The sequence below is a fragment of the Xenopus laevis genome, chromosome 6S (genome assembly GCF_017654675.1).
Source record: "Xenopus laevis strain J_2021 chromosome 6S, Xenopus_laevis_v10.1, whole genome shotgun sequence".
NCBI classification, from domain to species: domain Eukaryota; kingdom Metazoa; phylum Chordata; class Amphibia; order Anura; family Pipidae; genus Xenopus; species Xenopus laevis.
The window spans coordinates 94,067,525-94,211,703 of NC_054382.1; the positions used below are offsets into that span (position 1 = coordinate 94,067,525).

Genomic DNA, 144,179 nt, shown 5'->3' on the forward strand with positions numbered 1-144,179 from the left:
AAAATTTTCAAAACCCATTCTGCTTGTAAAATTTGGCTCCATTATTTTTTTTCCATAACAAAAGCATGAAAAATGAGGCTACCATGAAGTGCATTTTAGTAGAGCATCTAGCGAAGCCCCTTCTTGATTTGTAAATGTTTCCTGTCAGCGTGATAAAGATACAGTTCAAGACACGGTATGAAAATCCGAGCTGCTCACAGTAGGAATCCTCAAGCATAAGTGAAAAACGCCACACTGGCTTCCTCATTAAACTAGTGAAAGGTGATATCAAGTTTCCATAACAAGTTTACATCAAATATCAAGTTCACAGTTGCAAAAAGAACAAAACAAATGGTAAAATCACTTTGCTCTTGGACTGAGTTATAAAATGGCAGAAAAGGAAAGATGTCAGTTTTAACAAAATGATTCGGAAAATGTCTATAGGCATAGTCAACAATGCCTTACAGCCAAAAACCAAATGATAATAAATGAGCACTGAGACTGAAATAATATTAGAAACAGTATTATAAAATTTACTTAAATAGTATAAAAACAGTATGTAAAATTGTGCATAGTTAGATTTTGTTTTCTTGACAGAGAAATAAATCATAAATATATTCATAGCATTGTTAATGTGTTATAAATTAATATCAAAGTTACACTTGTGATGTTTTGTTGTTCTCCCTTGGATTCTATCAAGAATAAAATGTAAGACAAATAGAGCTAGGGTTAGGCTTGGGGATACATTACCTTTCTTGGTTATACAAACTTTTTAGAATTTTGGGCCGGATTCAGTTTACTGAGAAAAGGGTTTATTATCATGTAAAAATGATTATGATATTCAATTTGAGATCCAATTCAATTAACAAAAACATATCTCATGGTTCATCACATGAAAACTCTACAGAAAAAACTGGAACAGAATTTGGAGAAAAGTTTGTTCTCCTGAAATTGAATCTCATCCATGAGTTTTCACGTGATAGACCATGAGATAACTTCTCACTGATTTGAATCTGAATCATTAAGAATTCTATTGCTTCTTTATATTTTTACACATGGACTAAGTTTTACCTGCAACTCGCTTGCTATCAAGTTTAAAACTACCAAAATGTCTTTATGTCCTATATTGATAATGGTTAGAGTGCAGAAGACTTCTTGTCTTTGTCCATATAAATAACTGTTAAAATACAAAAAGATAGAGGGGCCCATTTACTTAGCTCGAGTGAAGGATTAGAATAAAAAATACTTCGAATTTCGAAGGGTCGATTATGGCTACTTCGACCATCGAATAGGCTACTTCGACCTTCGTCTACGACTTTGAATCTAATGATTCGAAGTAAAAATCGTTTGACTATTTGACCATTCGATAGTCGAAGTACTGTCTCTTTAAAAAATACTTGGACCCCCTAGTTCGCCACCTAAAACCTACCGAGGCCAATGTTAGCCTATGGGGAAGGTCCACATAGGCTTCCCAACAATTTTCTGATCGAAGGAAAATCCTTTGATCGATGGATTAAAATCTTTCGAATCGTTCGATTCGAAGGATTTAATTGTTTCGAAGGATTTAATTGCTTCGATCGTTCGATCGTAGGAATAGCGCTAAATCCTTCGACTTCGATATTCGAAGTCAAAGGATTTCAATTTGGCAGTCGGATATCGAGGGTTAATTAACCCTCGATATTCAACCCTAGGTAAATCTGCCCCATAGTGAAAGAAATTTTCAAAAACAGAGGTCTTAAAGGAAAACTATACCCCCAAAATGAACACTTAAGCAACAGATAGTACATATCATATTAGGTGGCATATTAAAGAATCTTACCAAACTGGAATATATATTTAAGTAAATCTTGCCCTTTTACATCTCTTGCCTTGAGCCACCATTTCGTGATGGTCTCTGTGCTGCCTCAGAGATCACCTGACCAGAAATACTACAACTCTAAATGTAACGGGAAGAAGTGTGGAAGCAAAATACACAACTCTGCAGGCCCAGACTGGCAATCTGTGGGTTCTGGCAAATACCAGAGGGGCTGCCATAAGGTGCCATAGAAAGTCAGTATTAAGTGGGCTGGTGGGGGCTGATTGGGCCTCTGTGTACCTGAAATGACAAGGCCTATTTTAATTCTCAGTCCGGACCTGCAACCCTGTCTGTTAATTGGCTCATGTGACCTAACATGTATGGTTTGTTGGTATGTTTGTGAGTACAGTGAATCCTACGATCCCAGGGGGCGGCCCTTATTTTTTAAAATGGTAATTTTCTATTTATGATTACCCAATGGCACATACTACCAGAAAAGTATATTATTATGAAAATGGTTTATTTACATGAAGCAGGATTTTACATATGAGCTGTTTTATGCAATATCTTTTTATAGAGACCTAAATTGTTTGGGGGGTATAGTTTTCCTTTAAGTTATAAGTTATCAATCATAAAGTGGCCACCATACCAGGCCTAGATGAACCCAATTAGGCTAACTATTTACTTACACTTATATTTTTAATGCAACAACAAAAGAAGTTCAACCTGTGAGACCAATTCTGTGGTCATAAGATTTCAAGAAACTCAACTGAGCAGGGTGGGGGCAGCCTATGAAAAATATGACCAGAGGAGACAAACTAATCTTCTGGTATTCCTGCTCATGGTCCATGGTTCTGCACTGAATTTTCAGTCTAGAGCAAGGCACAGAGAGCAGTACCTCCCATTAGTATATGGTAAGCAAAGTGTTTACCAATAAAAAAAGCTTTAAAACTGAATATTACTGATTCTTTTAGTAGGTGAAAATAGAAAGTTTTTCTTTCACTAACCACAGCCATTTGGTTTCACATATCAGCAAACATACTCCACCCTTTTACTTATTGACTTTTCATATAACATATCTATACAACAGGGCAGAACTTGTTCATTAATGACTTTGGGGAGAGTATTGTAAGTAATGAATCAGTGTTTGCAGATGCCACAAAACTTATGAATTAATTCCATCCAGGATGTGGCATCCTTGCAGCAGGATCTTGACAAACTGGCAATCTGGGCAGCTAAGTGGCAGATGAGATTCAATGTTGATAAATGTAATGTCCTGCACCTGGGATATAAAAATATGCAAACCAAGTATACCCTTGATGGGACTGCACTAAGCAATTTCATAATGGAAAGGAGTCCTTGTAGATAATAAAATTGTCTGTAATAAGCAATGCCAGTCAACAGCTGCAAGAGCAAACAAGATCTTGGGCTGTATCAAAAGGTACTTTAAAGGAGAATTCAACCCTAAAGTTAAAAAAACCCTACCCCTACCCTATATACATCCCCCTCCTTCCTCCCCCCAGCCTAAGTGTTACCCCGGGCAAATGCCCCTAACATTATATTATTATTTTGCACTATAATTATTTCTAATAGTCATTAAAAGGTAATTATGTCAATCTTGTGTAGTCTTACCAGCTCACTGAGAAACTGAGTGTTTTTCTTCCAATCTACTGGCTAATATGTTGAACTTTTTAAATTCTTTGTTTTCAATAATATTAAATAGCTTGGTGTAAATTTTCATAGACATAGTGAAATATTTCTCCAAAAGTTTGCTCCGAGATTAGTCAAAGTTAATTTGCTGTTACCTAGTATTTATGCAAAGGTCCAGTTTCACCATGTTAGTGTTATCCCAGGTGTTATGGGATCAATAGATCACTGAACTGAAAAAGTGACCCTTGCAACAAGCGCTAGATATCGTATGCAACAAGTGAAGCGTTATGATATCTCCCCCGCAGCTCTTTTCCAAACCAGATGGACCACTAGATGCACATTTCCTAGTGTGTGTAGTGTATTCATCTCATCCTACTTTATATTATATATGCTGATCCTGTTAAGAATTTAATTAACATTTTATTGTAGTTTTAATGTAGCATGCCTATGTTTGCAAAAGTGAGCAAGAATGATGTGGATCTTCAAAAACATCAATGCCAAATGAATGAAGTTGATGAAGCAAAAACGATTAGTACTTTTAATTGGGTGAAGGCTAAGTCCATTATTGCCCTAGGGGGAAGGTGAAGGGGTGGAGGGCCTCCTTAAGAATTCGGCAATTTTGTCACATTGAGAACAAAAATAAATCACATATACTGTATGTGTAAAAGTCATACTGACAAGATATTTTAAATATATCTAATTTGGTTGGATTTTATGGTACAAAGTAATGGCTCACAATGCTTCATACCACAGTTCAACATCAGTAGGTGTCCTATCTCATTTACTATTTAGCATTTCTGCTTCCATTCACAAAACATCACAACACTGGGGTTATTTATTAAAACTCAATATTTTTTTCTCTAAAAAGTTTTTTCACAAAAAAATAGATTTTTTTTCCCACTAAAAAAACCTAGAATTTTTCAGAATCCAAAAATACTCCATCTAAAACCTGTCAAATTCATGAAAAAATCAATGGCAGATTTTTAAGTATTTGAAGGTGTTTGTAACCTTCACGAATTTTGGGAGTCGTGGGGTGTGTGACGCTGGTTTTTGCTAGAAAACTAGATCAATTCAAGGTATTCAAGGTTTTTAAGCCAATAAACTTGAAAAATTATTTAAGCATATAAACTCAAAGAATTTGATATAGTCATAAAAACTATATTACTATAATAATATACTATAACTCTAATTTTTCAAGTTTTTTTTCTGATTTTTTAATTATTAGTAAATAAGCCAAATTTGTGGATGGGAGTTAGCGCCGTTTTTTTTCTGGAACAACATGAGAATTAAAACTAGTTTTAGTAAATAACCCACTAAGTGGCAGATTTATTAATGGTCAAAAAGTAAATTAGAATTGTTCGAATTTTTTTTTTTGTGTCAAAAGAAGTGTGGAAGCAAAAGACACAACTCTGCAGGCCCAGACTGGCAATCTGTGGGTTCTGGCAAATGCCAGAGGGGCTGCCATAAGGTGCCATAGAAAGTCAGTATTAAGTGGGCTGGCGGGGGTTGATTGGGCTTCTGTGTGGGCTGATTGGGCCTCTGTGTACCTGAAATGACAAGGCCTATTTTAATTCTCAGTCCGGACCTGCAACTCTGTCTGTTAATTGGCTCATGTGACCTAACATGTATGGTTTGTTGGTATGTTTGTGAGTACAGTGAATCCTACGATCCCAGGGGGCGGCCCTTATTTTTTAAAATGGTAATTTTCTATTTATGATTACCCAATGGCACATACTACCAGAAAAGTATATTATTATGAAAATGGTTTATTTACATGAAGCAGGATTTTACATATGAGCTGTTTTATTCAATATCTTTTTATAGAGACCTAAATTGTTTGGGGGGTATAGTTTTCCTTTAAGTTATAAGTTATCAATCATAAAGTGGCCACCATACCAGGCCTAGATGAACCCAATTAGGCTAACTATTTACTTACACTTATATTTTTAATGCAACAACAAAAGAAGTTCAACCTGTGAGACCAATTCTGTGGTCATAAGATTTCAAGAAACTCAACTGAGCAGGGTGGGGGCAGCCTATGAAAAATATGACCAGAGGAGACAAACTAATCTTCTGGTATTCCTGCTCATGGTCCATGGTTCTGCACTGAATTTTCAGTCTAGAGCAAGGCACAGAGAGCAGTACCTCCCATTAGTATATGGTAAGCAAAGTGTTTACCAATAAAAAAAGCTTTAAAACTGAATATTACTGATTCTTTTAGTAGGTGAAAATAGAAAGTTTTTCTTTCACTAACCACAGCCATTTGGTTTCACATATCAGCAAACATACTCCACCCTTTTACTTATTGACTTTTCATATAACATATCTATACAACAGGGCAGAACTTGTTCATTAATGACTTTGGGGAGAGTATTGTAAGTAATGAATCAGTGTTTGCAGACGCCACAAAACTTATGAATTAATTCCATCCAGGATGTGGCATCCTTGCAGCAGGATCTTGACAAACTGGCAATCTGGGCAGTCAACTGTTGCAAGAGCAAACAAGGTCCTGGGCTGTATCAAAAGGTACTTTAAAGGAGAATTCAACCTTAAAGTTAAAAAAACCCTACCCCCTACCCTACATAAATCCCCCTCCTTCCTCCCCCCAGCCTAAGTGTTACCCCGGGCAAATGCACCTAACCTTATATTATTATTTTGCACTATGATTATTTCTAATAGTCATTAAAAGGTAATTATGTCAATCTTGTTTAGTCTTACCAGCCCACTGAAAAACTGAGTGTTTTTCTTCCAATCTACTGGCTAATATGTTGAACTTTTTAAATTCTTTGTTTTCAATAATATTAAATTGCTTGGTGTAAATTTTCATAGACATAGTGAAATATTTCTCCAAAAGTTTGCTCCGAGATAAGTCAAAGTTAATTTGCTATTAGCTAGTATTTATGCAAAGGTCCAGTTTCACCATGTTAGTGTTATCCCAGGTGTTATGGGATCAATAGATCACTGAACTGAAAAAGTGACCCTTGCAACAAGCGCTAGATATCGTATGCAACAAGTGAAGCGTTATGATATCTCCACCGCAGCTCTTTTCCAACCCAGATGGACCACTAGATGCACATTTCCTAGTGTGTGTAGTGTATTCATCTCATCCTACTTTATATTATATATGCTGATCCTGTTAAGAATTTAATTAACATTTTATTGTAGTTTTAATGTAGCATGCCTATGTTTGCAAAAGTGAGCAAGAATGATGTGGATCTTCAAAAACATCAATACCAAATGAATGAAGTTGATGAAGCAAAAACGATTAGTACTTTTAATTGGGTGAAGGCTAAGTCCATTATTGCCCTAGGGGGAGGGTGAAGGGGTGGAGGGCCTCCATAAGAATTCGTAAATTTTGTCACATTGGTTAAACAAGTCAAACATGCACCATGAGAACAAAAATAAATCACATATACTGGATGTGTAAAAGTCATACTGACAAGATATTTTAAATATATCTAATTTGGTTGGATTTAATGGTACAAAGTAATGGCTCACAATGCTTCATACCACAGTTCAACATCAGTAGGTGTCCTATCTCATTTACTATTTAGCATTTCTGCTTCCTTTCACAAAAAAAAAACTAGATTTTTTTTCCACTAAAAAAACCTTGAATTTTTCTGAATCCAAAAATCTAAAACCTGTCAAATTCATGTAAAAATCAATGGCAGATTTTTAAGTATTTGAAGGTGTTTGTAACCTTCACGAATTTTGGGAGTTGTGTGGTTTTTGCTAAAAAAACTAGATCAATTCAAGGTTTTTTAAGCCAATTCACTTAAAAAATTTAAGGTATTTAAGCATATAAACTCAAAGAATTTAGTATAGTCATAAAAACTATATTACTATATTATAATATACTATAACTATAATTTTTCAAGTTTTTTTCAGACTTTTTAAATATTATTAAATAAGCCAAATTTGTGGATGGGAGTTAGCTCCAGTTTTTTTTCTGTAACAAGATGAGAAAAAAAACTAGTTTTAGTAAATAACCCACTAAGTGGCAGATTTATTAATGGTCAAAAAGTAAATTCGAATTGTTCGAATTTTTTTTTTGTGTCAAAATTCATACATTATAATTTTAATTCCCCAGTGTGAATGTTAATTCGAATGTGAGATTTATAACACCTCGATCATGGAAACAGTTCAAATTCAAATATTCCCCACCTAAAACCTGCCAAGTTAATTTACAAGTCAATACCAGAGGTCCGTTGAACCATTTGAATATGTTAATTGCCTTCCTAACATTCGAGTTTTATGCGGAGGGAAAACTCGATTTGAATTTGACTAGAATTCAATTTAAATTTTCGGGTCAGGAATATTCGATTGAATGTTAGATGTTCTAATTTTTTCTTAAATAACCTCCCATTCGAGTGAGTATATTCGAAAAATTCACATAAATTCAACCTTTGATAAATCTGCCCATTAGTGTTTGCTTCTACAGTAAATGCAGACGCTAAATGTTTGCCTGCAGCCACAAAGAGAAAAGCCAAGCCAACCAATTAATAGAACTGTTGGATTCACTGTATATATAATGTATTTATCATCACCTCCCGCCCAGTCCCCAGTAAAAATGTGGCCTAGGCCTGAGCCTTTTTGGAGTGTCCACAAATCCGGGCCTGGGTTTATACTTTTTTGTTAAAAAAAAACAGTGTTTTCTAATTATTCTGTCCCACTAGTTCAGTTGATTTTACCCACACATTGTACTTTGCTCATCTAAACTTTCAATTTTATACACAAAGCAACTGGAATTCTGGAAAGGAAACCAAAGTTTCCATTTTCATGGAATGCCAGATATAGATGAAATCCCATGAGGTTCTAAAGCATAAGGTAGCCGCTAATCAGATCTCATCTGCAGACCATAACTTATAAATAGTAATATCGTGCTGGGGCTCCTCAGTGTAAGACATAGTTTCTATAATCAGAAGATATGAAGCCAATGAAGTGGTTCAACAAGCGTCACATTGGGATTGAGGAGACACTTAACTCATGGGTATGCAAAACGGCAGGAATTCCAGGGAAGGAAACCATGTGTTGCTTCTGAGTTTCCCATTTTCATGGACACCCTATAGGCTAAAGCACTGAAACTCCGTTATTAGTATTCACTGCATGTTCCACCTTGTTCAGAATCCTTACTATTTATAAGTTAAGGTTTGCTCTAAAATATAACTTACGTAAAAAAAAAAAGACATGTAAAAATGTATATAATGAAATCCTTTGTTATATAAAATACAATATTTGTTGGCAGGGAATAGTTTGTTTGTAGGGATGGAAATTTGTTATTCCTGGTGCTTTACATTTATTATAGAAAGCTAGCATGCATGAGTTGTTACACCAGTAGCAGACAGTATAATAGCTTGTTTCATGCGTCAGTACTTTACATCTCTGCATATTGATTAGACAAGCACAAAATGTACGTAAGTATGTAAATGGGTAGTTCAATAATTAAAATAAAGGGCACCTTTCTATCTGTCTAAAGACTTGTAGTAGTCAAGGCATCAGTAAGCGGTGACATAGCATTTTATACAGGCAAATGACTCCCTGTCAGAAATGAGAAGCATGCCAATAAATCATACAGCAAAGCATGTGATATGGAAAGCCTACTCAATTCCGAGCAATGATCATGTCACACAAAGCTGATTCATCCCTCCTTTAATAATAGCATGTTAGTGTCACTAAGCTTTCAGCGGTACAGTCATATGTAAGTTCTACCCTTTGGCCTTGACCTTTCATATATATATATATATATATATATATATATATATATATATATATATATATATATATATATATATATATATATATATATATATATATATATATATATATATATGAATCCTGAGACAGCCTCATCAGTGTTAACTCTTTAGAAATCCCATTGTGTGTGAGTGTGTGTTTTTAATTTCAATTCCTTCACATGACAAAATATTGGTGTTCAGCTTGATGAGATCCACACTGGTGTGCATGTCTTATGCTGCTTGGGCTCTAGCATCAATTAGTATAATGACATAATGATGTATTACGCCTGTCTTGTGAAACTGATGCTTACAGGTTTAAATGCTTTTAGTATTTTGCCAACAAACTGTGATTTAGTGCTGTTACACCATGAATGGGATACACAATTGCTGCAATTAAATCTTAGCAGCCCTTCTTGAGCTTGTAGAACACTGACACCATGTGGTCACTGTTTGGTTTTGTTTGTTTTTTTTAATTTCATGTGATCCTTACATTTTAACAAATTATTTGTATTGCATTTTAATAGATATTTCAAACTAGCTTCTCTTAATTGTTCTATGCACATTAAACCCACTATGGAAGTAGGGACTATGTTTGCAGGCCTAAAAACACTTATCTAGCAAGTACAGGGATCCATTATCCGGAAACCCATTATACAGAGAGCTCCAAATTACGGGATGGCCGTCTCCCATAGACTCCATATTATACAGATAATTCAAATGTTTAAAAACTATTTCCTTTTTCTCTGTAATAATAAAACAGTAGCTTGTACTTGATCCCAACTAAGATATAATTAATCCTTATTGGAGGCAAAACCAGCGTATTGGGTTTATTTAATATTTACATGATTTTCTAGTAGACTTTTGGTATGAAGATCCAAATTATGGAAAGATCCCTTATCTGGTCCCGAGCATTCTGGATAACAGGTCTCATACCTGTACAACAGTACGGCAGCCTCACAACCTGGGACAGAAGATTATTAGATGTCATACAGTACATACTATATGGTACATACATAACACTTTGCTACTCACAGTCTGGGACATAACAAGTACTTTACTCCACAAAAAAATCTGATATTTTAGGAAGCCACAAAAATAGCAAGCGTTAGGGCCTCATATCAAGCAGTTAATCGTGGATTTAAAATCTTCAAAATCTGCACCTGTTTCCAAAGTGTTGGATTACAAACACGTCAAATAGTCCTAGGGAAGGAAAGATTTTTAAACAGCCATAGAAATTTGTATATGCTTGCATTATAAAAGGTGGGTGTTACTTAGTGATGGGCGAATTTATTCGCCAGGCGCGAATTTGCGGCGAATTTGCTCGTTTCGCCGCCAGCGAATAAATTCGCGAAACGCCCGCGAAAATTCGCGGCAAAAATAATTTTTTGTCAAAAAAAATATTTTTTCCGAAAAAACGGACGCCGGCGCCAAAAACGGGCACCGGCGTTGAAAAAACAGGCGCCGGCGAGAAAAACGAGACACCGGCGCCGTTTCGCGAATTTTACGCCGTTTCGCGAATTTCGGCCATCACTAGTGTTACTTACCACTCTGTCCTGGTGACAGTGATTTATAAACAGACCTTGCACAGAGTCCAGGACAAATTTCAGTTTTATCAGCCAGAGAGACAAAGTGCACTTTGCACCAATTTTTTGGACTCTGCATATTGTCTGCAGTATTTTACATTCATCTATCTCATTCCATGGCTGTACCATTATAATAAAAGCCTTCCAAGATGTTACCTGGGCAAGGCCTAATATTGTCAAGTGCCCAGTGCTACTGGGTGTGTAACCAGTCAAAAGTCACAGGTCATGGTAAGAGCCAAGCAAATTAGTAACTGTGAAACAATCCTTCTGTTTGGTCATTGCTGTACAGGAATGGGACCTGTTATCTAGAATGCTTGGGTCCTGGGGTTTTACGACTAACAGATCTTTTTGTAGTTTGAATCACTATACCTGGGGAGGAACATTTATTAAAGTTCAAATTTCTATTTCATGTGAGTTTTTTTAAACTCTTTTAAATTTGAATATACTCAAATTTCGACGGAGGGGTTATTTGACTTGAAAACTCAAATCGAATTTGACCAAACTGGATTCATGTTTTCTCTCCAAAAAAGGAAGGCTACTAAGATGTCCAAATTGGTCCCTGGACCTCTCCCATTGACTTATACATGAACTCAGCAGGTTTTAGGTGGAATAGTCAAATTCGAGTTCTTATGATAAATCTCTAAATTCAAATTAAAACTCAAATCGCGTTTGGATAAATTACAATTCAAATTTGAGAGTTTTGACCATAAAAAAAAAATTGGAAATTTGAGATTAGAATTCGAACTTTCAATTCGACCCTTAATAAATCTGCCCCGAAGTGTGCTTAAAAATTATTATAAACTTTAAGTAAAGTAAATAGAATTATTTTGTCTCCAATAAGGATAAATTATATATTTGTTGGGATCAAGTACAAGGCACTGTGATTTTTACAAATTAAAATTAGAATTATTTGCTTAAAATCGAGTCTATGTGAGATGAACTTCATGTAATTCTGAGCTTTATGGATAAAGGGCTTCTGGATAATGGATCCCATACCTGTACCATAACATGTCTAGAAGAGGTTCTATGCACCAGAATGAGAAAGAGAGCAACACAGGGTATACCAACCATTTAAGTGACAATGGAAGATTTTTGCCAGACAGTATCAGCAACTGATATTCACGGCAAGACTATGCAGCAGAAAATATGGTAGATATACATATCTATACAGAAGCTGACTATTACTGGCTGCTTACAATGGGTACTGACTAGTAAAATGTTTTTGTATATCTCTCGATGGCACTCTTGAGTTTTTGCACAGTTAGCTTTGACAGCGGGCTGAAAGGGTTTTGTTCCGTGATCCAAGAATTTAACTTTTTTAAATATTTTAATTTAACTTTTTAATTAAATTAAAAGCTTTTTAATTTTGTGTAACATTGTGTTACTAAATGTGCTTTTTTGTTAAGTTTCAATGAGGAAAAGTGATGAGGATTTAAAAAGAAATTGAATAGGCATACCGTAGATAGCACAATGATTTCTGGACTTTCAAGGTCTTTTCTTCCCACAACGTGTTTAGTATTTTGTGCTAAGCAAAGGTTCATTCTATTTTACCTGCACATAATGAACCAATGATGGCAACCAACCTCCAAACTTCCGCTCGAATGTAAAGCAACGCAACGTAGACACACACAGAAGAAACATTTTATTCACTGACTCAAGTAATGAATCAGATTGTCATAAAGGACCTCTTTGCTGAAAGCATTATAGAGATTTCTGTTCCCTGTCTTTGTCTCTTTATGCTCAAGGTTATTAGTATAGTTTTGGCCAATGCATTTTTCTCCTATATGAACATTTAAAAGCCATTGACCCTGAAATGCTTAAAGGTGAGTAACACTCCCAAAGCATCCAATTAATGCATTGTATTTGTCATACAATATTTTTAGACTACATTTATAATGATCTTTTGTTACAGGAGAAATGTGAAGGTTTTGCTTTTCTTTCATTGAATAAAGAAGTTGTAGAAAAGTTCTGCAACTCTCATATTATAAAGAATCTCACCTCACACATGACACATATAGTGTTCCGCTCACAATGTATACTGCTGAATCATGGCCAGTCTTAATGGTTTAATGTCACCAGAGTAATGTACTGTTTTCTGCACTTTGTCCCAGAAAATATAACTATAATGTCTGTTTTAGTCCATAAAACAGGATTACCCAGATGTACCATGCATAACCCATATTCAAGGATAACCAATATTAAAATAAAAGAAAAAGCCCTACAGCACAAAACAACTACATAGGGCCATAGCAGGATTTGGGGCAAATGTACTAAAGGGCGAAGTGATTAACGCTGGCGAAAATTCACCAGCGTGACGTCATTTTGGGATTTCGATGATTTACTAACGGGCACCGGGCACTGGCATAAATTCGCTAGTGAAGGCAGAGGCAGGCCAGGCAAGCCGGGCGCCCAAGGCAGCCCAGCTGCCAGCTCGCCCCCTCCCTTCCCCCGTCACACGCACATGCGCAGTAATGGCGCTGGTGCGCATGTGCAGTAACGGCGCTGGTGCGCATGCGCAGAAACGACGCTCACACATGCGCAGTAACGCTGCTCCTGCGCATGCGCAGTATTGTTTGGGGCGCATTGCTACGCTAAGTTCCAGGTGAGTCCGGTCTAGGGGTAGGCAGAAGAGGTAGCTGCCCAGCGCCCCCTAATTGTTGTGCCCTGGGCAGCTGCCTCTTCTGCCTACCCCTAGTTCCGGCCCTGCGAAGGAAATAGACTATAGCGCTACTTCGCACTCTAACGCCAGGCAAATTCTTGCTCTGGCGAATGGACGTAACTACACAAATTCACTAAGATGCAGATTTTAATGAGCGTTGCCTCTTGCGCCAGACTTGCCTTCACCACCTCAGACCAGACGAAGTGCAATCGAGTAGAGAGGAGTTCCTTAAAAAAAATTTAACGTTTTTCTAAGTCCCAAAAAACGCTGGCGACTTTTCCGTTTTTCAGGGTAATAGGCTGCATAAGATCGTAAATCTTTTTTAGGGTACCCCCTACATTTCCTAACATATAGCACATAAACTATACACTGGGCTCATATGTAGGGCATTATAACAATTTTATTTTATTTTATTAAGATTCCCTGGGCTTGTGTAGTGGAATGTATTTGCTGCAACATATACGTCCATTTAACTTTAACCTTCCGCTGTATGCAAATTAGCCAACGCTAGCACAACTTCGCTTCGGTTGCCGAATTAACGCTAGTGAAACTTCGTTCGGCGCCCTGGACGCAACTTTGCATTTTAGTGTGGCGATGTGAACGAAGCCGTCGCTGCCGAATTTCCAGAGGTTAGTGAATTTGCCCCAATTGAGCAAATCATAAGAATTAGTCCAGTACAATTTATGGACCTATGTATCAAAACTTGAATTTGTGCAATGTATAATAAACTTTAATTTTTATTAAACACCTACAAATTTGTTTAAATTAATTTATCAAATAAAATTCAATTACAGTTTTCAGAAGGTCTAAAGATGTGAAAAAAACTTGCTTTGAAAAAGATGACTTCTGCATGAACTCAGTAGCCTTTAAATGCCCAAGTTTAATTTTTTTTTGGGATTAATACATTTTAAAGCATCATTTACATTCAGGTGTTTTAGCACACGAAAATTTTGATTTGTGGAAAAGATCGAATCATGATAAATCACCCCCTTAGACTCTTAAGGTCCCCATAGACGCAACGATTCTTCTTGCCGAACGACCGATTTTAGCGAATCCGACCAATCCTTCTAGATTATCGTGCGGTTAGTGGGATTCGAACGATCGACCATCTTACGATTTTTCGGTCGACATCTGTCAGGAAATTGATCGGCCAGGTTAAAAAATCTTTGTCGGTCCCAGTGCAATCTATCTATGTTTGCAGGGCCAAGCAGGCAGCTCCCCTTTGTTTTCCTGGCAAATTGGTCAATTTGATGGTCAATTTGTACGATCGTACGATCATTCCGAGAAAATCGTGGTGTCACGATAAGGATCAGATCTTTTTAACATAAATTTTAACATCTATGGCCAGCTTTAGGCTTATTTCAGATGTTTGCAGTCTAAACAAAGGGCCATATTTAATTCAGTGAGAAAAAGTGAAAATTCATGTGAAAACTCATGGGGGCAAATTTACTAAAGGGTGAAGTGACTAATGCTGGCGAAAATTCGCTAGCGAAGGAGATAGACTGTAGCACTACTTTGCACTCTAACGCCAGGCGAACTTTCACTCTGGCGAATGGACGTAAGTACCAAAAAACGCTGGCGACTTTCAGTATTTCAGGGTGATAGGCTGCAAAAAAAAAATTTTTTTAGGGTACCCGGGTTCCCCCCTACATTTCTTAACATATGGCACATAAACTATACACTGGGCTCATGTGTAGGGCATTATAACATCTCTATTTTATTTTATTAAGGTTCCCTGGGCTTGAGTAGTGTAATGTATTTGCTGCAACTTATACGTCCATTGAAATTTAACTTCCCGTCATATGCAAATTAGCCAAAGCTAGCGCAACTTCACTTTGCTTGCTGAATTAACGCTAGTGAAACTTCGCTATCCTTCGGTACCCTGAACGCAACTTATAATTTTAGTGAATTCGTTTTTACTTGATAAACCATGAGATTTTCTCTCTCCGAATTGAATGTGGCCCAAAGATGGAGAACACACTTATTTTAGGGATTCAGCTGTAAGACACTTTAAAATCAATCCCAAACCTCTACAATAGAGATTAATTTTGAAGTTTATCTAACAAGAAAATATGGTATCATCGCCGAAAATATCCAAACACTGTACATTGTTTCAGGAGACTTGTGTTGATCCTATGTGGGGATCTCCAACAGAAATTAACTAGGGTGGAATATGTGAATTAGAGGGGGGAAATTCAGTGGTTTTAGAAGAAGTTAAGAAAACTATTTGATTTTCTAAAAAAGAGAGATGTTATCAAGTTTCTGTAGGGAAAAGGCTGAACTGGTTAAGCACAAAACTGCTGGCACCCTTCTATTCTGTAGTCATTCTGCAATGGATTTTTCACTGGGGAAGAAATCAATGTTAAACATGCATTACCATTTATTATGGGTACATAGTGAAGCCTTGAATGATTGTTTGATTGATTAACCTTTTCTATGTCAAAGAAGTTTCTGGAAAGAAAGGTTTGCACTGACATAGATTCTACATTTCCCCAGTCTTGAAGGGAATCTTTTTAACAAAAGTGTTTGTGTATAGATAGACAGACAAGACAGATACATCTTATGAAACCACATTAAAAATTAAAACCATTCAGACATCTCCATCTAAATAATATCATAAGATAAAAGCAAAGGGAAAATAAAAATTACCTTTAAAGTAAGTCTGCCCTGAAGAGGACACTTATAGGTTTCAGAATTTAGCAGGAATATTTTATTATATGTGCACAGATCAGATTTATTACTTAATAGGGTTAAAACATATACTTTTGCCCATATATTGCAGTAGTAGTAGTGACTTTTTAGAGTTGTATTTAGAATAATAGCAGATCACTACCCCGATCAATCATTGTTTTTTGAGGTGCTGAAGGAGAAGCAGTACAGTGATTACACCATGGAGCACTCCAGACAGCAGAGGGAATAAAACCTCATAAGGTTAACATTAGCCCAAAATAACTATGAAAACCTTTTCCATACTTGTCTATGAATACGCATATGGTATCCATAACACCATCACCTCAAGAGTCAACCAAAATTATTTGGTGTATATAGGAGATGTTGTTATTTATGTGTGGGCGTGTGTACTTTGTGAAGTGCCACTGCTATGAAAAAGAAACATATTGTCTTAAACAATGTTCTATTGGCTAGGGTAAGCAGAAATAGGAACTTTTTCATTTATGTTGTATTGTTCAGAGGTTAGTGAATAAAAGATTTGAGGTTTGTTTAAAATCTAGTAACCAATGGATGCCGGTAGAACATAAATGGGTCCTCCACCAAAACCTGTTTTTGCATAATAAAAGAACATATAATTCTAAGCATCAGGCTGGATGTCTACAGCTAAATAACAAACCTCGAAGAGACTTGAGTCCTTTTATAATGTTTTAAAGGGGAGCTGGCACTTTAAGAAATCATTTCAATTCCTATTTTATTATGTTAGTCAAGCAAAATACATTCACCATTGAAATGATATCTGCAATGATTCTTAGGTGCAAGTTTGCTGCTACTGAGGCAGAGCACAGTGGGAACCCTGGAATTACCATCAAATTCCGGGTTACAGTAGCTCCAGGATTACCTACCCTGAGTGTATGGATGCAATGCGTTAGTGCAGTTGTATGCAAGTGCGAGAAGCATGCTTAAGCACTTTAATGAGTTCCTATATTAATTAAGTCAATAAGTGCAATCATTGCACCCAATTTTGCACAACCTCACTGGCAGCTGCAATTGTAATTGATCCCACTAGCATTTAAACCATACTAAATATGCAAACTCAGAAGGGAAAAAATATATATATTTTTAAATTCTTATGGGGGAATGTAATAAAAGTCAGTAATGGATAAAATTTTTGCAATGTGAAAAGTTATGCCTCTGTGCGAAAAAATTTGCCTTTGTGCTAATTTAATAGAGCTTTTGCGAACCCGGAAACTATTAATGACCACTTCCGACAGTGGAAGAAGGTTTGCGAATTTTATAGTTTGCACCAGTGCGCAGTGAATGTAATAAAACTTCTTACTGAAAAAGTTGTTATGTTTCCTCCAAAAGATTAGGACACCTTCAAGAACTTCTTAAAAGTGGACAATGCGCAATTAAAATTCGCAATGTAATTGCGAAATAAAACTTTTTATTCTTATTTGTGCTAATTGTTTTGCTCGTTATGACTTTTATTACATTCCCCCATTAATGTTTATATTATCCTAAAGTTCAGGTACATAACAAGTAGGGAAGGGTAGAATCTCTCATCCAGCCATCAGCTCTCAGGGATTATTGGTAGCTGTAGTCCAACAAAATCTAGAGAAGGAAAAATTTGCCGCAGTTTTAGACTCTTGAATTGAATAAAAGTTGTTGGCAACACAAAATTACCATCCTCAGAGTGTCATTTAACACTCATTTAATGGTGTGCAGAAAAGGAGAATGCAGGGTAATTGTCCATTGCCACTGGCCACAGGTCTCTATACTGACAGCTGGCTCCATACCTACTGTACTCTCCTGAGAAATAATTTGATTCCCTTGTTCTGAGCAGAGAATCAATTCAAATCATTGCTCTTCTAATAACAAGAGAGCAAGACCCATTGCCTGCTTGTGTTGTGTTGGGAACCCATCAAGTGATAAGCGCAATCTAATTTCACTGAACTCTAGAAAGACTTATTACTGATTCCCATAGGGGTTGTTCCCATTAATATGCAGGGGATGTTATAGATCTCTTTTTTTAAATGCCCATCTAGCGTTCTTTCTCCCAAAGTTTCAAATGTGAAATATAATAAATCAAAGATATTTTAAAATCATTTTATTTGAAAAGCTAGAAGGAACTGTTAAGATTTTAGATATTTATTACTTGCCTTTTTGAAGGCAGCAATTATTCTAACTGGACACTGTCTTCAATTATATAAAGGTAATGATTTGATTCACAGGCTGCTTTGTTACCTGCCAGAGCATTGCCATCTTCAATTGAATTGCAAAGTTTAGTTCTGCCTTCAAAACGTTTCTATTATCTGCAAGTCCAACCTCAACAGTATGCAACCAATAGAGGCAGACAAAAAACGGTGCAAAGAGGGGGAACATATTCCAAGGTAATTAAAGGAAAACTATATTCCTGAACATGCAGGTCTATATAAAAATATATTTCATTAAACAGTCAATGTGTAAAACACCCATTAATCTACATAAACAATCTTCATTAAAATACACTTCTGCTTCAAATATTTTGCCACAATGTGAAATTGGGTTTAATTTTTTTTATTATTAACTTTTTAACCAGCAGCTCTCCTGTTTGCAATTTAAGCAATCTAGTTGCTGGGGTTTAAATTACCCTAGCAACCATGCACTGTTTTGATTAAGAAACTGATGTATGATTAGTAGAGGGCCTATTCATAGCAATGACAATACATTGTAGCTTTACAGAAAAAAATTTTTTAGATGGGGTCAGTGATCCCCATTTGAAAGTTCTATAGAATCCCGTCTTTGTTACAGCCTTGCTTTAAAGCCAGTAGTGGGATATTTATTTTTCTCTAATTGAATATTTATATTGTTTTAAAGCTATTTAATAAATAAAAATTCAAGATATGATTTCCATATTATCTGTCCGGTAGAAACACAAATGAGAAAGATTGTGTTTTTATTGTACCTCTTGTGGTATGTGATGGCAAATGATTTATAAAGCAATCCTATTTCAATTAATTCCCACTGAAAATTAATGGTTAGAGGCTAAAATTAAACTCTTTACTAAAATCATCTTCATGAGCTGCTAAAGGCCAAGACAGAAGTGACGGCCTTGTGTGTAATACGCATAATGCTTAATAATAAGATTAGCTCAACCATCTACTCAAAGCTCCTTCAGCTACTGGAAGTGCAGCACATTGCTATAATTAAATGGGACCAACAAATTGTTTTCAATTATTAGGTTACAGGCTGTGTGTCTTTATGTTCCTTGTGTTTAAAAGGGGGTCATTGGCCCGCAACTTAATGCCTGGTTGAAATAAAAAAACGTGTTTAATGACACAAAATACTAATGTTTGGGCAATTGTTAAAAGGTTACTATTCTTTGTTAGAATAACATTTCATTTGACTTGTGAGAACTTCAAGTATCTTCAATATTGTAATATTAAAGTGAAATAGTGTGAACTGGGCCAGACAGGCAAATATTTATTGCATAAGGCTATAAAGTTTATTATGGTAAAACCGTTCATTACATATAACTTATAAAATAAATACATATATGAAAATTTAAATACACCATAAACATAGTGACGTTTCTCATGGAAAATTTTATATGGATTGCCACAGTGTATTTATGAGAAAGTAACATCATCTTTTCAGCAATTCATATTGCAGATGCTGATGTTACATTTGGATATAGCTTGTGTCTAACACGCCTCTTGGCAACAGGAAAATGGGGCCCACTAAAGCTCTTACCCTATTTTAAGTAGACACAAACTATTACTGTGGCCTTCAAATCACTCAACTGTTTTCCCAGGTCTCACAGACAATGCAATTGTCAGGGAGCCGGGATGCTCCCACCAGGGAGGTTGTCAGGATCAAGGAGGAAGCCCACAAGGGAGTCAAGGTCGCGGTGTCCAACAAGGGGTAAACCAGAAGAATAACCAAAGTCCAGGCAAGGGTTCAAGGGCAGGCAGAATATCAGCAAAGTCCAAAAGTCCAGGCAAGAGGTCAGCAACAAACAGGAACAAGATAAGTCTTCAAAATAGCAGGCAGGAAACCCAGGAAACACACAGGAACGAATCCTATACTTGGGCGCCATTCTGGCGTCTTGGTATGGCTTTTATATTTGAATTTGGCGCCATAGTGACGTCATCAGCGTCCTTGCGCCGACGTCGATGCGCTGACGTCATCGCGCCGGTGCCGCTACCCACGTGGCGGCCATGGGCGCCGCCATTTTGGGAGCGACGCCGGCAGGGGAGGACGCGCCGCCCGGAGCTCCTGGACCTGCTCCGGCGGCGATCGTGACAGCAATATAGTCAAATGGATCTTAAACAGATGAGTCATTTTGACAGATTTGCCTATGTTAGCAATGCAGAAATCTAAGCAGATGAGTAATTCTAAGAAAAATACTTAAATATTTAATTGTCTTTATCTTTAAGGAACTTACAATATTGCAACATTGTCAAGAGATAGTTTCTGAACCAGAGTTTAAGAGCTCTTCAGGTGAGCACAGTGTTGGACTAGAGTGTCTGGACCCCACACCAGTTGCAGACTCCTTGCCACAGTCATAGTCTTCCTGCCCCAGTCACAACTAGGATTGCCACCTTTTCTGGAAAAAACACTGGCCTTCCTATATTCTTGTCGTTTTTTCCAATCTATAACATTGGCATCAAGCGTTATTTTTACTGACCAGGCCAGTAAAATACTGGCCAGATGGCAACCCCAGTCACAACCCCCCTTGCCCCTGTCGCAAACCCACACCCCATCATGGCCCTGTTCGACTGCCCCAGTGGATAGCTCATCCATCCATCCCCCCTTTTAACTTGTTGTGGAGCAAAGGGAGTGCCCACAGGTCTCGAAGGGAACCGGGTCTGGTGGTTGGCAGGGTCCACCAGGTTTATTTCCCTGTGTCCCACCAGCCCAGTCCGACCCTAGATGAGCAAGACAACATTCTTGTTTATGGGTGGACTGATGGGTGTTCTTGTGACTACTTCCATTGTAAAACAATTAGTATACAGTCACATATGATACTCCACCAGTTTCTATGTAGAAGGTGGCAACATATATGGGCTTTGTGTATAGGTTCAGTTAGGGATTGAAGTTTAAATTTAAAGCTTCTGCCAAAAATAACATAAGCATTGGTTTAATTAACAGTAGACGCTATAAACAGTTCTTAAAAACATTTTTAAAAATGCAGTTTTCAGGGACTACTCATAAGAAAAGTGTTTGGTGCCCGGGTGCTATCAGCAAAGTGAGTAAGATATCCTGGAAAAAGGCGAGCACTCACAGATCTTAAGATGCAAGAAAATCAGTGAAATTTATTGAAAATAAATAACTGACGTTTTGGCTAATCCTATATCTTTTCTCAAAGCGAGTGAGCCCTAATATGGGCCGAAACGTCGAATATGCACTGAAGAATAAAGACACATTTATTCACTTGATCGTGGAGTGCGAGTCCATTTACTGATATGCTCAACAAAGTTGACTAACGCACCCGCATCTGTTCCAGTCCGGTAAGAGTGCATACGCTATATACAAGTTATATATATAGATATAGCTATATATATATATATATATATATATATATATATATATATATATATATATATATATATATATATATATATATATATATATATATATATATATATATATATACAGTATATATAGCTCCAAAGGTTGCTAGCACTCTCGAAAAAAGGAATTAATTTGCCTGGGTGCAGAAACAACAAAATATCTCCAACAACTGTAGAAAGATCCGCACTCACAGGTCTTATAGAGAAAAATAGATAATTTATTAGTTACACAGGACTGACGTTTCTGCCTCCCCAAGGCCTTTCTCAAAGTGCCAAATGATTCACAGTCATGCCTTATATTCACTCACTGGCGTGAAACATCAGCTATAACAAAACTCATATAATCATGGTCGCAAACAAAATCAATTAAACAATTAACACATTCATTCTCCATATATCAGCAAGGCATAACATATGTTGAAAAATAAATAGCAAGTTAAAAACAAGTTACCAAACCCCTATTTAAAAACAAGACACAATGTAGTCATATATTACTCAATCCATCTAGGCATGATACATATTGTTATTAATATTACAAATGTGTCGCTTATTGAGAAACAATTCGGTATCAAATAAATATCGATCTTCCATTTTTCCACTGGATTAACCATTTCATATCTTATACTGCTGTGTCGGCGTATGTGCTGATGAGAGAGGGCAGAATTATGTAAAGCTAGATTTGTATAAGGGCTCTTACTGACGAGCCGAACGCAGGAAAAATGCAGCATGTTGCGCCTCAACCTGCGTTCAGCGCCTACACGTGCCTGTGTGAGTACAGCCCCATTGAAAAAAGCTAAATGCGTCTATTCCTGCGCTCCCCTGCGGCTGAACGCAGAAAAACGGAACGCAGGGGAGCGCAGCTTCAACCGCTCGTCAGTAAGAGCCCTAAATGTAAAGGATATGTTGCTATGAGCTTCCTAAACTAGTAAAAGAGTACTATGTGAAACTAGTTAATCTAGTTAAAGTTTCTTGGGAAGGTTAGGGAAGTGTTACAGGTGGATCCCACTACATCAGTGTTACTGCGAAGTTCCCACCATTGGTTTGTGTATAGGGATGGGCGAATTTGACCCGTTTCGCTTCGCCAAAAATTCGCCGCAGGCGAAATGTCGCAGACGCCCATTAAAGTCTATGGGCATCAAAAAAATTTTGGCGCGCAGCGAAATTGTTTTGACGCGCATCTTTTTTTTTTGACGCACGCCGCCATACAAGTCTATGGGCGTCATTTTTTCGGCGAAACAAGGCGAAAAAATTTGCCCATCCCTATTTGTGTAGATATAAAGCATCTTGTTGCTATGAGCTTCCCAAACTAGCAACAGAGTACTGTGTGAAACTAGTTAGTAGGTTCTTGGGAATGTTAGGGCAGTGTTACAAGTGGATCCCACTACATAAGTATTACTGTGAAGTTCCCACCATTGGTTTATATAGGTATAAAGCATCTTGTTGCTATGAGCTTCCCAAACTAGCAACAGAACTATGTGAAACTAGTTAATAGGCTCTTGGGAATGCTAGGGCAGTGTTACAGGTGGATCCCACTACATCAGTGTCACTGCGAAGTTCACACATTGTTTAAACAACTATCTTATCCATGATAATGTGTTAAACCTATAAAAAAAAAACAGGTGCTAGTCGTTTAAATTTATCAAAAAACTCAAAACAACCCTATCTATACTTCTGATACACAGGGTTGTTTTGGGTTTTTTGATATAAATTTATAAAGTCAGGTGGTAGGGCCCCAAGGGGTATAAATGCCTGAACGGGGTCTTCAGCTCGCCAGCCAGAAGGGAAAGAATAGCGACGAGGAAGGCTGACAACGGCGGAGATGAGCAGAACATCCTGCAGTGGTTGAAAAGCTCCTGATTGATGAGGAAGTACGCCAACTCCTGGAGGACTGCCCAAGAGTTCCATCCCATATTGAGGAAGCAAAGGACGGATCAGTGAGGTCAGAGAAAGCTGCTTACTTTGACTGAGCGGGAGACATTGCCGACACAGCAGAGCACCCTCTGAAAGCGGATCTTTCATGACAGAAAGAGAACTACAGCAGCAAAGGGGACACCAGCAAAGAAGACAGCCAAGAGGAGCACCGCTGAACAGTCTTCAGCCAATCGATATCTCCTCCCAGCCAGGCTACCACAGTGGCATGCTGCACAGCAGTGGGGGAAGGAGCGTTCTCTGGAGAAACAAGCCTGGTCGCTGTTGCAAGTGGGTCTAGCAGCTCAAGAGCTGTAATAACTGTTCTGGAGTCACTGCTATCCACCCCAGCTGCTCCATCAACCTCTTCAGCACAGCCAGAAACTGTGGTGCCTGGACAGGGAGCTCCTACATCCCAGAACTCGGACATCACAAGCTCTTTAGGTAATGTTGACTCTTGTAGGGGCAAATTCACCAAGGGTCGAATATCGAGGGTTAATTAACCCTCGATATTCGACTGGGAATTAGAATCCTTCGACTTCGAATATCGAAGTCGAAGGATTTTAGCGCAAATAGTTCGATCCAAGGAATAATCCTTCGATCGAACGATTAAATCCTTCGAATCGAACGATTCGAAAGATTTTAATCCAACGATCGAAGGATTATCCTTCGACCAAAAAAACTTAGGAAAGCCTATGGGGACCTTCCCCATAGGCTAATATTGGGTTCGGTAGGTTTTAGATGGCGAACTAGAGGGTCGAAGCTTCTTAAAGAGACTGTACTTCGACTATCGAATAGTAGAATAGTCGAACGATTTTTAGTTTGAATCCTTCGATTCGAAGTCGTAGTCGAAGTAGCCCATTCGATGGTTGAAGTAGCCCAAAAAACACTTCGAAATTCAAAGTTTTTTTACTTCGAATCCTTCACTTGAGCTTGGTGAATTGGCCCCCTAATGTCAGGGAGGTGATTAATTTTCTCTCGTAACTAATTCACAGCTTAACACCTACAGCTAATGTACAATGTAATGTACCAGAAATTGCGTTAAAATATGCTGTAATATGAAATTCTACACCATTAGGTCTTCATCTGTCTGCAAATGTTAAGGAAAAAATGATTAGAAGGGATTATATGGACATATTGTCACTACTTGTAGTGAGGAAGACAGAAGGAGACCCATTGCATGTACTGGTTACAAGCCTTTTGCATTTATGCTAATGTTCTTACAGGGAAAAAACCTCATCTATGGCCGCAGTTGTTTAAGCATATAGATATTATCTTGGAAGCCTACAAAAATGATGGTGGGTTAGTGTGGTACTTCTATGATGATACATTCTCACAAAAGATGGTGGTCAGTTGGGGAAAGAATAATCTATTATATTTCATTCCCTAGTGGTGATTTGGTGAATGATGGAATTGAGGATGAGCTATGTTCTGTCTCATATACACCATATGACTAAGCCTTAGCTAGAGAGTGTGGGCAAGGTGCTCTTATAGCAAAAATCAGATGTGGAATCTGCATTCTGATTACTGCCAAGACACCCAGATTGCTATTGGATGCTGGGATTTCATTTTACAAATATTATTATGATAAAAGGTTACCTATGGGCTGTGCATTATCCTGTTTCTATTTCGAACTTTTTGGAATGGACTGTTAAATTTGAAGCAGGATACAATTCCTGGGCATAGAAATTGATTCGGACAACATGGAATTTAGTTAACGGCTGACAAATTGGAGAAGTTGAAGAATCTGATAAAACAAGCATTGTATGCTAAAAATTTGAAATTGAAAGAATTTCAGTCTCTGATTGGCCATCTTAACTTCCCATTACTGATAGAATCACAGCAGAGGCAAAAGTGGATTTAAAAGTGTGGCAGCAATTTCTCAAATATTTTAATGGTACGTCATGTTGGCAGAATGAGTTTGTGGACAGCGACAGTTTACAGCTATTTACTGACGCAGCCTCTTCAGTAGGTTATGGGGAATTTTTTGAAGGCAAGTAGAGTGTTGGCATATGGCCCCACAATTGGATAGAGGCAGGCTTAACAAAAATCCTTGTGCTTTTGGAACTATTATCTATAGTTGTAGTAGGGGAAAGTTGTTGGCTAATAAGAGAATACTGTTCAGAACAGACAACTTAGGTGTAGTCCAAATACTGTAGTGAATAATTTATCATCAAAGTCCCCTCCAGTTCTTAAGGTCCTGAGGCATTTAGTTTTAAGATCTCTACAACATAATATATGGTGTAAAGCTGGCCATAGACGCAACGATCCAATCGTACGAATCGTGGATTCGTACGATTTTCGGACCATGTGTGGAGAGTCCCGACATTTTTCGTCCGTCGGAGATCGGTCGTTTGGTCGATCGGACAGGTTAGAAAATTTCTGTCGGCTGCCGATAATATCTCTGCGTGTATTGCCGATCGTACGATTTTCAGAGGGAGACTGTCACTAGTGTTGTCAGACATAAGTATCATACGATTGCTGTCAGGGGCAGAACATTGGGTGATCTGTTCTTATTTGATCGGAATGGTAAGACTTTGATCTGAATGGTTAGTGGAGGGTCGGGAGATGGGAAAGTCCGATCGTACGTTGATTCGTACGATCGGATCTTTGCGTCTATGGCCAGTTTAAGACTAAACATATAAAAGGGACAGTCTCTATTGTCTACAGTTTGGGATATTCTGGGGATTAGAGTAGAGATGGAGAAGCAAGGAACCACCTGACCGGATTATCTATGGGAGTTGGTTTGGTGAAGCTAAAAGAAGCACTTACTAACTTTTTATCGGAAAGAACTTGGTCACAATACATATCTGACTGGAAGGCTTGGGATTGTTTTAAATCAAGGTACAGGTGGTATATTTGAGACTGAACAATTTTGTATTTTTTGTTGGAGCACATGAAATCTCATCAAAGTGTGGCCACTCTGAAAAGATGATTGCTGGGTAAGACCGACTTTACTAAAACACACTTGATCAAACAAATAATAAAAGGTTTAACAAATGACAACAAACAGGTAGATACATGCAAACCTATTACTATGGATTTTCTATGTAAGTTGGTAAATATCTTGCCAGAGATTGAACGTAATGGATACGAAAATATAATGTTCAGAGCTATATTTATTATTACCTTTTTTGCAGCTTTGAGGGTAGGTGAATCACTTTCTCCAACTAAAGTAAAACCAGGAGGATTGTATATTGATGATGATTGTATGTAAGGATAGTTTTGAACCACTCAAAGATGGACAAGAAAGGAAAAGGTTTAATTTTGTGGTTAGGTCCATTTGCTAATAAAACCTTTTGTCTTATTAATTACTATCTGGAATTCATAGCTATTCAACCTAAGCTCCTAGGCCCATTTTATGTCCACCAGGATGGTAAATTTCTTTCAAAACATCAATTGGCTGTGGATGTGCGTGGAAAGACTGAACATTCCTATAGAGGGTTTTAAAACACACTCAACAACACAGGCAGCTATCCTAGCTCTGAATGAGAACATGATAAAAAAAAATAGGTCCTAATATCAAGATCTGGATTGTGAAACACTCATATATCTTTTGGGCAAAGAAGAGAGCAGAAGTCAGACAGTACAGAACCAAATTGAGTTTGGACAGGTAGAAAGTCAAGATTAGATGGATGGGAATCAGAGGTTTGAGGTGAAATGATTTAATTTCAGTTTAGTTGCAAATGCTGGTTAGGTGGGGTTACCCAGATATAATACTCATTCACCTTGGTTAGAACAATATAGGCAAAGTTAGGACAGTTGATCTAATAAGTCAAATGAAAAGAGACTTTTCGCAAATTCGTGCAATGATGGAGGATATTATCATTATTTGGTCAGAAATTGTCCCTCAGTTTATTTGGTTGACTTGACACCAGATAAGAAACTTCTTAAGAATTGCCGGAAAAAAGTTAACTATTGTGTGAGCAAATTTGCGAAAACCCTCAATGTGATTGTGTCTAGACACCATGATTTCAAACCGGTGGAGGTTGGCCTTTGCAGAAAGGATGGCATTCACTTATCTGACATGGGTAATTCTTTATAATTGTTTGCAGACGACGATGGAGAAAGCACTGTTTATTGAAGGGGTGTCAAAGGTATCAAAAGCGCCTGACATGGGAAAGTATTGTGCATAAAGGATGACCATAACAAAATAAATATGGCACTAATATTGTTTGAAAATCTTTGAATAGTCAAAAGGCGGCTTGCTGGGTTATGAGCAGAAGCTGGCTGGTTTGTTATCGAAATAAGGGATAACTGTTTTTGCTATTATACTATTGTGTTTAAAATTGTTAAAATTGTTATGACTCTAGAATGACTACTGTAGGCAGATAATGGCAAGTAGTGTATTACAGTTTACCAAGTCACTGTCTAAAATAAGCGAGGATAATGGATATAGAAAATCCGCTGACAAGTGCCATCAGCCAGAACAGCTAAAGTTTTACAACATTTCAGGGATACCAGTCTGTATGACTGTACTTTAAGTACAAGAATAGCGAGATAGAAGTCTACACTTGCATATGTTGGATTTTAAACCACTAAACAATACAAGAGATGTGACACCACAGAAAAAAACAACAAAAAAACTGTATGGTATTAACATGTACGCAAATATAAGCTATAGAAGAAGAAAATGAGTGGGTACTAGATATTAAAATAAAACTATGAAAAGGTAGATAGAAAAGAGTTAACAAATGACAGTGTAGTATAAATAAGAACTTCTTTACAAGAAGTAAAATAAATTATAAATACTTGTCATGTTGGTACAATTAAATTTTTAACCCAAGGAAAAAAGACATTCTCTAAATATTGAATGAATTGTGTTTCACATCAAAGAATGTCTTTTCAGGGCAGGTGTAGTTATAAAGTTAAATCCCATGTTAATGTATGCACCAGTATAGATGCTGTAAAAAGAATAACTGGCATGTAAGATCATAGACACAAGGAATGTAATATATTTCCTAGGGGAAGATGAACAAGAAACAATATACAGTTCCCACCTTCATCTCAGTGGGGGTTTGTTTGTTTTTTTATACAGAAGTAAAAAGCAAAATATATTTATTATTTGCTTTAGTCTAGATCAGTCCACTATGTGGATTCTCAACCTACACTGAGGCTCTGTTTGGCAATACACCTGGTTTTTATGCAACAGAACTTGCCTCCAAACCTGGAATTCAAAAATAAGCTCCTGCTTTGAGGCCACTGGGAGCAACATCCAAGGGGTTGGAGAGCAACATGTTGCTCACGAGCTACTGGTTGGGGATCACTGGTCTAGATCAACAGTATTGTAACTAGTTATTAACTGAATTTGAATCTCTTTGCAGCCACTGATGGGATCCTATATTGCAGAACAGCACAAGCCTAATGATACACAGTATATATGAAATGTTCTTGAATTCACTAAAAAAAAACATTATACAGTCTTTGTTATCTCTAGGGGATCTATTATCTATTGGAGGTTATATGCTGTAAGAAATGAGGTCTAGATTCCTCACTTTCCTGATATAGTTTTTTATAGAAGCGGTCTCCTTTCTGGATTATCCTTTGATACTCAAAGCTGGAACCTATTCTACAACTATGACTACATAAAATAAATTAATTTGGAAATTTAAGGGGTCATAAACAAAGTGAAAAGAAGGGTGAAAAGTGCAAAAAAACTGGTGCAAACCTACAGCACCTTTTTTGTACTTATAACCCTGCCTTTAACTCTTTTTGAATTGCTGTAGAGCACAGAGACTTGTAACTTGAAAATATTTTTGGGGATATATATTAATTTTTTTCTTTTGCTATAGTGCTGCCTGTGTTACAACAATGTACACAGTGCAGACATGTGTGCTACACAGAACCAGTGCAGTTGCCAATAACAATAGCTGTTATTAGTTTGGATCAGTCTGCTTCAAGTAATGTAAGTCTACTCTGACCTCTCAATATGCTATTATACTGGCGCAATTCTGCAAACATAGTGGCAAATCAGCCCCACTCTTTTGGCACATGGAACATACATTGTAAGAGGATTACAAGAATGGAACAAAGGTACCAAATCTTTGTGTCCTAAAAAAAACACTAAACATTGGCTTACAGGCAAAAAGGTATAGTCAAATGACTTGTCCATTGTGGTGTTACAAGGAAGATGTATACATTTCTACCACCAACTTGTTGATATCCAGGACAGATACTTCCATGAGAATTTGCAGATGGGTGTTTAGTAATAGCTTCTGAGTTGAGCAGTAACATGTCCTCTATCACATGCATAATCCCATATCGAAAAACACTGTCACCCCTCCACCCCTCTGGTTCATATGAGGCACAGCGTTCACTCACAAACCAAAGGCATTCAAACATGGTTGTTACCTCAACCAATCAATGGACAGAACTTTGTCTTTGTGTCAGATTCAATGAGTGAGTGTAACGTAGGGTGTCCGACTATTTCAGACTTTTCAGACAAAAATCTGAAAAATTTGGACTTTTTGGGAGAAAGCCCACAAAAAATCAAGAGATTCAGGGAAAAAGATCAGAAAAAAAACGTATGAATCCGATTTTCGCTTGATTTTTTTTGTGTTTGTCCCCGATCTGATTAAATCATGTTTTTTTTAATAATAATAAGGTCCAATTGTGGATTCTAGTTTGGTTGGACTTTTTTAATTCAAATAATCAGAAATTTTTTTATTTTGATAAATATTTTGTGTTTGCACATCATCAGACACCCCATTTTCCAACCATAAAACAAACATGTATTTTCATGGCATGAATAGCTTTTCCTATGGCTAGGGAGACATTATGATATTTTCCAGCTTTTAGAAATTAGCTATAATATTTTGTTTATTTCATGACTCATTTATAAATGCTTTTTAGCACTTGGAAAGTCTTCTCATTGAAATGCAGTGACTCATAAACAACACAATTAAACTCAATAAAAAGTAATGCCTTGGGAAATTCGAAAGTAAAAATACAGACAAACCTATAAAACTATGATTTATGACACAAGAAATGTCCTTTCTATCAGGACAGTAATAAGCTGTCAGCGATAAACCATTTTCACGTTTCACGTTTTCGTATCTGAGACAGAAATCTATAGAAACAGTATGTCTTGGGCATCATGCCAGGTAGGCTAATAAAGGCTTTCTAATGTATTTCTGCCACGGGTGCTCAAGTGCCTCTTCTGTTATCCTATCATTTTCTAGTAGTCCATAATGATTAATGGTATCCTGTCACAGGGCAGCAACACATCATTTCTCTGTAACAAGATGAAGGAGATGTTACAGGCTTTACGACTGGAACATAAAAAAAATGTACAACTGCACAAACACAACAATTTTTCAGCAGGGATGGGCGAATTTGACCCGTTTCGCCAAAAATTAGCCGCTGGTGAAATGTTGCAGATGCCCATACAGTCTATGGGCGTCAAAATAATTTTGTCGCGCGGCGAAATTTTTTTGACGTGCGTCTTTTTTTTTTTTGACGCACACCACCATACAAGTTTATGGGCGTCATTTTTTCGGCGAAACGAGGCGAAAAAAATTCGCCCATCCCTAGTTTTCAGGTTTCTCACCCAGAATTCACAGATTTGAGTTTTTTTCCATTCAAGTTTGGTATCATTGTGGCAGGCTATCTATCTATCTATTAGCATTTGTAACTCTAGTACTAGAGATCTAAATTAAATAAAAGATCCCTTATCCAGAAAACCCCAGGTCCTACTTTGAATGCTTTATGTCTTCTACAAAATATGTATGGTTTTATTGTGATTTCTGACTATAGATCAAAAACTTTCAGCAGCACAATATAAAATTCTTTATGCCACTAACCAGAAGGCCAAAAAGGCCCAGCAGAGTTTATCTAGATTACTCAAAAAAACTTCCATTAACTCGAAATTCGACCCTTGATAAATTTGGCCCTAAATATTCTTAGAAAGGACACACTTGTGTCCTTTTACATCTGTTTGCCATATGCAAAATTGGCAAATATGTATTCTAACTCCAAATTACCAAACTACAAAGCTTTTTCTGCAGGTTATCTCTCATGTCTCCTTAAAGAGGTGGTTCACCTTTAAGGTAACTTTTATTATGTTATAGAATGGCCAATTGTAAGCAACTTTTCAATTGGTTTTCATTATTTATTTTTTATAGTTATTTGCCTTTTTCTTCTACTCTTTGCAGCTTTTAAATGGGCGTCGCTGACTCCCTTCTAAAAAACAAATGCTCTGTAAGGGTAAGGGCACATCTGGCGATTCGGGGAGATTTAGTCGCGTGGAGATTAATCGCCTCTTCCTGGTGACTAATCTCCCCGAACAGCTTCCCCCTGTCTTCGGCCGGCTCGCACATGCCCAGTATAATTTTTGTAAGCCCTGCACATGTGTAACAGAGCCTTTACTTCCCCCATTCGATCAGTTATAATTAGGTCATGTGGTACAAGTCAACATCATCGTTGACCTCATTGGGAAGGACTCAATTTAGCGCATTCACATTTGCAACAGGGAGAGAGAGGACGTGACGTGAACACGGCCAACATGGCGGCTGCAAAGACTAGAACGTGTAAAAACTTCAACATCATGGTATGAGTGCGAGAAACCGAATTGGGCACCGAAAATAATGCGGTTCAGGAGGGGTGCACACAGAGGTAACAATTAGAGATGGGTATTGAAAATTACCTTTCCTTTCCTTTACGTTTGTACAGTAGTTAAACAGCTGAGAATTTTTCCCTTTTTTCTTTGCTGCTGAAGCTATGATATTAGCTTTAGTGGAGGGCTCAAGACATATTAAATATTCTCCTCAGCCAATTTGGTCTTTGCCCACCACTAAGCCTTACATTCCAGCTACAGTTGCAAGAAAGCATTTTGGTTTCTTGCAAAGGTATGGGAGAGGAACACTGAGCCATTTTATCGTTACGTCTAGTGTCTCAGCTGCTGGTAAATCCAGATCTCTGGTAGCATTTAAGAAGGAAGATTTCCACTCCCAGTAATTTCCCAGTAACATCAGGGTGATCATCAAACTTGAGGAAACCTGAGCTAATCATTTCTCTGCGAAGGAAGTACTTTGTGATGTCTTGTACACTTTGGTGTTCAGGCACATAATCTTTATGTTGAGCTTCTGAGAATCCTTTTTTGAATTTGACGGTTAGTATCTTTGGCACTGCTTATATCATAAGTCTGATTTGGTGTAGCTTTGGAAGTCTGCTTGTTGATACATTATATTGTAGACTAGATTCATGTATTCTTAGTATTAGATGGGTTTTTTTCCTGCCAAGCGAGTGCCAAGCAAGTGTTGAGAGTTTTAAACCTGTTCATCAAACAGCTGTTTGCTGATGGCTTCTTGTATGTGAAATTGTCCTATGGGTCAGATAAATCATTTTAACATTTTGACTTTTATTCCACTTTCCTTTACTACCTTTATTATCTTTTAAGCTACTTTAAAAGTTGGACTAAAACTTCCCGAGCAAACCAGATGTAACTGCACTCCAATGTCCAGCAAATTAGCATACTGGGAACTGTTTTCTGCCTTACCAGTATTCAATGCTTTGTCATTGTTGAATTAGGATGCACATACAACTTCTTCCAGTTGGATTGTGTTGAGTGTATCTTGGCATTTTATGAAGTTGTGGTCTAAAAACATCAAAGCTGAATTCTTCAAGCAACACAGCTTGATACAACTTTTGTTCGGCCTTTTTTTGTTGATGTCATTTTTGAAGGAGGCATTCAGATATTAGGGTGCTTTAACTCTAGGCTGCTACAAAACTCTTAAATTACAGCATTTCTTGTCTAATTCTTAGTCAGGCCTTAGTTCTTTCTTATGAATTCTGGCATCATTAAAGCTAAATCCATGACCCTGTTAAGGACCCCATTGGTGCAGATAAATTGTATAACTGCAGTAACTCTCAAAAGCCATGCATAAATTATTTCTAGTTGCTTTTATTAGGTACCTGCTCAAGACAAATGAGGGGTCATTTACATAATGCCACGCCATTCTGTCAATCCCTGCACTGGCTTCCACTGCCTCTCAGAATTAAATTCAAATGAATGACCCTGACATTCAAAGGACTTCATAACTCTGCCCCACCTTACATCTCTGAACTCATCTCTATATACTACGCTCCTCTACTGTCCTGCCAGGCCCGGACTGGCAATCTGTGGGTTCTGGCAAATGCCAGAGGGGCTGCTGTAAGATGCCATAGAAAGTGACTACTAAGTGGGCTGGTGGGGGCTGTTTGGACCTCTGTGTACTAGAAATGCCAGGGCCTGTTTTGAATCCCAGTCCAATCCTGTGTCCTGCTACTCAACTCTTCTCTCATTACCTCCTCACATGCTCTCATTCAAGACTTTGCAAAGGCTGCACCCCTCCTCTGGAACTCTCTCCCACAGTCTGTACGACTTTCTATCAACCTTTCTGCTTTCAAGAAATCTCCTAAAACGCACTTCTATCGAGAAACCTACAGTACCCCCACTCTGCTTAACTACCAAACGCAACACCACATACAGTACCACATTTCTCACCCACTTAATTTGATCTTGCCCACACCTTGTGTATTACTCCCAATATATAAATACATGTTAATAATAATAATTTGTATAAATAAATATAGAATAATGCATGGGACATTTAAGGCAATCTGGTATGGAACATATCAGGATATATTAGAAGTCACTAAGGAGTTATATAACCTTATAGAGGCACAAGGCCCCAGGCAGATTACAATTATAAAGGTCATGGAACCCCAAGGCATAACTTTTTATATGTTGTAAGAGGTACAGAAGCTCCAGTTTAATCCTGGTTTTGTGCATGAACATCAATCCTTACTCCTCTTAGTGTTCTGGTTTACACACTTCAACCAATAGGATATGGAGCACACGGTGGTTTCGGAAAAATCAAGCCTTCTTTATTGAAAAAATTGTGATAAAATCATCAACACAGTACATATGTGGACATGACCTCCCCCACACTTGACGCGTTTCGTGGCATCTCGCCACTTCCTCAGAAGCAGGATGCTTCATATCCTATTTGCTGAATTTATGTACAATACGTCTGGATCCGGGGACGCCTCATATGTTGTAGCACTGGTGGAATAGGACCCGTGGACACAAGAGGGTGAGTGCACGCGAATTGAAAACCTTACACACTTCAACCCACTCACATCTACATGTGCACCCTTTGATGCATTGCTGTGCACATTCTGATGCATGCTCACAGTGCGTAAATAGATTCTGATTACCTCAATCCAGTGTGAGGTGATCATTAATCTTGGCTGACACTGAATGTTCCCTTCTGCTGATTTATTTTTGATTTATATTGACCTGGCTAAAGTTTGACCCTTCTACTGACAGACTCCTCTGGTTTGACCTTGGCTTTGTTTCCCTCTGATCCTGTCTGCTGCCTGCCTCAATGATCTATCTGTTTAATGTACCAGTTGAACTTTCAGAACTGTGTTACACACTGGTGTCTAAAGCTGTTCCTGTCCCAGCACCTCTGCTAATCTACATCCGAGTTCACCCTATTCATAACTTCAGGTACTGAGTCAGAGTCGGAATGGGGTACCCTGGGCCCACCAGGTACCCAAGTCAAGGGCACATTGCCCAACCTCCCCAGCTGTCCCCACTCTGCTTCACTATGACGCACCTCTGGGAAAAAGATGGAAATGCATTCCACAGTGGACCACCACGGCCACCTTAAATTTTGTTTTAAACCATATATACATGTATACACACATGAGCAAACAAACATTGTATATATCATTTGTGGTTTATCATTTTTCCAATTGAAGTCTAGGGAAAAATCTAGCATTCATTTAGGAGATAAATCTTCCTAATTGAATTTAATCGGGCCCAAAAACTCAATTGAAGTCTATGAAATAATCTGAAAATGAATGAAGATATAAATGTATCTCATTAAAGGGCGCCTGTTGGCTGAAAATATTATCCCCAACCAAAGGTGTGGGCTAACAGAGCCTGCACTCCAGTTGGGGGGTAACAGTAATTTTGTTTTTCTTTTAATAGGCCCCACCAATTTAAGAACGCATGCACATGAACTTCTGCCGTCAAATGCACATGGTGAGCAAGTTGTGCCATTCAGTCATTATGTACATGCGTGTGCCCCAACATGTGCACATCGCCCGTGCCTTTGGTTGGGGAAAATGTTTTCGGCCAACAGGTGCCCTTTAAGTTGAATATCCAGGATAGTATCATTGTTCTAAACATGCCTAAAATACCTAAAAATGAAAAAATACACATATATATTATATTATATATTTTATAATATATGGGAATATGAACATATTTTTTCATGCACATGAAAACCCAACTGATGTGGAAAGCCCAGTGCCAAATATATGTTCTTTTATAGAAATTTCAAAACACTGCACCACAAGTAAGCATACTGGAAAATCAAGGTAAATTCCTACACCCCATATATTATCTAAAAAGATAAGACACATCAAATATTACAAATGATTAAAAATTAAAAATTGTAGCATAAGTTGCAAAAAAACCTTTGCATTTTGCAATTTAATATTCTTCATTGTGCAGTTATTACAATTTAATTGCACAAGGGATTTTTGCAATTTTTTTGCTCTTATGTGTGTTTTTTTTACTCATTTTTTTTATGGGGGTCACTCAAATACCTGATCAAAGATTAACTTTGTGAATTATTGTTTAGTTGGAAAAGACACAAATAACCTGTCTGCTATTTCTACAGCTTTCTACAGCTTTCTACAGCCAGCAGGGGGAGGGGCAACCAGTTCTCTTTATAGCAGTGTACTAGTAGCTAAAAGATTTGCTGGTTCCCTAATACATTAGCCACATTCTTTACATTAATGTTTGGAATTAAGTGCTTAAATACAATCCTAAAAATAAATACCAGCTCCTATAAAGAATGTAAATGCTATTTTACAACAGGGCATTCACTGGGAAGTGATCATCAGTTGATCCCTTCCCAGATGTCACGGGGAACCAATTTGCGGATTCCTTTATCACAGTGATTGTTAAACTATTTCTTTTGAAGCCCCCATTTGAGGGCCAGCATTAAGTGTGGGTCCTTAAAATGTTACAGGAAAACACTGCTCAGCCAGTTAGCCATATTTCCTGGGATATCACAGAAAACAAAAAAGCAGTGACTACAAATCTTACTCATAACCCTCAATCAGGGCTTATTCAAATAAGTAAACTGTTATTCTTAGGCTTATTATAAGTGCTCTAATAGTTAGGCTGAGCCACACAGCTACTGCTCTAGGAACCCCCTAGTGGGAGCAGAACCTCGGCTTGGTAACCACTGCTTTACTGGTTAATAACATGCCACAGGATATTGGACAACTAGATGGCAGCCAAACAGTACCCTCCAGTCACCCCTATGAGTCTCCAGTCTATTCTTAAAGGGTCATCTGCCAAAACCCAAGGATCTATATTTCTGCACGTACTTCCTATATCCTTGGCAGGTAAAGAGTTTAAGGTTGCTGCAAGGCAGTGCTAATTACACTATAATCTAACCAAGTTTGATCTATGCCATGTACACAGTGGAAGTGAGATGCTATAATGGAAAATAAAGTGCCTTCTCTGTAATGACAAAAAACGTAATTTCCAAGAATGCACTAACTAGCAGCACATCCATTTAGTAGTGACAAGAAGGGTTCGATTTATCAGGGGTCGAATTGAAAAATCAATTCTCAATTTTTTTCAAAAACTCCGCTAGGGAGTTGTTCAAATTTGATTTGAGTTTTTAAAAAAAATCGAATAAAATTTTCGAGATTTATCATACTCTGGCCCTTTAAGAACTCAAATTCGACTATTCGCCACCTAAAACCTGCCAAATTGTTTTAATCAATGGGAAGGGTCCAAGGACCAATTTGGAGTTGTTTGCCGCCTTCCTGACATTCAAGTTTTTTTCAGAGAAAAACTTCCACAGAGACCCCATTATTGGATTAATTTATCATGGCTCTCCTTTGGAGAAAAGCAGGGTACGGAAGACCCCTTATTTAATTCTATTGTTAAAGAGCTGTATTGCTAAATAAGTTTATTAGAAAGCATCATTAAGTACAATGCACTGTGGTAATAGTTAAAAGTGATGGATTTTTATTTTAATATGTTCATCTGCCCAGTGGGAGGTATGATGCATTTATCACTACATATGGTGATGTCATTATACAAGTTTTACAAAGCCCTGAAAAAACATAATGTATATAAAGGGAAGGGGGCTGTACCCCCGAAAACACTGTGCTGTTATAGCCAAACAAATGTGTACTTCAGGGAAGTATCCTATGCAGGTTTGTGTCTCGTTCTCTATCAGGTATATAATGTTACTTCTGGTGAATTGACTAAGTACTACATAGCTTCATTTATTGCTATAATGAGGAACACTGGTACTTCCATTTCACAGCCGCACATGGTGAAAGGAGAACTAAAGCCTAACTAATGAAGTAGGCTACACATTTTGTACATTATGTTTTGGGCTTCTGTACCAGCCCAAAACAACCACAGTCCTTTAGCAGTAGAGATCTGTGTCTCCAAAGATGCCCCAGTAGCTCCCCATCTTCTTTTCTGCTGATTCACTGCACATACTCTGTGCTGCTGTCACTTACTGAGCTTAGGGACCCACTCACAATATACAGTACACATAGAATAGAAATGTCACAATTTAAGGCTGATTAGTAATTAATACAGATAATTACTACATGGCAACACAGAAATCAGTGCAATTAGCATCAGAATTTAATAATCAGTCCTGTAGCATCAGCTGATATTTCAGACAGACCTAATTTTCTGCTTCATAATCTGCAACGACCCATAAGCTTAGCTTCTCAACAGCTGCTCAGAGCCCACTGAGCATGTGAGTATCGCAGACACTTTCCAAGGTGGTGACCCCCTTTGAAAAGTTTGAATTCCTGGATCATTGCTGCTATTGACAAGCTGAAACTTTAAGTTTAGTATATAAAATATGGCATTTTAGCCATATTAATTTTTAGGGTTTAGCTTACCTTTAAAGAGACAATTCATCAAACAAATCTGTGTTTTTATTGTTTTATACAGTATATGGTTTTGTGAGTGAAAGCAGAATTGAAATAATCTTATTTAATTTGAAAAAGTTACAGGTACTTTTCTATTGCATAGTTCCTGTACATAGAATTTTATATACTTTTTTTTAGTCATTGAATGACATTTCAGGCAAAGTTAACACTACACCGCTGCAAAGAGATCTTTGGGGGCATCCACTGCACTCCATGAAGCCAACCCCTCCTCCCACTTCTTACTCAGAATGTGCAAGCAGCAAGTTTAAACTTTAGAATGAGCAAGGTAGGGGGAACTATCATACAGTAGACCCTGTGGTCCAGGCCCCTTGTTCCCCTGGATGCCCCTGTGGTGTAGTCACTCTGCACTATGTCATTAAGTAGCCCACAAGTCTAAAACCTCCTAACATAACAGTATCTCTAGTATCCACTAGATGGTGATAAGAGATCATTTATAGAAATTGAGTTTTGCATGGCATTAAAGATGTATGGATTGCTTTAGACAGGTTTACAACGTACATTGCTTATTTTTATGCCACAATGTGCATTTTCATGATATTCTAATTAAGTAAAAATGTGTTTGCAATTGTCAAAACTTGTATGCATATTTTTATTTATAAAGCAATACTTGTGTATGTAGCATTGTACAGAAGAACAATACAAACTGGTGTGAATACAATTATAAAAGTAATTAAAAAAAGATAAATACCAAATATAGTTACATTTATGGTCAGGTTGGGTCTATAAGTTACCAGAAAAACTTCTGTTTGAACCAGGTGTCAGTGGCCCTCCTGCTGACCCAAACTTTTAGTATGGCTGTCCCATGGCCATATCCCATGTCTACATGAGAACAAAGACAAGAAACAAACAGAAGGAAAGATAGATGAGGTATTAAAGAAGAGGGATCTAGGAGAATAAATAAGGTGAGATACCAGTAAATTTAGTCTGAAGGGTGGGCCGGTGGTCTCAAGTTTTTGTGGTGGGTTCCTGGCACCCAAGCCTGACACTGACTACATCTAATAAATGAAAATTTTTAAATATAAGTCTTGGTTTGTACTCATAAAGTCAAATGGATTTATAACATAGACCTAAAATGCCACACTGTTTGGAGTTATATTTTTTGTATAAAGTTATATTTAATTTTCAATTTGGCCAATATGTTGCAGCAATCTCTAAGAACTAAATTAGTTATCTCGTAAAAGTTTTTCAGAAAAGGGGAGATCAAAAACTGACAGCCTATACAAGGGGATGGACGAAGAGCCTCTTTGGCCTGGAAGAATCTTCATGGGTGTCTGCCATAGCTAAAACTAGTTAGTGACAGGGTAGTGGCAGTGGAGATCACCTCAGAGTTGAAAGGTAGTCAGGTCAGAAAGCATCAGCAACCCTGGCTCCAAAGATGAGGTGGTGGGTATAGTGATGGAGTGGAAAAGTCATAGATAGGGATAAAGCATGTAGGATTTAGATTAGTACTGGGGACCTTCAGGAGCTGCAAGAGTATCAGCTAGAGTAGTGCAGAGTGTTCAAACACTAAAGCATTTACAAGTAGAATTTCTGCAGTGGCCCCTTGAGTGGGATGAAACATGCAGAAGAGTATGATTGGACTGTATGTGGGCATACACAATATTTGTGGTAGACCCACAAATGTTGGGGGTGGCTGTACCAGTTGTTCATAACTGTAGAGCTGCAGTAAAGTCAAGAGTTTGATTCAGTGGTTCAGTGTCCACAATTTATTCTATACACACAATAAAGGCCTAAAAGCAACTCTTTTTTTAAAAAAGAGGGGTCCATCAAATAAGTTAGTCCCTCTTGCAATACACTATATGAGTCATTTATGAACACAGCCATAAATGTGGTGCACTGAAACAGATGCAATTGTAATGTGAGTTGATGCCATTCATTAACAGTTTTTACATTCAAAGACAATCCTTGTACTTCTGTATAGTTCTGCTGAATTGCACACAAATGTCGCCTATAAATGTTGGGGAACCTGGGAGTCACAGCCACCCTGAACATGGAGGTGATTTCAGGGTTCACAAAGCAGCTTGCATCAATAAGTGCAACAACGTGTGTAGTGGGGCTAAGGGAGGCATGGAAATTATTATAGAGGCTGCATTTGTTATGTCTGGCACTTGGAATATCATATGCAACTGTGGATATACATTCCTCAAATGTGCAGGGAGCAGTCTACTATTGCTGCAGTGATAGACCGTTTCCTTGCAGCTTCAGAGCAGATCACATTGATTGTGAATCTGCTAGTAAAGGACATGCATGCTTTACACAAGCTATACAGTAGTTGGTGCTACCAAAGGTTTGGGAAGACTAAGCCTCCCCAAACCTACACCAATAGATTTCCTACAACAAACAGGATGGAGTTATTATTCATTTTTTACACTTTAATAATCCAGCCACTAATTCTTTAAAAAACATTAGAGGTATTGGCTCTATATTTTATTGGTTCTGGGGTTGTTATTTTTATATAAAAATATTATATAAAAATTGGCACTTCATTTATCATGGAATGCAATCTGGGGTATTATATATGAGCCTGGCACTGCATGTATCTTGCCATGTTTTCTGAGGACATTAAACAGTAAATTGCCATTGAATTTAACCTGTCACGGATTTTGGGTTATAAATGAAAAAAACACTATCTTTATTCTCCAATGTGTTCTAGGAGATATTATATACAGTAACTGCCATTGCATTAATCCTGCCATGTGTTCTAGGGAATTATATATATTTGTGTGTATCCTACCATGTGTTCTGGGGGAATTATATGTGGCATTGGCCCTGGGATACTATGAAGAAATCTGTGTAATTTAATTGGGGGACACAGGCTGGCAACACTAGAATGCAAAGCTCTGTTTTGAGCCTCTTGGAAATCTAGCAAAACCCTAACAAAATGTGACTTCTAACATTTAACAGGGAACAGGGGCCACTTTATTCTTAGTAAAATATACTTAAACTCCAGCCCAAGAGCATTGCTGAAAACAGCACTAATTGGATGTGCATGAAATGCACATGTCATTAATAAAAGAATAAAACAAATAATTTTTTCATTTAAACCAATTAAAGTGTGACTAATAGAACTATCCTTCAGGCTGCAATGCTGCATAATGTGTGAGTCATTAAGTGACAGCTTTTCTGTTCTATTCTGGAAGGTTCTACAAAGTAATGTGTGCCAGATCCATTCACATATCTCAATTAGTGAGGTCACAAAATATGTATGATTTACTGCTCCACGGAAATCTGTTCTGTAGCTCATATGACAGCACAGGCACATTTTGTGTTCATAGAAAATAAAAAAATAAAAAAATGTTTCTGTATTTTGAAACAGAATAAAAAAGTGAGCATTTCTCACGAGAGTCTGGGGACAATTCAAGCATATGGAATTGAAAGTGTATTACATTACTATTATCAGATTCTTAGGGACAGCCAGATGGTGTCAAATAGGATTCCGTAAAAAAAGGGAAGCTTTCAGGCATCAATCTAATAGGATAATTAATGAATTCTGCAAACACACAAAGTCAGTCTTAAAATACAAAGAGGTGGTTATATTGGTGGAAGAGTCGTATATGAGAAATAAAATATTAAGGTGATAGGACAGATATGGAGATAAAGGAAGGTATATATTTGTACAGCATTAGATCCAGGCCTCAGTTTGCTCAGCCATATTTCATCTTGGTCACATCACACCAGAATAAGCCAATCTATAACAAACTAAAAGTTAACTTAAAGGAAAACCACCCCTTTAATACAAGTAAAGAACGTGAGTGTGGTAGAAAACCAGCTATATTGTACAAGGCAAGCTAAGAAGTTATGTGGATTTTTGCAGCCTCTGTGGGCAAATATATAGAGAAATGTGTACCTGTGAGCTGGTGTGGCAACTGTCGGTGGGCCAAAAAAGTGGGAGCGAAGCAGAGCATAGTGCTTCTCCATAATTCACTTAAAAAATCTGATAAGCTTTCCATAATAAAAGAGGAAATTCAAATATTGGTGTCAAATATTCCAAAGGTGCGATGAAAAAGGAGTCCCCCACAATCCTAGTGAAGTATAGTGTTTTATGTTTAGCTCTACTTAAGTATCCTAACCCTACCTTGGCAATTTTTTTAATAATGAAAATGATAAACCTTTGTAACAGTTTGTCTTTCTGTAGTGATTTTACCCATGCATGTACTTTATAAATTCATGCTAATAATAATAATTAATAATAATAATTTATTTTTAGCTAGAGGCGTGACATCCTTGACTCCTCAAATTCTCCATTTCTAAAAATGCTTGATATTCTGCAATTAACAGACCATAAAATTAGGTATCCACAGAAGTGTGCAAGGCTTTGTGGGAATGTGCTGGCTGGGGAGATTGGACGAACATAACATTGATTTACACATACATGTAGTCAGACCTAGCAGTGCAAAAAATAGCAGCCAAATTCTGCTGTTAATACCAGTTACATTTACAAATATCACTGAAACTTGTAGTTAATGTGTATTGGATATTGACTTAATTAATTAAAGTTTTCATTATAGAAAATGTTATTTGGCTTTGCAACCACTTTAATCACGCAATGGTGATTTTTACAAAACACAGACCAGGGTGAAAAGTTTAAAAAAACAAAACTACCAAATAGCTATGAAATGGCTGGAAACCAAGTATATGTATCAGCATGTTTCACATGGACATAACTACAAGAGTAAGCAAAACCAAAGTATGTATGTATATTTTTATCTGTATAGTGTTACTTGAGGGCAAAGCACTGTACAGCAAAACAATGAATTAGTAGTAACATAAATAATAATAATAAGTGCATTATTAGAAATACAATTCACATATAAAATATAATTACACTATAGATTAAGTGCTAAGTGTCAAGGAGACAAAAGGATACCCCCTAGGGCTTACAGTCTAAATGACTTTTTTTATAAGAAGCCATGATAAGGACTTCAGCAGGGGAGGGGCCTGTACCCTTTTGGATAAGGAGGAGAATTCTAGCAGCAGTGTTTAATACAGACGGTAGAGGGGAGAGATGGGTGTTAGGAAGACAAAAGTGCTTAAATACAATGATACAGGAAAAAATACAGTGTAAAATGCATTTGCTTTGACTGAACTTCAGCCTATCAGAGTTTCACACTGCTTTTTCCTCTCACCAAGCAAAAGTGCAACAACACTGCCTCCATTTGAGGAAGTAGGAAGTGAACCCGGATGGAGGATGTTTTGACTGTATAACAAGGAGCAGCGATTGGAATGTTGTGGTGCCACAGTGAGCATGTGTATACAGTCAATGGAAACCTAATGGAATTAAATGTCTCCTAAATTCTTACTTAAAGGGGACCTGTCACCAATACATAAAAAGCTGTACAATAAAAGTCCTTTTTAAATTGATCATGAAAACACAAATTCTTTTTTTTAATTGAAACATACATGCCTGTTATAAACTTGTGGCAGGAAATTACTTTCACTTTCCATTCCCGACACGCCCTTCCCTTCACATCATCTAATCGTGTAGCCAGAGCATGGCCATGGACATCTGGTCCTCCATTCTGCCACTGCCAAGGTGGCAATAGACATTACAATTACGATCTTTCCTAGAAAAGATCTTTCCGAGAAAGATAGTTTGTTTCAATACACACGTGTAGAGCTGAATCACCAGATATGCAAGTAGAAACAATAGAATTCTACCTGTATCTGACGTTTCAGCACTAACAAATGGGCGATGTTCAGATGCCTTCAAAAATGCCCAATCAAAATTTTACCACCAGCCCGATAACAAGCCAACCGATATCCAAGTCAGCTTGTCTCCCACCATACAAGCACCGAATATCGTTCGAAAATTTGCTTTGTACAATATTATTATTGCGTCTATAGACACCTTTAAACAAGATTGCAAAGCTTGTCTTAAAACAGTGTCCACAAAATGGTGCCTGTCTGCTTGATGTGACTCCAAGACACAAGCCTACCTGCTTGTGTGAATTCCAAGACTAAAAGAAACAGGATTTAAATAATCTGTATAGTGTAAGTGAAGGTTATCTTGCTTGAATAACATCATAAAATAGGATATGGAATTATTTCTTAGGGTGACAGGTCCCTTAACCTAATAATAACTCTGTGTAAAGGATTAGTATGATTCCCCGGTAAACAGGGGTATACATTAAGTGCTTAATTATTGTACGGTTGTATACACACAGTTAACCTTGGCATTTACCTTAGGGGAAAAAATTTGCAAAAAATCTACAAATCTGTGTGTCCAAGTCTTATAACTTGCTAGCACATGTTGAAGTCCAGAAGTGATTACAGAATCTAAAGCAGTAGAGCTTGACAACATACATCATCAATTATTTAAGAAGCTATTCAATTATAGTTAAGCATCTCTTTTTAATTATTAACCATGGTTTTCAACCTTCTATCTCTTAATAAATTCACATTTAAACTAAAAAAGATTTTTTCAGAGTTCCTGAAATGTTCTAGAAACATCCTTTATAGGGAAGAAGTGATCATCCTCTGTTTGCCTTTAGGCTGCTCTTCCAGAAACATAGACAGCAAATAAGGCCTTCGGGCAGCCCAAAGTTGATGATGGTAATGACAATGTATGTAATGCTTACCCATTCCCCTTAAGCTTACAAAGTAATGCAACACCTTCCTTATTGAGAATCTGGGACTTGAAGTCCCTCTGCTTTCCACATTGGGTGGTGCACAGATTCTATCGAAAGAGGGACTTCAGGTTCCAGAATCCATACATTTATAATGGAACAAGAAAAGGGTGGGTTGCATCACGTGTCTAAGGGATTTTGGCAAATTGCTTGTATGAGTTATCATGGTTTCCTTTCAATCTGTGCAATCAGGAATGTGTAGAACCAAATACATTTACTGTATATTTATTTCTGGAAGCTCAGTGTTTTTTTTCTACATAAGCCCAAATGAATGAGCTCATGATAAAAACGAGATAGATTTTCTATTTAAGGGATAACGTCAGGGAATTACCTGTGTAAATGAATATTATCAGCATGCTTTATGATAGTTACTAACTAATTTCTGTAAGGAAGTGAGAATACCTTTGAACTGGGTTGGGCAGTAGAAACACTGTCTGTATTGAGCTGAAAACTCGTTATACAATCAAAGGAATATTGAAGTAGGTGAAGCCATTGGCACATTTGTAGAAAGCGTCTTTTTATAAAAATCACATTGGATGTGCAATGACCACCATACCTTACCCTTTGCAATAGATGCACATGCAACACAAAACCTTTGCCAAAGTTTGAATAGATACAATGGAAACAAAATACTGCAGCATTAAGTTTTTTAAAAAAAAAAGTATATTTATTAGGTCAAAAGAACAGGCACCATTTTGGGTCTTAATCATTTCCTTTCTCAAGCCTGTCTGGTAATACATCACACAAACTATTTATCCTAAAGCATAACTATTGAAGTATGGTAGAAATATTATACATTATGGTATGGGTTTCTGTACCAGCCCAATGCAACCATAGCCCTTTAACAGTAAAGTTCAGTGAGTCCAAAGATTCCCAGGTCCTCAGCTTCTTTTCTGCTGATTCACTGCACATGCCCTGTGCTGCTGTCACTAACTGAGCTTAGTGACTGAGTCACAACATACTGAATATAAATTATCTAAATGTCACAATATAATGCTGATTAGTGATTAATTCAGATTATTGGTACATGGCAGCTCAGAAACCACCACACTTAGCATTAGGATTTTATCACCACTGTAGTATCAGCTTTTATGACAGGCAAACCTAACTTTCTCCTTGATGATTTGTGACGGCACTCCTAAAGTGAGCTGTTATAAAACTATTCTTGCATTTACTTCTCCTTACTGGAACCTTCCTCTGTTTCAGGCTCTCCTGCACTAAACTACTAGCTCTAGCAAATGAGTGGACCAAAAGAGACTGAGCATTTGTGCAGAAGTGGATGTGTTGGGGGGCCCTAAAATTAATGTGCTGTGGGACCCAGTAACATCTAGTTATACCGCTGCATGAATGCTTCCCCTTTAACAACCAGTGGAAACCTGAGACCCTCTGGCTAAAATCTGAAATGACAAGGGACCTGTTCCCTCTCTCAGCTGTAATTTAGGACCAAACCTCGCTGGCCAGAACCCTCCTGAGGAAACAAAAGAACTAAAAGTTGTACCAAAACCATTACCATCCTACACATTGAATCATCCTTTAGGATTTAATTCTTTAGTTAAATCAATCACTATATAAGAACCAGTGTACAATACCCATAGAGGATACACTCAGTAAAGTTACCTTTACAAAAAGCGGTTTGTGATCTGATACCAAGGGGCACATTTACTTAGGGTCGAATATCACGGGTTAATTAACCCTCGATATTCGACCGTCGAAGTAAAATCCTTCTACTTCGAATATCGAAGTCGAAGGATTTACTGCATTTCCTTTGTTCTTACGATCGAAGGAAAAATCGTTCGATAGAACGATTCGAAGGATTTTAATCCATCGATCGAACAGCTATGTAAAGTTAGTAGAGGGCTAAACTTAAGAGTGGGCCTCTGTTTCATAAATGGTTACAATGGCTGTAGTGTCAACTAGCAGGTACATTGTCCTGTCTGTAAGAGTGCTGAAGGCCCTTTTGATTAGAAATAAGATTAAAATTAAAAGGACTATTCTCAGAAAAATGACAGTAAGGTCCTGAGATTTGTAGGTAGTTTTGTGTTCAACAAAAGATAATTTGCCTTTATCTACTTTCATAACTTTGTCACTTCACTTTTTAGATACTGTACTATATTTCTCATTTACAAAAAAGTAACTGGGAAATGTTAAAAATGTAAAAAAAAAAGTGTTTTGGATTAGTAAACATGATACACATTGGCCTAGGGATCATATTATTATTATTTATTATATATATTTATTTAGGGGTGTGACAGGGTGTTTGGGAAACACCACTGTCTTAGAAGAAAATGCACATAAAAGAGTGCGTTTAAACTGCATTATATGTGCTGCAAAGGAATACTCGGCTCAGGTAGGGTTAATAGTCCCTCTCAGCAGTGTAATTAAGTGGCAGCTGAGAGAGGAGCTACCTGAAAATGTAAAAGGCCTGTGTTCCCATTGCTCAGGGCTCTCCAAACACCTCTTAAGCTGGCCATAGACACACAGATCCCTAGTACGAATCGAGGATTCGTACGATTTTCGGATCGTGTGTGGCGTGTGCCGACAGCTTTCGTCCGTCGGAGATCGGTCGTTTGGTCAGGTTTGATTTTGACCCGACCGATCCCGCCGGAGCCCATGGCACATCGGATCGATCAGATTACCCCTGATATAGTCATGCTTGTTAATGGCATATTGGGGAAAGATACGCTTGTTTGGAAATGTTGCCAAACGAGCGGATCTTTGCGTCTATGGCCACCTTTAGAGTGGAGGGAAGTGAGGGGCTATGAGCAGAAGGAGCTTTGCTGGCAGCAAGAGAGTTCCAGAGCTTGGAGCCTAAATCCCTTGTGGGGAAAGAAAGAGAAAAGGACTGGCAGAGGCTAGTGAGTCTGAATCCCAGGAGGGTAAGCCAGCAGGGCTGATTGTGAAGCCCAAATACTTCAAAGTGCAAGAAGGTGAGAGTTTCCCTTGATGGTGAGCAACCAGAGGGGGGAAAACCCTGAACGTTTTGCAGTGTATTTGCTGAACTGTATCCTGCATGTTCTACAGTGAAGTTGTTGAACTGTAGCCTGAACATTTGTTCTACTGTAGCCTGAACATTTGTTCTGTTGCCTTTTCATTGGGAATGCCTAATAAACCTGTTTTTTTTCTGTCTGAAGCCTTGGTGTCCCTGTCTCTTAGCTCAAACTCCTATACTACCTGCCTACCAAACACTAATTCCCTCATAAAAGTGCATGAGCACCTGTAGATTGTTAGTATGAGTATTCTTTGGCTCTGGATATCTGACTCATTTGGATGTTTCCAGGGAGCCTGAGTACAACAAGGCCCAGTAAAGCCCTTCCCTGCCTTAAGTGTTAAGAGTCCCAAGCTCTAGTATACTAGCTGGATGTTAACCCCGTTGGCCTGGATAGTCCAAAAACGTGTTACAAGCATCACAGAGGTAAGTTATTAGAGTTACTGGGGGTGCCCAACAACTTGGCATGTCCACATTTATTCCCCATTTCTTCTCCTTTATAAAAGTAACATAAAGATTCCACACAAAGTACATTGTCTGTGCATGTGACTTGCAATGAGCAGCAGGGTTGCCAGGTTGGTGGTTTCCAGCCAAATCAAGCTACTAATTTAAAGTCTTGGCGTGTTTTGAAGGTACACACTGGCCAAGGTATGGCTTTGGGCTACTTTTTTGGCCTGGTTTTTTACTTTGGAAACCAGCCAAAGTTTTTCTTGCCCTAATGTGCCAAGCCTGCGTCTCTCAATGCATGTTGGGTAATGTCGTTTTTGTTTAACAATTTGCCGACTGCCAAGTTTAATGTAAGACTGTAATGGGACTGACTTGTGTAGAAGATGGAAGTAATCAGCTTTTGGGCTTTGTATTCTTGCGTTTTCCGGTGACTTTCCTCAATTGCAGACAATTTTGGGGCAAAAATCTGCTGGCCACCAAAATATCTAGAGGTTGAATTGTTTTACCAATATACTGTATATGTATTTCCCCTATACTTCCTGGGCTCCTGCAGCTGCAGGGTCTGCTTCCTCTGTAGTTACGCCCCTGACTGAACGTGTTATTTTGGGCTACTTTTGAAGTGCCTCTTGGCTAGTTTAGGGCTGGTTTTGTCGCTGACTTTGGCTAATATTCTCACCTGTCTGGTGACTAGTCTGAGGAGCCTGCGGGTTGAACATTTTATAAAGTTCTGGGAAAACACAGCCCCAAATTCTTGTGAAAAAATAAATGAAGCTGACAATCTGAAAGTATATGAACACCAGTTGGGATACTGAATCAGCTGCTTTCCTAAGGTCGTACATAAAAGGTGATTCCAACTTCAGGATTCAAGGCACGTTCACAAAGATGGAAATGACCAAATGAAAGCATCAGTTCTTGTCTAAGTGTTTGCTATCCCCTTGTACAGGGGGAAATAAAGGGTTTCAGGCAGAAACACTGGAAATTGTAGCCGTGCGACAGCTGGAGGTTCTCTGTCTCCACAGGAAGACGCCTCGCCACACGTTTTATCTCCAGCTCAGGTGCCCCTCCTCCTTTCCCATAGAGCTGGGAACAAACCACTCACAAGAAGAGGAGGGGAATCCTACTCTCCTCTCCTCACAGCAATATCACCACCCAGTAAGTTTGCACCTTTCCACCACTTGCTCTCCTCTATTTTCCTGCCTTTGCACTTCCTGTTGGAGCAGTTGCTTCATCCTGTTCTTCCTCTTGCCGAGCACAGGATCTGGGAGTGGGGCTGGGAGAGGACTGGCTGTGGGAGCAGACCTTGGATGTGTCAGCCTGTGATTTCCCGGAGTAGGAGGAGGAAAGGGATCAGCGTGCGCCCCTAGACAACATGGAATGAGAGAGAGGCTCAGGCAGCTCCTCCAGCCAGTCCTGTACTCTCTATAGAGCTTCTCTACTTTCATAAGGACACAAAAGGGAAAGTCTGTGCTGCTGGCTCCTTCTCGTTCATCTCAGGAAGTTACATGAGTCTCCAGGAGGATAGAGATAAATAGGCAGGTAAGCGAAGCGCGCTCTCAGTATGGGGATTTGCCTCAGGACAGCTCGTCCCTTTACCCCAGGCAATACTTGTGAAACTACAACTTCCATAAAGATTGTTTGCAAAACTGGGAGTTGTAGTTCAGCCACAGCTTCTGCCATTGGCTGACATGTTTTCTCTTTCCTTTAACTGCTGTGATTGGGGAAATCGCACTCCTAGGCCTGTGCGTCCCAGTCCTTCCCTACTCTTCCTTCCTGAACTGGCTCTAAGGAAAAACAATATCCTCAGTGCAGCTGAGACTTACTGATAGAGGTGCTTGTGTCATGCCTGTGCCTGGAGATCACTCAAACTTCCCCTAACTCTTCTTACTCTGCTGTCACTTCTCATGTTGTTGTTGTGGTGTCCTGTCACCGTATGAGGAAGGTGTGTTGTGGCTACCAGGCCTGCTCCACAGGATAAAGGGTATGGCTTGCTGATGAAGAGCAACTCATAAAATGCAGAGACGCATGCTCCGATTCGGGGAGCACTCAGCGACAAATCTCCTCTTCTTCAGGGCAACAAATCTCCCCAAACTGCCTTCCCGCTGGCTACAATGTAAATCGCCGGCGGGATGCTTCTCGGAGCTCGTCGTTTTCCGAGGCCGCCTGAAGTTTCCTTGTGAGGCAACTTCGGGCGACTTCAGAAAACAAAACGCTCCGAGTGCCATCCCGCCAGTGATTTATATTTTAGCCGGCAGGGGAGGCAGTTCCTGGAGATTAGTCGCCTCAAATCTGTCTCTGCCATTAGAGCAATACTGACACGTTCCTATAAAAATCATAGGAACGTGTCAGTATCAAGTAAATGCTGTCAGTATTGCTTTAAGCAGAAGGAAAGGTTAAATCTCTGGGCGGGGGTGAAATTACTTACCTGATAACCTGGGGCAGTGCTCCTGTTAGTGGAGAATTTGCACCAGCCTGGGGAACTCCTAAGTGAGCACCATGCAGCATTCTTCTTCTTTGTTATTCAATAGCCATGGGCCAATCCACAGTGATGTGAGAAAGCTGGCTAAGGTGGATTTTTCATTTTTTTTCTAGGAACATGTGCACCTGTTAGAAAGCATTACGATGATCACTCCATGGTGCTCGCTCAGTAGTACCTCAGTCTAGTTCAGTTTATTTTTCCAATCCCCACTGCTTTAACCTTTCCTTCTCCTTTAAAATACATGTTTTAGGACCCAAGGTGACTTTTAAAGTACAGGACAACATTGCTTTATTAGTCAGTGAGGGTTTAGACCACTTCAGGGTTGTTTACATTTAGGTAATTTACTGTACCTGTGTCCCCCATTTTCTGTTTGAACTACATTCTCTCATGTGGGTAGTAGTTGGGTAGGATGAATAGCTGCCAATAGCAGTGTTCACAGTTTACTTCAATTCAGAAAAAACAATTTTGGGGCTCCCATTGGACCGTTACAAGGTCTGTTACATTTTTACCCCCTTTGTTGCTGCCTTGACAGTCCTGGGTATTTTGGCCCTGCTTAACACAGGGTGACTTTGCTTATAGAGTCATTAAGCTTTTCCTCTGTGTCCTATTTCAATTGAACATTTGTATAGGTCATTGGCTTTTGAGAGGTGAAAAGGCTTGTGTGTTTGTAGAGGAAATAAATCCCATAATCCTGCTTTTGACCCACTTGCACATGAATAGCCACAGAGAAGGAAGAGGAAAGAAATCCATTCATAAATGCCCCCCCCCATTCATGCTTACAAGTGAACTGCTGTCCTGTATGGTGACAGCTGAGAACAACTGCTTTCAAAGAATCACTGGTCTCTTTCTTCTCACAGTGTGACTGAAGATGACAAAATAAAAATATTTATATGGGTTTTTCACAAAATTTTCAGTACACATTGATTTAGTGTGTGGTCAGGTACTGTTGTCCTTTTTTAAAAACATATCCATGTAGATTAAACAATATTCTACATCTAAAAGCTAAATAACTCGAAAACCTTCAATAATTAAAAAAGAAAACCAATTGCAGAATATCACTCTCTACATCATACTTTTATCTCAAAGGTGAACAACCCCTTTAAGGGTCAGTCCACAAGGAAACTTGGGGCGACTTCAGAAAACGAAGTGCGGCGTGTGCATTGCCACAGACGATTTTCATTTTAGTTTTGGGGAGATTGTCACTCCTCGAATCTGCTCGTGTGGACTGACCCTAAGGGCTAGGCCACACGGGAAGATTTCAGGGAGATTAGTCGCCTGACGACTAATCGCCGTGTCTAATCTCCCTGAATGGCTTGCTGGTATCTTGCACCCGCTAGCACTAAAGTCATCTGCGCCTATTCACACATGGCGGCACGTTTTTCAAAGTCGCTCGAAATTGCCTCGTGAGGCAATTTCGAGCGACTTTGGAAAAGGTATCGCTGCGTGTGAATAGGCGCAGGCGACTTTAGCGCTAGCGGCCGCGAGATACCAGCAAACCATTCAGGGAGATTAGTCACCTCAAAGACGTGGCGATTAGTCGCCGGGCGACCAATCTCCCTGAATCTTCCCGTGTGGCCCTAGCCTAAATCTAGCAGGCAGCTGTTATCTTGTGTTAGGGAGCTGCTATCTGGTTACCTTCTCATTGTTCTGTTGTTAGGCTCCTGGGGGGGGGTGATATCACTCCAACTTGTAGTAAAGAGTGACTGAAGTTTATCAGAGTGCAAGTCACATGACAGGGTGCAGCTGGCAAACTGCCCATATGTCTAGCCCCATGTCAGATTTCAAAATTAATATAAAAAAATCCGTTTGCTCTTTTTGAGAAACGGACTTCAGTGCAATTAACTGATGCATTTTTTCCCATGACAGTATCCCTTTAAGGTATAGCGACAGAGGACTTTTCAGTCTCTGTCAGCTGGGCTCCATTTATGTTACACTAGAACAAGATTAGCTCATAGTGCAAAATAACGCAAATCTTTGTTAAAAGTCTATCGGTTGGGGCCTACCCTCTGCCTGAGACAAGTTACTCATCTTGCCTCTAAATTGGCAAAGATCTGTACTGCACACACGCTTGCCCAAACAGCACAGGGGGTGATTTGCCCCATAAGCTACTTCAACTTGGCACTTCCAAATATTTCTCTCTTTTCTTTTCCTTTAATAATAGTAACAGAAAGCAAACTGTTTATCTGTGCATCTGACTGAGTAATAATAGTCTCGCCTATCTGGGTATTGGGAGCCTGTGGTGAATCATTTATAGAGTTATGGAAAAACATAGTCCCAAATTTTTCAGAAACAATAAAGCTGAAAATCTCATTGTACTTTATCAGTTGGGATCCCGAATCGGCTGCGTTCCAATGTTCATACATAGAACTCTTATTAACTGTTGTGGTCGGTGACACTGATTTTAGGATTCGAAGCACTCACAGAGATGGAAATGGCCAATGAATAGCAAGAGCAGCATCATTTATTGTGAAAGTGTTTGCTATCCCTGTGTACATGTGAAAATAAGTCGTTTCAGAAAGAGAAGCTGGAAATTGTAGCCGTGCGACAGCTGGAGGTGCTGTGTCTCCTCAGTAAATAAGACGGCACACGTTTTATCTCCAGCTCAGGTGCCCCTCCTCCTTTCCCATAGAGCTGGGAGCAAACCACTCACAAGAAGAGGAGGGGAATCCTACTCTCCTCACAGCAAAATCACCACCCAGTAAGTTTGCACCTTTCCACCACTTGCTCTCCTCTATTTTCCTGCCTTTGCACTTCCTGTTGGAGCAGTTGCTTCATCCTGTTCTTCCTCTTGCCGAGCACAGCATTTGGGAGTGGGCTGGGAGAGGACTGGCTGTGGGATCAGACCTTGGATGTGTCAGCCTGTGATTTCCCAGAGTAGGAGGAGGAAAGGAATCAGCGTGCGCCCCTAGACAACATGGAATGAGAGAGAGGCTCAGGCAGCTCCTCCAGCCAGTTCTGTACTTTCTATAGAGCTTCTCTACTTTCATAAGGACACAAAAGGGAAAGTCTGTGCTGCTGGCTCCTTCTCGTTCATCTCAGGAAGTTACATGAGTCTCCAGGAGGATAGAGATAAATAGGCAGGTAAGAAAAGCTAACTCGTGGTGTGGGGATTTGCTTTAGAGCACCCATAAGGTGACACGCAGGGTCCTAGTGACACCTTAAAAAAACATTTCCTATTATTTAATAAGGCATGAAAGTACTGCTAGTATATTTGCCAAGGGGTTAGGTCAGTTTTCCAGAAGGAATCTTGTACTGCTGTTTTGTTTGCCAACTCAGGTGGTGAAAGGTATGGAAGTCACCTGTTTGACCCAGTCAATCCTTGGGAAACTACAGGTTGTAAAGTTGTAGTTTAACACAGTTAGAGGGCTGGATGCTACTGCCATTGGCTGGCATATTTCCTCTGTCCTTTAATTGCTGTGATTGGGGAAATCGCACTCCTAGGCCTGTGCATCCCAGTCCTTCCCTACTCTTCCTTCCTGAACTGGCTCTTAGGAAAAACAATATCCTCAGTGCAGCTGAGACTTACTGATAGAGGTGCTTGTGTCATGCCTGTGCCTGGAGATCACTCAAACTTTTGCTAACTCTTCTACTTTGGTGTCCTGTCACCATATGAGGCAGGTATGTTACTAAGTTGCCTCAAAACCTGGTCTACAGGATAAAGGTCTGTGGCTTGCAGTGATTATGCTGAAGACCAGCCATGAAAATGTAGCTTAAATGAGAAGGGAAAGTTAAATATCTAGGGCAGTGATCCCCAACCAGTAGCTCATGAGCAACATGTTGCTCTCCAACCCCTTGGATGTTGCTCCCAGTGGTCTCAAAGCAGGTGCTTATTTTTGAATTCCATGCTTGGAGGCAAGTTTTGGTTGCATAAAAACCAGATGTACTGCCAAACAAAGCCTCCTGTAGGCTGCCAGTCCACATAGGCTCTACCAATAGCCAATCACAGCCCTTATTTGGCACTACCCAGGAAAATTTTAATGCTTGTGTTGCTCCCCAGCTCTTTTTACATGTGAATGTTGCTCACGGGTGAAAAAGTGCCAAATGTTAGGCACCCCCAGTGATTATAATCACTTACCTGATACCTCAGAGCTCCTGTTAGCAGAAAAATGGAACCAGCCCGGGACACTCCAGATCAGGCACCATCTTCTAATTTCTTTTCAATGGTCCTGGGCCAATGCATGCAAAAGAGTATGAGAAAGCTGACTTTTCACTTAAAGTTTAGCATTTTACGCTACTGTGCTTGTGTACCTGGTATGAAAAAGAATGGTGATTGCTCATGTTGTACATTTATTATCAGTTCAGTTTTCTAACAGGAGCGCCAGCCCAGGGTATCTGTAAAATGATTTATAATTGCTTGGGGGGGGGGGTTCCTAACATTTGCTATCCCAAGTCAATTAAAGGAAAACTATACCCCCAAAATGAATACTTAAGCAACAGATAGTTTATATCATATTAAGTGGCATATTAAAGAATCTTACTAAACTGGAATATATATTTAAGTAAATATTGCCATTTTACATCTCTTGCCTTCAGCCACCATTCCGTGATGGTCTGTGTGCTGCCTCGGGGATCACCTGACCAGAAACAGTACAACTTTTAACTGTAACAGGAAGAAGTGTTGAAGCTAAAGACACAACTCTATGTCTGTGTTAATTGGCTCATGTGACCTAGTTTGATTTGTTTGTGTGCACAGTGAATTGTACAATCCCAGGGGGCGGCCCTTATTTATTAAAATGGCAATTTTCTATGTATGATTACCCAATGGCACATACTACTAGAAAAGTATATTATTATGAAAATGGTTTGTTTACAGGAAGTAGGGTTTTACATATGAGCTGTTTTATGCAATATCTTGTTATAGAGACTTACATTGTTTGGGGGTATAGTTTTCCTTTAACATCTCCTTCACCTATATTATCAAATGCAAAGTTACATTTTTACTGGGCAGAAAATTGGGTAGGGTGACTCAGGGTCAGGGTCACTTATGTGTCTCCCATTTTTCTCTCTTAACTAGTCTTTGTGTATTTGCCCTATGCAGTGTTCACAGCTCACTTGCATTCAGACTTACATATTTGGGCCCCCATGGGAACACTATAAACACTGCTTACAATTACAAAGTCAAATGCATTTTATCCCTTTTTGTGCTGCCCTGACATTCCTAATTAGTTTTGCCTTTCCTAACAGAGGATGACTTTGCTTACAGTCATCAAGCTACCCCACTGTGTTCTATTTCAATTAAATGTTCGCATAGGGCATTGGCTTTTAAAAGGTTAAAATGCCTGTGTGTGTTTGGAGAGGCGATAAATCCAGTAATCTTGCTTTTGACCCACTTCCAGATGAATAGTTGCAGAGGAAAGGAATTCATTCATAAATTACCCCCCCCCCCCCCCAATTCATGCTTACAAGTGAGCTGCTGTCCTGTATGGTGACAGCTGAGAACAACTGCTTTCAAAGAATCACTGGTCTCTTTCTTCTTACGGTTTGGTTGAATATGACAAAATAAAAATATTTACATGGGTTTTTACTATTGCCCCCTTTCTAACATCCATTCAGATTAAAAAAATATTTTTCATTTATAAAGAGTGGCTGCAACACAAACAAAGCAAAACTAAGTGCTTACAGAATAAATACAAATGATCTTTCATACAAGTAGATTTGTTGCAGATGCTAAATGTTGTTATTTTTCTTAGGATATAGAGACAGGGCCTTTTCAGTCTCAAACCATTTATGTGACACTAGCAAAAGGGCAAAATAACATTGAAATATTTGTTAAAAGGCGATTAGATGGGGCATACCCGCTGCTAGCAGGTCTCAACTGGGGGAGTAGCATCCAGACCACCTCAGAATTGCCCATTTACAATATAATATGACAGAAAAGGTGATGGCACTTTTTAGCCCCCAAACACACATTTAGGGGGTTGTTTACTAAAACTCTACTTTTTCTTACTTTATTTAAAAATTAAATAAATAGTTCGACCAAACTCCCAAAACAGAATCTACACAATTTACTAATAAAACGTCTTTATAAAATCTGTGCAACAAAAATGAACGAGAAAATAGAGCATCAATTCTAATCATTGTGACTTTTTTGAATTGTTGCCCTGAAAACTCAAATTTAATGGATTATTGAACAGGCTGAAATTCTGAATGTAAAAAACATGTTTCAACTGTTAAAGGGTCCATCTGCCATTTACTTCTATATAATTTAGACAGGTTTTAGCTGGAATATTTTTAGATTGGAATTTTTAGCAGCTTCAGAGCATAATAAATATCTAAAAATTCAAGGTTTTTAGTTCCTCTAAAAATTCACGGTTTTCCCCTTTAAAAACTTGACTATAAAAATGTAAGGTTTAATAAATAGGCCCCTTAGTGAATTCTTGGACTGGAAATGGTACGTGTATTGAGGCAGTGGTGATTTTGGGCTCTTCTCCAAGGACTAAAACACCTTTAAAAGAGAATATAAGTGATTGCTACATACATTAAAAGACGATGTGTCTACTACTTTACTAATTTTAGTGCAAGTGTCGTGCTCTCTGTTCTTATTTGTTTATTATCCATCTTTTGTGATGCCCTTTGTGTGCGTTAACAGTGTTGCCCATATATACTTATTCTTGCTGGCCCCTGTTTGCTTAATTCTGCCATATAAAGGTCTTGCAGAACTTGGGTTGACCGTTTATGTTCAATTCTTGCGCTGACTTCCACTGAAAGAGCCTTCTAAAGGGCAATGTAGCAAAAAGAGATGCTACCACATCTCAGAACTTTCCTTAAAGGAGAAGGAAAGCTACGGAGGCATTTTATTGCCAATAGATTAGCTGCAATAGTGCAAGCTAGAATGCTATATTTAATCTGTAGAATGTTTTACCATACCTGAGTAAAAAGCTCTAGAAATTCTGTTTAGAATAGGAGCTGCAGTATTAATAATGTGGTGTGACATCACTTCCTGCCAGAGTCTCTCCCTGCTCTGGGCTCAGATTACAGTAGAGAAGGGAGGGGTGGGGGAGAGGAGCAAACTGAGCATGCTCTTGCCCAGGGCAATGAGGTTTAAAGGGGAAGGAAACCTAGTCGGCGCAAACCCCTCTCCCGTTTGTTACCCTCCCTCCTCCCCCCTGGCCTACAGTCCCGCTGGGCAAATGCCCCTAACTTGTTACTTACCCTTCTGCGCAGGTCCAGTCCAGGGAGTTCACAGACGACATCTTCTTCCACACTATCTTCTTCCTGCTGTGAACGGCGTTTTGGCGCATGCGCAGTAGGAGCATTTCGCCGGTACGGATCTACTGCGCATGCGCCAAAAGTCACGCGCATGCGCAGTAGATCGTACCGGCAAAATGATCCTACTGCGCATGCGCCGTTCAAAGCAGGAAGAAGATCGCGTGGAAGAAGATGTTGTCTGTGAACTCCCTGGACTGGACCTGCGCAGAAGGGTAAGTAACAAGTTATGGGCATTTGCCCAGCGGGACGGGTAGGCCAGGGGGGAGGAGGGAGGGTGGGCAACAAACGGGAGGGGGGGTGGGGGGTTTGCGCCGACTAGGTTTCCTTCCCCTTTAAGCTGAAGGCAGGAAGTTTGATACAGAAGCCCATGAGTACACAATAGAAGGAAAGAAATGCAGTGTTTCTTTTGACAGGGGACTCAGAGCAACATTACTTTGGGGGTTTACTGGTATATTTAGATGGACCTTTCTGATAAGGCTTACTTAGTTTTAACCTTTCCTTCTCCTTTAAAGGAAAAGTAACAACAACAAATAAGTGTTTTAAAGGAATAGCAGAATAATCTTTTGTTGGCCAGCACAGGTAAAACTGGGGTGTTTGCTTCAGAAACACAATTATAGTTTATATAACGAAGCTGCTGTGTAGCTGTGGTGGCAGCCATTGAAGCACAGGATACACAGTAGATTGATACAGACTGAGGAATCCCATTGTATACTTTGGAGCTAATCTGTTATCCGCTGTGTATCCTGTGCCTTTTTCCTTTTTCAGATTTGAATGGCTGCCTCCATGGTAGAGTCCTGCAGCGGGTCTGGTTATGCGGTTAACCCGCGGGTTGCGGGTAGAAATTTCAGGTGCAGGTATAGACGCGGGTAGGCCGTGCGATAAATATGCCCCTAAGAATGAAATCATTTGATTTGTATATCAGTAGGTATCTCGGATATGTGTTATTCTTTTGTTGCTTAAATCTAAGGTCTGTGATGCCTGGGTTTGATTGGTAGAATCAATAGGACCCTTGCAATGAAATAATTTCAATTCCTTATTGAAAAGCTGCTGTACAAAACATTTAATGAATAAAAAAAATTAACAAGGCCTAATTACTCATTAAATGAAGGTCCTCTTTACGTATGATCAGCATGAGTCACATGAAAAGGGATTTTATTGAAAACGTCTCTGCTTCTTACTAAATAAATTTTGGTTTAATTACTAATGGATATCTTCTTTTATTTATCTTTTCTACCTTCCCTTCCATCCCTAGGAGTAGTATAGTGGTATCTATAAACAAGCTTTTTAATTTCCCATAGCCCTCACACAGAATGTTTTGATCACTGCTTTACTATCTATGCTGACCTATTTGTGACAGGCCTACTCACAAATGACTAATCTACAGTGTAGAAACTTTTTGCGTTATATTTTGTTTTCTATATCAATGGGATAAAGTTTTTGATGAGAAAGTTGAGAAAGGTCGGGTAGGGTTGCCACCCGGCCGGTATTTTACTGGCCTAGCCGATAAAACACCTGCCAGGGCCGTTATTACAAATTTACCAGCAATGTAGTTGTAATTTGTAATACCCTTAAGAAAAAGCCCTTGCCCCCCCCAATTCGCTCAGTACTTACCTATTTTTTTCCCCCCAGGTTTCTGTCCATCGTGCATGTTGCTCCACCCCCTTTTACATAACAGCCCGTCCCTTTTTGTTCCTGCCCCCCCACCGGCCAGTAACATTTTTTTTAGAAAAGGTGGCAACCCTAAGGTCGGGTGATATGTTTGTCTCTAAGTGTTTCTTTTCGTGTTTCCACGTGTTTTTGTGGTTTTTATTGTTATAAGAGGGTAATATTATGGTAATTACCTCTGATTTACTATATTTTATTTTCATTCTTGGATTGCCTTTATATTTGGCCATAAAAAAAACAATGGCTCTATATACTAAACCATATTCCCAAACAAGAGTAAATACTTTATCTTTTGTTACTGTCTTACATTCTGAACAATGTATAATACCAGCTTGCTCTGGGTGTATTAATTGAGTTAGAATTTGTTTTATTTTCTTTGGTAGATTTGCATAGATTTTAGGTCCACATTTATCAGTAGAATTGGAGGGTAACGTCCACATTGTGATGTGGTAATATGGGCATCTGAGAATCCTGAGTCTGAGAAGAGAGAGATTTTTTGAGATGTAACAAGAAAACTCCACAAACCCATCATCGCCCAGGCTAACCTCCCTTTTATTTTGGGTAGTAGAAATGGAAGAGAAATAATTAAAAAATAGCTCGTTTTCCAGTATGCCACAAGGTCGACTTCTGTCACGGCGATGTGGCCTTTCCTGCATTAGCCATTGTGCTGTGGATTGTGATATGGATTACCTGAAGAGATTACTTAGAAGTAGTAGTTGAGGCGTACCTGAGTCCCAAAGCTACACTGAATGTTTCAGGAAGCCTTCCAGAAGTTAGTTGTTGCAGAATGATGTAGGATATAATTATTTCAGCCTTTAGGATATGAATTGTAAACATCCATAATTAACAATGAAAAATTCTTGTTCGATTAGGGAAGGGAAGATTTGTTTCCAGATTAAATAGAGGTAGTTAGCATGGACTTTTTGCTTAAGGGGCATAGACACAATTGTAAAATGAGAATATAAAACAAAATAATAAAGCTTTTGAAAGTGATGCTGTCTCTGTGGCTGACACTGTACACCATTTACTGCACCATGCTCTCTTTTCCTCTTCTTTTTAAACAGACTCATAATGAAAAAATTATAATATGCCCCATAGCCCTTTTCATTCTTTGGATGTTGACATCAGATAGTGTTACTTGCCTAGGGTTACTTGTCATTTAAATCAGTACATGCTTTGTATCGCTTATCTTCTAAGTGAAACAAGAGTACTTCTATTGTATAAAATTGCATGGCAAAGCAAAGCATTCTTCTGTACAGGTAATGCATTTTTCAGCTGTAATACTGGCATTATGAATGGCACATTGGCTTTATTCTGACCAGGGCTTTCCATGAATAACAAAACTTAGCAGATGACAACAAGGACATTTTCACTCTGTGACCAGCATTACACCACAATTTACAAATTAGAAATTTAGTGATTGGTTTTCTCCAATGACCCAAACCATATTTGTGCAATTTTGGCTAATATTTTGGCTTTTTGTTTTATTAACTTGTATGAATGAGTGACTGTGGTAGTGAAATTAGACTGTAAGCTCCACTGGGCAAAACGTAAATGAAGGATCAGTTTTCCCTTTAAAGTTCCTCTAAAGCAGGGGTGCCCAAAAGCTAGATCGGGATCAACCAGTAGAACTTTAGCTGTTGATCAGTAGGTCTCAAGAAAATGTGAACAAGCAGCTTTTCTAAATCACCCTCCAATTTCATGCTTTTCATTCAGATATTTATTATGATATTATTAAAGTTTCATAAGAAATAGTTTTTTGTCGAATTTAACAATACATATTTTCCCATAGATCAATATTTAAGTAATATTATCCTTGGAACAGAATGGTAACTGCTTTTATGGATATACAGTTATATCCATAAATATTTAGACAGAGGTTGATCTTGGTTTCAAAAAACCAAGTGTTAAAAAAAAAAAAGGCTTTAGTTCCTCACATTTTTATGCATTCTTTTTGTTCAACCCACTGAATTAGCTGAAAGTCTGCAGTTCAACTGCATCTGAGTTGTTTTATTTAAAAGCCATTGTGGCAATATACAGAACCAAAATTAGAAAAAAAGTTGTCTCTTAAATCCAAAGATTTATGGACCTAACTGTAGATCATATTGGGACAGCATCACTAAAAGCAGCATTAGTAAAATAAAGGCAGTCCTGCTCTAATAAAGCATATAAGTGCTGAATAAAAACTAAAGGGGCTTTTAATAAAATGTGTAGGTGTGGCTAATTTGTCAACACCCTAGCAGTTCCAACTTATATAGTGTGAGTAAATATAAATGACAACGGGTGATTCGTCCATTTCTGAAAACCCCATTTGCCAGTATCATCCATTATGGATTGCTAAATCACACATGATCCCAGGTAAAATGATGAGCAGGAAAATGTTCAATTTGTGACCAGCTTTACACCATGGTTTAGCATTAACTTTTAGCTGCAAAATTAAAATGTTTGGATTTTGTGGTTGCCAGATTTATTTGAGAAGCTGTAAATAAACCACATTTTTATCTTTAGACAACTGTTTATTATCCACTTTCACTTAAAGTAATACTGACACATTCCTATAAAAATAGGAACATGTCGGTATCCGTGAAATGAAGCTGCACACGAAATATAAGCAGCTAAAAGCTCCCCAAAGCCGCCCCCAGTCCGGCGAACCTTAGTAATGGCAAACCTCCGACACCATTAAATCCTCTTCCTGAGTTGATTCAGTCGTGCTGGGTTGGGAGCGGCGCAATCCCTCCATTGGCTAGAATCCTGTTTTCATTTGTTATTAACTTATGGAGGGCTCAAGCCTCCCCCAGCCCAGCTTGCCTGAAACAACTCAGGAAGATGGTTTAATGGTATCGGAGGGTCCCTGTTACTAAGGTTCGCCGGGCTGGGGGTGGCTTTGGGGAGCGTTTAGCTGCTTATACAGTATTTCGCGTGCAGCTTCTTTTCACCGATATGGACACGTTCCTATTTTTATAGGAACGTGTCAGTATCACTTTAAGCAATGGAATTCTGTTTCCTTTTACGTGGGTGTGGAATTCCTGATTATCTTCCTGCTTGAAACTATTTACTTTGCCTAGCATGCTAGAACAATAAAGTGTTGCTTTCTATAAGACTAGCTGAGTGTAAAGTGCAAAACACTGTGTATGCCGGTTTTGTCCTGCCTGCCACTAGAGACAATATTGTGGTTACGCCTTGTTTGTGTTGTGGTTTGTGCTTTTGTTTCTGATTAGGTTTTGTTTTTCATGTCATTGGCTGCCTAGTCTTTTTTTTACTACAATTTTATTTTGTAATTTGGATTTTTTTTCCTTATTCTCTACATAAAGTGGCTAAAGAAATGACTGAAGTAGTGTTAAAGGGGTGGTTTTAGTATGATATAGAGCATTAATCCTCAACCAGTAGCTTGTGAGCAACATGTTGCTCTCCAACCCCTTGGATGTTGCTCTCAGGGTCCTCAAAGCAGGTGCTTATTTTTGAATTCCAAGCTTGAAAGCAAGTTTTAATTGCATACAAACTAAGTATAGTGCCAAGTAGAGCCTCTTGTAGGCTTTCTGTCCACATAGGGGCTACCAAATCACAGCCCTTATTTGGCACCCCAAGGGACTTTTTCATGCTTGTGTTGCTCCCCAACTCTTTTTACATTTGAATGTGGCTCACAGGTAAAAAAAGGTTGGGGACCCCTGATATAGAGAGTGATATTCTGAGACAATTTGCAATCGGTTTTCATTTTTTATTATTTAAGGTTTTTGAGTTATTTGGCTTTTTATTCAGCAGCTCTTCAATTTGCATTGTAAGCAATCTGGTTGCTAGGGTCCCAATTACCCTAGCAACCATGCACTGATTTGAATAAGAGACAGGAATATGAATTGGAGTGGTCTGAATAGAAAGATGAGTATTACAAAGTAGCAATAACAATTAATGTGTAGCCTTACAGAGCATTTGCTTTTTAGAAGGGGTCAGTGACCAACATTTGATAGCTGTAGTCAGAAGAAAAAGGCAAATAACTATAAAACTATAAAAAAAAAATACAATAATGAAAAACAATTGAAGATTTGCTTAGAACTGGCCATTCTATAACATACTAAAAGTTACCTTAAAGGTGAACCACCCCTTTAAGTTGCCAATTGTTTGTTTACTCATAAAAGTTACTGTATTGTACTTGCCTCACGAGGAAACTTCGGAAAACAAAGCGATCTGAGTGCCATCCCGCTTTCGATTTTCATTCTAGCCTGCGGGAAGGCAGTTTAGCCGGTTGACTAATCTCCCCGAATCTGCCCGTTTGTCTCTGCCCTAAAGCTGTTGCCTACATAGAGTGGCAGATTCATCAAAAGAGAGTTGGAGGATTTTCTGAAACCTGGAAAAAAAAAAGTGTGAAAAGTCACCAGAAAAAACTCAGCATGTAAAAGCTGGCAAGGTTATATAGAAGTTAGGGGCAATATTTTCTATACACTTTATTTTCCCAATTCGTTAAAACATTTAAGATTTTCAGCCTCATTAAACATGAATGGGACGGTGTGATCCTCACTAGCATGCAAATATGCATGCTCTATAAGCTATATAAGCTAGAATTCGTGAACAAAGTCGCATTTGTTTTGTAACTTTTTTTTTTTTCGTTGTCCAAAATTTTGTCGTCCCCCCCCCCCAAACTCTGATAAATCTGCCCCATAGGAAAGTAGTATATAAAGACTTGAATTTCTGTAGTTGTCTTGTGATTCAGACATGGGGAGAGTGTGTATGTGTATAAGTTCCATAGTATGTTGCCTGACATTTGCCTTTTGTGTGGCTTATTTTGACAGTGGGTTGCACTGGTAAATCCATGTTTTTCTAGTCTCACCTAAGCGCAAAAGTCAATTGATTGCATTTGATTCTGCTTGGTTGTACATATGAGATATTAGAGCTGTATTTTAGTACAGTCAAAAGGCAACCATGCATTCAGAATATATTAGCATACAGAAAGGTATCTTCAACATGCATGTATAATTGCAAATTGTAAGCTTTGAAGCACATTCATGCAACCTTGTGTAAAGACTTAATCAGTAAGGCAATTTCACGCTTCACAATCTTTTCTATGTACGGTCGCTACCTGGTCACTTTGTACCCAGCCTGTCCACTTAAAATGATTTCTGATGCCAATGTTTATTAATAGGGTAAAGAGACAAAAATATATGAATGATGGAATTTTGCTATAGAAAAGATGGCTAGCCTAGTTCTATGGTGCAGTAGAGATGGTATCCACAATGAATGTAATGAGTACTGGCATCACACAGTGTCCATTGTTGGTTTTTTTTGGTTTGTTTTTAACATAATCATTTAGTACTCAGTTCAGTAAATATGCTTTGATTTAAAGTAGAAGGAAAGGTAGCAAAGCAGTTTATTGCCAACAGATTAACCACAATAGTGCAAGCTATAACACTATTTATTCGGTAGAATGCTTTTCCATACCGGAGTAAACAGCTCTAGAAGCTTTTGAGGGAGCACAGAGAATATCACAAAATAGTGGCTCGAGGTAAAAGGGCAATATTTACTGATATCTATATTTCAGTTTGGTAAGATTCTTTAATAGGCCATTTAATATGCTATAATCTATCTGTTGGTTAAGTATTAATTCTGAGGGGATATAGTTTTCCTTTAAATGCCTCACAGCGATTTGGCTTATTGCTGGTTAAAACCTGATCTCGCATTTTCCCATGATTAAGTAGAATCGCCGCAAGTAATGCTTGCTGCTTGCAGTGATTACAAGGTTAGTGAACGGCACAGTATTTTTGGGGAGATAAGTCACCCTCAGTAGCATTTTTTTTTTTAACATGGGCCACAAATCTTAACAAAGGTGCTTAGGGAAATATTTATCAAGAACCAAATTTGTGAGTTGTGCAAGGGTTTTTCTACCTTTGATAAACTAATTTCTAATGTTTGCGTGTTTATGGAAAAATCCGAATGTCAAAAACTTGCATGAACCACTGGGAAAAACTGTAATGATCGATTTCATGTCCAGAAAAACTCTAATCGATCGGATTTATGTCCCGAAAACTATAATTGATCTAGTTTTTGAAAAAAAACTTAATTTTTACATTTAAATTCTTGAATTTTTTTCTTTTCTTATTAACTTAGACATTCGAGTTTTCAAAATATAACCTGAACGTGTGCGTTTGGGTGCAAAAAAAAATTGTATTGTGTCAGAAAATCACATTTGATTTTTAATAAATCTGCCCCCAAGTTCCACACAAGCCACCAGGAAAATATAGTTAAAGGAGAAGGAAAGGTCTTTTTACTTGGGGATGCCAAAAGTTAGGCACCCCCAAGTGATCGCATGTTCTTACCTGAAACCCCGGGCCAGTGCACCTATCAGGAGAAAACTGCACCGGCTCGGGATTCTTCCAGGGAGCATCACTTATTGATTGTCTTCTGGCTTCTTCTTTCTTCACATTTCCCGTGGTGCTCGCTGGAAAAATCCTGGGCCGGTGCAGTTTTCTCCTAATAGGTGTACCGGCCCAGGGTTTAAGGTAAGTACATGCGATCACATGGGGGTGCCTAAATTTTGGCACCCCCTACTAAAAAGACCTTTCTTCCTCCTTAAAAAGAAAGATCTTTTTCCACTTTTTGTGTTTTGTTTTTTTAAATATTTTTCTGGTGGCTTTTGTGGATCTTTGAATGTCTATAAACTTTTTGTATTTTTATGGACTTTCACTCCATACTAGGGGGCAGATTCACTAACCTGCGAAAAGTCGCCAGCGACTGCTTCGCACCCTTCGCCAGGTGAAAATTTGCTCAGACAACTAGTTCACTAAAAAGCTGGTGACTTTTCGCTAGCAAAGATGGACTAGTGAAGATGGACTAGTGTTCATTTCTGCCTAGCACAAATTTGCTAGAGGTCTTGCGCTCAGGTTAATTTGCATACCGTGGAAAATTTAAAGTTGAATGGACGTCTTTATGTTCTATGTTGCAGCAAATACATTACATTTCCACTGTTAATTACACATGTCCCGGGAACCTTGATAAAGACATAAGTTGTTATAATGCCCTACACATGAGCCCACTGTATAATTAATGTTCCATATGTTAGAAAATATATGGGGGAAATCGGTTACCCAAAAAAGTTTTTTAGGACTTTTACAGGCTATCACTCTGAAAAAAGGACACCAGCGTTTTTTGAACTTTGATGCTTTGTCCACCAAAGAATATGATGTACCGTATATACCCGAGTATAAGCCGAGTTTTTCAGCATCCAAAATGTGCTGAAAAAGTCTACCTCGGCTTATACTCGGGTCAGCGGTACCCGACCCGAGTAGCTGAGATTGCAGTCACTTTTAATCATTCCTATACCAACAGTACACTTGGGGAGAGACTGCAATATCCCACAATGCCCTCTGTTGGTTATATGAAAGAATAACAGTGCGCCCTCTGTTGGTTATATGAAAGAATAACAGTGACTGCAATATCACACAGCGCCATCTGTTGGTTATATGAAAGAATAACAGTGACTGCAATATCACACAGCGCCATCTGTTGGTTGTATGAAAGAATAACAGTGCGCCCTCTGTTGGTTATATGAAAGATTAACAGTGACTGCAGTATCACACAGCGCCATCTGTTGGTTATATGAAAGAATAACAGTGACTGCAATATCACACAGCGCCATCTGTTGGTTGTATTAAAGAATAACAGTGCGCCCTCTGTTGGTTATATGAAAGATTAACAGTGACTGCAATATCACACAGCGCCCTCTGTTGGTTATATTAAAGAATAACAGTGACTGCAATATCACACAGCACCCTCTGTTGGTTGTATGAAAGAATAACAGTGACTGCAATATCACACAGCGCCCTCTGTTGGTTATATGAAAGAATAACACTGACTGCAATATTACACAGCGCCATTTGTTGGTTATATGGAAGAATAACAGTGACTGCAATATCACACAGTGCCCTCTGTTGGTTATATGAAAGAATAACAGTGACTGCAATATCACACAGCACCCTCTGTTGGTTATATGAAAGAATAACAGTGACTGCAATATTACACAGCGCCATTTGTTGGTTATATGGAAGAATAACAGTGACTGCAATATCACACAGTGTCCTCTGTTGGTTATATGGAAGAATAACAGTGACTGCAATATCACACAGTGCCCTCTGTTGGTTATATGAAAGATTAACAGTTACTGCAATATCACACAGCGCCCTCTGTTGGTTATATGAAAGAATAACAGTGACTGCAATATCACACAGCACCCTCTGTTGGTTATATGAAAGATTAACAGTGATGGCAATATCGAACATCACCCTCTGCACATGGTAGTGGGACAGTGGGACAATGCACACAGTAATCCATTTGGCAATTCTCTGTCACCGTCAACTTTGCAAAGAAGTCCGGTTGATCGCTGGGGGGGTCGCTTTGGCAGAATGTGCGCTGCTGGGAGACAGGGCTGTAGTTGTGTCTAGGCTTATACTAGAGTCAATAAGTTTTCCCAGTTTTCGTAGGTAAAATTAGGTACCTCGGCTTATACTCGGGTCGGCTTATACTCGAGTATATACGGTAAGTAACAGAAGATTGAGGAAGATCTATGCAGTCCAGTTTACTTTGCCTAGTCTGAGCTGCCAAAGGCAAGTCTGGCGAAAGAGGTAACGTTCAGTAAAATCTGCATTTTATTGAATTTGCGGAGTAACGTCCATTCGCCAGAGCGAATGGTCGCCTGGCAATAGAGTGAGACTGATCGCTAGCGTCTATCTCTTTAGCTAGCGAATTGGCGCGTGCGTCCATTAGTAAATCTGCAATGTCCCTGCGGGCGGTAACGCTGGCACTTTGTCCTTTAGTAAATCTGCCCCTAAGGATCTGGGGCTGGTGCACTTGGAACACACTTGAGAAAGGGCATGTAAGGCCCAAAACGTGCATTTTGGCAGTCGGAAATTAAACACTATGCAGCATTGATTTTGCATATAGAATGCTCACCTCATTTTTAAATTATTTGTTGACACACTCCGTTTTTAGTGAGCTTACAGTATATTGAGAACTTGTTCCTGTATGTATTTATAATATGTATGTCATATGCAGCATCCACACCCTAAAGCAGTGCTATCTGTCCAATATATGTAACTGTGCTCAATTCATCTTGCAGGGTCCACCCACTTTGTATTCTTCCTCTCTATTGTTATTAACCTTGCAGCCTTTATATTGCCCTTTAAGCAGAACAGTGAATTCTGGGTAGTTGTTTATTATAAGAAAACACCTTTTCTGTTTGCAGCTTTTCCATTTAATTGAACAAAGATAACAGTGAGTCATTGTTTGATAGCAGGCTCCGTTGTGCTTTTGCACAACTGCATAACCTTAGAAATAACCTAAGAAATAACCTTTAAGAAGGTAAAAAATGATCCAAGGAACAATACATAATTTTTTCTTCACTTCAGTAAAATCATTATATTTTAAAATAGATCATATCTGTATATTCTAAAGCAGAGGTGTACTTTTTGCAACGAGGGCCAGATTTGGTGAGGTGAAAATGTGTGGGGGCTGACTATTCAGCCTGACATTCTTTGAACCATTAACATCACTTAACTCATTTAAACAAGGAATCGCCTAGCCGTAGCAGTAATAGTTGGGCACATTAGTGAAATGATCTGCCACTTGGTCTATATTGCTGCCTGTGTGCTGAAAGTGTTAGCAATAGACACGTACTGGCATGTAGTGATGTGCTGCTCTCGCAGCAGTATAGACCAAGTGGCAGATCATTTCACTAATTTGCCCACATATTACTGCTACGCAATTCCTGATCGCATTATGCTGGCGGGCCGTATTATTATTATTAATTTCAAGATGGAGGCTGAGGGCAGGTGTAAATTTGAAAACTGGCCGCAATTGGCCCGACTTTGGACATGCCTGTTCTAAAGGCATTTAAAGGGGGTGGGGCTGAATGCAGTCTCCCTCAAAATCAAAAAATCCTGCAGTATTGTGCAAAATGTATTAAACTGGTATCTTAACCAGGGAGAGTATGGAAGTTATTTGATCAGAATACATAAAGGAAAATGTTATGTTTGCTTATTGTTTTAAGAAATGAGCCCTGTTCATTTAACTTGCATTGAACATGGTAGGGTTATTGCCCCCTTTAACACCACAGCACCCTTTAGCAACAGTGGAAGTCTGGCTGCTAGAAGACTTTCCTAGTACATTCAGCCAGCATTCACATTTTCATGGCTGCCAAAGGGTGTGACAACCTGATATCTGAGCAGCTGTGTACCCAAAAATAAGGGTTTCAAAATTTCTAGGATATCAGATTCAGTATCAGTTTCGGACATTGTGTTTCTACTTGTAATTTGATAATCGTTTTTTAATGTAAAACAGCATTCCAGGGAACAAAATAACAAAATGGTTGATGTAAAATTCTGGAACAGAATGTTTACGTGACAAAATGCGGCACAATGATGGAGTCCTGATTTTGATTTTGATCTGGGCATTGTCTGTAATGTGATATTAATTCCTCCCACACTTCATGATGCAAATGATCTACAGTCTCTGTACAGCACTAGGAAAATATGTCCGTGCTATATAAATATAGGATGTCTGTGAAAAGATTTATCAAAGATTTCATATAAACCAGATATTTAAACTTGCTTGAAGTTTGACCCAACGTTTTGAATCAATTAGATCAGTATCAAATGTATTCGTGTTTGAGCAAACTGATCAGTCCAAACAAAATAACAACTGGTCGAGCCCCATAGAAGCCTACAAGTGATGGATTTTTATTCCTCAAATTAATTTAATTAACTATTTGTACTTTCGTATTAACAATTTTCTTATTGATTGTTCATCATTTATTACAAGTTATGAATCTATTGTAGTAATTTAATCCAGTACCATTCTTTGATAAATTATTTCCCTACTTTACTGCAGGGGCCTAAAGGTGGCCATAGACATAGAGATTGGGCTGATCCAATCGTGGGCCCTAGGGCTTTTATCGCCCTGTATATGGGGGCCTTATGTGAGTTACGACTCATGAGAGATTTCCTTATCTTAATGAATTCTTTAATTCTTGTTTGAATGGGCCACATTCACACATGGAGTATTGTCCACTTTGTAGGCCGAGAGAAGTGGATCCACTTCAGCTACATGGACCTAAAATTGAGAGAGCATGCATTTTTGGGCCAATCTTCACACTGCGTAGAAGCACTAAGGCCGACGCTGGTTAGTGGTACAAGTTATTAAAGAATAAAGGAAACCTGTCATAAGAATTTTGCTAAAATAGGACTGGAAAATCACATACAGACAAATACCACTTCTCTCACTGCACTGACTTCAATTAAGGACACATTTAATTCTGGATATGTTAAAAATCTTCACATCCTTTTATTAGTTCATAAATTAAAAGTTGTCAGCATTGGAACAGTGTACTTAACACACCACTGTCAGGTTTTCACGTTTTATACCCTTTCAGGCACTTCCTCAGAGTATGGCATAGCATTCACAACACGTAGCTTTATAGACACCCCTCCACCTTAATAAAATCTTAAAGGGATATAAAGGGGAATTTATTTAAAGGTATTCCAACATGTTGCCCTTTGCTATATTTACCTTATTCCATATCAGTATTTAAAACCAATACATACATTGTTTAAAAAGCAGTGGTTATAACGAGTGCATTTACATTTATCATCCAAGAGGATAATTCTTATATATTCATCATATTGATATATATATACACACACTTAATTCCATATCTTATTGTACAAATGCTTTAGAGTCTCCTTAAGTTATTTCCATATCCCCTTATTTGTATTCTTTATTTATTTTCTAATGTATTTTTAATATATATATATATCTCTAAGCCTCTACATTTCCAGATAATACTTTATTTCCCAATCTTTGTTCAAACCTTATTGGTCTCTCTCTTTCTAGAGTGAACATCCACCACACTTCTCTTCTATTTATCAGTTTTTCCATATCTCCTTTCCTTTTTTCTACACTGACTTGTTCTATACCCTGAAACGATATGTATTTCTCGTTACTATTATGTACATTTATTAAATGATCTGCTATTGCTGATGAAACAGCTTTCCTCCCTACACACGCTAGGTGTTCTAGAATCCTATCCTTCAATCTACACATCGTTCTCCCAACATATTGACACCCACATTTACATGTGGCTAGATAGATTACATTGTTGGGTCGACAATTTACATACGATCTACATTCATATTCTTTACCTGTTGCTGTACTTCTGCAAATCCGTGCTCCACATTTATATGTACAACATTGCTTCAGCCAGCCAGATGGGATTCTGTTGCTTTTTGTTTGGAGATATGTAACCTGCTATTGATCTATTTTTCCTATATGTGAACTGTGGTTTCCCTATTTTTATTAAAGGATCAGATCTTATCAAGTCCCAATGTTTCATAATTATTTTCTTAATATCTCTTGCTTCACAACTATAATCTGTCACAAAGTAAACATTATTGTTTTTTTCATCAGTTTTCTTCCTCCTTTTTGTCCTGTTAGACCTTTTGTTTTCGGTCACCTGTCTTAAAAGTTCATAGGCCTTCTTTAGTGTCTTAACGCTGTAACCTCTTGCTGCCGGTCTATCCCATAAATCCATTGCCCCGCTCTGGAAGGCATCCCAAGTGGAGCAAATTCTCCTCAATCTGAGGAATTGTCCATTCGGGATACCCTCCAGAAGTGGCTCTGGATGGCAGCTATTTCTCATTAATAGAGAGTTTCTACTTATGGGTTTTCGATATACGTCTGTCAGAATCTCACCATTATCTTGTGTAAACAGTATGTCCAAACATTCTACACTATTTTTACTGATCTTATATGTAAAGTTTATACCATATTCATTGGTATTGCAATATGACACAAATTATTTTACCTGATCTGTAGTACCCCTCCATATTATTATCAGGTCATCGATAAACCTATAATATTTGACCATGCAGCCTCTCAGGATCGATCCCTCTCCAAAAATTTGTCATTTCTCCATCCATCCCATAAAAAGATTTGCATATGAGGGCACAAACCCCATTGCTGTGCCACACCTCTGGAGAAACGTCCTCCAAACATAAAATAATTATGGCTAAGGAGGTATGCCACCGATTCTAAGATAAATTCATTCTGTTCAGTGGAGAACAATTTGAAGCCATCTAACCACAACCTTAAAGGGCACCTATCACAGCCAAAATCAAACACATATTAACAATCTGACCAGTACAAGCTAAACACGTTTAATCAAACTACAGATATAGTTTTTTGAAAAAACTGCAGGTTTTAAAAAAATCCCTTACTTTGTCAAATGGGTTCTTTCACTGAGGGAGGCCATATTGAGACTCTAACAGAGACTCTAATGTGCAAATTTCAGGAGCATGCTCAGATTGTAACACTGCTTTGAGTATTCTACCCAGAATGCCTTGTTTTAGTAAACTCCTCCACTAGAAGTATCCACTAGAAGTGCTGCCACCTGCTAACTTCCAGCAGGTGGCAGCACTACTGTACAGCAGCTTACACACAGGTTTCGTTGATTTGAAAATAGCTTAGAAGGGTTGATAAGCAAACAAGGAATTTGAACTGAGCATGTGCGAGATTTCAGAGCTACAGTTGGCTGGGAAGATATAGGTAGGAGGAGCCAGTGAAATAGGTAGGAGGAGCCAGTGAAATCCAAGATGCCTGCCTCAGCTAGAACTGCAGTGGAGATAGGGGAGATCTTGCAGAAGGTATAGTGAGCTGATCATTTATATTATACAAACAATTCTAACTGCTTTAAAAATCAGATTTCTTGAACTTTCACATAGTGTATTTACTTAGTAAATGATTTTGGTCATGATTGGTGCCCTTTAATGCTTGTATACCCAAATGATGTTCAATTGATGAATATAAGGCCGTGACGTCCATTGTAACCCAAAGTAGGTCATCCTCCCATCTTACATCCTGTAGTTTATTGATAACATCACCACTATCTTTAATATAAGATGCTAGTTCACTCACCATTGGTTGGAGCAATTTATCAACATATTCTCCAAAAACCCTCATTCAAGGACCCTATACCAGCTATAATGGGCCTACCTTTGGGATTATCAAGTGTTTTATGAACCTTAGGCAATGTGTGGAATATTGGGATTTTGGGACTATCACAGCATATGTACTAAAATTATTTGGCATTCAGAATTCCTATTGCCTTTCCATATTCCAAAATTCTTCTCAGTTTTTCTCTGAAATATCTTAGTAGGGTCATCTCCTAGGGGCCTATATTGTTTCTCATCAGTCAACTGAATCATTATGTCTCCATCATAGTAATCTCTGTTTTATACGACAATTGATTAAACTGTATTTATTTAGTGATAAGAATAAGTTCCTTCATATAAGAGCAACTTTTCATTTAGATTAGTGTTCTTTCAATAAATTCAGAAAAGTTGTTTTTGCAAACATAGTTGTAAATATTAATATATGTCTAATGCCAGTTGTTTACTCTACATGTGTAGAGTAAACAACCTATTCATTTTCATTAAATGAAAATGCATTTCTTTTTAAAGGGGTGGTTCACCTTTACGTTAACTTTTAGTTTGTTATAGAATGGCAAATTCCAAGAAAGTTATACATGGGCCTTAATTTTTTCTATTTTTATAATTTTGTAATTACATGTCTTTTTTTCTTTCCAGCTTTCAGCTGACCCATCTAAAATGCTCAGTAAGGCTACACATTTTTTGTTATTGCTGCTCATCTTTCTATGTATGGCCTCTCCTTTTCATATTCCAATCTATTATTCAGATCAATGCATGGTTGCTAGGGTAATTTGGATCCTAGCAACCATATTGCCAAAATGAAAACCAATTGAAAATTATCTCAGAATACCACCCTCTACATCATGTTAAAAATGGATGTAAAGGTGAACAACCCCTTAAATAACATCTAGACCAGAAGTTGGCCTCATTTGTGGTGCCCTACATACTAACAAAAGCCATCATTGAAGGCCACGAATAGGGATGGTCATTTGTTTCTTGCTTCTGTGTTTATATAAAACAATGAGTTCATATGTTTTAACCTTGTTATCAGTAAAAAGAACACTGGCCAAATGATAGGTCTCAAAATGGGTCTTAAACCAAATATGTGAAAGACATCTGATTTATTATTTGTTTTTTTTTCACCTATAGATAAGAGTATTTTATTGTTTAACTTGTTACTTGACAACAGGTAAGACTGGGCCGTCCATTTAATGTGCATGCACTTTACTGAGCCAAGAAGACAGAAAGCTGGTTAATTATATGTACAAGATATCTTTGTTCTATTCCTGCATTCTGGGCAATGTGTGGCATGTGTATGTAACCGGCATAAAAGGGTTATCCAATAAAGTGCCAATAAAGTGCTCATGAAATACTGCTGAGCTTTTGCTCACTAACTTGATATAATTCACTGGAAAGGCAACAGAAATGTAGATTTGAGTATTTATTGTGATTGTGGGAATCCATCCATTGTACAAAGGGGATATATTTACTTCCAGGCAAAAAGTTTAGTAGGAATCAGCAATTAAACCATGTTTACATTTGGTCTTACCATAAACACTGTCTGCTGATGTGGTTTCAGTGGGCAACTCAAGAAGTTGCCAAAACCAGGATCTCTATCAACCTGGGAGCATGTCTTTGATTACTAACAGCTGGGGTATAAACATGGGATGATCACTCAAAAGGGAAACAATTGCATATTTATATATTAGAGCAGATGTATTGGGTGGGTTGATAGACAATAGACAAAAGACTAGTAAAAAATCAAAGTAGGGACTGTTCCCTTTTATGTTCTTTTTGTAGCATTTAAGTAAAAAAAAAAAAACAAGTGATATTTTATACTGTCTTGAAGTGACATTAAATTGTCAGTAATATTATTTTCAAGAAAATCGCAAACTGCCAAAATATGGTTTCCATAACTACCGTACATCCCCAGCTGCTGTTTAAAAAGGTATGCTTGGCATTCTGTTTTGTCAGTAATGTTTATTGTCAGAGATCTTTTGCTTCTCCAGTATAGCATTCATGCCAAAATAAGAACTGACCTTTCAACATTTGTGAAAGGAATTTATTTAGTGCCATACTGTCCATAAAAACATTTTCTTTATTTTTTCCTATTTTTGCCCATTGCTTTCAGTTTGCCTTAGTGCAACAGTAAACATTTAGATTTGTTTTGCTTGCAGACATCCAAATGTTAAACAAAGGTTTTCCTGAGGTAGCACAGATTTACAACGGGTAACAAATCTTACCATGTGCCATTGCCCTTATACTCACTCAAACTTATTGCCCCTTTTTCGATGTGCATTCACACACAGAGCACTCTTGATAAATGTGCTTGGCACTTATTTGCTTGCACAAAACAAATTGGGGTTTGCAAAAAGAATGTTGTGTGAAAACACAATTTCCTACGACACAAACATTACAGGAGTGCACTGCTTGGCATGGCACGCTCATCTCCTTTGTCGTGTCGGTGCGGCCCTTCACTTAAGGAATGAGTAAATATTTTTCTAGTCAGTAATGGGTGATTAGGCAAATGTTGGCCAAAAAGTTGATGCCCTTACTCTGACCTATAATAAGTTCTTTCTGAATTCATGGGAAGCCAAGTGGAAACATTGGATACGTTTTTTGGCTCTCTTCCCTTTCTGATGACTCGGTCATGTTTTACTTTCACACTCATTTTCTATGTCCTTAAATATCCTTTTAAAAATGCTGATTAAGAGAGGCATGATAATTAGGAGTCATGCGGTTATGATCATTGGGGTTTTTTTGTGATTTATATGCCTCTGATGAAACTGCATGAGCAGTACAGTGCATAGGTGACTAGTCCTATGTAGAAAGGCAGGATTGTTTGTTTGGGTGCCTTGTATGTGGAAGGGGGGCAATTAATTTTAAGGAGGTCTTCATTACAATTGAGCCACTTTCTTCATATGTACACTAGAGTATTTGTTTTATTGTTTTTGAGGGGCACTGCCCTACACCATTCTAAATGTTGTGAGTGTGTGGTGTTATTTGATTAAGTGGCTTCATGGTTTTTAAGTTTCAAATAAAAGTTATGTTTTAATGCCATGAAAATACCACTAAGTAATTGATCACTTGTAACTGTAATACCTTAACTGGTCCACTGGCAAGGGGGAGAGGATGGCGTATTTGTGGAGCGTCTCCATTCCCATCCGTTAGTTGCACATACAACATGTTTGGACCTGGGGGTGGTGTGGTGCATTATTTTCTCACAATTTTTGTTAAGATAGTATATTATATAATATGCTTATTCCTTTTACAGATATGCCATCGCTATATTTTTGGCTTATTTTGTATGTACAAGCTTAGATTCCTCTAACTCCGTGATCCCCAACCATTGGCTTGTGAGCAACATGTTCTCACCAACCCTGAGGGTGTTGCTCTCAGTGACCTCAAAGCAGGTGCTTCATTTTGAATTCCAGCCTTGAAGGCAAGTTTTGGTTATATAGTATCAGATGTACTGCCAAATAGAGCCTCCTGTAGACTGCCAGTACACACAGGGACTATTTAATAGCCAATCACTGCCCTTAGTTTATATCCCCAGTGACTTTTTTTTCATGCTTGTGTTGCTCTTCAACTCTTTTATATATATTTTTTTAACATTTGAATGTGGTTCATGGGTAAAAATTAGGCTTGGGAGAATTTGAACCATTTCGTTTCGCCAAAAATTCACCGCCGCGTGATTTCTTTTTATATTTTTGACGCACAGCGCCTTACAAGTCTATGGGTGTCATTTCCACTGCGAAACAAGGTGAAAAAATTCGCCCATCCCTAGTAACAGTAGTTGGGGACCCCTCCGCTCTAACACCTTTGAGTGCTAGAATAGAAACAGACCGTTGCTTTCCTGTTCTCTGTATGTTGTATGCACTTTTTTGTAATCACCTTAGAAGGATTGAACTGGATAGTTTGCTGATTTTTATTAACTCACATGATCTTGTAATATTTGGTCTCATGTCAGGTCTCCTGTTTAGCAACCAGGGACATCAAGGGTGCAGTATTTTTCTTGTGTATGCCTACTGGATTACTTACAATAAATGGAAAGCTACTCCTAAATTCAACTACGCCCATAAAACCTTTGCTTAAAAGTAATACTTGCTGGTTTCCCATAGAACCAGCATTCTCTGTCCTTGCAGCACTGAGAGAGTTTCATTTTGAGTATAAACCCCAGTAATGAACACTGGCTTTGCCCATGAAATTGTTTAACTGCAGGCTACAGCAGTCAAGTGTTATATTCAGGGTGGCCAGTTATCCATGTGCAGAATGCCATTTACAGACTGGATACAAAGCCCATTTTCAAAGCACCATTGGCTCTTCCTTGACAACAAAGGAATAATGGAGAGTGTTGTATAATGGTAATCTAATTATTACCAAACGACCAAACATAGAGTAGTTTCGATCTCCCTGTTTAAGAAATAAACAGTAAGACACCTGGAAAGAGGGAGAGAGGCTCACCCAGCAACACTCTGTCTAGGGGACCCTGCCGAAATGGTCCAAACTAGGCCTCACAGTTGATAAAACCAGCCCTGGCTGCCTTGAAACATTGGGATCCTGTTTTAGAAAAAAATAGACTGGCCCAGGGTAAAAGGTAGTTCAGTGTCATGTTGTCATTTTTCTTACTTATTCAGGGCATCCTTTGGCATATTAAAGGGGTTGTTCACCTTTGAGTTAAAGGGGATGTTCACCTTCCAAACACTTTTTTTCAATTCAGTTGTTCTTAGATTGTTCCCCAAAAATAAAGACTTTTTTCAATTACTTTCCATTATTTATTTTTTACTGTTTTTTCAAAATCTAAGTTTAAAGTTTAATGTTCGTGTCTCTGGTGTTTGAGTCTGGTAGCTCAGTAATTCAGATGCAGACTAGTGATGTGTGGTCCGACCCTAACTTACGAGGTTACTAAGTCTAATTCTGTGCTAGGGCCACCTTTTAAAGGTAAGAAACGTGGTATAGTGGTGGTATATATATATATATATCTTTTACTCTGGACCAATGCATGTTTACTAAAAGTAATGCCACATGAAAAAAAAAAAAAAATAATAGTGTATTTTCCTTTAATAAACAAAGGCTCTTTTGGTAACTGCAGTGGTGGTATTTAACAACTTTGCCCCCCAGCCATTGTAATTGTAACTCTGTTTTTGTTAGATACAGGCTTTGTACGTTTTTTAGATGTGTGTATCCAAGGAACAATTGGGAAAACAATTTTACTTCATCACTATCCTGTTTAATCTGTTCTTTTTGTCAGTTTTGGTTGGGCTGGAGGATGCCTGTTTTAACAGAATGCACAGATATCAGCCTGACAACCAATCTTATTTGCTATAAATATTTCAGAGATGGCAGTTTTCCACCAATATGTAATAAAAGGTACAAAGTGACAGTTTACCTCAGCATAAATTGATATGCTTGTCCCGAGAATATTTATTCCCTTGTATTGTTAAAGCTGAGAAGTTGTATGTTGTTAATAATAAGCTAATGTGCCTTGGTTTGCAGACCTGGTTATGTTTCAGAATTCTGTTTACAATATGTCAAAGACGTTTGTCAGGTGGAGCACAAGTGAACTTTAGCCACGTGCATACAGAGAACCTTAAATCCTTTAAGAAATGCTGTTTAGAGATGTGATAGCATCAAACATCAGCGGAACTCTGCAGTTATCTTGGCAAACATTTCAGCAAAAGAAACATTTCATTATATCATCAGCCATCCAACCTGCAAAAACAAACCTACCAACTTGTTTTTACCATTTAAAAAAATGTGTAATTTATCTGGAGGAACTTTAAAAGCCCAGCAATGTGGCCAAAGTTAGATCAGTGGCCCCCCACCAGACAACAGCCATTAGCTCAGCCAAACATGTGAAGATACTGATGCTGGAAAGTTATATATAGGTTTCTAGTCTATTCTATTAGGGGGGCTATTGAGGCTGAGGTAGGCTTTCTGTCCGTGATAACAAACATGGTAGCAAGAGCTGGCATTTAGGGCAGGTTATGCTCAGAACTGCAGTACATGCTGACCCAAGTTAAAGTGATACTGGCACGTTCCTATAAAATCATAGGAACGAGTCTGTATCAAGTAAATGCTGCACCCGGAATAGTTCCCCGCAAAGCCGCCCCCAGCTCCGTGAATCTGCGTGCATCAGACCAGCTGACACTACTAACAGATCTTCTGCGTTGCTTCATATACTTAATATACATGTCTTGGTCAAATTTTATAAAGAGGATGTTTACCGAATATAATTTTAACTGATTTTCAGTGTCCTGTTTTTTTGTTTTTTTTTTTAAATAATTTACACACTTTTAAAAACTTTTTCAGCCCTCTTGTATGCAGTCCAAGACAACTGGCAAGTTGAGTCATTATGTATTTCACATCACATTTAGGGTAAGGGCACACTGGGCGATTCGGGGAGATTTAGTCGCCTGGCGACTAATCGCCTCGACTTTGCGGCGACCAATCTCCCCGAATGCCTTCCCTCACTCTGCGCTGGCTAAAATGAAAAAATCTCCGGCGCACACACGCGGCGATTCGTTTTCTGAAGTCGCCCAAAGTTTCCTCGTGAGCGCCGCCGATTTTTCATTTTAGCCAGTGCAGAGTGAGGGAAGGCATTCGGGGAGATTGGTCGCCGCAAAGTCTAGGCGACTAAATCTCCCCAATTCGCCCAGTGTGCCTTACCCTTACAGCTGGACCCCATCCCTGTATTATATGTTTTCACACCTGTTGTGCAGATTCCTAAGGACAAGTGTCCAAAATATATCAACCTTTCTGTTTTGTAATCTGATCTGTCTATGAAATACTTAATACCTACACCCCTCTACCCAGAACTAAAACAGCCATTACATTCCTATAACAGTTGTTGTCCTTTTGAAGTTTTAAAGATTCAACATTTTTACACAAAATATGTATTTGGCACAACGTGTTTTTGCAGAGTTACAACTTTCTTCAGTCCTGTCCAGTGAAATTCTGGTAAATATAGTTCTACAGCTAGAATGCCGTCACTTTCATTTCCTAGTTTAATATTGTTTAAAAGACCTAGTCATACTCACTCATTTATTGTTTTTCTGGATTAAAAGTTTTTGTTTGTTTTTTTGGTAGTACCGGCACTGGTTGTATCTGTGCTTTCCTACTTCTGTGGTACCAAGGCCAGAATTTTTTTGGCCTCTGTTGTGGAGGGCTGACAATGGAAGGCGGCTGCGTTGATCACACCCACTTTAAACCACACCCATGTTATCACAAGAACAATTAACACAATACCCACATTAATGGTGGTAACACACCAAAAAAAAAAACAATGGTCAGTGCTAGAATATCAATTGTGAAAAAAGTTGTCATATTAAGTCATACCCATAAATCCATATGCCTTCTCCTCACCTGGGGATAGCAGATGAATGCAGAACATTACAGGTGTGAACAATACAGGGCTTTTACTACCTGAATCTGAGGTGTGACCTATGCAGGTGCTAGTTGATCTCAGTTCTGATACCTTTTGAAACGTGCAAAAAGGTAAGCAATCAAAGCAGTCAGACTAATGGAGGGCCACACAAGGAGGGTTTGGGACGAATGTGGCCACCAGTTATATAGCACTGCACCATTTTTAATCACTAGCTATGCTACAATATAATGTATAGTTAGATTAAACCCTATGACACTGCCCTTAATATCCTTTACCTATAATGTCATAAATTACTAAGGAAGTGTCACACAAGCTTACAGACTTTGTATATCTCAAGACATACTTTGTGTTAGCTGAACTTGAACTGAGTCACTTCCTATAACTCTCAATGATGATCAGTACATTTGTAGGAAATAATTACATGTTTGCATAAACACTGTTATAGTAACCTTGACATACCTTCCAAATAATGGTACCTTGTATGAAAGTACCTACAACTCTGTAGTAACAACAGAAATTAAAAATGTTACATGAGAACCTATGATGTATGTATTTATTTTAGACATACCTATTTATTGATGGTGTTATTCTACTATTTTCCATATAAGGCATAATTTACCCTTAAAATATGAATTTACTCATGATGTTCACTTTGTCTTCACTGTTGGGCGTAGTTCTTCAATATGTATTATCTAAGGCTCCAATGAACAAGACCAGGTGGTGCTCTATTTAGAGATACACATATACGGTGGCCATACACAGCTAGCATGCTGCACTTGGTTACCTCTTGGTAAAGGCTATTGCACTCCATTGCTGCTGTGGGTATAAATATGGGGGAGCCCTCCATAAACATACAAAAGGATTAATAGGTCTGAAAATATGACTTATATTAAAGTTATAGTCGGTTTATCCAAATTATGATTTTATTTAATAATTATAATTAATTTTAAGCAACATTTTTGTTGTGTTCCTCTGTCTACTGCAAAGGCAAGAAATAAGGCCAAAACCAATTGTGACTTTCCTTATTATTATTCTTTACATAGCACCAACATATTCCGAAGCACTTCACATAGATTATAAATAATTAACAGAAACACATTCAAATCAATGGGCTTTTTTTTTTTGTCAAATTTATAAAATAATTGGTGTTTACTTCTTTGCAGAAGTAAATGTGTTGGCTACTTGGGTAAATACAATATCCAGGACTACAGTAACCTTAAAGAGATACTGACACCTGAAATTAAACTTTTTTTTACATCTATTATAATATTGGCTTTGCAAGCTACTTCTAACTTTGCCATAAAGTATTTGCATGATGCTTTTACATTACCTGTCTGATCCCCCATGTTCCTGTATGAGGAGGCTGCCATATTTGTGCAGCAGGAGTCTGTTAGCATTAGAAACTGTAACTAACAGACTGAGATGGGACAGTCAGGTTGGCAAAGTCAGAGTGTCAGAGAGTCAGGCTTAGGAACTTCAACTAACAATTATATACAAAAACAAACCTCTCAGCAAAAAATGATCAACATGACCTATAGGTAATATTTAATGTACATTCATATGCTAAAATTCATTTTTTAGTGTCAGTATCACTTTAAGGTCTACTTTTCAGCTGTTTTAGTAGAAGGCAAAGTGAGTTCTTTGCTTTTATTAATATATTTAATAGTGGAATGGCCTTCATACAACATTTCCTTGCCTGTCATTATGCATCACTTTCATGGTCTCTTTGTTCTTAATTGCATAGACGGAACTGGCAGCTTAACAGCGATGGTGGAAATAAATAAACTCCAAGACAATTAAATACTGTATTATTGAATTAACCCTTAAAGGGTGGTACTTTTAGTATATAATAGAATGGCCAATCCCCTGATTTTAAGTTTCCCCTCATTTTACATTGTTGTTTTGTGGTCCCACCTATATATTATGCATAAAACATTTCCCTGATTTTCTATTTTCCTGAATTTTACACCATTTTTATTTGGTTCCCTGAAAAATGTAAAATGGGGGGTTCTACTGTATTTGCCTTTTTCTTCTTATGGAGTCGCTGACCCCATCTAAAAAGCAAAGGCTCTGTAAGGCTATACACTTATTACTACTACTATTAAGTAGCTTATGTTTCTAGTAAGGTCCTCTCCTATTCATATTCCAGTCTCTTATTTAAATCAATGCACGGTTGCTAAGGTAATTTGGACCCTAGCTACCAGATTGTTTATAATGCAAATTGAAGAGCTGCTGAATACAAAGCTAAATAACTCAAAAACCTTAAATAATGAAAATGAAAACTTATTACAAATTGTCTCAGAATATCCCTCTCTACATCATACTAAAAGTTGATTCAAAGGTGGACAGCTCCTTTAAAGGAGAAGGAAAGGTTAAAACTAAGTAAGCCTTATCAGAAAGGTCTATATAAATATACCAGTAAACCCTCAAAGTAATGCTGCTCTGAGTCCTCTGTCAAAAGAAACACCACATTTCTTTCCTTCTATTGTGGGCTTCTGTACCAGACTTCCTGTTTTCAGCTTAAACCTCCTTGCCCCAGGCATGAGCATGCACAGTTTGTTCCTCTTCCCCTCCCTTCTCTGCTGTAGTCTGAGCCCAGAGCTATAAGTGAGCAGGGAGAGACTCAGGCAGGAAGTGATGTCACACCAAGCTAATATGGCAGCTGCTATCCTAAACAAACAGAGCTTCTAGAGCTTTTTACTCAGGTATGGTAAAGCATTCTACCGAATAGATATAGCATTCTAGCTTGCACTATTGCAGCTAATCTATTGGCAATAAAATGCTTCTGTAGCTTTCCTTCTCCTTTAATGAGAGCACTGATTTGCATTTCTGAATCAAGGCTTTGTATTAATTTTGCAAGGGTAAAAATTAACATAATTTTACTAAATTTGTTATTCAGAAGAAAGTCAACTAAATCAATAGAAGCTGGGAGGTAAACATTGTTTCCATTTGATTCTCTCCCCATGTGGTATGGGTAACAGGGGACTTGCTAAATACTGTAGTGATTGTCCTTACGTTATGCAAGCCAGAGCGCTCAGCTCTGTGTAAAAAAAAAAGAAAAGGCCAGAATCTTTACATGGGGAGAAATTAAAACCATATTATTGGTTGCATACTTTTCTACTAATGTCCTTTTTTAATCTACAATATGATGGCTAATCTTTAAAAATATGTGCTGAGCAGATCCAGAATTTGTGAGCAACTGCTGATGCTTGCGCTCCTAAAATCCATTGGGAACAATTACTGTAGATGTCACATGTTAGGGATTTGTTTATTGAAATTTACAACAGTGGTTGTTGGACTTTTTTAATGCAGTACATAGTTTCAGTTGCTGCCCCTTTAACTTAATGTATATTGATATTTATGTTTAATTTATATTGAATAAGATACATAACTCTACAGGCACCATTTTGCACTGCTGTATTGTATTGTGCAATACTTTGTTGTATTCAGCCACTTGCTACCAACTAGCCCAATATACTTTTCAAGAAAAAGCAAAGTGTTCTCTTTTAACCCTTTAAGTGCCAGCAGAATTTCACATTTTGGTTACGCGAAATGCCAGCCGTTTTTGAAACATTTTGTGCTCTCTCACTTTAGGGGCATTTTCGGTAGAAACTGAGCTTTCTAAATCTGCCTGAGTTTTCATGTATTTCCAACTGTGCAAAAAAATTTATAGTGCTAAATACCAAAAAAAATGAAAAATTACCATTTTTCATCGTATATCAATTTATACCAGAAAAATATTTCATTTTAGGGGTGAAAATCCAACTGATTTGGAAAGCCTTATGTCTCTCGAATGTGCCAATACCAGATATGTATAGTTTTAGGGAGATTTAGGATTTCTGTACAGCAAAAACTCCCGGCAGTATATTACCGAATTTTGAAAGCACTAAGGCAGAAAACGGCATGCTTTAGATTCCAAGGCAAAAAATCCTGAAACCGTAGGTTTACCCCAGAAAACCATACATTTTTGAAAAGTACACATTCTGCCGATTCCAAAATGGGTAATTATGTCTCTCTACTCCCAACTACCAAACATAAAAGCTTGTCTGAACATAGCGGTTTTTCAAAAAAAAAATCTAAATTCTGAAAAATCATTTCAAAGGTTTTATTTTGCTGCTCCACATATCCCAAACTATATTAGGTACCAAGAAAAAGCACCTGAAATATGATTGCCAGGGGTCCACTGAACAGTTTAATACCCATTATGCATAGGTTTACCAAAGTATCTGGCATTTAGAGACACCAATATGAAGTTAGCACATCCAAATTGTTCAGGACTTTACTTCAGCTACTGAGAAATCAACACATTGACTGCATTTTTTGTGGGGTAAAAACACAGAAATATATGTTTACCCCCCAAACCCATATATTTTTGGAAAGTACACATTCTACTGAATCTAAAATGGGTACCCATGCCTTTCTGCTCCAAACTACTGAGTCGCAAGGCTTTCCCAAAATTGTCGGTTTTGGTGAAATATCTGAAAATTGCCTCAAACCTTCAACTTCCCAGCACCATATCGCCCATGTATCATTACGTACTAAGAAAAAGCACCCTAAATATGATTGCCAGGGTTCCTCTGAACATTTTGGTGGTCATTGTTCATAAGTTTACCAAAGTATCTGGCATTTAGAGGCCCCAAAATGAAGTTAGCGCATACAAACAGTCCCGTGGGTAACTTCAGCTAATGAAAGATCAACACATTGACTGCATTTTTGTGGGGTAAAAACACAGAAATATATGTTTACCCCCCAAAACCCATATATTTTTGGAAAGTACACATTCTACCGAATCTAAAATGGGTACCCATGCCTTTCTGCTCCAAACTACTGAGTCGCAAGGCTTTCCCACAATTGTCGGTTTTGGTGAAATATCTGAAAATTGCCTCAAAGCTTCAACTTCTCAGCACCATATCACCCATGTATCGTTACGCACCAAGAAAAAGCACCCTAAATATGATTGCCAGGGTTCCTCCAAACAATTTGGTGGCCATTGTTCATAGGTTTACCAAAGTATCTGGCATTTAGAGGCCTCAAAATGAAGTTAGCGCATACAAATAGTCCTGTGGGTAACTTCATCTAATGAAAAATCAACACATTGACTGCATTTTTGTGGGGTAAAAACACAGAAATATATGTTTACCCCCAAAACCCATATATTTTTTGAAAGTACACATTCTACAGAATCTAAAATGGGTACCCATGCCTTTCTGCTCCAAACTACTGAGTCGCAAGGCTTTCCCACAATTGTCGGTTTTGGTGAAATATCTGAAAATTGCCTCAAAGCTTCAACTTCTCAGCACCATATCACCCATGTATCGTTATGCACCAAGAAAAAGCACCCTAAATATGATTGCCAGGGTTCCTCCGAACAGTTTGGTGGCCATTGTTCATAGGTTTACCAAAGTATCTGGCATTTAGAGGCCCCAAAATGAAGTTAGTGCATAGAAATAGTCCTGTGGGTAACTTCAGCTAATGAAAGATCAACACATTGACTGCATTTTTGTGGGGTAAAAACACAGAAATATATGTTTACCCCCCAAACCCATACATTTTTGGAAAGTACACATTCTACAGAATCTAAAATGGGTACCCATGCCTTATTGCTCCAAACTACTGAGTCGCCAGGCTTTCCCAAAGTTGTCGGTTTTGGTGAAATATCTGAAAATTGCCTCAAAGCTTCAACTTCCCAGCACCATATCACCCATGGGTCATTATGTACTAAGAAAAAGCACCCTAAATATGATTGCCAGGGTTCCTCTGAACATTTTGGTGGCCATTGTTCATAAGTTTACCAAAGTATCTGGCATTTAGAGGCCCCAAAATGAAGTTAGCGCATACAAACAGTCCCGTGGGTAACTTCAGCTAATGAAAAATCAACACATTGACTGCATTTTTGTGGGGTAAAAACACAGAAATATATGTTTACCCCCCAAAACCCATATATTTTTGGAAAGTACACATTCTACAGAATCTAATATGGGTACCCATGCCTTTCTGCTCCAAACTACTGAGTCGCAAGACTTTCCCACAATTGTCGGTTTTGGTGAAATATCTGAAAATTGCCTCAAAGGTTCAACTTCTCAGCACCATATCACCCATGTATCGTTATGCACCAAGAAAAAGCACCCTAAATATGATTGCCAGGGTTCCTCCGAACAGTTTGGTGGCCATTGTTCATAGGTTTACCAAAGTATCTGGCATTTAGAGGCCCCAAAATGAATTTAGCGCATACAAATAGTCCTGTGGGTAACTTCAGCTAATGAAAGATCAACACATTGACTGCATTTTTGTGGGGTAAAAACACAGAAATATATGTTTACCCCCCAACCCCATATATTTTTGGAAAGTACACATTCTACAGAATCTAAAATGGGTACCCATGCCTTTCTGCTCCAAACTACTGAGTCGCAAGGCTTTGCCAAATTTGGCGGTTTTGGTGAAATATCTGGAAATTGCCTCAAAGCTTCAACTTTCCAGCATCGTATTGTCCATGTATCATTACCAGCATAAAGCATCCTAAATATAAACATAGGGGTCTACTAAACAGTTTGATGCCCAATATGCATAGATATACCAAACTATGTGGCGCACAGAGTCCCCCAAATGACAATATGTATAGACATTTTCACGGCTGACGCGCTGGCTGCTGCAATATAACCACCCGGTGTGTGTATTATGCGACATTAGACCACCTAACAGTACAGAGACCCCAGAAAACCATATATTTTCAGAAAGTACACATTCTGACGAATCCAATATGGGTAAATAAGTGTTTCTACTGCATACTGCCAAACTGCAAAGCAATGCTGAACATAACGGTTTTTATCAAATTTCTGAAAATTGTCACAAAGCTTGAATTTTACCCCATTATATGCCCCACATTTCGTAACTTATCAGCATAAAACATCCTAAATATGAACGCCAGGGGTCTACTGAACACTTTGATGCCCAATATGCATAGATATACCAAACTATGCGGCGCACAGAGACCCCCAAATGACAATAGTGTAAATATATTTTCACGGCTGACGCGCGCAGGCTGCTGCAATATGAGCACCTGGTGTGTGTAATATGCGACATTAGACCCCCCTAACAGTACAGAGACCCCAGAAAACCATATATTTTCAGAAAGTACACATTCTGACGAATCCAATATGGGTAAATATGTGTTCCTACTGCAAACTGCCAAACTGCAAAGCAATGCTGAACGTAACGGTTTTTATCAAATTTCTGAAAATTGTCAGAAAGCTTGAATTTTACCCTATTATATGCCACACATTTTGTAACGTATCAGCATAAAACATCCTAAATATGAACGCCAGGGGTCTACTGAACACTTTGATGCCCAATATGCATAGATATACTAAACTATGTGGGGCACAGAGACCCCCAAATGACAATAGTGTATATACATTTTCACGGCTGACGCGCTGGCTGCTGCAATATGAGCACCTGGTGTGTGTATTATGCGACAGACCCCCCTAACAGTACAGAGACCCTAGAAAACCATATATTTTCAGAAAGTACACATTCTGACGAATCCAATATGGGTAAATATGTGTTTCTACTGCAAACTGCCAAACTGCAAACCAATGCTGAACATAACGGTTTTTATCAAATTTTTGAAAATCGTCAGAAAGATTGAATTTTACCCCATTATATGCCCCACATTTCGTAACGTATGAGCATAAAACATCCTAAATATGAACGCCAGGGGTCTACTGAACACTTTGATGCCCAATATGCATAGATATACCAAACTATGCGGCGCACAGAGACCACCAAATGACAATAGTGTATATACATTTTCACAGCTGACGCGCTGGCTGCTGCAATATAAGCACCTGGTGTGTGTATTATGCGACATTAGACCCCCCTAACAGTACAGATACTCCAGAAAACCATATATTTTCAGAAAGTACACATTCTGACGAATCCAATATGGGTAAATAAGTGTTTCTACTGCAAACTGCCAAACTGCAAAGCAATGCTGAACATAACGGTTTTTATCAAATTTCTGAAAATTGTCAGAAAGCTTGAATTTTACCCCATTATATGCCCGACATTTCGTAACGTATCAGCATAAAAGATCCTAAATATGAACGCCAGGTGTCTACTGAACACTTTGATGCCCAATATGCATAGATATACCATACTATGTGGCACACAGAGACCCCCAAATGGATATATAGTAGATAAAATTTACAAGGCAAAACAAAATAAGGCAGTAAAGGGTGAAATGCAAAAAAATCCAATAAAACCACAAAAATCAATGTTTTTTTTTTCCAGACTAGTGTTATCGGCCGTCAGAATCACAGTTTGAATATTTTAGATGGGCCAAACAGGTTATACGGCTAGAAACAAGTGAACACAATATATGCAGAACTGAAAATGCAATAAAATGGCTAAAAATTCAATAAAATGGCTAAAAATGCACCAAAATACCCAAAATTGCAATATAATCACCGAAATAACATACAAAAGGTATTGCACAGTACGGTTAGCGAATACGCTATTCGTAATGGCAATAAAACATTTTTTTCAGCCAAAAAAAGAGACGATGCGATAAGAAAAAAAAAAAAAAAAGCCACAATGCCATGTATGTGCGTGTGCATGTGTACAAATGGTAAATTACATGTTATGTGTGCGTGTGCACGTGTGTGTAAGTGCAGCGAGTGTAAGTGACCCCCCCAATCCCCAAAAATGTATGTGTAAGTGTGAATCTAAGTGTGTATTACTCTAATAAGTGTGTGTTGGTGTGTGTAATTGTTGCACTAACCTGAAAAAGTCGCTGGAGACTGTTGCAGACGATCAGGAAGAGCCCCTGGAAGACATCTGCGACGTGGTTCCTGTCTCTGTGCTGTGGGGGCGGAGATCGACGGCGCGGTGTAGGCTGCAGCAGCAGGACACGTAAGTGACACGTGCCTGCTGCTGTTTTTGGGCCCCATGGCGATCGCGCCCCAGGGGCCACTCGATCCCCTGCTCTGCTCGTTGCCTAGGGGCAGGGGATCGAGGAGGAACGGAGCGAGCGGCTCTAACAGCCGCTCCTCCGCTCGAGAACCAGGAAGTGCTGCAGAACGTAGAATCTACGTTCTGTGGCATTTCAAGTACCTTTGCCACAGAACGTAGATTCTACGATCTGTGGCATTTAAAAGGTTAAGGACCAGTAACAACAACGAATATTGTAATCTGGATGGATATACCCCTACACATATTTAATGCTTGCTTTAAAGAGGAAGTCTGTATGATTGTTTGCATTCATTTCTGCCTTTGTCTTTCTCTGTTTCTAAACAAAGCTTCAATGCCATATTTGTGAGCTTTACGCAAAAGTATGAGTATCATAACAGCATCATGGTTTTCAGAAATCATATAAATGCTGGTAGAATATTTGATTTGCTTTTTCCTGGTCTGCCTTGTGATAAGAAAGTTGTGAAAAAATAGCTAATTCATACATTTTGCATTGGTTTAATATACCAAATACATTTCAACTTTGTTTTTAGGTTCTGAGACTAAGTGACTACATAGTGGAATAGCACAGTGCAATTTTACTAATTCTTAAATTGCAGAGTGTTGTCTGCAAGATCCCAGTGACCCAGTTTGTTTTTGCATTTGCTTATTTCCTACTTATCTTTGTATGCCTAATTGTATCAGCGGTTTAAGTGGCCCAATTTTTTTTTCTCCAGTAAATTAACATCATATGCCTTTAAATAAATATCACCAATATAAAATTTGTGTGAGAGTGTTTTTCTTTTTTGACTGACATTCTTTTCCTAGAAAGTGCCATTTTACTGCTATTTACTTTGATGCCAGAAATACCTAGTTCCAACCATTGTGATAAGCAGTGTTGTTGCCAGATCTATAGCACACAGTCGCTGAAGTTGTGACAGCAGTGAGATTTGCTTTTTTTCAGACACACCTATATTCAGTGGCAGAGTGATTGTGTATACACAGTTAAGCTCCCGACGCAACGATTTTTCTTGCCAAACGACCGATTTTACCGAAGTCCAACCAATCCTTCAAAATTATCGTGAAGTTAGTGGGATTCGAACGATTGTACATTTTACGATTTTTCGACCGACATCTGTCAGGAAATTGATCGGCCAGGTTAAAAAATCTTTATTGGTCCCAGTGCAATCTATCTATGTTTGCAGGGCCAAGTAGGCAGCTATCCTTTGATTTCCTAGCAAATTGGTATTTTTAGTTGATGGACAATTCGTATGATGGTTCCGAGATAATCGTGGTCTCACAATGACGATCGGATCTTTTAAAAATCTTAACATCTATGGCCAGCTTAAGCCTGCAGCTCATTCCCTTAAAATAAAGATTGTCACAACTCATCAAAATTAAATCAACTGTTAAAAAATGGTGTCAAAAGCAATTAAGTGTACTGACATGAAATGTGCAGCAAAATACAAACAAGACAAGCACAAGCACCACCTATATAGCCATTCTGTTTGACAACAAGCCCATTGTCTTGCTGGTGTTTTCAATACAGTGTATAACTGCTATTACTACATTCCAATATAATTAATTTTACAATTCAATTTGATCATGGGGTAAAGTTATTCTGAGCTGAAGCCACTTTGAAGTATATAAACTAGGCAATAGGCTGGACTTGTGCTTATGAATGTATAACAAACTGATTGCAGTTTGGTCATGTGCATTCTCTACTGAAATTATATGTATTTCACACTTATGGTTTCTTTGCATAAATGAATACCTTACATAATGAACATTAGTAAATTACAGTGTAATGAGGGTTGCTCCAGCGAGCATAATTTGTTTATCTGGAGATTGCCAGGGGGTACACCTTGGGCAGTTATGCTTTGGACAGTTTTTAGTACTGAATTACATTTGTTTTTTTCCCCCAGATATCATGGGCTGTATAAAAAGTAAGGAAGACAAAGGACCATCTATAAAGTACAGAACAGAGCCCAAGCCTGATTCAGGAAGTCCGTATGGAGGTGATCCAACACAAGCAACACAATCTCCTGGAATTAAAGGACAAGCACCCAATTTTAATAGTCATTCCATGACACCATTTGGAGGTTCTTCAGGAATAACACCCTTTGGAGGAGCATCGTCCATATTTGCACCAACTCCAGTTCCTTACCCTGGGGGATTAACAGGTATTTTTTTTTTTTATGTTGTCAGATAGGTAGGGTAACATGATGAATAAAAGCTGCAGGTTACCCCATTTTAATACAAGTATAGCTAATAGGACTTGTGTTGGCCCTGCTTTTTGCCTGTTTTTTTAGTAGGCAGGGTGAAGACTAATGTAAAACCCTTTTCACTTACCAAATTCCTCCAATTGCAAGCAATTGTGGTAGAAGGAGTTGCTAGTTAAATTACCTGTCCATAGGCCCTCTGTACAATGCATTCCTCCTTACCTCAAATTCTGACAAAAATTGCTGCTGGGGAAGAGAGGAAGTAATGGTAAAGGTAAATATAAAACAATTATACATTTGTTAACACAGTACAGGTATGGGATCCGTTTTCCGGAAACCCGTTATCCAGAAAGCTCCGAATTATAGAAAGGCAGTCTCCCATAGTCTCCATTATAATCAAATAATCCAAATTTGTAAAAATGATTTCCTTTTTCTCTGTAATAATAAACCAGTAGCTTGTACTTTATCCCAACTAAGATATAATTAATCCATATTGAAGGCAAAACCAGTGTATTGGGTTTAATGTTCTCCCCCCAGACTTACTACCCCCCCCCCCCGCGAGATGCCCCATACTTACCCCTCAGCACAGATTCTTCCAGCGAAGTTCCACTCGTCCACCTTCCGGCTCCTCTGTAAGCTGACAGAGAGATCGGCAATTTCCGTGTAATTCCGCGCATGCGCAGTTGTGGCAAACTGCTCCAACTCCGCATGAGCAAAAATGCCGATCTCTCAGTCAGATTACAGAGGAGCCGGAAGTTGGACGCGTGGAACTTCGCTGGAAGAATCTGCGCTGAGGATTAAGTATGGAGTATGGGGCATCTCCATGGGGGGGGGGTAGTTAGCCTGGGGGGAGGGCTACCTGGAGTAGGGGTTTTTTCCCCACAGGTTGATTTCTCCTTTAAGGCAGGGGTCTCCAACCTTTTTCACCCGTGAGCAACATTCAGATTTACAAAGAGTTGGGGTGCAATACAAGCACGGAAAATGTTCCTGGGTGGTGCCAAATAAGGGCTGTGATTGGCTATTGGTAGCCACCTTTGTGGACTAACAGTCTACAGGAGGCTCAGTTTGGCAGTATATCTGGTTTTAAAGCAACCCAAACTTGCCTCCAAGCCTTGAATTCAAAAATAAGCGCCTGCTTTGAGGCCACTGAGAGCAACATCCAAGGGGTTGGAGAGCAACATGTTGCTCACGAGCTACGGTTGGGGGTCACTGACTTAAGGTATGATGATCCAAATAATGGAAATATCCGTTATCCAGAAAAATCCCCAGGTCCCAAGCATTCTGGATAACTGGTCCCATACCTGTAATACACCTACTTGTCTGATCTTTGCTAGATTTGGCCAAGTGGTGGGCCACTTCGGGCTGTTATGAAAGAGATTTGAAAAGAAAGAGATTCCCAGCTCTCCTCACTTTCCTTCACTGGACTCTGAATTGCAAGAGTGAAAGGCATAATTTCTTAATTTGTGGGCTATTTGATAAGACATAATATTTTTGCTGTACAGGTAGGGCATGCTTTTACATAAGAGAGCCATGTGTTCCTTTTACTTTGTGTGGGCAATTCAGTTTCCATTATGTCTCATGTCAAGGGAGTTGTAAACAGAAGACTGACAATGTATTTGACTCCATTAGTGTTTTTTCCTACATTGAAGGAATAATTAAAATGTTGGTGCCTTTTCATTTTGATTTTACATTACACCTCTCCAGTTGTTTAGTGTAGCGGCCAGTTGTGAATGAAAGACTAGAAAATGAATGGGAAAAGCCATAAATAGAAAGAGAATTAAAAACATGCTTCTAAGATTTTGTGTCAGCGGATTATAGGAATACCTTTGTACCAGGGAATTCTGCTGCTCTGCTTTTTAGGCTTAGGTTTTTAAATAGGGGTAAATTCTGCCTAATACACTGTGTGGAGAGGAAGAGGTGGGGGGGCAATGGAAGGCAGTTAAGTGGGACTGGTGTTCCTAGGGGAGTTTAATTTTCCTTTAAATTCCAAACCTGACACATGCTAAGTAAAATATGTATTTTTAGAATACTACTAATGTGTTCCCCATATTCAAATTCCATTTTAGTCTAGCTAAGCCTTGGCATACAATATGAAATCCATGCTTACTGGGTAATTTCTGGTGTAAAACTGCAGACAATTTTGGTCTTTTGCTTATTATCTGGGATCACTGAGCTTTCTTATGGCCTGAATGATTTGCTTCCTATCTACATCAGCATAATTATCTTTACCTTTCCCTTCTTATTCCCCATTTCTAACTTTTTCTCATTTCCTTGAGAACTTGCATAAGACAAAATACTCGTTTGTTTAAACCTAGAACTCTCTAACTACCAAGTAGATCTGTTAAACAATACCTCGTCCACCGATCGTTCACTCTTCCTTCTTGGTGCCCCATAAGCAACTGGTTAATTTAGTAATGAGTACCTACATGCATTTTAAAGAAATTCAGCCCTATCACTGTTTGCCCTTTGGTAATTTGCAGCACCTTCTAGCAAATCCTGTATGTTTTTAGAGGAATGCAAGGCTGTTTTTGCAAGTGCAATATACATTTCTCTATTTTATTTTTAGCACTCCTTTTTGGTGATACAGGGGGGTTGTTCACTAATCATCCAGAACCATTACAGACAGATATGAAAGAGCAAATGTGTACTGCTTCTTTAGAGAGAGATAAACTCTCTAGATCCCAGTGATTATCCAGTAATTACATCTAAAAGGTGATTTGCTATGTTATTAACTTGCAGCATGGTGGCTTCTGCCACATCTGTGTGATATTACAGAGATTTGCTGTCTCCCCGCAACTATCACTGCCACAACTTTTCTGTTTCTCTTATTAAATAAGTTTCTTTTATACATTATTATGCAATAGAATGTGCTAGTGCTTACCAATTACACACAATATTAGAATGCCATGGTTAAATCACAGACATGTGATAGCTTTAGATGTTCTGCAGAAACCATTCAGAATTATAAAAGGCCAACAGCTGTCTGGGACGCTTGCTTAACCCAAGGAGACTTAGCCCAGGGAAGCACATTCTGTGCTAAACAGCTTGAATCTTGATAATTTTCTTTCTTAAAGTGACATACATTTCTGTCATTTTAATTGTAATTTGAAAGCATAAAATAAAATACCATTGTTTCTTTAGTATTGCCAATTAAAAAAAAAAGATTTAAAGAATGAATATTTTATAGGCTTTATCTTCTAGGAATAATCTTATACTGAAGTGATGTATGGTGACTAATCATTTAACACACATTTGTTTTCTGTCTACATAGTAAATGTACAGTACGGCACGTTGTAAGCTTGGTCCCATGTTTTGGTTTAAGCTTGCCTGTTAAAGGAAAACTATACCCCCCGAACAATGTAGGTCTCTCTAAAAACATATTGCATAAAACAGCTCCTGCTTCATGTAAATAAACCATTTTCATAATAATATACTTTTATAGTAGTATGTGCCATTGGCTAACCATGAATAGAAAATTGCCATTTTAAAAAAATGAGGGCTATGTTTAAATGATTTTTAGTAGTCTTAATGTATGAAGATTAAAATTATGAAAGATCTGTTCTCTGGAAAACCCCAGGTCCAGAGTATTCTGAATAACAGGTCTCATACTTGTAGTTTAATCACCTGATCTTCCAAGGAATATCTACTAGGTGAATATTGTTTACGCCCCTTATTTTAAAATCTTTGGTGTTGACCCTTGACTTTGGAGTTGCCAAACCTTGAGTGTTCTTAAATTATCTGTCTGTGGAACATGCATACACTATAAATGTGATCTGCTGTTTTGAAATGCCTTTTTTGATTAATGCTTAAATGCTAGGGATAGTTGCAACCTTTTTCCCTATAACCACGATTATTTCTGCTATTGCTTGTAGGTGGCGTTACAGTTTTTGTGGCCTTATATGATTATGAAGCTAGAACAACAGAAGATCTTTCTTTTAGAAAAGGTGAAAGGTTCCAGATTATAAACAACACGTAAGTAAAAGCAGTTCTTTGCTTTCATGATTGCATTTTACACCTGGCTCTTTCTTACAGATTAAATATTGATCACTTTCATTACTCAAGAGTTTCAAGATTGAAGTTTTATTATTCTGATTCTCCTAATTAAAAGAGATCTTAAAGTTAGAACACTTAGGGGGTTATTTATCAAAATCCGAATTTATCCCATTATTTCCTGAATTATACTCCGACCAAATCTGCACAGGTTTATTTCCTGTTATTTATCAATACATTTTCCCGAAAAATTCTATTTTGGGGAAAAAATAGAAAAAATCAGAAAATTCGAACCATAATAATAATTGCTTATGTTAGGCTTTTAGACAAGTGACACTTAGTTTGCAAGTGTAGAAAGTTCTAGAATAATATACAATACATATAAACAGCACGTTTATAATAACATAGGCATAATAATTTGCCGCAGACTGGAGTATGGACATGCCAGCAGATCAGCAATTTGAGCAACCCATGTAGTCCTATATGTTATTTTCTTGCTTTATGTATTCCTTGAAAGTCTTGGAGTTGGCTGCTACAGATGGTGTATCCTCTGCTTAATATGACAGTTGTCAAAAGCTCACACTGTGTATGTGACAGGTGTACATGTACTAAAGCGTAGCAGTTGTCCATTGTAAAATCTGCCATAAACATGAAGTGTCTGTGATGTATTTTACATCCCTGCCAGCTGCTAAAAATGCAAACGTTGTTTGTTTTTTGTTTTACATTTTCTTAATTAACATTACAAAATTAATCTTGGGGCAGTGCACATATAAGCCTAGAGGTGATTAAATGTTACCTTAATATTTTTATGGTGCACAATAAGTCAATATCCATTTATACTTCATGTCTGTGAAAAATATTCAAGGATGCAATGAAAGGTCCTTTAGTAGGGATTCCAGCACTTGGATAGCGTTGTTGGTAGAGTGTTAAGGAGTTCTTATTTAAAACACTCACATTACTAAATTATAGCTGTTAATTGCAAAGTGTTTTTGCTGAGTTCCATGGGGAGGTGATCAAGCATTGGAATCCAAAGCTCAGATCATCAGAAATTCTCGTGAAGCAATGGAATATGGCTTCAGGCACAATAATAGAATAAAATTATTTTAAATGAAAATGTACACATAGTTAGTTTACTATTTCTCTTTTTATTACATTGATCATTATATATATATATATATATATATATATATATATATATATATATATATATATATATATATATATACATATATATATATATATACATACATACATACATACATACATACATACATACATACATACATACATACATACATACATATATATATATATATATATATACACATACATACATATATATATATATATATATACACATACATACATACATACATATATATACATACATACATACATATATATATATATAATATATATATATATATATATATATATATATATATATATATATATATATATATATATATATATATATATATAATGCACAGGATTCGGTTCGGGATTCAGTCTTTTTCAGCAGGATTCGAATTCAGCCGAATCCTTCTGCCCAGCTGAACCGAATCCAGATCCTAATTTGCAAATGCAAATTAGGGGCGGGAGGGAAATTGCGTGACTTTTTGTAACAAAACTAGGAAGTAAAACATGTTTTCCCCTTCCCACCCCTAATTTGCTTATGCAAATTAGGATTTGGTTGGTATTCAGCCGAACCTTTCGCAAAGGATTCGGGAGGTCGGCCGAATCCAAAATAGTGGAATCGTTGCATCCCAAATATATATAAGGTTAGCATGAATGGAAATACGATGGGTAGAATGCAGAGGATTTAAAATTTATACAATAGTATTGTTAGAATGCATAGTTAAATTGTTGTACTTGGTAGCTAGGATTAAGGGTGGAATTAATTTTCATAATGCAGGGAAATTACAGTCTAGATTGTGTGAGAAATGTAACAGTATGTTAATTTTGTGTGAAAGTGGTTTTGAAGAAAGGTATACTGACCCCTTTAAGTGTGCTTCCAGTTAGTTCTTCAAAGCCAGAAAGCTTCATTAATTTTCAGAGGAATACGTTTTCACAGTATTAGGCTTCCTTTTGAGAATGTAAACGTTGTACCTGTGGGCTGTGGATTACTTAACAAAAGCTTCTAAATCTTATTTTTTTTTTTTTTTTTTTGCAAGCTGGGAATGTATGATTATTTACATGAAAGATGTATGAATGCTGAGAGGTGAATTATCTATTTCTAACTAAAAACCTTTCAGTGCAAAAGCAAAATGATTTGCAATTATATTTTAAATAGATGGGGAAAGTGATCTATCCAGCATAATTAATTCAGGCAGTTCTGTGTTGTTGTAAATGCACGACAGATGGAAATTTGTTAGTAACGCTATAGCATATCTGGAGGGCAAAGCATGGCTTGTAGTATAATGATATCACATAAAACACCAGTGAAATTGCATTCAATGATTTGACTGTGCTTTAGATAATTCTATATAATTCAAACTAGAAGTACGCGTATGTATGTGTGTGTATATATATGTGTGTGTGTGTGTATATAGTGAATAAAGTACCCCCTAATAAGGATATTATAAGTTACCGTGGAGTTTCATGACCATACAAAAACACGAGGCCGAAGGCCAAGTGTTTTTATACAGATCATGGGACTCCAAGGTAACTTCTAATATCCTCATATTTTGCGACTGGGGGTACTTTATTTATTATAATACACAAGTTTCAGTGAGTCATGTGACAGAAATGACATCAGAACTCACCGTTTATAACTGATGACATCAGAACTCACCGTTTATAAGGGTATAATTTACAGGATATTCATGGCTTTTGTGTATTATATGTATATATATATATATATATATATATATATATATATATATATATATATATATATATATATAGATATATATATTATATATATATATATATGTATATATGTGTGTGTGTGTATATATATTATATATTATATATATATATATATATATATATATATATATATATATATATATATATATATATATATATATATATATATATATATAGCTGAGCTTTCAAAGTAGCAACTTCCTTTTAATATATAACATGCCTTATGGAAACAGTAGTATTTCAGCAGTGACAAAGTTTATTGGATTAACAGAAAATATGCATCATAACAAAATTTGACAGGTGCATAAATTTGGGCACCCCAACAGAGATATTATATATGGACCATTCGTCCATACAAAATCTCTCCAGTTCAGTTAAATTTGATGGTTGCCGAGCATGGACAGCCTGCTTCAAATTATCCCATAGATTTTCCATGATATTCAAGTCGGGGGACTTGTGAAGGCCATTCTAGAATATTGTACTTCTCTCTCTGCATAAATGCCTTTGTAGATTTCAAAGTGTGTTTAGTGTCATTGTCTTGGACAACCCCTGCGTAACTTCAACTTTGTGACTGATGCTTGAACATTATCCTGAAGAATTTGTTGATATTGGGTTGAATTCATCCAACCCTCAACTTTTGCAAGGGCCCCAGTCCCTGAACTAGCCCCACAGCATGATGGAACCTCCACCAAATTTGACAGTAGGTAGCAGGTGTTTTTCTTGGAATGCAGTGTTCTTTTTCCGCTATGCAAAGTGCTTTTTGCTATGACCAAATAACTAAATATTTGTCTCATCAGTCCACATTTGTTATTTGCGCAAATTGCGCTGAATTGTACAGATACACCATCTGCAGCAAGATGTTCTTGCAGATCTTTGGAGGTGATCATTGGGTTGTCCGTAACCATTCTAACAATCCTCCGCATATGCTGCTCCTGTATTTTTCTTGGCATGCCAGACCTGGGTTTTACAGCAACTGTGCCTGTGACCTTCCATTTCCTGATTACATTCCTTACAGTTGAAACTGACAGTTTAAACCTCTGAGATAGATTTTTGTAGCCTTACCCTAAACCATGATACTGAAAAATCTTTGTATTCAGATCTTTTTAAGAGTTTCTTTGAGGATCCCATGCTGTCACTCTTCAGAGGAGAGTCAAACAGAAGCACAACTTGCAATTGGCCCCCTTTTCTCATGATTGGACACACCTGCCTATAAAGTTCAAGGCTTACAACCTAATCCAACCAATTTGGTGTTGCCAGTAATCGGTATTGAGCAGTTACATGCATACATACCCAAATTTTTGCACAGCCAGTTTTTCACATTTGATTTAATTTCTTACAACTGAATACTACTTCACTAAAAAAAATTGTTCGGAAATCACCCCAGTACTCGGATGTTCCTGGGAAAATTACATAATCCTGTTATCTTTTTTGCTGAAAGTGGAGTAAATTATTATGCAGGCTGAGAGGGGTTCCCAAACTTTTTCATATGACTCAGTGGGCTCTGAGCAGCTGTTGAGAAGCTAAGCTTAGGAATTGTCATAAATTATCAAGCAGAAAATTAGGTTGGCCTGTTATATAAGCTGCGACAGCAGCACAGAACATGTGCAGTGAATCAAAAGAAAAGAAGAAGGGGAGCTACTGGGGCATCTTTGGAGACACAGATCTTTACTGCTAAAGTGCTGTGGTTGCCTTGGGCTGGTACAGAAGCCCACAACATTTCTAGTCTACTTCTTTAGTTAAGCTATAGTTCTACTTTAAGTGAACTGCCTTAATGATTGTTCTGCTCTGTGCTGTGTTGGACAGACATTCATTATTTCTGACAATTACTGGAAATCAATTAACCATGTAACACATCATTCTTATATGATTTGCCTGAGTGCCATCTGTACTAATGCTGTAACTATAGATTATATTTCAGGTTGTCTGTGTTTAACATACTGATCTATAAAGTTGCATCTGACTAGTAAATAATAATTGTATCATACTTTTTCCTCTATTAGCTTTTGAATATTTTCTGCTGTAATTGTGTTGACCCTGCGATTGAGCCTTCAATTTTAGCATGTTCAATTTTAACCTGAAAAAGAATTAAAGGCTTAAGAAAATGCACTTTATATTGCCAAGTTTTGGTCACTATAGGATACGAAGGATATATATACAAATATTTTGACTATGATCAAGCCTGATTATTATTGAATAGGAAGATGTAATGCCTTTTATATTTTTAATTGTGTAATTGTTTATAAACTCTCATTTATATGTATTTTTTTCTCCTGTTGCAGGGAGGGTGACTGGTGGGAAGCAAGATCAATAGCCACTGGAAAAACAGGTTACATACCCAGTAACTATGTAGCTCCTGCTGACTCAATACAAGCTGAAGAGTAAGGCCCCTCATGAACATTTTTGTATTCATTTCTGTGCATGTGTTTCATGTAGTACCTATCTACTAAACCCATTATAGAAGAGGGTCATATAAACAAATACATCTAGTGATTATATAAAATATTCATTATTTTACCATTTTAATGACACTGTTGGTTTTGAAGACCTATGATGTGGTCAGAGGAAATGTGTATATGACTACATTTTCTACTAGTTACACATTCCTCACACACACATGTGTATATATATATAGTGAATAAAGTACCCCCTCTTGTAAAATATAAGGATATTATAAGTTCTCAAGGAGTTTCATGACCATATAAAAGCACGAGGCTAAAGGCCTCATGGAACTCCAAGGTAACTTCTAATATCCTCATATTTTGCGACTGGGGGTACTTTATTTATTATAATACATAAGTTTCAGTGAGTCATGTGACAGAAATGACATTAGAACTCAGTTTATAACTGATGACATCAGAACTCACCGTTTATAAGGATATAATTTACAAGATATTCATGGCTTTTGAGTATTATATATACAATACAGCACCAATATTTTACCGTGTTAATTTGACTTGTATTTCATAGAATATCCAAATTAAGGTGATCAAGAGGTTGAGGTTTTTCTTAGAAGTTATAAAGGATGAAAGTTTGCACCAGATATATGAACCCATAGCAACCAATCAGGTGTTTGCTTACAAACCGTAGATATGTAGAATGTACCTCTTTGGTTGGTGTAAATTACTAGTCATGGATCTAACCTTTGATTCTTCTTTGAAGTTTTAAATACTTTAAAAGCCATATGGAGTGGGACTATAATAAACCATTAGTATTGAAAATAGCAAACCGTTAAGTAAAGGGAACCAGCTCCAGCACCCAGAGCCAGCACAGAATTCATCAGTTTTTGTGAAGATTCCCTGGATAATAATAATAATATTAAAACCAACAGAGGCCTGAAATTAGAATAGAGCGGGGCCTATCTTCATCCTCTTTTTGCTAGATGAAAATATTAATAGTTTAATACAAATTTATGTGGGTAAATCCAGCAGAATTTCTTTAAACTTTTGGAACTGGTAAAAAGTAAGTTAAGTAAGTAGGTGCTAACAGCAGCTCCAGAGAGGGGTTTCTGGCGATTGAAGTGAACATTTCTCATGGCATCTGAGCAGTTTTATCATGTAACAGACATGTCCAAAACGAAATTTTTAATTTCGTTTGGATAAACCTGGTATAATAACGTTACTGGCTTTTAGGCTTTACCGTTACTTTAAAGGAGAAGCAAACACAAAAGTTAAATTGTTAGTTTAAATTGTTAGAACTCCTGGAATATTAATCTTTATTTGTTGCTAAACTACATTTACAAGTGATAGGTTCATAGTGCTTTCTGTATTGTGTTGTACCAAGATATATTGAATGTTTATATACAAATGTGTTCTGAATTTCTAATGTTCTTTTAGATGGTATTTTGGCAAAATGGGAAGAAAAGATGCAGAAAGATTACTCTTAAACCCAGGGAACCAAAGGGGAACATTTTTAGTGCGAGAAAGTGAAACCACTAAAGGTAATGTTCTCTAAATCCCTCCTAGAGCATTTCTTGGACATGTTGAATATCCTCCAATATTTTATTTATGTAATTTTTAAACTAATTCCCGATAAAGTACATACAATATACAGCAGTTGTTGTTTGTAACTATAGCTCCCATCCTCAGCTGGGTATTTTAATTCAGACTCGCTTGAAATGCTGGACCCTACTGGAACAAATGTTGGACATCCCAGACCTACACTTGGGGAAGCCCATTTATCAAAGATCGAATTTCGAATTCATTTTTTTTTTATTTCAAATATACTCCCAATCAACTGGGAGGTTATTTAAGAAAAAATTTGAATGGCTAATATCCGATCTAATGGCTCCAACCCGAAAATTTGAATCGTATTAAATTTGTGCAAAACGAGTTTTTCAAATTGGGACTGTTTCCATGGTCGAGATGTGATAAATCTCACATTCAAATTTACATTCGAATAGGGGATTAAAATTCTAATGTGTGAATTTTGAAACACGAAAATTCTAATTTGAATTTAATATTCGACCCTTGATTAATCTGCCCCATAATATATCTCACAATTGTCCTGTTTTCTCATAAGTAATTAAATGACCCATCTAGATATGGGTTTTGCCTAGAATGGTCATGGGAATGTAACAAACAATGCGTAAATGCTAAATATTCTCTTTATATGCACTGAGACTGATTCCAAACAATTTGCCCAACAGGAGCCTACTCTCTTTCTATCCGGGACTGGGATGAAGTGAAGGGCGATAATGTGAAACACTATAAAATCAGGAAACTTGATAATGGAGGATATTATATCACAACAAGAGCACAGTTTGAATCTCTCCAGAAACTGGTTAAACACTACTCTGGTAAGAAATTTAAGATGGTTCATATACTTAAAATATAGTGATGCACCAAATAAATAAACAATTCTGCATCTGTCTGAATAGACAAGCTGCATATTTTAACTTTAGTACATTTGTCCTATATAGGGATGCACCAAATCTCTAATATTTGGATTTGGCAGCTATTGAATACTCATTAAAGATTTGGAAGAATATCATATCAAATCTGAATCACTTATGCAAACTTGGGGGAAAAAATAAACTGAATGATGTGGGGTGTTGGGGTTTGCACGCAGTTGACTGAGTGCAGAAATGGCACTACAAGTTATTTTTGGAAAAAGGATATATTCTAGTGTATGCAGGTTATTTTTGAATACACAGGTATGGGACATGTTATCCAGAATGCTTGGGACCTGGGCTTTTCTGGGTAATCGATCTTTCCGTAATTTGGATCTTCATACCTTAAGTCTACTAGAAATTAATGTAAACATTTAATAAACCCATAAGCTGGTTGTGCTTCAAATAATGATTAATTATATCTTAGTTTGGATCAAGTACAAGGTATTGTTTTATTATTACAAAGAAAAAGGAAATTATTTTCTTAAATCTGGATTATTTTATTATAATGGAGTCAATGGGAGACAAGTTTTCCGTAATTTGGAACTTTCTGGATAACGGGTTTCCGGATAACAGATCACATGCCTGTATAAAGTTTTTAATTCCTAGAATCACAAGCATTAAGTGATATTAAATAAGACAAGTTTTAGCAATATATTCCCTTTAAAGTAATGCATATATAGCATGGCATTCAATTTGTTTTGTTTTTTATTCAATTTTTTTCCCATCATTCAGAGCATGCAGATGGATTGTGCTATAGATTAACCACAGTATGTCCAACTGTAAAACCACAAACCCAAGGATTAGCTAAGGATGCTTGGGAAATACCTCGAGAATCTTTACGGCTTGATCTTAAATTGGGCCAAGGATGCTTCGGTGAAGTCTGGATTGGTAAGATTAACAATACATTCATTTTCCAGCGTGCTTAACTTAATACTGATGTTACGTGGCATTATATGCTTAATTCATAATGCGTGCAATATACAGATTTTCTTTTTGATGATAAGAACAATAACAGTGCTGATGAATCTGAATAGCTGACCCACTGGAATGACTTGGGTTCATCTCACCAACTGTGTTATAGTGAGCAAAATATAGTGATGTTGTCACGGGTAAATTATTTATATCACATAATGGTGCAAAATCCCCTCTGAAGTGATTTGAATAATGTGCCTTATGCAGCCTATGAGTCATTGGCCTTGTGGTTAATTAGTTTTTGTGTTATACTGGTGTGTCGTCCTTTAATAATCCACTGTAGTAAAATATTCTTCCTTGTCTGGCGTATTATGCCCTCAGGGAGCTGAATTGTCAGATATATGGGTAGAAACAATAGAATTGTACCTGTATCAACTGTAAACCCTGCCCAATGTTCCATTTCATTTAACGGCACCAAATCAAAGTTTTTCCAACCTGTCGACGATTTAAATATCTAATGCCAATATCAGTTGTCTCGTCTCCTGCCATACACATTCCAAATATAGTAGGAAACTTTGTTCCATACAATAATATATGTGTTGCTTAAAAAACAGAATTTAACTCTAAGGGGGTTATTTACTAAACTCCGAATGCAAAAATCACAAAAAATGTGTGATTTATTATTTTTTTATATATATATAAAATCTGACTTTTGAAAAATCACATTTTTTTCGGAATTTATTAAACCCCAAGGATGGGAAAGTCAAAATCTGAAATTGGGAGAAGTCCCAATGATTTTTGATGTGCACTGGGTTTTCAGTGTGGAAATAACTGAAAATCAGATGAAAAAAACGTGAAAATCTGATTTCTTCCCGCAAATCAAATTTTTGGGAAAATGTAATAATAAATAAGCGTGAAAACCCGAGCGGATTTGATCAGAGTTTGTAGCAGAAAATATTGAGATAAATTCCGACTTTGATAAATAACCCCCTAAGTGTATTAAAATGTATTTTTGTTGCAAATGCTATTAACTGATCACACTTAACAGCATGTTAAAGGGATATATATATATATATATATATATATATATATATATATATATATATAGATATATATATAGATACACGAGATTACTATCACAATATTTTTAGCTTTTGAGTTGGCCACCGTAACAACATCCGAAATCCGTGCTTTTCCAGGGTGCCATTTTGGTTGACTGCTGTTGCGTTGTAGCTGCTTTAGCAATTGTATTATTGACTGCCCAATACTAGCAGCAAATTATAACAGAATTCCATAGTCCTCAAACCATATAGATAAGATGGCAGTATATTCGCTGTTAGGGCCCTTACGCACAGGTGTTTGTTTCTGCACCTGCATTTAAATGCAGAGAATCCGCACTGTGCAGCCATAACCTTAGCGAGCTATTCATTGTTTGGTGCTTTTTGTTTGTTTAGAATATTTATGCAATATTTTATTTTATTTAGGAACTTGGAATGGAACAACAAAAGTAGCAATCAAAACACTTAAACCAGGAACAATGATGCCTGAAGCTTTCTTACAAGAAGCACAAATCATGAAAAAACTCAGGCACGACAAATTAGTTCCCCTTTATGCTGTCGTGTCAGAGGAGCCAATCTACATTGTTACTGAATACATGACAAAGGGTATGTGTGACTGACAACATTGACAGGAAATAGTTTTTTTTTGTTTTGTTTTTTTAAATATACATATGCTGCAGCTTTATATAATATATATATATATATAATTTAATATATATATATATAATTTAATATATATATATATATATATATATATATATATATATATATATATATATATATATATATATATATATATACACACAGGTATGGGATCTTTTATCCGTAAACCCGTTATCCAGAAAGTTCCGAATTACGGAAAGGCCACCTCCCATAGACTCCATTGTAATCAAATAATCCAAATTTTTAAAAATTATTTCCTTTTTCTCTGTAAAACCCCAGGTCCCGAGCATTCTGGATAATAGGTCCCATACCTGTATATTATTTATATATATATATATATATATATATATAATGTTATAATGGTTTTCAGAGAAATACAACTTTTTACCTGTCTGTCTGTACAGGTAGTCTACTGGACTTTCTTAAAGAAGGTGATGGAAAGTATTTAAAACTGCCACAACTTGTTGACATGGCTGCACAGGTAAAGTGATGGTGGTAACTGGTACTGTTGGTCCATTAGCTCTGCTCTAATACACGTTGGTGTTCATTTCATACTATTGATGTTTAATCCTGTGTTTACTTTAGATTGCAGATGGCATGGCTTATATTGAAAGGATGAATTATATTCACAGAGACCTCAGAGCTGCTAATATACTTGTTGGAGACAATCTTGTATGTAAAATTGCTGACTTTGGTTTGGCAAGATTAATAGAAGACAATGAATACACAGCAAGGCAAGGTATGATTTGTGCTGTTCTCTCATATTGACATTAAAGGGGAAGGAAACCTAGTTGGCGCAAAAACCCTCCCCTCCTCCCATGTGTTGCCCTCATTCCTCCCCCCTGGCCTACCCGTCCCGCTAGGCAAATGCCCCTAACTTGTTACTTACCCGTCTGCGCAGGTCCAGTCCAGGGAGTTCACAGACGACATCTTCTTCCACGCGATCTTCTTCCTGCTTTGACCGGCGCATGCGCAGTAGGAGCATTTCGCCTGTAAGATCTACTGCGCATGCGCCGGTCAAAGCAGGAAGAAGATCGCGTAGAAGAAGATGTCGTCTGTGAGCTCCCTGGACTGGACCTGCGCAGAAGGGTAAGTAACAAGTTAGGGGCATTTGCCCAGTGGGACAGGTATGCCAGGGGGAGGAGGGAGGGTGGGCAACACACGGGAGGGGGGAGGGTTTTTGCACCAACTAGGTTTCCTTCCCCTTTAAAGTGTAAGTCTTATAACCTTGTATACAAATCAATCTTTGATGTGCCCTCTGAATTGTGTTTAGGGCAATTACATGTTTATTAATTACACCCACTTCAGTAGAATACAATGCACTATTCTGATGTTTAGAAAAGTGGAGATTTGGGATTCAAGCCAAGGAAATGAAGTAGAGACATGAAGGATGGTATCCTGAATAGCTGACCCACTGGAATGTCATGGGGGGTCATGTCAGCAACTGTCTCCCAACATTCCTAGTTTGAAAGTCTGGCCATTTTGGCCATACCCTCATTCTGTCCAGATCAATAAACCAGAATTGTCTATGGCAGGGTAGTTTGAAGCCACATCAAGTAGCTGCTACAAATAGCTCCGGAGCTGTTATTAGCAGCTACTTTTTGTGGCTTCAAAATGCCAAAAAAATACTAGTTGTTTTGTGTGTGTTAACCCTAAAGTGTCAACTTTAGTGTGCGAGTACAGCACTTTTCTATGGTTTCTATTAATGGCGAATGTTGCATTTGGAATCATACATTTTTTCTGTATTTTAGGAGCAAAATTTCCAATCAAATGGACTGCACCTGAGGCTGCATTATATGGTCGATTTACCATTAAATCTGATGTGTGGTCATTCGGAATACTCCTAACCGAGCTGGTCACCAAAGGGAGAGTTCCTTATCCAGGTTTGAGTGTTTCTTTTATATTAAATGTCACTTGTCCAGCTATTTACTCAGTAAGGCTAGTACCAGAAACAGATTTAATAAAAGAGCTTAAGTGTGAATTTTTCATTTGGGCTTGCTCAACTAAGCTGAGCTGGTGCTGCCTTTTGTTGGCTGAAGTATTTTACTTGAAATCCTTAGCATGATTCCACAAACTGGGGGTACACATTTTCAGAATGCCAAACAAGATTGAAAAGGATGGGAACATTAGTTACAATCCCTGTTGCTTAGACATATAGGGGCAGATTCCCTAAACGGAGTGAAGTGACTAACACTAGTGAAATTTCTATACACACAAAGATTGGGACTATAAATCCCCACCCATGTGACCCCCAACACTCAATTATATATAAATACTTCAAATGTATAAAAGGCAATATTTATTAATCAACACTATGCCATAATCTCCAAATAAAAACAGTTAAAACCAAACTAAGCAGCGCTGCATGTACAAAGGGATCCCTTGTAAGTATTATAGATATAACCCAGCATGGGTAATAATTAAATATTGTGGTGAAAAAGTGGCGTATCTGGAGCCACCTATAGCGAAAGTTCCAAATTATCCGTTGCTGGTATACGGTTAATTATAACCGAATTATGAATAATGGAATATCCCAGGTGTCAAAGTGCCAGAGTCAATAAGTATCAATAAAGCACCCCTTTAGGGTAGGTTTCCTCTTGATAATAACCCCGTTCCATGTTCAAGGGTGAGGAGGGATTATAAGCGCCTGCCGTGCGGCCAAAACCCTGTGGGTGGGTACAAAATAAATGGGATGACCAAAAGGACGCCTTCGTGGGGTGTCCTACAAGTATGGATGTTTCCCAGGGCAGCCCCGCTCAACCAAGATAAAGTATATTACCGACCATGCGGAAGTCCGTGAATGACTGTGAGTCCTTAGAAAGACGTGTGGCAGCGTCTTCGTTCCGGTTCCGTGATGAGCAGTGTGCGGCAGTCCTGGCACTTGTGGACCTGTATAGGGGGCTCCCCACTTGTATAGCGCGCGCTGCACCTCAACAGCCGTTTCGCCACAAGCGTGGCTTTGTCAAGAGGTCGAAGAGCCGGAAGTGATGTGCATTTTAAAAGGAAGGTCATGTGACCATGAAGTTTCAGATGCCCCAAACGCTGTTCCGGATTCATTGTATCTAATGGGCAATAAAGTTGCATACGCCCAGCAATTGGGATTCCGCAACTTATGTTGCCAATTGTTATCTTTGAACAGTTTCTCTGTACAATGTTGTAAATTCCACATATATGGGAATCAATGCTGAGTTATCAGTGTAACATGATACTAATGAATAGTATTTCATAGAACAGCCCTATCATGCTTTATGGACACCTCAGAAAACCAGACATAGTGGTGAAAGTCTACCATTAAAGGTCAAGTAAACAATAGACTTGATCTATAAAATTAGAACAAATTCAATATAGTAATTTAGTAATGGGGAATTTCATCCCAAGATTATGAAATATAATCAATACACACTAAATGTAGACCAAAAGGGGCAAGAGCAAAAGAAGAAAAAGAAAGAAAACAAAAGGTAAAAGAAAGCCAAATAAAAAGAAAATAAACTAAAATAAAAAATTAATTAACAAAATTGATGCAAGATTCCGTATTTAGAGGAACAAATTTTGACACATGCAGAGGGAGAGAAGGGGAGGTTTTGTTAATTAGAGGCATCACAGGCTTAGTCAACCCGTAGTAAGTTCGACATTGCCTTAATGCGTTATTGAATTATTTGTGAATAAATGCCTGAAAATTTAGATGTCCATTAAGTCCAAATTCTGACTTGTAAGTATTAAGTCTAAAGATCCAAGAAGTCTCCAATTGGAGTAATCTATTTTCCAAATCACCTCCCCTTATGTCTCCATGTAAGCGATCAATGCCCTGGAACGAGCAGCCTGAGTATCGGCCGCCATGTGAGCAATGTATGTGCTTGGCGATACTGGACAGGAGGTTACAGTTTTTTATGTCCCGTATGTGTTCATAGATACGTCTCTTTAGCATCCTGATTGTTTTCCCCACATACATGCTACCACAATGGCAGGTAAATAAGTATATTACAAATGTAGTGGTACATGATATGTAATGATACATGTCAAAATTAGTTTGCTCGTTTCCAAAGGTATTTGACATTTTTAAAAATTTACACTGTTCACAGGCTCCACATCTAAAGGTGCCTGGGTTCTTGCAACAGGTCCTTTTGGATCCCTTCCGAAAGTGGCTATGTGTTAGAAGGTCCCCAATACTTGTGTTCCTTTTATATGTGATTAGGGGGTGTGGGGAAACCAGGGATCCTAAGACCGGATCCCCGGTCAATATATCCCAATGTTTATGAATAACGGATCTCACATCCCTGTCATTGCTGTTAAAGGTCAGAATTAATCTCGTATGTTCCTGGTTTGCTGGTTTCGTAAGTACATTTCTTTGCCTATGAACATTATAAAGCAGATCTTCCCTATTGGTGGCCAGAGCTCCTTGATAAGCTCTACGGAGGCATCTTGTTTTGTAACCTCTAGCCTTGAATCTCTGATAGAGTTTGTAAGCTTCCCGTTTGTACTCCTCCTCAGAAGAGCATATTCTTCTCAATCTTAAATATTGTCCCTTGGGAATGACACCTGGGATATTCCATTATTCATAATTCGGTTATAATTAACCGTATACCAGCAACGGATAATTTGGAACTTTCGCTATAGGTGGCTCCAGATACGCCACTTTTTCACCACAATATTTAATTATTACCCATGCTGGGTTATATCTATAATACTTACAAGGGATCCCTTTGTACATGCAGCGCTGCTTAGTTTGGTTTTAACTGTTTTTATTTGGAGATTATGGCATAGTGTTGATTAATAAATATTGCCTTTTATACATTTGAAGTATTTATATATAATTGAGTGTTGGGGGTCACATGGGTGGGGATTTATAGTCCCAATCTTTGTGTGTATATATGTTTAATTGTTGGAGGACACCCCAGCCCATCTGCCCCCACATATACACCAACATATCGAATTGTGGTACCCACACTGCACTTATAGTTCGTTGTTGTTGTACTAGTGAAATTTCGCCAGCGTGACATAATTTCGTTACTTCGCCAATTAACTAACGGACACAGGCGTCACTTTGCTAGCAAAGGAGATAGACGCTAGCGTTTCGCTTCACTTCCTGCTTTGCTTGCCGAATTAACGCTAACACAACTTCGCCATTGTTTGGTGCCCCGGACGCAACTTTTCATTTTAGTGAATTGGCGTTTTACTAATGAATTTACGCTTGTCAAAGTGGGCGAAGCGGTCGATAGCGATTTTGCGCCGCTTAGGGAATTTGCCCCATACAGTATATGGTAATCATGGAGTACTTATGGTAGCACATTGAGTCAGTTACAGAGAGACTAAAACCAGCTAAAAGCGTAAAATCTATTTAAAGAAATATAAACATACCAAACTCTGGGGAACATGCAACAGCAAGGTGTAGAAAGAGAAAAGGGTCTAGTGTCAAAGAAAAGAGGTTGAAGAAACAGAAACCATAAAATGGGGAAAGATATTGGAATAGTACAAGACAGCACTAGACAGGTAGACAATATCCCATAGTAACTATTTAAAAAAAATACACTAAAAAATGGGCAAAAGAAATTATGTACACACATTCTATTTTTACATTTTTATTTTCCTCTCCCATTTAACCCACAGTTCAATGTTCCTAGACATGATCGAATCGTGGATTATTATACAGTGTAGTATAATCTGTAATGCTGTACAGCGGCAGCCTTAAAAGTATCCAACCTCCTGGACCACAAGCCACACTCATGCATATTTGAGCCATTTTAATAACGTAGTTGCTAAATTGCTGTAACACTTCACAACAAATCTTTGCTTATAGTAGACACATTATCTGTTATTTATGTAGTGCCAGCACATGTATCAGCACATTACACATTTTTTCCATCAGTGCCTGCCCCCGTGGAGCTTACAGTGAAGGTCCCTATCACAGTCACACACTAGGGTCTATTTGATCTGGAGCCAGTTACCCTGCCTATATGTTAACTGGGAGGAAACTGGAGTGCCCAGACACAAATACAATTGTTCTATTAGTTTGGGCTGTTGGATCTGACAAAAGGTGAAAAGGAGCAGCAATCTACTCGCTTTCTCACCTGGCAAAGGTGTATTGACAGCTAAAACTGTCAGATGGCAGAATGGTCAGGTAAACTTAGGGGCAGACATATCAAAATGTGAATTTAGAGCCCACAACAGTAAAATTCCCCCCCACTTTCTATTCTTTCCTATGGGATCTTTAGAGGCATATTTAGCCAATATCTATCTAGTTATTCAGCTAAACTATCTGGCTAAAAATCTTCTGCATGTCCATTGGGCTGGTTAGATTTTCTGTTCGGATCGAGGACCTTGTTGATGCGATCCTTGCCACGAAGACCTATATTCCTGTTGTTGTAATCTTGTTGGATTAGCCCAATATCACCCACTTTAATTGGCTACATCAGGAATGATCCACACGTTTGGTGATCCTTCCAAGTGAGTGGCTCTTATAATGTATGTCCAATTTTAGTCTTGTAGATTAGTAGGAGATATTAAGAGAGAAGGGCTATAGAAAATTGTTGCAGAGGGATTTTGAATAAGATAGATACCTGGAGGAGCAGAGTTGCAGAAATATTTTTAAATGAGGTTAAGTGAGTGGAATGAGATTGGTATTAATTTTTTTTGGATATGAAATTATTGCAATAGTCAAGGTGTTTCAAGAAATTGTTTATACAGTATGTAGGTCTAAAGGCCCCCATACACGGACCGATAAAAGTCAGCAGATTTTTCGCCCATGTGTGGGGCCATCCGACGGGCTTCGAAAGTCAGCCAGATGCGGATCAGGCAGGTTAAAAAAATCCCGTTTGATCCTCCATTCTGATCCGATCGTTGGGCCCTAGGGCCCACAATTGGCTCAGCCCGATATCTCCCACTTTAATGTGGGCATATCAGGGAGAGATCTGCTCGTTTGGCGACATCGCCAAACGAGCGAGCGGATCTCCCTGTGTATGGCCACCTTCAGAGGATCTCTATATGTTATATTTGGTAAAAATCATCTATTGGTGATAATTTATTTTTCCTATGTTTGATAATTGACTGTCTTTGAATATATTTCTAGGCATGGTAAACAGAGAAGTTCTGGAGCAGGTAGAGCGGGGCTACAGAATGCCTTGCCCTCAGGGCTGCCCAGAATCTCTTCACGAGTTAATGAAGCTATGCTGGAAGAAGGACCCTGATGAAAGACCAACCTTTGAATACATTCAATCATTTTTAGAAGACTACTTTACTGCAACAGAGCCACAGTACCAGCCTGGAGATAATCTATAAGTGGAAAAACCAAGCAAGAAAAGTGAAATGTACAAATCTGCCAAAAGTAGAGACACTTTCTGAACACTAACTCTTGTTAATGGGAAACGGAAAAAGAACATTCAATATATCCCTTGCATGTCAGTGGCAAACTGGAAACCCAGAGAACCATTGCACAAGACCACTTTTAAAGTATTGTAATCTAATGGACTATGTGATAGTATAAACCCTAGAAGAATTAATGGCTATCCCACCGTTCTAATCCCTGAGAAAATGTTTCAGGATTACAGACAAGTTTAACAGTGGGCCCAAACATTTCATTCCTGTATAATATATTGTTTGCATTTAATCCAATCATGGCACAGAACAATGGATTTACGCTCATCAACATAGAGCAGGTCCCACTGGCAGTTAAGTATTTTGGGATTATTAAACTGCTATGGGTCACTGATTTGATCAAGGTCTATAAAAAATCAATGGTGGCATACAAATATCATTTCACTTAATATAACTAAATCTTTTATTTTTCTTTCTTGGTACAAGTATGAGATCCGTTATCACAGAAATATTTAATGCTGAATGCTCAGAAATCAGGCAGTGGCATTTCCCATAGTCTATTTCAAGTCTGCCTTTTTTTTAAAAAAAAATAAATATTTGTCTGATGGTCGTTCCTCTGTAATAATAAGAAAATGCTTTACATTTTGCCAGTATAATTGGAACAATGCCATAGTATTGGGCTTTTGAACAATCCAGGTAGATTTTATGCAGTGACTGAATTAGAAAAAATCCATGCATTCCAGATAATAGATCTCATACCTGTAAGAATCTTCATACACTGCAAAAATGGATCTTTATTATGCAGAAGAAATAAAACAAATCAATCTGTGGTCATTAAAGACTCCAGTCAGTACAATCATGATGCTAGGATATTGGTTGCCACCGCTATATGTACACTTGAATGATAGCCCTAATAATGCTTTTCTTTGGAAATTAAAGAGAGCCTATTAGGAGAGTCGTGGTTCTTCTTACAATGTGAATGCTTTGAATAGAGACACTCTAAAGATTTACTTAACTTGATTTTGGGCAGTGGCACATGCCCATTGTGGTTATTAGTAGCTGAAACCACTGCAATTGCTATTTGCCCCCATGGAGAACAGAAAGCCCAAGCCTGGGGAGCAGACGAGCTTGCACTTTTATGCAATTCTGATAGAGGCCAATGGAAAGCAATGTGCACCCGTACTTCTATAAATGTGATGGGAAAAACATCTGAAAGCTCCCTATGTGCCATTGCACTGGACATACTGGTTGTCTTTGCCGGAACATATTGCATATAGACAACTAGGAGGTTATTTATTAAGCTCTGAAATCCGAAAATTTGTCGGACCTTAAAAAACAAATCCAACTTTTTCAGGATTTATTAGTCCGATGGTATGAAAACTCAGAATCCGAAAACCCGGCATCTCAAAGCTCTCGGGGTCCTGTATTAGTCAGTGGGAAAGGTCCCAGTGTCTGCGCTGCTGTCAGTACCGATCCAATGGTTTCAGGGATTTTGGGCCGGAAACTCATGGTTTTTGCGGAAAAGTACAAAAACTTCTGACTTTTCAGGCAAAGGTCCGAAGTTTGCCCGAACCTATTTTTATAAATGATAAATAAGGTCCATTCGGGAATTCGTAGTTGTTCAGATTTTTATCTTAGATTTACGGAGATAAATTCGGAGCTTGATAAATAACCCCCTTAATGTTTCCATCACAACCCGCAACTTGTAATTGTTATAGCAGTATAAAACAACCACTGCATTTGATGCGTATGGAAGTGCTACAAAGAAATGATGGTATATGGCAGGGATCCCCAACCTTTAGAACCCGTGAGCAACATTCAGAAGTAAAAGCAGTTGGGGAGCAACACTAGCATGAAAAATATTCATGGGGTGCCAAATAAGGGCTGTGATTTGCCTTTTAGTAGCCCCTATGTGGATTGTGAGACTACATTGAGGCTCTGGTTTTTATGCAACCAAAACTTGCCTGGAATTCAAAAATAAGCACCTGCTTTGAGGCCACTGAAAGCAACATCCAAGGGGTTGGAGAGCAACATGTTGCTTATGAACTACTGGTTGGGGATCACTGGTATATGGTATACTACTTCCCTTTTTAATTCATTGTTTGGTTTTATAGAAGTGTCCACATGTTCAATGTTTCCGGCAACAACAAAAAAATAGCCAAAACTAATTAGTTTTACATCACTACTTTTCTTTCAACAGATGAGTTGTTTTAAAGGGCTTTATATTAAAAAAAAAAGTATGGAAGTGTATCTTTTATAAATCTTTTCAAGCCAATTTAATGCTGTAAGTTTGTTTACTACACAGGAGGGCTGGAAACCAAGTGTGCAGCGGTTTTGCTGCCAATCATGATGTTTCCATTATTAGTTCAAAACTATGTAATAACATTTGTACAGTAAAGAATTAAAACACTAATGGCTGCATTTCTTTTCAGTGATTGTATTAAATGACGGAGGGGTCGTTAACACACATTTATGTTTATGTATGTACAATAAAGGAACTTTTTTTTTTTTAATGTGACGTATTCTGTTATACAGTATAAACTTACACAGCAGTATATGGTAATATTAGATCTCAGGTTCAGGCTGAAACACTACATAAAAGACAACTTGAGCACATAATAACCCCCCCCCCCAGAAGGGTACATATTGTGTTGAGTTGTGGGATACTTTTAATGTTACATTAGTTCAAGGCTAATTGAGACCCTTATTATTTTCATCCTTTATCTGCAGTCAGACAGATGTACTGGTCTGACATGAAAGGCAGAATAATGCAAGCTCTGAGGATGTTAAAGGGGGCGTTCACCTTTAAATTAACTTATAGTATGATGTAGAGAGTGACATTCTGAGACAATTTGCAATTAGTTTCCATTTTTTATTACTTGTAGTTTTTGAGTTATTCAGATTTTTATTCAGCAGCTCTCCAGTTTGCAGTTTCAGCAACCAGCCATTGATTTGAATAAGAGACTGGAATATGAATAAGAGAGGACCTGAATAGAAAGATGAGTAATAAAAAGTAGCATTAACAATACATTGGTAGCCTGACAGAGCATTTGTTTTTAGATGGGGTCAGTGACCCCCATTTGAAAGCTGGAAAGAGTCAGAAGAAGAAGGCAAATCATGAAAAAACTATACAAAATAATGAACGAAGACCAATTGAAAAGTTGACGAATTGGCCATTCTATAACATATTAAAAGTTAACGTAAAGGTGAACCACCCCTTTAAAGGAGAGGGAAAGCTACCAAGGAATTTTATTGCCAATAGATTAGCCACAACAGTGCAAGATAGAATGCTATTTCTATTCTTTAGAATGCTTTTCCATACCTGAGTAAACCGCTCTAGACACTCTGTTTGTTTAGCTTGGTGTGACGTCACCTCCTGCCTGAGCCTCTTCCCTGCTCGCTCATAGCTCTGAGCTCAGATTACAGCAGGGAGGAGGGGGAGAGAAGCAAACTGAGCATGCTCAAGCCCTAGCCCTGGAGGTTTATGTTGAAAACAGGAAGTCTGATACAGAAGCCCATGTGTACACAATAGAAGGAAAGAAATGTGGTGTTTCTTTTGACAGAGGACTCTGAGCAGCATTACTTGAGGGATTACTAGTGTATTTATAAAGACCTTTCTGATGAAGCTTATTTAGTTTTAACCTTTCCTTCTCCTTTAATGACATGCCCATGTCTGAGTTGGTGACGCAAACTGTATAGGGTACAGTGTTTGGGGTTTTATTTCCATTGTGTAGAACTGTATATAATAACTGTGTATAACTGTACATTTGATAGGGCAGTGTATATCATCCAGGATGTTAACTGACAAATTTTAATTGTACAGTAAAAAATTTATTGTGTAAGGCAGTGGGATCACTTATTCTCCTTCATCTGTGCTTAATCTTCTCCAGTACAGGTGCCAAAATGTCCAATGCTTCCTTCCAACAGTGGCGGAACATATGCATGTGCCCCAAGCTGCCTACAAATAGCTCCAGTAACTCATTTTTGAGCCTTTCTTCTGTTTTAATATTTGCCTCTATTACCAAGACCCACTGGTTGGTCTTTTACGGAAAATTAGCCAACCAAACTGCTGTGATAAATGTGGCCAATGACTGGAGATCATTTAAATTAACCGATTGTGTGATTATATGCAGCAGTGCTGGCAGATATGTATGATGATGAAATTAATTTAACGTAAATGGAAATTTTTCTCCGCCCTGCAGCAGATTTACAGCTTTAGGACTATGGTACACATGGCAGGAACTGAACAATGAAACATGATGTGAAGAAGATTGAGGAGGTGAAAGGAAGAGGACAGAAGCCTAAGAGTTGTGTAATGATGAGTAGCGGAATGGGGTAAAACCAGGGTAGTGTGGGGAAATGGCAGTTGAAAAGATAACGTCATATTGTGGTATAGCAAGTCAAATGTTTTTCAGTTTCCTGTGCCTTTAAATCAGGAGTGTCCAAAAGGTATTTTGGGGATCTACCAGTAGAGCTTTAGCTGGTGATCAGTAGATCTTAAGACCCTGTCAACAAACAGCTCGTCTATATAATCCATGCTTTTCATTCAGATATTTATTCTGTTAAGCTTACATTAGAAATTGTTGTTTGTTAAATATAATAATATACATTTTCTCAAATAAGTATCTAATATTTTCCATGGAACAGAATGCTAACAACGCTTTTATGGATGTAGATCATCATGTGACACCATCACAAAAAGTAGACCTCACATTAGTATTCATATGGGCACTCCTGCTTTAAATCCTATGACATACAAAATTACATACGTGTGATTTTCAGCTTTGATCCAGGAATGAATAACTTGTGCCCTGACATTGTAGTACATTTCCATCTCTTTGTAGCAATAAGAAGCTTGATAGGATTAAAGGAAATGCTTTGTACCCTGACTAAGTAGAAAACATATTCCACTTCTGAGTGCAAATTGCCTTTTGCATAAATTCCATTCCAAGAATCTCTATGGCTCCAAAGCCACATATAACAAGTATATTTACCACAAAGCCCTGACAGAAAATAAACACTGATATCTAATAGGGCTGCAGTCAGTATATTTTGCTTGGCTTTGGAGTCAGGTTATAGAAAGCTTGGAGAATTCCAACCTCAGGGGAAAGTGGAGAGTTTTCGTGTTTTGATGAGTAGAACATTTCCATGGCCGGATGGAACAGACTTCAGATATTTCCTAATTCCTTGTGGTGAATCCCACTGTTCATGTGAGAGGAAAAATACTTTCCTCTACCATAGGTATGGCCTAATATCCCATATATATTGTATATTGGTATATATATATATATATATATATATATATATATATATATATAAATATATATAAATATAGGTGGTATATATAGTTTATGTGAGTGTATGGAGGAGTTGGTGTAAGTGTATATGTATGGGTGCTGTGTTTCCTTTAAAGGGATTGATGGACTTTGGGAGGTTTTTCAACCCAAGTTTGGGGCAGATTTACTAAAGGGCGAATTGCCGCCAACGACTGATTTGCACGCTGTGAAGTTGCGTCCTGGGCACCGAACGCTGGCGACTTTCACTAGCGATTCTTCTTCAGTGCGAGCATTTTATAGCGAAGATTCACTAGCGTTCATTTATGCAAAGCGAAAAGTTGGTAGTGATCTTACGTTTAGGTCAATTTGAATAGGACGGGTACATTAAAGTTGTATGGACGTCTATATGAAAGATGTTGGTGAAAATGCTTGAATGGCCACTTATTATTACAAATGTCCAAGGAACCTTAAAGACAAAAAAGATCATATAATGCCCTAGACATGAGCCCACTGTAAAATGAATGTTCCATGGCCCTCAAATGTCTGGAGAAAAATGTTAACCCAAAAAATTTTGTTAGGACTTTTGCAGGCAAGCTCACTTAAAAAGTAAAAGTTGACAGTGTTTTTTCAACTTTAATGCATTTTCAGCAGACAGGATTTGATGTAAGTGCAGGGGCGATCCTGCCCAATTTGCTGCCCGAGACGGCCTTTGTTTTTGCCGCCTCCCCCACGACACTCACCTTCAGTGCCGGACGGGGGGGGTCCACGTCGCTAGTGCGCTCTCTGCACTAGAAGAGACGAATTTCTGGGTCGAAAACCGGAAATTCGGCTCTTAGTTACCAGGAACGGCATTTTTGCCGCATGAGGCATTCAGTAAAATGAGCAATTTAGTGAATTTGCGGAGCAACGACCATTCGTCTGAGTGAAAAGTTGCCTGGCGATAGAGTGTGAACGAACGCTAGCGACGGTCTCTTTAACTAGGGAATGGTTGTCTGCAGTTAGTGAATTGCTGATGTCCCTGCAGATGTGATTTCTGGCAAAAAGTCGATACGGTTAGCCACTTCGTCCATTAGTAAATCTGCACCTTTGTGTGCCACCAAACATGGCGACCTGCACTAAGAATTCCCTTGTGGTGCAAAACATTGCTCTACAAAAACTATTATTCAAAGCAAAGTTTTTTTTCTGAATCTATGTGTCTGCATCTTTAAAGAATGTGGGGCTAAAACCAAGCTGCTTCCAATCACTTTATTAGAATATTTCCAATAAAATGGTGGCAGCCCATACCAATAGGGGCGCTAACAAAATGTCTTTAGCGTCACATCCAACTTTATAAATGAACAAGTTGAAATGTTATTTTCTTATACTTATATTTGTTTTCAGAATAGTAGCAGTCTGACATCACTTGATTAATCACTGTTTTTGGTAGAACTTGTATTTCCACATGGCAAATAATTCACTAGTAGGTGTAGTAGATTAATAGAAAACTAACAGACCCAACAGTCGGGGCATGCATGCTGCTGATTCTGTGTAATTGAATCATTAATTGAGGATTGTTCCAAATAATAGCAGTGTTCAAAATAATAATAGCTTGTTCCAAATAATAGCAGTGTTCAAAATAATAATAGCTTGTTCCAAATAATAGCAGTGTGGAGTTCAATTAGTGGGGTCAATCATTCTGTGAAAAAACGTGTCAATTACAGCCCTTACTTAAGGAAGGAAGGAGCAAATGTTGTGCATGCTGGTTATACTGCATTTCTCTCTGAAAATCTGACTAAAATGGGTCGTTCCAGACATTGTTCAGAACAGCGTACTTTGATTAAAACGTTGATTGGAGAGGAGAAACGTATAAAGAATTGCAGAAACCACATTTTGTGGACTGATGAAAGCAAGATTTTTGGGTCTAGGGGCTACAGACAATTTGTCAGACGACCCCCAAACATTGGATTCAAGTCACAGTACATAGTGAAGACAGTGAAGCACGGTGGCGCAAGCATCATGATATGGGGATGTTTCTCATACTATGGGCCTATTTATCACATACCAGGGATCATGGATCAGTTTCAGTACATCAAAATACTTGAAGAGGTCATGTTGCCTTATGCCGAAGAGGAAATGCCCTTGAAATGGTGGTTTCAACAAGGCAATGACCCCAAACACACCAGTAAATGAGCAACATCTTGGTTCCAGACCAACAAGATTGACGTTATGGAGTGACCAGCATAAGCCCTGAATCTAAATCCAGGGCTTAGGCTGGATGACATCAAAAATGCTGGTGACATCAAAAATGCAGTTTCTGAGGCAAAAGCAAGAAATGCAGAAGAATTGTGGAATGTAACAGGTGCCAAAAGTTGGTGGACTCCATGCAACACAGATGTGCAGCAGTTCTCAGAAACACTGCTTATACAACTAAATATTAGTTCAGTGATTCAAAGGAAAGCAACATTTTTAAACATTTTTCATTTTTATACAGTGAATGTTTGAGTTTGTAAATATGAATGTGGACATTGCTATTTTATTGAACAGCCTAATATCCTCTTTTCTCCACTTTCTGTAAAGGAATAATACAAATTTGATGATTTTTTTCTTCATGTTTTTATTTGGAATAGAATGTGTAGTGTTCCCAATGCATTCGTGTGTGTATAGAAATAAAAGCTATTATAAGGATTTTGAGCTTTATTCACTTTTTTAAACACACTGCTATTATTCTGAACTCAACTGTATTATTATGGCCAGGGTCATATTTACTGATAGTCACGCATGGGCCTGTACCTGGGGTGGCCCTCAGGTGCCTATATAATGGAATAAATATAATTAAAATTGAAAAATCCCCCTCATTCTCAACAGTAGATTTTTTTCCCGAATAAATTCGTCAGTGGAGATGGGGAGTGAAGAGTACAGGTTCTGGGTGTCGGAAATGACATGTGCCGCAAGTGATGTCACAAGCAGCTGTACGTGATGTCACTTACATAAGTTGGGGGGGTGCTGTTAAGTCTGGTGCCTGGGGTGACACCAAACCTAAATGCGTCACTGATTATGGCAGGCATTAGAAAACAAACAGGGACAAAATATTTTCCTATTGTATGTGACCTGTGAGGTATCAGTGCTTGTGAAGAGTACATTGCACACTGCTGGAAAGGACCCTTGGTGGTAAATGAACGTGTGAGAGCAAGTAACAAACATAGTTACATAGTTAAATTGGGTTGAAAAAAGACAAAGTCCATCAAGTTCAACCCCTCCAAATGAAAACCCAGCATCCATACACACACCCCTCCCTACTTTTAATTAAATTCTATATACCCATACCTATACTAACTATAGAGTTTAGTATCACAATAGCCTTTGATATTATGTCTGTCCAAGAAATCATCCAAGCCATTCTTAAATGCATTAACTGAATCAGCCATCACAACATCACCCGGCAGTGCATTCCACAACCTCACTGTCCTGACTGTGAAGAACCCCCTACGTTGCTTCAAATGAAAGTTCTTTTCCTCTAGTCTAAAGCGGTGGTCTCTGGTGCAGTGATCCACTTTATGGGTAAAAAGGTCCCCTGCTATTTGTCTATAATGTCCTCTAATGTACTTGTAAAGTGTAATCATGTCCCCTCGCAAGCGCCTTTTTTCCAGAGAAAACAACCCCAACCTTAACAGTCTCCCCTCATAATTTAAGTCTTCCATCCCTCTAACCAATTTAGTTGCACTTAGTCTCTGCACTCTCTCCAGCTCATTTATATCCCTCTTAAGGACTGGAGTCCAAAACTGCACTGCATACTCCAGATGAGGCCTCACCAGGGACCTATAAAGAGGCATAATTATGTTTTCATCCCTTGAGTTAATGCCCTTTTTTATGCAAGACAGAACTTTATTTGCTTTTGTAGCCACAGAATGACACTGCCCAGAATTAGACAACTTGTTATCTACAAAAACCCCTAGATCCTTCTCATTTAAGGAAACTCCCAACACATTGCCATTTAGTGTATAACTTGCATTTATATTATTTTTGCCAAAGTGCATAACCTTGCATTTATCAACATTGAACCTCATTTTCCAACATGCCGTGCAATGCATTTCTTTCAGCTCACAATAAATCATATGGGACATAAAGGCTCTGCTTTTACAGAGGGAGTGTAAATTGTGTTTAGATTAGAAATTGACATCCTGGAACTGGAGTTACTTGTCAAAAAGTGAGATACAGTAGAGCAAAGAGGCACTCGCAAACAGCCTCGGCCAGATTGCCATGATAATCACTTACATCAGGGCCGGATTTACATAGAGGGTGCCCCTAGCTTTTATTTGCTTAAATTTTCATCATAGGGACCAGATGAATGGGGATTGGCGCACAGGAAATTTAAAAAACTATGGTATCTCCTGCGCATCCCCACTGCTTCTGAACCAATGTGGATGTGGTTGGGCAGCATGCCCTAAAATCCTGACGCCCTAGGCCCGGGCCTTGCTGGACTCTCCACAAATCTGGGCCTGACTTACATGTATTTACACAAGACCAGAACCTCAGTGCTCTGACACATGGCGCTATATTTAATCATCATGTGCCAAAACTGGTAAATAGAGTAGCTATATAAAGAAGATTCACATTAAACTGAATTGCCTTGGTACAAATACATGTACATTTGTCAAGAGTTTGCCACTTACTGTTTATAAAGGAACTTCTCTAAAGGGTGAATAAAGGGGCATATTTAAATGGATTCTTAAAGTTTAAATTCACTTTGGGGCAAATTCCCTAAGCGGCGAAAATTCGCCAGCAACGGCTTCACAGCCATCGCAACACTTCACCAGGCGTAAATTCGCTAGGACAACGCCAATTCCCTAAAGTGTGATGTAGCCATCCAGGGCGCCGAACGCTGGCAAATTTTCACTAGCATTACTTCGCCAATCAAAGCGAAGATGCGCTAGCGTTGCCTAATTTGCATATGGCAGGAAATGATAAAGTTGAATGGACGTTTATGTTGCAGCAAATACATTACATTACACAAGCCCAGGGACCTAAATAACGAAAATAGAGTTGTTATAATGCCCTACACATGAGCCCAGTGTATAGTTTATGTTCCATATGTTAGAAAATGGAAGGGGGATACCGGTTATCCAAAAAAAAAATTTATGGACATTTGTAGGCTATCACTCTTGAAAAAAGCAAAAGACGCCAGCGTTTTTGGGACTTAGAAAAATTTTGCACTAAAAATTGAAGAAGTCCAATGCACTCCATTGCACTTCGCCTGGTCTGAGCTGGCGAAGGTAAAATCTGCATCTTAGTGAATTTCCAGAGTTAAGTCTGTTCGACAGAGCAAAAATTCAGCTGGAGGGTCAAAATAGAAAGATAAGTAGTGCAGAGTAAGAAGTGACAATAACCTTTTTTGGTTTCTGGGGTCAGTGACACCCCCCCCCCCTCCATTTGTAAGCTGGAAAGGTTTGGAGAGGAAGAAAAGTAATTCAAAAACTATTTTAAAAATGGAGACCAAGACTAATGAAGAAAAATTGCTAAGAATAGGCAAAAGTTAACCTGAAGTGAACCTTAAGGCTTTAGCCAGCCATCTGAATCACTTTTATAGTTTTTATCCCCTACATGACTATGGGACACAGGGTATTTTGAAACTCATTTTAGGCTTGATTCTGAATCCACTCCTTACTATTTTTAGTATTCTTAAAGAGAAACAAGTAGCACCATATAAGCAAATAATATAATACTTTAAATAAGCACATACGTACATACATGCAAAATTGAATTCTATATGACATAGAACATCATAAAAACAAAATTGGAGTTCAGAGCATTGAAAAAAGGAAACTGCTAAGAACACGTGTGGGAATTAGGATTTACTGTATTTGATTAAATGATAGAATACAGGGTTAAATTGCTTGAATACATTGCAACCACAACAACATTCTAAAGGGCTCTTCCTCCCGGCCTGACAAAACTGTAAAGGATATTGTTTTCCTGTCTGGCTTCCTCTTCCGTCATTCCATACCCCTGTAATCATCATCATCATTGTTGCCATTCATCTGGCCTGGCAGAAAAACCTTATGTTATTTAATCTTAATTTTAAATTGGTTTCAGGGCTGCACACTATCTACAGATACTTATTTCAGTAACCCAAGAGGATCTGCTTTTTTTTTTTTTTAAATTGCCATTATGACCATCTTTTAATATTATGAGCTAAAGGGGATCAGATCAAATGTTGGACTGCAGTCTCTGTACTTGATCAATAATCCCCTGATTTCTGCTTGATATTTTTTTTTAAAAAAGTTTTTATTTTCAGGTTTTCAAAATAAGATAGATTAGGAAGGAGACAGAAAAGAGAAGGAGAGGAAGGGGAGCCAAGGTATAGGGAGCAGGACATGCTGACACATCTAGCAATCATGAACAGTGCAGTTTAACAATTCACATTTCTCATCAGATTGCCCAGGTTGTCTCTATAGGTCAGCCAGGGGTCCCATATTTTGTTAAATTTCTGTGGACAGCCGCGGGAAAGGTATGTCAGTTTTTGGTTTGACAGTGAGCAGTTGACTAGGTTCAACCAGAATGGCAGGGATGGAGGGGCAGTAGATTTCCAATTCAGGAGTATGTCTTTCTTTGCAAAGTAAAGAAGTTGGAGATAGCAGATCTTGGTGCAGTGGTCCAGATCCATATCTTCAAATATTCCCAGTAGGCAGGTCAGTGTAGACAAAATACGGGCAGGTCCAAAGCTTCCGAGGAATAAAGCACAATGTCTTTCCAAAATTTCTGGATAATTGGGCAATGCCAAATATATGCATGTATGAGCCAACATCCCCCCCACATCTAGAGCAGATATCAGATGCATTAGGGAACATTTTGGCCAGCCTATAGGAAGTCAGGTAAACCCTATTCAGAAATTTCATTTGTATGTACCGGTCCCTAGCTGGTATAGTTATCTTTGGGATCTGCCTTAAACTGTCCTCCCACATGTCATCGGTTAGTTCAGGGATATCCCTCCTCCATTTCCCTAGGGATATCCCTCCTCCATTTCCCTAGAACATTTTCAAGGGAATCAGGGGAAGTCTGCCACAACAGTGTATATGAACGGGACAAAGGTTTATTTAGGCCCTCTTTGCGTAAATATTTTTCAAGGGTAGTGCCTGATACAGTACATCTATCGGTCTCTCAGGGAATTGGGAACAAAAGGCATGGGAAAGTTGGAGGTACCTGAAAAACATACTTTGGGGTAGATTATATACATCCTTAAGATCCTGGAACCATTTTATGTCCCCCTCCACTACTATATCTTGCAGATGTTTAATACCATGAGAGGCCCATTGAGAGACATCAGGAAGAGAGAGAAGTTGAGGAAGATAGCCATTACCCCAAAGTGGCACCCACTTTGACCACATTGGTCGAGACCCTTGTGACAGTTTAAGGGCTTTCTGGTATGCACTGAGCACTGTCCGCTTGGGGGTCGTGGTGTTATGTCTTATAGAAGGTCCCCTATAAAGGAGGTTTGCTAGGGCCTCTAGTAAGCCCACAATGTTGGCTTCCAGGTTTGTAGCTGTGTTGTCCTGGCAGGAACTAACCACAAGTGCGAGTAGGTCAGCTGGCCTGCAAGGAAATACAGCTTTAAGTTCGGAAGGGCTAATCCCCCTTTAGTGATAGGGGCTTGTAGAGTTCTAAAGTTTTTTCTGCTTGATATTTAAAGGGGTGGTTCACCTTTAAAGTAACTTTTATTATGTTATACAACCAATTCTGAGCAACTCATTATTTATTTTTTATAGTTTTATAGTTATTTGTCTTTTTTTATGATTCTTTGCAGCTTTCAAATGGGCATCGCTGTCCCTTTCTAAAAAAAACGAATGCTCTGTAAGGCTACAAATGTATTGTTATTGCTACTGTTTATTACTGATCCTTCTATTCAGACTCTCTCCTATTCATATTCCAGCCTCTTATTCAAATTAATGCAAGGTTGCTAAGGTAATTTGGGCCCCAGTTACCAGATTGCTAAAAACGCAAATTGAAGAGCTGCTGAATATAAAGCTAAATAACTAAAAAACCTTCAATAATAAAAAAATAAAACAAATTACAAATTATCTCAGAATATCACTCTCTACTATCTCAAAGGTGAACAACCTCTTTAATAAACTATACTCTTGTTTGCTTGTAAACCCTGGACAAATTTTTCGGGGGAAATGACGCCTATAGACTTGTATGGCAACGTGCGTCAAAAAAAAAAAAGACTTGTGACCAAAAAATTTCGCAGCACGTCAAATTTTTTTTGATGCCCATAGACTTTAATGGGCGTCGGCGACATTTTGCTGGTGGTGAATTTTTGGCAAAATGAAATGGGTCAAATTCGCCCATCCCTACCTCTAACAGTCCAGCTAGATTTAAAGCAGTCCAATCAGATCAGCGCAGCTCCCACTGATTTCTATAGGACCTTGACAAATTTTACTTGGCGACGCTTTGCTTTAGAGGTTTCTATGGTTTTTACACTTAATAAATGTTTTATTTTTTTGAAATATAGGAAAACCACTAGAAAAAAAAACAAATTTAAATTGTTAGTAGACAGACCATTCAATGTACTGTAAGTCAACAGAGGAAACAATATGAGCCTGAAGGACATCAGACAAACCTACAGTTTAGTTTCCTGGATATTAAGAAGTCAGCAGAACAATGGTCAACAAAAATCAATTCAAACCATCATTACAATGTGAGTTATGGAACACAGGTATAGATTTCAGCAGTATAGAGGGCAGAAAGCAGAATCATATAAGTCCCAAAAACCGATGGCGTCTTTTCCTTTTTTCAAGGTGATGGGCTGCAAAAGAGTGTAAAATTTTTTGGGGTAACCGGCTTCCCCCCTACATTTCCTAACATATGGCACATAATCTATACAGTGTGCCCTTGACGCAACTTCGGATTTTAGTGAATTAGCCTTTGTCCTGGTGAATCTACGCCTGGCGTACTGTTGCACTGTGAGCGAAGCCGTCGCTGGCGAATTTTCGGAGGTTAGTAAATTTGCCCCATAGGGTGTGGACAATTCCTTTGTGGATATTGCTTGCTAGCAAACGGCATTACCGGTTATAATGTTTAGTAAACATAGGCAATTGATTTCAGTTCCCACCTCTCCTCCTCCAAATGCAGAAAGATGCATTTGTCCATCAGCGAGCAATAAGCAGAGTGTTTCCGGCAGAAAGGAAAACATTATGTCTCTGTATTGTACATAGAATGCACTTCATTTGTACAATGGTGGGAGGGAAATGAGTCAGCTTCTATCCTCTGGAGCCTGAGAGTTTGGAACTGAGGTCTCTGGAATGAATAGGAGAGAATGTTAAAGAGCCATGTACCAGAACCATGAAGGGGGTGCTAATTGCATTTAAAAAAAAAAAAAAGATACTGTCGTCTATTTTTGCCTGAAAAAAAAGTGCAGATTTTATACTTGCCATTTGTGATGGGATGGTTTCTATTACAGCCAAACAAAAACAAGTCCTATATTGCTTTATACTTCCAGTATAAAACAAAGCAGAATGAGAGAATGAGTTACCCTTTATCTGAAAAGCTTGTTAACACTGACTGCACTGCTGCTTGGAATGCCTGTGGCTGAGTGAGGGCAATGGCACATGACACCCAAAAAATATGGAGCCAAAGCACACAAAACCACAAACCCCCCTCAAGAATGAGAATGACAGAGATGAGAAGCTGAGGGAACATATGCATTGCGCATAGAAGCTATTAAACTAAACATATTAAATTTGAACATATGTAAATATATATATATATACTGTATATAACTATAATATCATATCTATCTACATCTAGTCAGTTATACAAGGCTGGCACTTCCTTGCATGGCTGCATTGTGCTGGGAAAAGTGTCTCCTTGCAGTAGAACACTTTAAATGGAATAAACTGGAGGTCCAAACTAGCTCAGTGACGCTTTATTTCCAGTCACTGCCGCACCCTGGTGGTTGGGGACCTGTGGTCTAGTGGATAAGTGAGCTGTCTTTAGTGCAAGTTACCCCGCTACACACCCTGGTTCAAACATGCCTTGCCTTCCTTTTAACTCACAAGTGTCTCCCATGTCCCAGCAATGCCGCGTCTGTGTTAGTAAAGGACAAGGCTTGCTGCACTATACTTTTGACTTTATTTACTTTATTTTAATCACTATGGATGAAACAGCAATATTTGTTGGGCAGCTCAAAGAGGGAGCAGCCAATCAAGTATCAGCAATTGACTTTAAATCACCATACCTCCCAACATTTTGGAAAAAGATTTGGCGTGCAGAGCTTGGCAAAAATGTTTGACCATGCCTATTTTTTGTCCACACCCCCTAATTACCATATTAAATTTACAAAATTTGGCACGTTATGAAAGTTTGAACACATTTCTGTGGTTTTTATGTTGTTACAGTTTTGCTAATGAAGGTGAAATGCCATTTAAGATGCAAGTCACAGTTTCCCTAAGAGACCTGCTTATCTTAAATTGTTAAAATTGTTTCTTTGCTTACCTGATGACCTTGCTCAGAAGTTTTTTTTGCAATGTAACTTTATTAGCAAGTATGTGTAATCCTACTTATTACTACATGTATAATCCCACTCGCTCATATATGTATAATCCCACTCACTAATACATGTAATACCACTCACTAATACATGTATACTACCACTCAGACATGTAATCCCACTCACTCATACATGTTACCCCCACTCACTAATACATATACATATTTAATCATCCCACTAATACATGTATAATCCCATTCAGTAATACATGTATAATCCCACTCGTACATGTAACGCCACTCACTAATAAGTAATCCCACTCTCTCATATATTTAAAACCATATACTCATACATGTGTAATCCCACTCACTCATACATGTATAATCCCTCTCATACATCTAATCCCACTCACTATGTATAATCCCACTCGCTAATACATGTATAATCTCACTCATACATGTATAATCCCACTCATACATCTAATCCCACTCACTATGTATAATCCCACTCGCTAATACATGTATACCACTCATATGTGTAATCCCACTCACTCATACAAGTATAATCCCACTCATACATGTAATCCCACTCACTCATACATGCATAATCCCACTCATACGTGTAATCCCACTCACTCATACAAGTATAATCATAATCACTCATACAAGTATAATCCCACTCATATATGAGAGGTGGTTAGGAGAAAAAAAAAGGATCAGACAGCTAAAGTTTCTATGGGAACCAGCAATGCTATCTCTTCCATGACAATGTTTATGACAGGGAAGGATAAAGAATGAACTGAGAAGGGAGATTTCAGTGCATAAAGCCAGTGTCTCCTGAGCCACAAAGGTAGTGATGTGAGAAATGAGGTGTTTTTTAAAAAAAAAAAACTCATGGAAAGGAAGCAGTGTTGGAGAGGTGTTGTTGTTGAATGATTAATACCTAATAAACAGACAGTGAATGGCAAAAATGCACCGTGCAGAACTGCAATATGCCAGAAATACATAGAAAACAAGGGAAAGTTGTGCTCACCACTAATTTTAAAACCATTAGGCGGGGGTGCAATGAGGCTGTGACCACAAAATACATATAGACAAATACAAGAGTCCTCTGCACTCAACCAATTATCAATATATTTAAGACAGAGATATTTTGTGCATACTGCTGGCCAACTACGTCAAAGTCATCCCATATCTGGCCAGTCCTACGCTCAATTTTCATCTGATTCATTAAGAATTCTATTGCTTCATTATACATTTTACAAAGGGACTAAGTTTTACCTGCATCTTACTTGCTGCTTTCAAAGTAAAACTCCCAAACTTGGCTGCCCTTTTATTAGACACCAGTGGGATCACCTGACTATAGCTGGGAAGGGTGGGAGCTACAACATGGAGCTGGTCACTGCTCCTGTATAACTATAACAAACAAGGGAAAGTTGTGCTCACCACTAATTTTAAAACCATTAGGCTGGGGTGCAATGAGGCTGTGACCACAAAATACATACAGACAAATACAAGAGTCCTCTGCACTCAACCCATTATCAATATATTTAAGACAGAGATATTTTGTGCATACTGCTGGCCAACTACGTCAAAGTCATCCCATATCTGGCCAGTCCTATGCTCAATTTTATCTGATTCATTAAGAATTCTATTGCTTCATTATACATTTTACAAAGGGACTAAGTTTTACCTGCAACTTACTTGCTGCTTTCAAAGTAAAACTCCCAAACTTGGCTGCCCTTTTATTAGACACCAGTGGGATCACCTGACTATAGCTGGGAAGGGTGGGAGCTACAACATGGAGCTGGTCACTGCTCCTGTATAACTATAACAAACAAGGAAAAGTTGTGCTCACAACTAATTTTAAAAACCATTAGGCGGGGGTGCAATGAGGCTGTGACCACAATTCTTAATGAATGAGATGAAAATTGAGCGTAGGACTGGCCAGATATGGGAGGACTTTGACGTAGTTGGCCAGCTTAAATATATTGCAATATATGGACAAACAATCCCTGTTTTGTTTAAAGGGTAAGGCATTTTTCAGTAGCAGTATGCACAAAATGTCTCTGTCTTAAATATATTGATAATGGGTTGAGTGCAGAGGACTCTTGTATTTGACTATATGTATTTTGTGGTCACAGCCTCATTGCACCCCCGTCTAATGGTTTTAAAATTTGCCAGGGGACACTGCACAGGGACAAAGGACTTTCTCCCCGTTCTTTATCCAATTTAGGGCTAACACTTAGCTGCCAACACCAGAGGATTTCCAACCATATGGGATTTTTAGACCATAGGAGAACTTAACCATATAGGTTCCTACATTTTTGTCTGTGAGGGACTGTCAGTTTGTTTGCATGGTTTCTTTACTATTCTACATAATAAGCATGGCTGCCTGTAGCTGCTACAGATGGAACTCACCAAATCCCAGGACAAGATACATATCTAAAGTTATATTTAGTAATGGGCAGATTTATTCGCCAGGCATGGGTTTGCAGCGTATTTCTGCATTTCGCCACTTGCAAATTTTTCCACGAAACTGCTGCAAAAATTTTCCACCGAAAAATTTTTGCAACAAAAAAGTTACGCGCCTAAAAATTGTCGCACATGTAAAAATTGCCATTCTCACAAATTATTTAGACACCCATTGACTTCAAGGTGAATCGCAAATTTTCTATCTTATGTTGGGCAAACTTCAAGAAGTCCCTGAGAGCGTCTAAGAGAACACAAATCCGCTATTAACACCAAAAAAAAAAAGCGATCAAGCAGTTGCAAATCATTTTCTGGATCCAGGCCATGGGGTACAACAGTTAAAATTCCAAATATAACTATGGGGGGGTTGTGGATGCACACCTGAGGCCAATTTCAAAAAGTTTAAAGCCCTGTCTAAGTAATTCAAGTAAATATGCAAGTGCATGTAATTTTGAAACAGGGTTTTTTTTGTTACAAAGTTATGATCATAATATTCCAAATAATAGATAGTGTCACTAAAATACGGAGAGGGGGAGATCGAGTGAAAATGTTACTCAAAAAGGATTTGAAAGCTGGAAACGTTGGTTCCCCATGGCCTGATCAGAGAATATGATTTAAGTAAAATATATCGCTCAATGTTTTAAATATTTTAATCTCTTTTTTGCATTTTTGTAAGTTTTTTATTGAAACCATGTTGTTCATATGTCGTTTTATCCACAGTGGGCTCTTTTAGCCAAGTATGACTTTTTTTCACAGGTAAAAGAATGGACACTATGACAAAACAGGACATTTTATTGAGATACATAAATATACACATTGTATTGCAACATTGTTCACTTGATTTGTTATAATTGTGGCTGATTGTATATGAGATGTGTCACCACACATATACCACTAGGGGTCACTTAGCTACAATGTATAAATAATTGTGCACAGGTGCTGTTTAAAGGACCAGTAACATTTTTTAAAAAAATCGTTAGAATACAACGAAAAAAAACACCAAGACAAATTAAAATTTAAAATTGCAAAGCCTTTATTAAGAAATAACTTGCCGAAACTCCACTTCCTGTCCTCTTCAGAAATGGCGATATGGCGACCATCCATAGTGCGGTGCTGAATTTGTCCTCCCTGGCTAGCTCCCATAGTCTACTGACAGCAGGAAGACAGTGCTGGAAAGCGGCCCGGCTGGATGAAGAGCTGAAGTGCCCTCACAACATGGTCTCTCCCTCCCCACCCCTGGGTGCTTCACGGCAGTTGTCGGTGGCAGTGACCGGGAGCTGAAGCCGGATCGACGGAGGACTCAAGAATGGATCCAGCAGAATGCGGTGCGGCGCTACGGAAAGTCAGGGGTTTTGCACAGCCGAACATAGCATTCTAAGTAGCGCTGTGCTAGAGAGTTACATCCTTCGGATACAAGAAGCAGCTGGTGTCTATGTGAGGCGCAAGAGTGAGCGCACACCGACAGCCGCACGCTTTTTTCACAGGCAGCATTAGGGATGCACAAAATCCAGGATTCAGTTCGGGATTCGCCCAGGATTCTGCCTTTTTCAACAGGATTCGGATTCTTCGAATCCTTCTGCCAGGCCGAACCGAATCCGAATCCTAATTTGCATATACAAATTAGGGGCGGGGAGGAAAATTACTTTTTGTCAGAAAACAAGGAAGTAAAAAAATTTCCCCTTCCCACCCCTAATTTGCATATTCTGATTTGGTTCGGTATTCGGCCGAATCTTTCACAAAGGATTTGTGGGTTCGGGTGAATCCAAAATAGTGGATTCGGTGCATCCCTAATAATCATTGAAATGTCATATATATTCTACTCTTCCATTAATTTGAATAGTGAGGCATTCAGGGCCGGATTTACATAGCGGGCACCCCTAGGACCACTCATGTTTATTGCCCCCGTCCCCTCCCTTTTATTTGCACAAATTTTTATCATCAAGACCAGAGCACTGGGGATTGGCACACGGGAAATTTAAAAAAATCCAGGCCTGGAGGCATTTAGTTTACTGTATGACTATGAATATTTTCATTCATCCAGGACATGGTATATCTTGTATAGGTAAATCTGAAAACAACTGGACTTGAAGACGTTTCACTACTCATCCGAGCAGCTTCTTCAGTTCAACTGACTGGTGTGGGAAATTCTCGGCATATAAACTCTTCCACTAATCCAATCACAATGGCACATTGTAACTCTTCAAAGAGGTGACATATTTCAAACCTAGCAACACATTGAGACAAAACCTGGTACACCCAAAGGATCCAACTCCTAAAGAAAAACAAAGTAATTTGGTATACGGAGTCCAGTGTAGGGAGGATTTCACTGCTTTGAAACAGTATCTTGGTTAGTATTTTAAACCTTATAACATTTACAGAAGACAAACAGCAATTTTTGTGAACATCATAACAACATTTTGTGTAAAATCAGGGGAAAACACACACATTGAAATGCATTAGTACTGTACATTGTTGGACCACAAAAAAACTGTAAAATGTGGAAAAACGTAAAATTGGGGTATGTAAAATTAAAGGGATACTGTCATGGGAAAAAAAATTTTTTTCAAAATGAATCAGTTAATAGTGCTGCTCCAGCAGAATTCTGCACTCAAATCCATTTCTCAAAAGAGCAAACAGATTTTCTTATATTCAATTTTGAAATCTCACATGGGGCTAGACATTTTGTCAATTTCCCAGCTGCCCCTGGTCATGTGACTTGTGCCTGCAATTTAGGAGAGAAATGCTTTCTGGCAGGCTGCTGTTTTTCCTTCTCAATGTAACTGAATGTGTCTCAGTGAGACATGGGTTTTTACTATTGAGTGTTGTTCTTATATCTTCCAGGCAGATGTTATCTTGTGTTAGGGAGCTGCTATCTGGTTACCTTCCCATTGTACTTTTGTTTGGTTGCTGGGGGGAAAAGAGAGGGGGGTGACATCACTCCAACTTGCAGTACAGCAGTAAAGAGTGACTGAAGTTTATCAGAGCACAAGTCACATGACTTGGGGCAGCTGGGAAATTGACACTATGTCTAGCCCCATGTCAGATTTCAAAATTGAATATAAAAAAATCTGTTTGCTCTTTTGAGAAATGGATTTCAGTGCAGAATTCTGCTGGAGCAGCACTATTAACTGATTCATTTTGAAAATTTTTTTTTTTCCCATGACAGTATCCCTTTAAGGTTTCACTGTATATATTTGGAGAAGGAAGAACATACAATGTTTAAATATTAGTTTCCAAGATTGCTCATCTTCTGCTGAGAGTTCATTGTATTATTACTATTACTCCTTATCAGGGGCGCCCCACCAATGAGGCGAGTTGAGGCACTCACCTCAGACAACAGTGCCCCCTGGTTGCCAGGGGCAGCAAAAATGCCGCTCCTGGTAAGAGCCGAATTTCTGTTTTTTTAAACTAGAGAGATATGCCCGGAATTTCGAACACTGCTCCTTATTTATATAGCACTGACATATTCTGCAGCACTTACTTTATACATTATTCACATCAGCACCTGTCCCAGTGGAGCTTACAATCAAATGACCCTGTCACACACACAATGATCAGTTTTATGAGCAGCCAGTTTACCTGCCGATACACATAGGAGGTAACAGATGTTGTTGGTATATAAGAATGGCTCTCTGCATTTTAGATGTATTATAAGTGTCAAAGCAGGACAACTCCCTCTGGTCATGTCAGGACTGGTAGTATGTGGCAAAAACCACAGGGGCTGCTGGAGTTTTGCTGGAGCTTTGTGAAAAATAATTATCGCCTTGTCTTATAAATATATAATTATAATGTTGTTGAATGATTATCTGTGCCTCCATATATAACTATGCTAGCATTTTCTAAAATATGTTATAAAGATAATTGAATTTCTGTGAAATGAATAATTATTTATTGTATAACAGTGAATTAAATATCATCACAAAATGTAAATGATAACGATTTTATGGTTTATTATCTTTAACAAAGAACCTGTTGCATGTCGAATGAAAGGAGTACTACAGCACACTCTACTGGAAAAAAAGAGAATGATGTACATTAAAATATTATTTTATTTTAATGAGCACCATTACATTTCCCAAAAAATGTTTTGAGTAATGAGTATGTGTCAGCTTAACAAAAGGACAGCAGACCCTTCTGGGTTATAAGTGTTCTGGAATAGGGTTACTTATTCAAAATAATACATATTATTTAACATTAGATTTTAATTATTAAATTATAATAATATATTCTGCCTTGCAAAGGTATTCAGTGACCTTTTCTTACATTTTACTCAATACAAGTCCTAAATTTGGATTCAAATGATTGAAATAAAAATTGGATTTTCGTATCAAAAATAAAAAACTGAAACATCGTGTGTAAATAAGTATTCAGTGCCCAGATATAAATACTTTGTTAAGTCACATTTTGCTGCAATTACAGCTTTAAATTTTTTGGGGTAAGTCTGTACCCATACCTCCCAACATTTTGGAAATACAAGGAGAAAAAGATTTGCGCGCGGAGTGTCCATTTTTGTGGCCACACCACCTAATTACCAAGTTCATTTTACATTTGACAGGTTATGAAAGTTTGAACACATTTCGGTGTTTTTTATGTTTTATTCGAGTTTTGCTAATGAAGGTGAATTTCCTTTTAAGCTCCAAGTCACAGTTTATCCAAGAGACCTGCTGATCTTAAATAGTCACAATTGTTTCTTTTCTTATCTTAAATTGTTATAAAAATGTATCTAAGTGCACCTGCCACATATTCTGGGCTCTCTGCCTAAAGCAAATCAAGTTGGAAACTTTGTATCTTTTTCTGGCTGTTCAATAAAAACAAAATCACTTTCTTGGCACTGGCAGCACTAATCACAAAAGCGTGTCAGCAAAGGGTGAAATGGGTGAGTGCATGTCAATTCCGTAATTCTTTGCATGTTTACTAACATTGGAGATAAATATCTGGAGAGATTTCTGGAGATGTTGCCCATAGCAACCAATCAGATCTTTGCCTCTGTTTTCTAACTTATAGGTGACTGTTTAAATCTAATTGCTGATTGGTTGCCATGGGCAACATCTCCAGAAATCTCTCCAGATTTTTATCTCCAATGTTAGTAACCCTTAATGAAGAGCACTTCTGATTCATACTGCATACCTCCCAACATTTTGGAAATAGAAAGAGGGACATAAAGCCGTGCTGCGTTTTTTTTTTACCATGCCCATTTTTGTGGCCACACCCCATAATTATAATAATAATCATTACCATGTTCATTTCACAAAATTTGGCAGGTTATGAAAGTCTGAACACATTTCTGTGGTTTTTATGTGTTATTACAGTTTTGCTAATGAAGGTGAATCAGTTTCCCCAAGAAACCTGCTTATCTTAAATTGTTACAAGTGTTTCTTTGCTTATCTGAAATTGTAACAAATGTATCTAAGTGCACCTGCCACGTATTCTGGGCTCTCTGCCAAAAGCCAATTCAGTTTTAGAAACTTTCTATCTTTTTCTGGCTGCTCAGTGCAGGAGATCTAGCCATAAAATGGGACAGTTGGGAGGTATAATACTGCTCCTGACTTCCTTGTGTTAAACTACTATTAACAAATGTGTACATCAATGTTCTTGGTGTTTTTATATACAGGTTTGAGAGCCAGAAACATGACATCCATAAAGTTCTGACATCCTGACAAGTTCTGAAATACTGGAGTGCTATTTTTCCAATTCATAGTATAAGGGTAAGGCCACACGAGGAGATTCGGGGAGATTTTGTCGCCTGGCGACTAAACGCCTCGTCTTTTGCGCGACTATCTCCCCGAACTGCCTCTGCGTTTTTCCCCATAGGCTACAGCGCAAAGTCGTCTGCGCTAATGCACACGCGGCCAGGCGACAAAATCTCCCCGAATCTCCTCGTGTGGCCTTACCCTATAACTGGACTTACTAGACGTATAACCTGTATATTTCCTTTCCTTTATAATGTCTCCAGTGCTATTCTCTGCAAAGCTGTGTGACATAACACTGTATTTTTCTTAGTGCCATGTATAGTTCATTATCATTTCTATATTGTTATAGCAATTGTTAGTATTGTTATAGTAAAGCCAAGTACGTTCAATGGGTCTATTGTATGGCACTGCAGTATATGTTGGCTTTAATAATTAGGTAATTAATAAAAATATATAATTTTTTCCTAGTGGGATTCCCTGTGGTTATACTGTAGCACCCATCTGGGGAGACACCACAAGCAGGTCTCCCAGTCTCCACCAGAGTGTAATCTTGTTGTAGGAGGCAGGGACAGAAAAGAGTTGTAAGTAAAGTAAGGGTTAACTGGTAGAGACAGGAAGAGGAAGTGAACTTGTGTTGCGCTGAGAAGAACATGCTGAGCTGTGTTTTCAGTGGTTCTTATGTTTATCTCCTCCTTCTTGTTTTGTGAACTCCCTGCCAGCCTTCCTACTGATCTGAACTGAAGCAGAGCCTGACAAACGCTGAACTCATTGTGTCCCCTGACAGAGCAGCACAGACACGGACTGAAGGGGACCCAGGATTCCTGTTTCACTCATAGAACTGCATCTGCTTTGGGGGTCGTTTTACAACCTTTTGATCACTTTTTTCTACACCGTAAATATTCCCAGGTGTGAGACAAGATCAATGTGACTCATGCGCTTTCCTAATAGGAGTCCCTTGTTGTCAGTACAGAATATGGATGAGGGTGGGAATTTAAATCGGAAGTTTCCCAGTTGGGGCTTTTTCTCTCTTTAAGTTTTTTCTTTAATTTTGTTTTATGCACCTTATAAGCAGGACTTCTGAGCATAACTAGTTAAATCTGCCTATGGGAAGCACACTGCCTGAGTAACATACTGAGCTGCTATAGAAAGACCGACCATGATCACTGGGAAAATCACTTGTCTACATGTTACTGATGTCCGCTTCCCCACCTCCCTGGATCAGCATGGTTCCGATGCTATGGTAAGAATCAGAATCAGCTGCTGGCCTGTACCTGCAGCAACTTTCTACCCCATTACTATATATCTTGCATTACAGTATCAGGAAAAGTTCATAATTATTTATATAATGCTCGTTTACTATGGCAATACAAAGCAAAGGCCCATGTTGGTAAATCAAGCAAATAAAAAAAAAGTAAAGAAAGTGGCAGCACTGAGTTTTCTTACCCAATGTCTGCACCAAGGTGTCTGCACTGGTGGCCAAAGCACTTGATATCAATAATGGTTCTACTGTGTAATAAACTAGGTGCAAATCAGGAGGGTTCCACATTTCTAACAAAACAGCTCTGCAAACGATGATGCAAAGCCGACACAACTGTGGTTATTCAGTGGTAACACATGGGGCTCATTTATCAACACCGGGCAAATTTGTCCATGGGCAGTTACTTATAGCAACCAATCAGCGATTAGCCTTTTAAAGCCAGCTGCAAGTAGGACAATGAATGCAGCAATTTGATTGGTTGCCATTAGTTATTGCCCATGGGCAAATTTGCCCGGTGTTGATAAATGACCCCCAGTTCAGGTCTGGATTTTAAGCTGATGTGCCCCAAAGCTGGTCTGCAATTGTATACTAACCTGTGAGTGTGTGCAGAAGTTAATCATTATCCCCTAAACCCACACTTTTACCTCTACCTATAGAAACAGGAGCCGCACTGGAGGAAACATTTTTAAAGCAGGCACAGTCCCCAGTGTAGCTCCTTATCAATGTGGTAAGTGGGCGGCATACCACCCTTAAAGGTTTGCTGGCATAAACCTGGGCCTTTGTGGCCTACCCACAAAACCAGGCCTGAACATTTTGTAGAGCCCTTTTACAGGTGTGACAGGGCTTCTGCCCCCCCCCCCACCACATAATACAAATGCAGTAGAACTTTGGCAACCATCAGTTTCACCAGATTGCACTCCATCCAATGGCTAGAAGAAATAATATTGATATACAGTGTAGCTGGAGGAAATAGAGCAATGGCCAAGGAGCAAGAGAGAAACACAAATGTTCAGGAAGACAGGAGGTCCAAAATACTCCTGAGTATAAACAAGGGTTCCTCCTCTAAATTATTACCGTAAATGCAAATATATTTGCTGCTGCTCAGTGCTGGGCACATCTCACCAACATCAAATATTTTGGGTGACTGTTACAGGGCTTCATTAATCATTTAATCACTAACACTGACCTTTGTATCATCCAGAACTGCAGACATAGGTATTATGACAGAAACCTACATCACTAGTGATTAAAAAACTGATCATCTTTTAAAATGTACCCCATATGCAAAACACAAAGAATACAGAGAAAATGGGAAAACAATAAAGATTGTAGAGGCCAAGAACTATGGATATCCACCAAACCCTAAGATGAAGAGAGCTTGGCCATGCAATTCAACCCACTGTGTCCTTTGAATATAACCTGCCTGCCCTAGGGCTTTTTAGTAGAATAGAAGCCTTGTTAAGACAGATGAAGCATAGCTGAAGTATGCTGAAAGTTAAGCTGGCCATAGACTCAAAGATCTGCTCCTTTGGCGACATCGGCAAACGAGCGGATCTTTCCCCGATATGCCACTAACGGCATGGCTATATTGGGGGTAATTTGAACTTTCGGCCGTATGGTCGAACTATCGAATTACGATATGCCAACGGGCTCCGACGGGTCGGTCGGGTAAAAATCAAACCTTCCCGATCTATATCATGTCCAGATATCGAACGGGAAGACCCGTCGGAAGCCCCCATACACGGGCAAATAAGCTGTCACATTGGTCTAAACGACCGATATCGGTAGCATTATCTGCCCGTGTATGGCCACCTTAAGGCTGGACATTTACAGGATGATTGTTCACCAACATAGCCACTCCTGACCGAGTTGTAGCCAAAACAACAACCTGAATATCTGTTAGAAGATCATCCAGTAATGTCTGGAAGGTGAATGAATATCTCTTTAACATCTTATACTCTTGTTAATAGGTATATGTGCTTGTTTAAATAACTGAAAATACAGCAATCTGCTTTGTTAAAAACTGGATTTGATTATATAAATCCCATTCATTCACCTGATGCAACTGTGTGTATTGGTTAGATCAAAAGCTTTCACTAATGGAATCTCGGAATGTAAATAGAGCACATAAGGTTGTGTAAAAGAGCAAGAAAGGACTAGGTTCATTGAAGGTGGAAGTGTGTCAGCATGAAATATCTCATATGAGGAAACAACTGTATGGTTTTATTTATTGCATAGTCATCACTTTTTGTTTGATGCATTCTAAGCATGACTGTTGCACTTTGTACCCTAGCACACAGACCCTGATTACTCTGCTGCCTATGTTGTGATAGAAACTGATGCTGCTGATGGTTTAAAAGGACACGGATTAACTTTCACCTTAGGAAAAGGCACAGAAGTTGGTAAGTACTTGGTACTAAAGGTTATTTTGTAGCATACTACCTCCCTCATCTGATACAAGCACTCAAATGAAATCAGCTGCAACATTAATGTGCTTAATACATGTTCACGTGCAGGCTCCTTTCCATATCAATTGATATAAATATGCTCATGCAGCTGAATAGCTGAACACATATCAAGTCCATGTTTATTTCTGCACAATGGTACTGTGTGTATCTGTCAGTTTTCAAAGATTTAATTAGACCCTCTAATCTGTTCTAAATTGATACATTTAGCTGATACATTTCTTATCTTTATTCCTGCTGAGCTGAATCCCTGGGTTTCATTACAGGCAGCTGTTAGAATTTATACAATTGTTGTAAATACTTCAGAGATGCTGCTGAAAAGTGTATCAACTAAATGTTGCAACAGCTTAGAGTCTGAATTACTGATTTGCGAGACTGAAACACCAGAGACAGGGACTTTAAACTTAGATTTTGGAAAAACGGTAAAAAATCAAAGATGGAAAGTAATTGAAAAAAGTCTTTATTTCTGGTGAACAATCTGAAAACAATTGCACTGAAAAAAGTCTTTGGAAGGTGAACAACCCCTTTAAGGAAGTGAAAATAATGCAGTGTTGTACTCACATGCCACATCATGCATGCCGACTAGCCACATTTATGCTTCCACATGAGACATCTGGCTTTGCATTATGTAAACATATACTATAACCACAACTTCATCTTATGATTAGCCTTTAACCCAATACTATCACCCCAGGAGAAATTGTGCACTCTTTGTAGCATCTAACATTATCAGACACAACTCTCTGCACCTCCAGTATGTCTAAGTTAAGCATTAAGTATAGGGCTCCCACTTGTGTGTCCCCTCAATAATCCATAAGGTAGTAAGTGTTCCAAAGTGCCTTTGTAGGCTGTAATAAATGGTTGCATTTATATCTCATCACAAAATGTAGTTGTCAGCACTGCACTCTACTGCATTCTGCATTAACTGTATTATCTAAGGCTACAAGGTCGCCAAATGAGTGGATCTTTCACCAATACGCCCACCTTGCAATTGAAGCCCACATCAGTGCACAGATGTGGTACTCTATCTGACAGAAAAAAAACTCAACGGTTTTCAGCCAGGGCACCAGGTTGGCAGCTTTTATTGGCCCGTGAATAGCCACCTTTAGTCGTATCTCATTGTCCCCTACAGTAACGGAACTAGGTGGGGGCGGGCCCTGGTGCGGGCCATTCAGCCGGGCCCGCCCCCACCCTCGTCCGTGTGATTCTCTGAGGCTGCAGCCGAATCCAGACGGCTGCAGCGCGCGCGATCTGCCGGGGGGGCCCTGCGGGGGTGCGGGCCCTGGCCCAATTGCACCCCCTGCTCCCCTGGTAGTTACACCCCTGGTCCCCTAAATGGTTTCTAGTGACTGCCATTTTTTTGAGCACATATAGACATAGATGAAAATCAGAGATAACAAAAACAGTGTCAGCCTAGGACAATACATGCACAAGGTGAATGCACCCAAAATAAACAAATACTGATCTATAATAATTGCTACTTCCCCCTTCCCATCTGGTGTTCTAACAGCCCTTAGTTGATAAGTATACAAGCAACCAGACATGCTGTACTTTTTCTAAATAGCTTTTTATATTTTCTTTTTGCAGTGGTGTGTGCTGTAAGAGCCCTTTCAAGGCATGTTATTGGAAAAGCACTTGAAGACATTGTTAACAATTTCAGGGACTTTTACCGGCAGCTTACAAGTGATGGGCAACTTAGATGGGTATGTATTCATCATTAAGTAATGAAAGCTATTTGCTTCATATTGTATCATATTGTATCAAATGAAGCCACTGAATTGATTCCCAAGGGCATTTTATTCTATACACAGAGTTCAATAACTGCACTTTAATTTCCATACATATGTCCTTATTGTTTTAGAAATGTGAGATATTTAAAAGACAGAAGAAAGATTGCCAGCACACAGTTGGCTTTTTTTGCCTTTTATTACAAAAAATAATGAGGTGTTGATATCAAACTTTGGCCACAATAAGTAAGCTTATGTACCGTGTCAATCCCCCTCATTCCACGTGAGTCTTACACTGCCTATTCGCATTCTAAGTCTGTAGTACATTTAAAATCAGGCCCCCCAGCAAACAGTGTGACTAGAAAGACCATGTTACACGTATCCTTAACTTAGGAGGTCTAGTGAGAAAGAAGGGAGCTTCTAAGCCCCAGCCAATTAACCTACACCTGTAAATAGCTTCTTGTTCTAAAGGCTAAATGCCAGCTAGAAACAATATTTTGTAAAAAAACCAAGAAAGAAATCGCCAACGTTCAGTCTAAACCACAATGTGACATTGACCTATACATGTATTATCTTTCAGATATCTTTCCTTAATGGAGAAGGACAGGTTAAAACTAAGAAAACTTTATCAGATGCTGCTCAGAGTCCTCTGTCGAAAAAGAAAACCCATAACATTTT

The 144,179-nt window shown here is 38.3% G+C and overlaps 2 protein-coding genes across 7 annotated transcripts in view; both read left to right on the top strand.

Annotated features, from left to right (window-relative positions):
* Positions 1–48,550: 48,550 nt before the first annotated feature.
* MGC115231 (uncharacterized protein) lies at positions 48,551–116,665 on the top strand. 5 transcript variants are annotated; one of them, XM_041567241.1, is made up of 13 exons: positions 53,776–54,150; positions 70,997–71,100; positions 92,163–92,420; positions 96,332–96,431; positions 101,600–101,698; positions 103,154–103,257; positions 103,966–104,115; positions 104,944–105,099; positions 106,608–106,787; positions 107,249–107,325; positions 107,430–107,583; positions 108,596–108,727; positions 113,908–116,662. In XM_041567241.1, the coding sequence occupies exons 3-13, from the start codon at positions 92,168–92,170 to the stop codon at positions 114,114–114,116; spliced, it is 1,614 nt and encodes a 537-aa protein (XP_041423175.1). In that variant the 5' UTR covers positions 53,776–54,150; positions 70,997–71,100; positions 92,163–92,167; the 3' UTR covers positions 114,117–116,662.
* Positions 116,666–138,651: 21,986 nt separating this feature from the next.
* The window catches only part of enosf1.S (enolase superfamily member 1 S homeolog), a 20,789-nt gene continuing 15,261 nt past the window's right edge, over positions 138,652–144,179 (top strand). The window contains exons 1-4 of one of the 2 annotated variants that reach the window (XM_018268690.2): positions 138,652–138,957; positions 139,124–139,291; positions 141,603–141,711; positions 143,362–143,477. In XM_018268690.2, coding sequence (XP_018124179.1) covers positions 139,208–139,291; positions 141,603–141,711; positions 143,362–143,477 — 309 coding nt within the window. In that variant the 5' untranslated portion in view covers positions 138,652–138,957; positions 139,124–139,207. 2 annotated transcript variants of the gene reach the window in all.

What these genes read in the sequence shown, in the direction of transcription:
- MGC115231 (XM_041567243.1), top strand. Translation starts at nt 92,168, where the DNA reads ATGGGCTGTATAAAAAGTAAGGAAGACAAAGGACCATCTATAAAGTAC. An exon ending in TTACCCTGGGGGATTAACAG is followed by an intron (nt 92,421 to 96,331) that starts GTATTTTTTTTT and finishes TATTGCTTGTAG; the next exon opens with GTGGCGTTACAGTTTTTGTG. An exon ending in ACTGGTTAAACACTACTCTG is followed by an intron (nt 104,116 to 104,943) that starts GTAAGAAATTTA and finishes CCCATCATTCAG; the next exon opens with AGCATGCAGATGGATTGTGC.